Source organism: Tauraco erythrolophus, chromosome 1, assembly GCF_009769465.1.
Source record: "Tauraco erythrolophus isolate bTauEry1 chromosome 1, bTauEry1.pri, whole genome shotgun sequence".
In the NCBI taxonomy this organism is placed as follows: domain Eukaryota; kingdom Metazoa; phylum Chordata; class Aves; order Musophagiformes; family Musophagidae; genus Tauraco; species Tauraco erythrolophus.
In genome coordinates, this window is record NC_141465.1 from 40153322 (window position 1) to 40297500 (window position 144179).

General features: G+C 45.4%; 1 protein-coding gene across 2 annotated transcripts; it reads right to left on the minus strand.

Annotated features, from left to right (window-relative positions):
• Positions 1-9103: 9103 nt before the first annotated feature.
• On the minus strand, positions 9104-118010 carry TSPAN7 (tetraspanin 7). Of its 2 annotated transcripts, XM_086618633.1 has the most exons (8): positions 117910-118010; positions 28949-29137; positions 26783-26857; positions 25198-25293; positions 23209-23364; positions 18591-18674; positions 10973-11045; positions 9104-10180 (listed from the first exon to the last, which is right to left on the minus strand). In XM_086618633.1, exons 1-7 carry the CDS (start codon positions 117988-117990, stop codon positions 10977-10979), a joined length of 750 nt encoding a protein of 249 aa, XP_086474759.1. In that variant the 5' UTR covers positions 117991-118010; the 3' UTR covers positions 9104-10180; positions 10973-10976. The 2 variants fall into 2 exon arrangements, with proteins under 2 accessions (XP_086474759.1, XP_086474766.1); XM_086618640.1 differs by lacking the exons at positions 9104-10180; positions 10973-11045 and adding an exon at positions 17840-18123.
• Positions 118011-144179: the final 26169 nt, after the last annotated feature.

A 144179-nucleotide genomic window follows, 5' to 3' on the forward strand; every position in this document is an offset into this window, starting at 1 on the left:
CCGTGTCTTAAAAAGCAGCTTATTTCTTCCCCAGAGAAGAAATGGAGTTTGGTGTGAGTTTTTGGACAGCTGTGCACACAGCACGCCTTCTTTGACCACAAGCAGAAAACTTATCCTCCTTCTAAAGAAAAGGGCCTCCGACTGGTCTCAAATACAAGGCACTGGTTGGCAAGGGAGAGTTAGGGAGGCTGAAGAGCAGTAGCAGACGTAGCTTGCCCCATCTGGGAGAGAGACAGTGGCAAACCCAACAGCTCATTTGTGCCTCAGATAAAAACTGCCTCCTGACTATTGCAACCACGCAGGGCGTCCAGCGTTGGCTCCCTCCTGGGATGGGCAGCTATGTGCAACTGCCTTCAGCACTACAGGTGAGTTTATTGCAGGCAGTAATGCAGCAAGAACATCGCTGATGATTTGGCCACCGGTCAAAGCAGGTTGAGCTTCAACTTTATGACGGACTGTCACATTGCTGTGCTACTTCAGGCTGAGAGAAATAGATCATGGCGTTTCCAGCATTCACTTTTAACGTAACCGTTCTTTAAGCACCCAGCTGTAGGCTGCTCATGGGGAAAGCAAGAGTTTGGCTGTCAGGGACCGGGGACTGCTGTGACCTGAACAGGCTGGTTGGTGCTTGTTTGGGCTGGAACTTCAGTGCCTTTGCAGAAACACAGTCCGATTCCAGAAAAGAGTTATTATTAATCAGCCCAGTCATCCAAAGAGAGGTGCATTTGCCACTATTTAAACAAGCATCAGTTGATCCACTAGGAAATAATAAAACCAGCACACCAGACAAACAGTTCAGGTTCAGAAGTTACTATAATTTTGGAGTTTTGTTGTTTTTTCCTTTTTGTAAGGGAGACTGAGACTCTGTAGCTGGAAGGAGCTGAGCTCCTTACTCCAGTGGCCCAGAGGCAGCCTGCATTTCTGTGCGTTTCTGACCCTACCGTCGCTACATCCCTTTCTAATAGGGAAACTTAGGCCCATCACATTCACCTCAGGGCTTGAAGGATGCTATTCGAAGACTTGGGATAAAATGCAAAGAAAGAGCAAAGCTGTCCATCTCCTTACTCTGTGAGCTCTTGCTCTTGAATCACTGCCAGGCACAGTTGTCCTTAGGAAGCCTGGCAAAGCCATCCAGAAGGAGAGCCAGGGTGAAGAGGAGGTGCTGGACCAGCTACCCTGCGGTGATGGCAGCATCCTGGGCAGGATGGTGACTACACTGCAGGCTGCCGGGGGCTGACAGATCTGACCCAGCGGCTGGTGCGGGGCATCTCATAGGTAATAGCCATCCAGGCTTTATGTTTGCTGTGCCTACCTGGTTCCTTAAGTGCTGTATGAATGGGAGTTTTGCAAGGCAGGTGATTTCTAGGCAGGGTTTGTGAGCATCTCCCACTTCAGTAAGTGCACCTGTGTCCTGGGTCACAGCTCCTACTGAACCAAAGCAATGCTCACTCCATAACTACATCTGGTTTTGAGCTTGTAGCTGCCTTTATGTCTCAGAGTCTGACCTGTCCTAGCTGCAGATACTGACAGCTAGTGTTTCTTGGTACTGTGGCTGTGATGGCGTTAAGGGGTTACTTTCCTTTCCAAGCTTTAACCATTCCTGCAAAAATTTCCTTTCCTGGTATTGCAAGAAAATGAATGAAGGAAAATACAGACTCCAGTGCACTGTATCAACCTATAGGAAACCTAGCCCTGATCTTCCTCTGTTCTGTAGTAAGATCACACCAAGTCTTCATCATTTTGTTTGTTGAAAAAAGCAAAAATCAACTGGAAAAAAGGCAACTCTCTAAGAAGTGAAAACTGCAAATAGAATCATAGAATGGTTTGGGTTGGAAGGGACCTTAAACATCATCTAGTTCCAACTCCCTGTAATGAATGTATTCATATTAACAAATACATTAATTTAAAATACCATTATATTACAAAAGAATGTAGTCCTTGAGCCCAGATACTTTAAATGGGGCAGTTAAGTGATTACTAATTCATGTTTCAAAGCTAATTACAGCTAGTTGAACCTCTGAAAACTTCTAAATTAGAAAAAACCCACATTTTTTTCCCCCTTGTGAAACTTTCCCCAAAGGTCTGCCAACCCTTCCAGCAAAAAGAGAGGTATAAAACTCTAGTGAATACTAAACTGAGGGACCTTTTCTTTCCCTTTACACTAAAACCATGACAGCATGGGAATCAGTCTCCTCAGGAGGCTGGGTGCTCTGCGTGAGCATCCCTGTGGTCCTCACTCTCTGCAGCCCAGGCAGCTTTGCCTGCGGGCCAGCAGCTGAGCAGTCCTGCTCCATGATCCCATAAAGAGCTGGTGCGACACACAGCAAGGGGGCTGCTTTAGGGATTGCAGCCTTGCTAAGGGTACCACAGAGGATGGTTATGGATCCACATGAAAAAGATGTTTTCCCCAATGTACTCCTTTTTTTTTTGAAGTTGAGTATTTGCATCAAAACAAATGTATGCTCAAAGAAGCTTGCGGCTGCAGAATTAGGCATCCATAATCTATGGCATGCCAAAATTGAGGCTGCCTAAAGCAACTGTAATGCAGTCCTGTGCTCATTGCACTGATCCCTATAGCCTCCACACTGCCTAATTCTCTTCTCCTTATTTTCTGCCTGTTAGTTCCTATCCTTACACCTACAGCCTTAGCTCCATAGCATGACTGTACATCCTTGACAACTCCAGTGAAATGGTGCTCTGATACCACACTATCACCTCCAGGCAGTATCACAATGCAAATTAAGCGGTCATTACGTTTACTACTCATCCGAACGCTTTACCTTGCTGCACGCAGAGTGGAGCAGCAGTGGAGACATGGCCACCGCAGAGGTGTTTGGTAGAGCAGGCTATTAAAAGTTTGTGTTGGTTCCAGAGCTGGCTGCCACGCTCACCTGCAGTGCTCACACGTTGCCCTGGTGGCTGCAGCACCATTTCCCAGCAGTCCTCATCCTCACCATGGGGTGGAAGGTCCCTGCTCCCCAAGAGAGTGCAGGGAGGGCTGGAAAGGAGGAGACGCTGGAGGCATCTTTTTGCCTTGGGTGGGAAGAGGCTCCTTGGCAAATAAGCGTGAGATGGCAGGGGGAGAAGTGGGCAAGGAAGATCTTACCTGTAGCACGTAAATTTGCTGCTGGCCTCCTTAATTAGACCTCTCATTACCTACTGTCTTTCCATGGGAAAGCGCTGGGGACCAAGCTCCCCAGCGTCATCCTGGACCACTTCTTCCTAATTTGGCAGCCCAGCTTGAAGGGGAGGATTCAGCTCTTGACTTGAACCCTCAGGTCGGTAAACGTAACAGGGAAGCTTTTAAAGCCTGGCTGCAGGACGCTTTGTCAGCAGCAGCAGCAGCCTGGGTCCCCACCAGACCCAGGCTGAGCAAGGGCCACATGGGATGCGCGAATCGGAGGCAAGGAGTTCTGCTCCAGGGAGCGGCAAGGATGCTCCCAGGGCAGGGGAAGGGAAATTGTTGTTCATCTGTTCACTCTTTGAGGGCCTTCCTCTGACAAGGAGCACCTGTCTGCACCATGCCTTACCACCCTGAGGAGAACCAGGAGGCCACGATGATGGCGGATGGGCTGTCAGAGCAGGACAGCCACTGAATCGAGAAGTCAATGCGATTTTTGTGTTCGCACCAACACGTATCTTGCTGAAAATGCCAATAATCAAATAGGAGCAATGGGGAAGGGATGCTGTCACCTGATGCTCGTTCCCTGTGGTGCCAATGGGTTAAGCGGCGAAGGGGAGACAGCAGGGACACACAACCCTCTGCCACTCGGCTGCCAAACACCTCTCAGACAGTAAAATCACTACATCTGGACAACCATGCAGCCAAGTCTTGTTCCACTTTGTCAAGCTCTACAGACACATTCAGCGAAAGGTAGTAGCCAGCACTAGAGCATCTCCATTGGCTTCCTAAGCTTTGCACCCAGGGACAAACAAAGGCACTGGTCTTTTTGTATTCTTCGCTTCATCTCCTTAATGAGTAAGAAGTCGAGCCTATTGCACTACTCTGAGCAAATTATTAATGGCTGTTCATTTTGAAGCAACCAGCTCCAGCGTTCGCGAGAGCAGGATTGCCTCCTGTTTGTGACCGTCCTGCCGCCTGTGTTGTCAGACAACGTCGTTTTAGAACAACATTCATCTCCAGTGGATTATTATTGGGTTGACTACCCCTTGGGGTGTAATGAAAAGCATTCATTAATTCTCAGGGCAGGAGGGCTAATTACTTTTTTATAAAAAAACGTGCTAATTGCCAATAACTTTTTTATTGAATGGGTCTCATAGAGATGAGTTTTATTGGCTTTTTGATTTCCCTTTCACATTGTAGCACTTAAAATGCACAGTCCAAACAAGCAGGGAGCATCTAGGTTATCTGGACAAGCATCGGGGGGAAACCCTGCCATGACAAAGACCAGCGGACTACACCACGGGTCTACGCTCAGCTCAGTGCTCAACCTTGCTGTGGTGCTGGCCAGGGTTTTCTGAGTCTCGTACCTTCCTGCCACCTCATGCTTCCACGTAGCAGGTGGAGACTTGTTTTCCATACTCCCCCGAGCCATGGCATTGATTTTGGCAGGCTGTCGGTGCCTGTGCAGCAGAGGCAGCACACAGGGCTCACGCTGGTTCCCCGCAGGGCTGAATCCCACCTCTCCTGCCAGGAGAAGACAGTCCCCAGCCCTATAAGTCCCAGGACTGCAGGAAGGTAAACAGGGTAGCACACAGCAATAACCCACGGGCTCAATATACCAGCTCCTATACTTGGGAGAAGGACTCATTCATCTGCCATTTGGGTCATGCTGAACTCCAGGATGAAGAAAACACTGGGCAATTTTTTGTTTGCTTTTAATTACAAATAACTACAGAGCTGAAGACACTGAATTATCAATGCAAGCACTAACCGGTTCTTCTGAGCAAGCAATAACTTACAAACACGACATTAAAGGTAAGTCTCACAGAAGCACAGCAAGCCCGTGGCAGCCAGAGTAGGAAACTACCCGTGTCAAATGGCTCCTGCAAAGCCTCAGGTAGTGCCACGGGTTGAGGCTGGCCATGAATTTCATTGCATGTGCATCACAGTAGTTTCTAGCAGTCTGACACCTGCAGACTCCCACAAAAAGCTGCTCTCACCATCAGGGGACGTAAGAGATGACCTGACAGGCAACAGTCCCCTCTGAACTGGACTGCAGATCCCGCTGCTGCTGGCCTGAGCTACTGAGCCTACTCAGCCTGGAGCTGGAGGTTGCTGCACTGCTGTGTCAGACACACGATCAGGTTGAAATACTTTCCCTTTCAAACACTTTTGACTGAAAAATAAAAAGTTTATATATTTTTTTCTCTTTTTTCTCCCCCAGTTCCACTTCAGCAGCTCTCCTACTGGGCATCAGCTGTCTCTCACATCATATTTCCTGAGTCTCCACTCCAGAAGATAAAGCACACAAACCATGGCTTCCATGCAAGCCAGAAACCTGTCCTTGCTTCCCCTCTGGAAATAACTGCAATTTAAAAAATACTAACTTTTTTTACTTGAATGAATAATCTCTATTTTAAGAACAGACAGGGCTTGCAAAAATGACTTTTCACTTCTGAGTGCCCTGAGAGGTTTTGAAAGGGCTGGATTCCCAAACGGTAGGTCGCTCGGCACTTTCTGAAAGCTAGAGCATTTTGGAAGTACCTTCAGGGAGTTGCCTGAAATCTACTGCTTCTGAAAGTCTTGGCCAAGACACTGTGTTATAGGAGTATGGTGAATAAAAAATAGTGTTCTGTTGATTTAGTAGTTGCACTGGGAATGTACATCACATTGGGAGTTACACTGTTCTATAGTGCACCAGGGATGTTATGTGCATGTGTGTGTATATACACACCCCAGTTACCGATTACACAGAAGAATCATCATCTAAAATAAGTACTTGGTGTCACCTATTGATGGCCTCAGCAGCGACCAAAACCAGCCACACTGCAGTTACCATGCAGCAGAACAGACTCCAGAGCTTGAGGAGCTGCTGCCTCAGCACGGCTTGCTTTTAATGAGCTCGCACGCCTCAAATAACTCCGGTCACGCTGGACAAAAACGAAATGTCCTTTGAATAAAATGTTTCCTGACTACAACAGGAACAGATGCAATGACAAGCAAAAGGCAAAAGCAACAGCTTTTTTCTTCAAAATTAGGCCAAAGTGGTAAAAGCAGCTTGCAGAAAGTTCACTGGTATGGGGGGCAAAACACTTTTACTTACAAAAAAGCAGAAGTGTCATTTGTACGTTGAATCATGAATATTTCTATTTTTCTTATACAGGTTCATACTGAAGCAGCCCTGGTAGAATGTGACACCCTGGTCAATCTTGCACCTCCAGTGGGATGCCAGGTATGTATGTTATGCATGGGGCTTGGCTGGCAGCAAATTAATTTGCTAATCAGAAAATTATCTTAAACAGTAATGAGCCATTAAAGTCAAGGGGAAGAGCCACAGGAGACAAAATCATTTTAGCCCCTGCACTGGGTCCTCCAAGGAGCCACAGGCTGAAGTCCCATAAGCAGTCCTGCAAAGCCAGTCTCCTCCGCAGCCACGCTCGCCCGAGGATGGTGGCAGCCAGCAAGACCCTCCAGCACAGCCGCCTGCTCCCGGGGCCGCAGTTTGATGCTGCTGTGAAAAATCACTTTCACAGCAAGGTATGACCCTCTTGGCAGCGCTTGGGTCTGTGCTCCTCAGCAGAGGCAAGCCCTGGGAGGCAGCTCAGGATGGGATGCACATGCCAGCTCATGCCACTGGTCCACCTTTCAGCCAAACCAAGCTAGGAGCTCACTGGGACCAAAACAGGGTGGTCTCAATGCCCTTCTTCCTCCTCCCACAGTCCCATTTCGCCTCTCGCTCTTCTCATACCCCAGCCATGCCCCATTCCTCCCAGCCCTCCTGGGACTCATCCAGTCATCCCATCGCCCGCTTTGACTCCCAAACCTGCCCACCCTTCTTTTGCCCAGCTCAGGTCCGGTGATAGCAGCAAACGCAATTGGCTTGGGGAAGGATCAGGCAGGCAGAGCTGGCCCCCTCCGCTGCTGGTTCAGTTCGCGCCAGAGGGTGGGAAAAGCCCTCCGGGTACTCTGTGGTAGCTTCACCTCTGGAGGGAAAATCCTGCACATCTGTGCCTGGCTGACACTAACCCCTACTCAGCAGCTCTGGCTTTTGTTTCCTTTCCACTGTCTCGCTTCTCTCTCCAGGAGGGAGGAACGAAAGCACAGGGACACTGAGCCCAGGGCAGGGGATGCCCCAATGCCAGCTAGAGCAAGGTGTGGCCCCATGGGGATATTGCCAGGGAAGCCCTTGGCGAGTCCTTCACCGGCCTGATCCTCTCCACGGAAGCTGTCGAGAGCCCAATTATCACACCTACCCCACACAAGCAGGAGGGCTGCTGGGCTGAGGGAAACAACCGAGTGCGCACTGAAGGGCTTTACTGAATGCACTTAATTCACCGCTTTGGCCTTAAAGCTGAGCACATGCTTTACTGAATGGGGACAGGCACGCTGGAGTGGTCTGGGGGCCCGCTGACCTGTCACCCAGCATCAGCATCTTCAAAAGAAACAGCTCTTGGCACAAACAACTCCTTCTTTCAGGAAAAAGAAAAAGAAAAGAAAAAAGAAAAAAAGTAAAAAAAAAAAAAAAAAAAAAAAAGAAAGAGAAAAAGAAAAAAAACAGAGGAGAGGCTGGTGCTTTTCCACTCCGGAAAGTCGCTGGTGGCTCCCGAGGGAGGAGGCGGCAGCCTCGCCCCCCGCCTCCCTCCCATCCATGGGGCAGGGGAGACCTGCCCGGGGATGAATAGGGGAGGGAAACTGGGGCGGCTGGTGGGCTGGTTCTTTCTGGTGTGGAAAAACATCCCTCCCACGAGCTTCCTGCGCCTGCGGAAGAAGGGCATGGCTCCAGCCCGCGTAGCCCCAGCAACCCGGCAAGCGGCTGCGGCTGTTTCCGAGCCCTCGGAAGGGACTGAAAACGCGAGTGCCACGACCTGCGCTGAGCGGCTTTGTCCCCAGTGAAGTCCACACAGTCTGCCCAGTGCTGACGCAGGACACATATCGGCGCTCTCCACGTTTAAAGCCAGCCTGCTCCCGCACGGCAGATGCTTCGCCGAGGGCAGATTTAAATTTGGGGAGCAGCTTCCTCTTCTCTTATTTACAAACCTCTATTTCTCTTCCCTGCTCTGGAAGTGCTCTCTGAACAAAGCCAAAGATGCCACCGGGGTTTTTAAGACATGTGGCCTTGGCATATGCCGACAGGTTTTTATAGCTGTGGGCAAGAGCCCACCGACCGTCCGTGCCAGCACCCCGTGAAGGTTTATCAGGAGCTGATGTTGAGGGTACCAACCACGGCAGCCCCCCAGGGTGGATGGTCACAGTAACCAAGTGTGTGGCACTGACGGATGGACAGACAGATGGAGGACGGGCTGAGACTCCAGCAGCTGTAGGGGCTGTGCAGATACAGGCACAGCACAGCTGCTCCTCAGCCAGAAGGCTACGGGGCGTCCCTCCTCAAGTCATCTTCTCTGCCCACGTTGCCAACGTAAGGGCTCAGTCCAAAACCTCCAGGATTAAACTTTCATGAGCTTTCCATCAGATCTTCAACGCTCCACGTATTCAAATGAGAAAGAGATAGGCGCCTGCCTTTCCATGAATGCAGCAAAAATGGCTATTAATCACTCCCCTCAACCCCAAATCCCTCTTCTCCCCACCCTCACCAAAAGCAGAACCAAAATCACGTGCAGCGCTAAGGATGGGATAATTAAACACTGCAGCTCGTTACCAGTCACAAGAAGAAAAACTGCAAAGCAGAGGGTATGTGTTTGTCACATGGTGAAACCAGCTGTGGAAGGTTTTTCTAGGAGTTCTGAAACAATTCCAGCTCTTTCCCTTTCTTCCTCAGGGTAGCAACATTTTTCTGTCACATGCGAGTTAGTTGTTAAAATATGCATAGAGACATGTCACTCCAAGCTGTGCACTTGTGTTTCGTGTTCACGTCCCCCCTCAAAAGAGTTTTGTTACTACTAAAGAATGAAAAGGAAGCGCCTAGAAATCTGTAATGGTTCCATTTATTAATACGTATATCACAAATACTCACAATATCAATGCATTCTCGTTGGCATGCTAGACAGAGGCATTATTAAAAAAGTCCTATTTTTTTTAAAAAGATTTTAAACTTTTGCTTTCCCCCAAAAATATTTCATATGCCTGTTTTTTTTTGTGACTTTTTTGTGTGTGTGTGTTTGTGTGTGTGTGTGTTTTTATTTCGATTTGATTCAACGATGTATTTGGTGGCTGCAACCTCAATGTAAAAAGAAAGAAAAAGAAAGAACAGGAAAAAAGTATGAAGGCCGCAGTACAGCACAGTTCAATTAGTTCATAACTACCTAATAAAAATAAAGGAAGCAAAATTCCTGCCTTCACAGTAAGCAACAACACAGCTTAATAACAGTATTACACAGGATCAGGTTCAGAGGCAAAATGCACTAGACAAAGCCTACCGGGATACGCACTAGGCATACAACACTGAGTAAGAATCAAAGATGTAGAAGAACATCAGGAATAACGGTTCCCTTCAAGCACAACATTTTAACATCATTTTCAAGTATCTTTATGTTATGTTACTGATTCCTTTGTCTTTGGGGAAGGGGGGCAGGCGCAGGGAAGGGGGAAAGGAGGAAAACCTTAGTAAAGCAATAAACAAACCAAGAAATTAAGATAAAACCAAAAGAATATATATTTCATATACCGGTTTATATGAACGTGTGCAACACTTATTAACCATGGTGAAAGGCTAATTATGCCCTCCAGTCACTACATGCACAGCCCGATCAACGCTGTTAATGAATTACCTTTGTTAACTTACGATGCAACTACTGTGTGACCAAGAACATACATATGGTGCCGTCCTACGCCGAGCCGCAGGGATGGGCTCTGGGTCCGGAGGCCGAGGGGACTCGGCTGCTCTTGGTGGCACCGCAGTACTTCACAGAATGGTACACTACGCATGGGACAGAGTTCGGGAGGTGGGGTGCGAGTGTGCGCGCGCACGTGCTTGCTCGTGGGAGTGTGGGTGTGCGTGCGTGCGAGAGACAGTGTGTGCTATAACATTCGTTTCAGTCTTTCTCCAATTCCGCAGCTCCTGATCTTCAGACAGGCTCTGGATGTCACACTTCTGAAAGACTAGAGAGTGGGGGGGATAAAAAAAAAGAAGCAGGTTGCTTTGGTTCCCAGCAGTGTTCATGGCAGGTATTTTGCCCTCTGTTTTCAAGAAGAAAACTGAAATGACAAAACATTCAACAGTACCTTCCCCGCTTTTTTTCTCACCAGACAGAATATTGGGATGAAAATCACAAAATCATAGAATCATAGAACGGTTTGGGTTGGAAGGGACCTTAAGGATCATCTAGTTCCAACCTCGCTGCCACGGCAGGGACACCTTCCCCTAGATCAAGTTGCTCAAAGCCTCATCCAACCTGGCCTTGAACACTTCCAGGGATGGGGCATCCACAACTTCTCTGGGCAACCTGTTCCAGTGCCTCCCCACCCTAAGAATGAAGAATTTCTTCCTTAGATCTAGTAGAAATCTACCCTGTTTCAGTTTAAAGTCATTGCCCCTTGTCCTATCACTCCACGCCCATGTAAAAAGTCCCTCTCCAGCTTTCTTGCAGGTCCCCTTTAGGTACTGGAAAGCTGCTAGAAGATCTCCTCGGAGCCTTCTCTTCTCCAGGCTGAACAATACCAGCTTCTCAGCCTGTCTTCATAGGAGAGGTGCTCCAGCCCTTGGATCATCTTTGTGGCTCTCCTCTGGACTTGCTCCAAATCCCAAAGCAAAGAATGCCATAGGAAGACTTAATTCTCGATGAACATGCTGAGCATCTAAAAGTTGCCTGCCATCTTTAGTAGAAGCAGCGCAGCCATGACAATATACCAGGGTGTATACAGCATACCCCATGGAAAGCACGGAAAGCTCACCTTGTTACACCATCTCGTACTGGTTAGCAGTAATAAACCGTGACAGACAGCATGCCAGCAGCATCCCGATCAACTGTTCCGGGTAAGAACAGAAGCAGAATAGAAGAAGTTAAGTTAAATGAACACAGAGTAAAGGAGAGGCCACAGTGAGCAGAGATTTCATGTTCTGGAGTTATTATGCACTGCAGAATTTATACCTTATTTTAAGGACTGCTCTAATCAGAAAAATAGCATTAAAATCTCCTGGCTTTCTTCGTCAGATCTTCCGCTTGATTTTTATCAGAGCATATTTATTTGATGGGCAGCATGCTTTTTTTGCTACTTTTCAATCCCATTGTCATTTCCTGGCCAAGTCAGACAAGGATGGGTAAACTGGCATCAGCTCACTACTGGCTGCAGTTCACTCGCAAGCTCCACCTGGGTCTCTCACCACCACCCACCACCACCGAGAGTTGGTGGTCCCGCTAACTTTGTTAACCGTAGGCTGGGGAAAAGCTTCCTAATGTCTCAGAGTGGTTATGCTTTCTCTACAAATGATGCAGCACCAGAGAAATGAGCGTTATAAATCTGGAAATAAAAAAAATAAATAAAATAAGTCTTTCACTATTCCCTCGGCTGTCACTCAGATTATTGAAAACAGATCCCTGGCTTCCACTCGTCAATAAGCACTCAGTCATTTCAACGTTTTGCCTATTGCAGTTTGTTAGCATTTCCTGCACATGCCAACAGCGTTAATATACTATAAATAATTCAGCCTCTCTTTTCTCATTTGGATTTGTCAATTAATTAACACATAAGCATATCCAGATTGTTACAGCTCATCCCCGGCTATGGGGGTGAGGTGAGAGGGCCATCTCTGCCGACAGACCAGCCTTCCTTGGGCCTGGCTCCAAGCAGGGGCTGTCACCGCTGCTCACCTGGGCCCGTGGGCCACCACCTCTGTTTGCCTCCTCCTGCTGTGGGCAGACCACATCGGAAGGGAGCGGAGCTGAAGGAGGGAGATCACAACCTTTTGGCAGCAGCAGCGGAGCTCCCTCAGACCCCTCAGAGCACATGTAGATAATGCCTGGCTGGCTGCTCATCCAAACCAGCTCCTTCTTCTATTTCACATTTGGGGTTGCATTTCCTTTCCCCTAGTCTGTCCGTGCTCCCTGGTAACATGATCATCATCAAAATATACATCTTCTCTACCAGCTAATTGCTTGATTTGAGCTGGCATCAGCCCAGAGCAAGACCAAGCCAGGGCACCTCAAATCCAGATAAACTGCTTTCTGCCCCTAAGATGTCACGTTTCTGGTCAGGACATATGTCTTTTGTCAGAAGTTTGTTGCTGCCGCTCCCTTTCCTCTTTCAGTGTCCACCAGGACTGCTCTGGGCACCTCAAAAGGGCTTGGAGTCATCTTTAAAAGCAGTGTGAATCCCCACTGTTCCCCACATGCAACCCCCCATTCTGGCAACAAATACCACGGATGACACTGCCTTGGTTATACCTAGACGTGAGGCACAGATAACACCTCCTGACCAACCTCTGATAAAAATCTAAGCTACTAGGTTTTGGGGCTGCATTTTCACAGCTGCCAAAAGAGATGTGGGTGCTGGAAACTCTCCTCAGCTTTGGAAAATCTCACTTGATACGAAGAAGATATTTTAGCCATCTGGTTGCCTTTTCTCTCAAGACGGGTGTTCCAGCAAGAAACTTATTTGGCAGCTGGAAGGCTCAAGCACTCGCCCAGGAGTCCACGGACCGGTGACAAATCGTATTCTGGCTGGGCTTTGGATATCCACACTTAAATATTCCAGTCACCAGAAGGATGATTTTTATCAATTTGTCCGTTTGGGAAGCGTTACTGAAACCCCACTACATTCAGTAGGTTTATTAGTCTTTAACACTCCCACTGCCTGCTCGTGGAATGTTCCATTAGCTCAATTCAGTTTTGGAGAATGAGGTTTCCCATAGCACATCCCTGGTATGTATTTCTCCATGCTCTGACAGGCAGAATAGAGTACATGCCTCCGGGTGGCCCTGTCCCACCCACTTCGCTACCCCTTTTCTGTGTTTGTGGTACCTTTTAGCCTTCTCTCACCTCCCTCAGTAGGTCTGAGAGATTACTTCTCTGCCTTACTGCATTTTTCTTACTTCACGGCGTATTTCATGGAATCGTAGAATCATATGGTTAGGATTGGAAGGGACCTCAAAGATCATTTAATTTCATCCTATTTATTTTCACTGAACAAATTCCATCACAGACCCAAACGAGTTCCTCCCTCCTCCTACAATGGCCTACAATGTGCGTACATTCAAGTTTACATTGTTTGTTTGGTTTTTTTTAAAGCCTGTGCCGAGGTACCTATTATTTCCCATCACAAGCACCCAGATTACGGTCATCATTGTTCCCAGCCACAATGCGCTGCTTTTATCAGGTTTACAAGGCCAAAGGTGCTGCAGCCTGTACAAATGAGAAGCCACAGGCTTCTCTTTCCCCCCTCAGCTGCAGCAGATCTCCCCAGCTAGCTTTAATTAGGAATTCTTCTGTTTTACACAGGCTATAACTCTAATACTCAGTGTGTCTAAGCTTTGTAGCATTTGCAGGCATGTGACAATGTTTTGATTTACTCAAGTCACTCGTAAGACGAATGACAGGTTACACATGAATCTATCCTTCTGATCTTTGGCTCACTTATTAATTCTTGGCTCTGAGCATATGCTGGTTTATGCATTTAAGCAGTAGTAGTACCATAATATTAAACTTTTGTATTTCAAAAATAATTTCATGCATACTGAGCCTTTGAATACACATTTTATACAGCATTTCTATTACCAGAACACAGCAGAGCTATAATAAATATCTCAGAAGTACTTTGAACACATATAAAGCCATGTATTTTCTAAGGTGTGTAGACTTCCATGTTTAACCACAAGAGTACTGTCCCTCCTGTAGCCCAGAAGAGGCGATACCGTATTAAGTTGCTGAATTTCCCTCATGATGCTCTTTCATTACACTCATAACTACAGTCCTCTGTATTTAGATCAGGTTAGAGGCTCCCAATCTGCAATCCATCAGTGAGTGCTCTCCACCCTGTCTTGCCCTCTGCATTTGCATTTGCTTGATCACCTGCCACCTCTGCTCTTCAGTCAGGAGGAAGCCCCTTATCCTGTTGTGCAGCAGGTCCCTGCAGCAAATTTGAAAAACCAGAGACGGGCATAAAAGCGTCCCTGCAAAGAAACTAGCTGCGAGAAGTGGCATTCATTTCCCTTTGCTCTCATTGTCTCTCAAGTGCCCCATCGTAACTTTTATCCACTTACTAATTTATTTTTTTTAATAGTCCCAGTTTTTTGAGTGCTAAGATGCCAGGCTTGGTTCCACATTTGTATTCTCTCTCATTTCTCCCCTTTCTTCTCCTTTTTCCAAGATTATCTTGGTCCTCTGAACTATTACACAGAAAACAGTTTGTCTTGGTACCTCTGGTCTTGCTGCAGGAAAGCTGAAAATGCTGACACATTATTTGGATTTGAGCACTGCTGGTAAATCTATATCCCTCAGGCATGTCTTCTTTATTACCATCCTGTTGGCCAAAGCTCATTCCAGAGAGCAGAACGCAGTGCATGTGTTCATCTCACCGTGGTTTCTAGCAGTCATCTCATGCATATCTCAGATCTGACCACTGAAATCCATCCACAGCAACTTCCAAGCAATCTTATCTCCCATCACAAACATGATAACTAGATTTTTAATATAGTTATTTTGCAGGAGTTAACCTTAACTGGAAGCTGTCCTGCATGACATATCTATTACATTTTATTATACTGAAGAGAAACGGAAGTGTAATTTGAATTTCCATTTTACTTTGGATCTTGGTATCTTCACCATTTCTTATCTTTTGAGAGAATTTCTATAAGTATAGATATGTTGAACTAACTGAATTCATCAGTGGATCAGGTAACCTAAAACTGGATTTTTTTTATCCATCAGGAATAATTGTTTAGTTGAATGATTTACCTTGCCATATTTTCAATACACAGAACTTCAAGAATCCAGGCTCCCTGCCAGCAGATTTTCCATGTCACAAATCGCTTACCTGAGTCAGCCTCCTGTGCCATGGTATGCCTCTGGCACAGGTCCTATCCCCAAGCTGAACCTCAGTGATTAGTATTTAGAACCAACAAAATTAGTCTTATATTAGATTTCAAGTCACGTATTGGATCCCAATACGGATCCCGCTCCCTAACCCTAGTGCAAAGGGTGACTGAGGTGTAACCCTGTGCTAAAGCCAAGTCTCAGCCTCCCGATATATATAGTCAGACAGGAATCGCAGCAGACAAGGTGGATAACATCTGCACCAGAACTGCATCCACAGTCAGGCAGAGCTATTCGTATTAACGTTAAAAGTAAAGAGGGCAGGTGGACGCTGCACTGTAGAGAGGACTGTAGCCACATGAGAACATACCTTCAAATGACGGGAACTGTGCATGCTCAGGAACTGGTTTTGAGCATGTGGAGAGCGCCTGGCTTCCAGTCCTTCAGTACAAAAGGAATGATTTGGCCTTAACACTGCACTGAGACTGCCCTACCCAGGGACTCTACTGCAACCACAATCCATAAATCCCCTCCAAACCCTGCCTCTTGTGCCCTTTAAGCCAACGCCTGTGCAGTAGTTCTATCTAGACAAAACACCTCATCATCTATGCTGCTTGCATAATTTTATTCTCTGTTGGGCACAACAGAACAATCATTTTGCTGCTCTGAAGAGCACCTGCTAAACCAAAATTACTCCAGCTGGAAGTCAGCATTGGGATCTGATTCCAAAAAACAATCAAATTTTATTTTATTATTGTTATCATTATTTCAAACCCAAGGAGGAGTGCAGATAATGTCATCAACACAGCAGTTTTAAAAACTCTGCCTCTGACTGGGAGGTCCGTGCCAGGCCTGTAAGATGTGCAATGCCATTACATCAACTTTCTCTATTTCTGGGAATCGGCACATTCCCCATACTAGTCAACACCTAACAAATCATGTGAAGGAAAGGCCCTTGAGCACGCTTTACTGTAGAAGAGCAACATGATCTAATTTGCCTTTTATTTAGATTAAGCCTATTCTCAGTAGGAACAGCAAAACCTCGCCTACAGCTGGAGCACTGCCTGGCATTACTGCCAGCCACGGTTAACCTGAAATCAATTTGTAAACACTGTCCCTAATTGGGTCCAGCAAAACAGATTAGGCAGTAAATAGCAACTGGCCGCCTTCACTCTTCACACCTCAGGAGAGACACGTTTTTCTCCCCTGCATCCCCTCTCTTCTCCTTTCTACGTGTTCCCAAACATCCCAAGCAGCTGCATATCTGCTTGGCACGCCAGAGCCTTGTGCTTACGCAAGGGAGCCACGTCCCTAGCTGGCATCGGGCAGTGTGAGCTGTCAATGCCACATCAAAACATACCTTGGTTTTTACTCGGAGCCACAGCAGCAAAGCGCCTTCTCCCTGCTCCCCGTGCTCCCTGCAGCCCTCCTCCCTAACCTCGCCTTGCGCCAAAGGGCTCCCGTGGCAGGGACCACGCTCTGCCTGCCGGCCTTCCTGTGTCAAGCTCACAAACCGCTGATGACCTAGAGTAAACATCCCGGCATGTGCCAAAATATTAACAATTCCAGCCGCACTCTTCCCACAGTCTCCCTCCCAGCTGCAAACAACTTTCAGGCAAGGTAAGATGATGCTTAGCCTATTGTACATACGATACACCGACTAAAGGCTTTCAGGTAGCATTGGTCCTGACTGAGGCATTTGTCCCAGCAGCATATGAACTGTGAAATTCTACTCATCTCATTTTTCTTTTGGATAGTTTTACATGAAGCATTTTAAAAGATGCTTTATAGCCTGCTGGCTATCTACAAACCAAGCTGAAAGAAGAGCTAAGAGTGCTACAGCAGTAATCAAGTCATAATCAAGGTTGGAGAAGAGTATCAAGACAACCATGACGATTCAACAAGAACTAGAATAGCCTATTAAAAAACCCAAACAAAACAAAACTCCTTCTGCTCCATGCACCAACAGCTCCAGACTGGTGGTTTCACCGCTTCTGGATCCCAGAGATCTGACACCCACACACATGCTCTGGGTGGCTGGTGGTACGATGAACCAATGTTTACGCCCACATGAAGCAGACTGACAGGCGAAATCGTGGGCTTCTCACATCTAACACCTAGGCTAGAAGGCATCAGGTTTCCAGATATGCCCAAGGCAGAGCAGTCGGCTGGTCGGATCCCAAACAGTTTTAGGGCTCCCTCGGGTTGTGTGTAAGTTGACCAAGAGGACCTGGTGGCCATTTTCCACACAGCTTGGGGGCAGATCCTCTGAAGAACCTGGAGGCCACTGTAACTGCTGAGCAAACTAAACCTCAGAGAGATGTGACTAGAACACCGTGCAGCTGAGCATGGGCTGACCACACCGGGCAGCAGGGGCAAGAAGGCAGCTGCAGCCCTCTCGCTAATTCACTTGCCCATTACGGCAACAGTATTGGCACTCATTTCCAGTGCAGCACAGTGTAAACGTACAGCTTGCTAACTGAATTAATGAGTTTTAAGAAGTTGTCAAATAATTTTTCCTAGCACCTCATTTTTTCCAACCACTGGATAAACATAATTCATTCAACAGATATATTCATATTTTCAGTGTTGCCTCAGGATCCAGATTTTTAATACTGTGTGAATGAAGCAAATGAAAGTTGCATGATTGTTTTAGAATACAACATTTGCAGCCATACTATGTACTCTCCGTAGAGAAAAGGCAGACTGCCTCTCAGGTAGAAGTGCTTCAGGAATCATACACGTCGCTGTGTGTTTTTGCTGAACCATTCGACAAGCACTTTTGCATTTCGTATGTTTCCAGGAGAGTCCTTGCCATCACACACAAAGTGACTAGTATAAAGGAACACCTTGTTGAAAGATGCAGGTGTTTTCCCGCCCTTTCTTGATAAGAAGATTCTAACCAGACCTTCAGTTTCCCCAACTCCTGTCTAAGTAAAGGCAGTCTGAATAGCAGGGAGCAGCAAACACCTTCTTAGCTCTCCTCTTGTCCCTCCCATGTCAAACTCCTTTTGGTGCAGGCAAGGAGTTGGTTTAATAATCTCATTTTGGCAGATTTCTGCTCAGGGTTCAGTGCTAAAAGAAAAAAAATAAAATCAGTCATCAAAACCAGTTGCCCCCTCCAGGCTTCAAGTCTGGGATGGGGAGGCCTGAAGGTACACTCTTATTTGAATTCTAGACTCCTTTAAGAAAAAATAAGGATGCTTAGAAGATAGAAGCCTATCCAAACAATGGATAAGCTATTTGTCTTCTTAGCTGTTTATGCTCCATTTAAGCCAATGTTTTATTGGGTTAACCTCTATTTGACCCAGTGGAGGGACAAGTTGTTTTCCTTACGCTAGTCATTAGCTCAACCGTAACTGATATTCCCAAGGAGAAACTTCATTTAAGTTGAAAAAAGAAAATCAATGAACAGATGACCTCAGGACTAATGAGCATGCTGAGTTCAATCCCTTTCCATAATCCTTCCTTCCTTGAAGTCTGGGTAAAGAAAAAGAGAGAGGGGGAAAGAAAGCAGCGAAGGGAAGTGTTTATGCCCTTACCTGTGAGAACGCGATCCCAAAAGCCACTCCAGCTATGATTCCCATATTTGTCTCCATAAAACTGGTCACCAAGTCATAACAGCCCTGGAAAACAAACATAATCATTCCTTGTATCGACCTTCCCTGCCACAAATGCATACATACAAATTTCTCATTTAAAATATACTTAGGCTAGACAATATTTTTGCTGTAATTTCCAACAATGTCACCTTTTTATTTAAGAGCAATTTTGAGTGAATGATGGAAAGTGATGGCAAAACCAGTTCTTTTTAGAAACAAATGTATTCCAGTGCTTTTAAAAGCTAAATGTGACGTTGCACTCATTTTTGTAGGTCTTTCATTAAAGAAAGTCAGTTCGCATTGTTTTAAAATACGTGAACACAGGTTTGACCTGAAACCAAACCAGTAACAATATAAGGTAATGTTATATTACAATATGGGTATTAAAAATGAATAAATGATGTTCATCTCCTAATACTCCAGATATTTAATACAAGGTGTCCAGTGATGCATTCTGCTTGCCTTTGCCTGTCAAAGGACACCAGGCAAGGTACTGAGTAGTATATAACTTTAAACCATATAACAAGATTATAAAGGTTTTGTAAGAAGTTTCTTGCTTTATTTGCTCTTGAACATAAAATTCCCTGTTCTGCTCCGCAAACTCAATTTTCTCTCTCTAGCTCAGACCCTGACTCCATTAGCTGACTTGCTTCCTTGTGCCTCAATTCACAGCCCACACCAGGGCCAAAAGATTCATACACATTTCTGTCCTTCTCTTAGATAAGTTTTTTTGAGATGTTCCTCTCAGTATGATAATTTTCAGCAAGTTTCTCCCCTCACCTATTCTACTGCTCAAAAAAACATTTGAAATACTCCTTCCTAGTCTGTAGTGTCTAAATGAATCTAAACAAGTGATGCGAAACTTGAAGAAAAAAAATGATAATGTCTATTTTTAATTTCATCACTAACTTATCTTCTGCCCACACAATCAAAGCCACCTCTTGGCCACACATCCCCAAATGACCAACACCACTCTCAGTGTAAAGCCAGTCCCAAGGCGTTTCATTTAATTTAACTTTATCTACTTTATCAGAAATTGGAAAACCCAGAAATAACAGAATTCCCTTTCCCAGTTTGGACTCCTGCCCCATAAGAGAGAATTGTCTCTGCATTCCCCCTCCATCCGCACCCCTCTCTCACTTCTGCGAACACTTCAGGAGCTCTTTACATGACTTTAGAGCATTAGTTATTTGTAAAAAATAACAGCTGGAAGAAAAGGATGATGTCCTTTGTCACAGACAGGCCATTCATGAACTAAATTGTATCATTTCTTTAACCTCTTGTATAACATCAGAAGACATTTTATTTAATCCTGAGAGTAATGAAGTGGTAAAGCTAATAGTAGCTGGGGACGAGCACAGCTGTAATTCAGTTCTGAAATGTTTAAGTGTACATATTAATCCTTAATTATGTCTTACAACAGTGTACAGTATGTCAGATTCAAGCTTGCTTATTTAACACATCAAGCCACTATAGTTGTATGTGTCTTACATGTTATGAAATGAGATTAGATTTCTCAAGCAGTGCTTTCATTCTGTCTGGCATGGCTGTATGTCCTCCCAGCTCTTCTGAAATCTGTTCTGCTCAATAGCCTTCAAGAGATGCAACATCTAACAGCAATGGTAATTTGAGGGACACATAAGATCTCATTAAAAAAAACATAAAAGGGAGATAGTTTTGATCGCTCTCCTCATTTGAAGATTGTGTTTTCCCAAATCACAATAATCTCTTTCCCAAAGTGCATTGCATAAATACGGCTTAATTGCTCAGTCCTTACTGTGCATGGAGTGAGAGTGCAAGAAGCACCCAAGAGTTGCATATACAGCACAGAAGTATGTGAAGCACTGTGTGCGCACATCTGGATGGTGATTCAGAGGACAGAAGTGACAATTTAGCAAGTATCCGATCATTCTTCAGTCCATGCATCTGTCCCTTTACTAAGATTTTAGAGAGAAGTATTTCTTGAGATTTGTTGGTAATGAGCTCTGAAGATTAAAAGCACTATATGAACATTAATTAGCTAATCCTAATGACAGCTCTTAAAGTTATGTATTAGTCCCATCTGAGATGAAGAAACAGAGAGAGAGAGAGACTAAATGATTTACCCAAGGTCACTAAGCAAGTTAGTGGCAGAGTTGGCAAAGAAAATCCAGGAACGTTGTCTTTTAGTCCTGCAGTTAGATCATTAGTTTAATCCCCTTTGGAAAATTCATCAGTAGTCCTCATAAACTGCTGGTTAGCCCATCGAGCACTTGTCTTACTGATAGTTTTGCAAGATCCACCAAAAAGATGTATTCCAAATACACTTATCTACAGGATAGGGTCTTCTACAACACAGACAATACGTATTTTCCTTTTCCTCCATAACACACACAGAACCAAGTGCCTGTTTCCAAGATGAGCAAGGGGCTTGAGTCAGGGGCAATGATGTTTATGTCCTATCATCTGAAGGGAAAGCATAAGGCCACACAACATTTCCTCCTGCTTGCTTTTCATTCTCATGTCCCTTTCAGAAACATCGCACCTTGCTCAAACATTTGGCACAACTCAGAGATCTCACAACTGCTAAACAGAAATCTTTACAACTTTGCTAAACAGAAATCTTTACAACTTTTGATTACAAATGGCTATATCAGAAAAAGGGACACCATTTTTCAGATGTTGCAGGACATTCTAACTTCCCCTAGGTAATTAAATCCAGAAATTAAAGTCAACTGCTTCCTGAGGAATCAACATTCCTCTTCTGTCAGGCAAGTTGTGCATTAGCAGGAGAGATGCTTAGGAGCAAGCACGGCTGGAAGTGAGTTACTAGCCATGGTAACGTACTACCTGGACTAGCACAAGCTCATTCATCCCTCAGCTGCTTCCTACAATTTTGCAGGCATCCTTTGTCAAGAGGAACTCACAAGTGGACAGGGATTTCTCTGTGTAGGCAGAGCATGCAGAGCAAGCCCGGCACTTTAGGGAAACGCTAGATCAGTGCTGGGAATGCAAACAGCACCTGCTCAGTTATGCAGCCAGGAAAGGTTCAGAGTGCATGGCCATCCTGAACTGGAACAGTGGGACCTGCTGGTAAGGTACCAGTCACACCAGAAAGCTTTCCTGCTGGGAAGGTGGGCAGAAGCAGGGGCTCAGGATGGGCTGCCCAGGAGGCACCCTGCTTGCAGGGGATGCTGGCTGTACCGCACAGTGCCTAGATCCACACTGTCCTACCTCTCACCTTCCTTCCACTTCTACAAAACCAGAAAGTTACTACAAGTTCACAAAGTGCAACTGAACGGACTGAACGGAGCAGCTCATCCTTCATACTCATGCAACACAGAAAGATTACTTTGCTGGTGGCAACTGTGAGTTTCGTAACTAATGGATGACACTAATGTTCCACATATGTCTGCAACAAGTGGCTTTCATTAAACTATTACAGAAAATAAAAGCTTAGAGGAAAATAATCCTCTAGTATCTTTTTTTTTTTTTAATACATGCTAGAAAATGTTGTCCACTTGACTGGTTTTCAAAGAAAGATGTTCCAGTCCATGCTCAGTCACCACTCGAACCTCCTGATTCACAGATGACTTGAGGTAAAAAGAGAAGGCAGAAAGACATTTCCATATTTACCCTGTTATCTACTCAGGAATTTAATTTTTTTTTTTTTTTAAATTCAGCTCTAAAAAACAAAACAGAAGAGAAAATAATCCTTAAGTCTGACTAAGCCATGCTGCAACTTACGATTTGGTCACAATATTCCTTTTACCAACAAACTGTCTGTTGCCTCTTTTGCAAATCTCCAGTGAGAAAGAAAGAATTGATGATGCGCTAGCACTTAAAGCAATAACTTGAATTGTATTTCTGCAGTGCAGCATCTGCTACATAGCTGCATTGTTTTCTCTTTATTCCTCCTTTTCTTTGTGTTTTCTGTATTTTTATTCTCCAATTATTCCTTTTCTTCCTGTTTTCCCAACCGGCTCCTTCAGAGGACCCCAGGGGATGGGTCACTTTGGCTGCACTATGCTTGCAGCAGCATGTGTCCGAAGATCTTCTTAATAGTCCCTGTAAATGTACCACCCAACCACAACGCTTGTTGTCTACCACCTGTGTTTTCTCTGTTTGGGTTGACAGTTCAGCTCTGGCACTGAAATTACTGTTTGAACATAAGCAAGAGTAAAACCTGTCCTCCCTTCCACCTAGCTACGTCTTTGTCCTCAGCAAAACCCCACCGCATTCAGCAGCAGTCAGCAGAGAAGTGCTGACTGACCTAACCCTCACGGGGAGTCAAGGGCACTGGTCCTGTGCCCAGCCAGCATTACCTCAACCTCTGCTGTGAGGAAGGGGAGCAAATCCCCTCCTTATCAGAAACATCACTGCACCTGGTCACTTGAGAGAGGATAGCTTAGAGAATCTGAAAGCAAGCTGGGGGAAAAGCCCATCCTTACCATCACTCCAGCCCAGTACATACGTTATTAACCAACTGTTTGAAACGAAATGCAATTGCAAGCAGCCATACGCTCCACTGGGGTACTGAGTGGTTTCACAACTGCCTCTGTCACAACGCTACTGGTACCTTCTGGTTTACTTTAGTGGCAGCCACGGTCATGTTGCGCAGATCCTGAGTGTTACAGTCACTGGAGTTCATGCAACAGCTTGTAGGGATGCCGTGTTTGAAGAAGTAAGGGCTGGTGCTCCAGTTGGTGTAGCTCTGAATGCCACAGCAGCTCAGCTACGAGGAATAAGAGGCAGATTTAAAACAAACCAACCAACCAGAATTAAAACTAGTTCAGAATCATCACTGCCCACTTAATAAGCTCATAATCAAAATACAGACAGGTTGTCTCCAGTCTTTGAAAGTAGATGCCACCCCCTGCTCCATTTATCACAAAAGTATCAGGAGTGATATTTACAGAAGATGGGAGCAGGCGACCTACTAAAAAAAAAGGTGTTTTATAAACAGAGCTATTATTTGTAACATTTGACAAAGATCCAGCCATAAACCCATCTTTTTTAGTGGAAGATCTGGGGTTTGTTTGTTTGTTTGTTTCCTTTCCTTGTTTATTCATTCAATTAAAGATGCTCCTGGAAATCCGAAACAGAGCCTTGCAATGTGGTCCACAAAAATGGCCTTAAAAAACCCAAATCATTACACAGAATTACGTGTAGCACATACAGGGTCAAACTAGTACAAATTGCTAAGGTGAAGCAAGCCTCTCTAACTCACCAAAATAATTTCTAGGAAAATTCACTGAGCCATGAATAGAACGAGACCATATGTTCATAAAGCATGTCTATGAAATCAGTTGAAAAACCCTAAGTTGGGAAGGATGTTCTGCTCTAGATGCTAAGCTGGAAGACAGTCACTCAAAGATATGGAGCATGTGCTGAATTTTCTGCATGAAAAGGTCTTATAAATGCAGTTCCTGTGAAAACAGAGCTACCAACGAAATGAACATCTTGCTGTGACAGAAATACTGCACAATTACTCAAAACTATTTAGTTTAGCCAACTCCAAGGAATCAGAACTTCACAATACAGGTTAACATTAAGCAAGCAGACAATTTGATGGCAGAATATACTCAGTTTAGACAGGTATAGTAATCTGCTAACCAGGAGAAGCCTGGCTAGAGAGGTTAGAGGCATAGTTCCAAACATGCTGAGGACTTTGACATAACAGATGTAAAAGAAGACCCAGAAGTCATCAATACAATTACATTAAAATTTCAGTTGTTCAGTAAGTTACAATCATATGAAAAGCAAATGTATTTGTTTTGTATGTATTGTGAGCTGAAGGGATAGTTTCTTGTTATGGTACAGTTTCCAGCAGGAATTTAAATGTGAATTTTATCACTCTGTGCTGTAGCTGGTGGACTTGGTCCCTTGTGGTTGGCATCTTACTTGGCCAAGCTGTGGCATTTGCTTGTGTCCTGTGCCCTGCTGGAAGGCAAGAAAACCTCTCGTTGCCCTGCAACCGTGCCCCGTGGGTCAGAAAGGCTCTTCCACTAAGCACCTAATTCGTCCCTCCAGCACGGCCGGAGAACAGCTTTCATTGCCAACCTCAGCAGCACATTTGTCCATCCCCTTTTCCTCTGGAGAAAATACACTCCATTTCTTTCATTAACTCACTACGTCTCCTTTGCCAGCCTCTCACTGTATTTGTGAACAGAACTGCTGCAGTTTATCAGTGATATAGGATGCTAGATTATAAAATCCTGTCTCATCTGGCTCAAATTTCATAATCCTATTGACAGATTCCCTTGAGAACACCTTGTTCTTAAGGGATGAAACTGGTTCCTAAACCTAATTCAAGATCTAGGACCAACAAGAAGCAAGAGGGACAGGCCCTGTCTTTATTACAGACAGTTTGTTCACTAAAACTTAGGCATCTTGGACAAGCGTATCAGTTGAAATACTTTTTCTTCAGATCAGCTTTGCCAGCCTCTCATTTTGCTTGCAATATACAGCCTGCAGATTGAACCATCCACACTTATGTTCTGTGATCAAATCTGAATGTATGCTTTGTCTCTATGTATTAATTTTTAATACCCAATTTTAGACTTACGCTTTCCTGTACGTTATCCACTGCTTGGCTCCGCTCATCGTTCTTGTTGTAATTTTGGATTGCTTCGGTGTATGTCCTAAGGAAAGTATCCTTGATCTATGGGGGTGAGGAATAAAACAGCCCACATGAACAACGAAAAGCATAATATCTGAAGCAGTTTTCACACGAAGCAAATGCATTTCCAAACCTGACAAGGCAGCTAAACTAGCCCTTCCCACTCATTTTTAAGTGCATTTTCGGAGCTGGCAGAGCTCCCTCTTAACTATTAGGAGCCACTCATGCCATTTTTCAAGTGGGGTTTATTTGACATAGAAAGAAAACTACCCCAGCAAACCACTACATTTTTTAAAAAAAGAGAATGACTTAACCTATAAGAAAGATATCCTTTGATGCTTTTTCCCCAAACACTTTGTTCCAGCACTAAGTCTGAAGCAGGCTGTGTTCTTCTCTCTGCTCATGGATGCCTGGTGGGAGCCAAAGCTTGTGCAAATTCCTTGATAACAGAAGTCAATGTCATCAAAAGAAGACATGAATCCCCTGACCAGGCGGCAGCCCTTGTCCCCAGCACCAAAGGTGTTTGGGTAAGGAACAAGAGGTCTCTGAGCTGGAGAAGGTCAGGCACATCACTGGAAAAAGGCATTTGGACTGGGTGGGAAAGGGGCTGGGTAGCAGACGATTTGGGCAACCCACATGGCTGTGACCTTCACAAGAGACTGCCTCTCCCGAAAGGGAGCAGCAACCTGACACTGAGGCTGCTGCAGGTTAGGCCAGATGAAATGGCAGTCCTCAGCAGATGGACAGGTACTCCAGCGTCAAATTAAAAACTATCCACCACTTGCAAGGGTGGACACCAGAAAAGCCTATAGCAAAGGTAATCTCATGCTAAAAGAGGAGACTAGAAAATCAAATAATACAAAGAGAAGAGACAAGGAGGGTCTCTAGGGTTGTCCTGGTTCAGCATTAATGGCATGTAGCTCCATGGACTTAAAGCCAGAGATAGACCTGATTACAGTGGATAAAGAGGAAGTGCTACTACACATCTAGACCTCATGCTTTTTTAAAGCTTCTTCCTGTCTCAATTTCCCACCTCACTCTATTTCTGATCTCTCCTTATTCTCAGGATAGAAACAAAATCCCATCCCACTCCCTCTCCGCCAAAAAAAAGAAAAAGATTTACAAAACATCGAGTCTGGTCTGACGCAGAAGTGCTTTCTGCCTTACATAAACAAGCACTTGCCTGGCTGAAGAAGCTGTATTTAAGAAAAGTATTTAATCTATTTTGCAACCCTCAGCATATGTAAAAGAGTAAAGAAGATCTGACATGATGGACATACAAAAAATAATAGCTCCAGAGTAAATTATCAGGCAGCTGAGGCCAAGAGCTTTGGCTAAATCCCTTCATTTGGAATCGCATCAGTTTTTAAGAGCCATGCATGTTATTGTTGCACATCAGCTGCATCCCTGGAGATGCATATGGAGCCGCTGAGCTCAGTGACCTACGCATTCTCCACGCTCCAGAGAACTTCTCAGCAGCTCCTGCCCAGGGAGGCACTGCCATATGCAAACTCAGCACATTTCTACTTACCTCGTGGCGAAACACAAAGCCTGAAATGCCAGCCACTAGCTCAGCCAGGAACACCAGAGACAAGAACATGGCATACTGAAAAGGAAGGAGGCAAGAGAAGTCAGGACGTGACAGGCTTCTGTCTCAGCACAGACACTGCTCGGTCATCACATAAAATTTAACTTTCTGCTCTAAATGCTCTTTAAAGATGTTAATAAACCAAAGGTCTTTTGGAGGTGATACATAGGTTATTGCCTGAATACATATTTACACAACTCACAAATTATATGTATTGTCTAACTACTGGATTTTCTCACATTTCAGTTCCCACATTTCTTAGCGTTCTCATATAAATTAAAGCACACTCACATGCCAGAGATGGATCCACGTCACTCAGGTTTTGATCTTGCAGTAAGGAACATAAACAGGCCCTTTATGTTTGCATGGCACTCTGACAATGTAAATAGGCTTCTCCAGCTGTTTTGGTTCGTGTTTATCTATCTCACTGCTAGACTGCAATTTGCTGCCCGATTCCTCAAGTTTCTCCAATGAATGAACTGAGCCACTGACTTCACTGGAAATATTCTCAGAGTAATACTAGACAGATACTTCAAATATTTTGCTGAGTCAAGGCCCATGTTTGGCTTTAGGAGCAGCATTTTGATCCAGAGCTAAATAAACCTTGAAAACAGCACTTCCAGTGTAGATACTCACAAACTGCTAAAAATACATCTAAGCAGAAATAAAGAAGGCAAAGAAAAAAATGCAAAGTGAGACGGTAAAATTTGAAGTTGGGGCTTAATCTTATGGAGGGAAAATTACTTTTTTTCTCCACGTGCTGAATAACAGTTAAGTAAAAGAGGAAACATTTCAAATTAAGTTCAGACCTAGCAGGACAGTGGAAAGAGGGAAATTTATTTTTAATGGAAGGTTGTTGGGGAAGGAAGGATAACAGTGAAGGGAGAAGTAGAAGAATCATTCTCTACAATTAATGCAGCTGTCAAATCACTGCTTATGTTCTGTTCAAGAGAGAAGGAAAATTTTGAAATATTTCTTATGTGTACAATGGAAATAAAATCATGTGCTTGGAACAGCGCATGCCACTACTATAAGTGGCATACCTTTAAAAAAGTTATGTGTCTTATGGAGCAACTAGCAAAGCCTGAATTCCTAGGATTTAGATCCGACTGGCCATCAGCACATACCTGCTGACTGATTTACAGCTGCTACCTCTTCCCTACTGTGCCATCAATTGAGGAAATTAACTTTCTTTAAGATATGCTTTTTTAAAATCCAGTTCAAACTGGAGAAGAATCGTCCCATCTCCTTAGAAAATAAGGCCCAAAGTATTGTAGCAGGAGATGCATTCTACTGTCAAGCCCTTTTCCACTATCTCAGTGCATCACAAGTGCTATTTCCACCCTTCAAATCATTACACATGTAGGATTTTGCTCCTTAATATTCCTAGAAATGCAGTTTGTCATATAGGTTTGCTTCACCTATAGTTACTTTCCATTTTAAGGTGGGCTGGAAAACTCAGAACAGAGAAACTTATAGGAGGAGAGGTTAAACTGGACCGAGAGACACCTGCTGTACCTCTGCTTAGGGTACCTTGAGTCTATGCTACTTTTGAGATGAGGACAAACATACCATTCAGAGCTTTGTTGTCTGAAGTTGATATGTTTTATTCCAGTGAATGTTAGGAGAAAAAGAAAGGCTGGTGTGCTTTCAGAAAGTATCAACTATTTTTTCCATAGATTTCACATCAGAGTATTAAAAGGACCCCTTTAAAATATACTTCAAATGAATGTCACATTTATGATGCTTTGGACATTTTTAAGATTGTAAAGATACTTATCTATCTGGCTCACAGAAAAGCAGAACAATTGTAGAATTACTCACAGAGTAGTTCATCAGCAGTATTTCACCCTGCTCCCAACCACACATGGGCCTGTACGCTGTGCAGTAGCAAAATTCATTCATACTCAATCAAAATTCATTCATACTCTTTGGCAAAGATTTTTTCCCCTTCTTTGTCCAAAAGACACACGTGTTGACAACAAAATCTAGCTTCTGTGCCTCAAACCCCACGTTAACATCTGGCAGAGCTTGGCAGGGGATGGGGGGAATCCCAATACATCAGCAAAACCTCTCCCCCTCTTGCTTAAGGCACTTTGGCATGCTTACCAGTTTCAGCATCCATGGGCTGCCACGACAAGTGGCAAAGCAGCCAAAAAGTCCAAAGACAATGATTGTGGTACCCGTCCCGATGAGTACATAGGGGGCATTGGTGGAGTTCTCAGCAATGAGAGAGATATACGTGCCAAGGGTGAGCTTGCCCCAGACGCCAACTGCGAGAAGGATAACACCTGTGATCTGCAAAGCAAGAGGAGAAAGCTGTCAAGAGCTACCAGGGAAAGCATCCAAATTCTATACGCAGTCATCCTGAAGAGATTCATTGGTGCTGTTGTGCTGGCAGAAGAAAGCCTCAAGACTTTTACTAACTCCAGAGGGATGGACAAAGAAAATTAATTTCCAGCATCTGGAGATGATACATTAAGACTGCTGCTGGAGGACAAACATCTAGGACTAATCACCGCAAAGCTGGCGAGTGCCAAGGGAGTATGCAGTGTACCACCTGTAGAAATAGACTCTCTGCTCCTACAGCGCACTGAGAGAGGTGGCCAACTCCATCACTCTTACCAAAAGCTAACGGTAACTGCCACCATCTCACACCTCCTGGGTTTTGTCACAAAACTTGCCTGAATCACAAAAATCTGCTGCTTGATGTCCCATTCTTCTTAATGCCAAAGTTCCAGGAACATGAGCATCCCTTGCAGTGCATTACTCCGGCAAGGGAGCCTTCCCCAACTCCCCAAGCTATACAACAAGTGAGCCCCCAGCTGCACAGCAGCTTTCCCCCCTGAGACGGGGTGAGAGGACACCAGTGGGCCCTGGGAGAGCACAGCCTCTTGCCTGAGACATGCAAGCAGAGACAACCATGCCACAGGGCAGCCAGGGCACGTGGGCTCCCAGCACCAGCAGGGATGCAGGGGAAGCCCATGATGGGCTGTACATTGACACTGAGCGGTGGCCACGACAGGGAGGATGCCTGCACCGTCTGTGGATCATCACCTGATGCTGATACGTCTGCTCCAAGACTGTACACACGCAACTCATTCCCATGGCACGGCCAAAGGTGGGACATGAAGGGCCAGCCCTAAGAGCCAGCTCTGCAAACCCTTCCTTAATTCCCCCAAAACTTCTTACTAGCTCCTCCAGGCCACAGCCAAGGGGCAGGAACAGAAGAAACGTCCTGACAGTATACTTCTGTTCGCTTTCCAAATTTTCTCTTGTGAACATCTTTATATTGCTGTGAAATCTTGAAATTCAACACTATTACACCAGGGTTGCCCAGCAGTTGTTCAAGGAGGGGATCCTTGTTCACAGTTATGTTGCCCCTAAAAAATCCCAGCTGAGCTACGCTGTTAGGTCTTTCAGCTACTTTTCATACAGCCTGATGTGAATTAATTGAGGGAAAACCTTCTCGAAGGAAAAAAGGAAAGCAGCTTTTTGGCTTTTTTACCTAGGCTGGCTCAAAAAGGACTATGCAGGTGCACCCCTGTCCCTGCCTTCCCACTGTGCCCTCACCACCGACCTGCTGTTCAGCACTAGCAGGCAAAGCAGCCCGTCCTCTGCTCGACCTGTGTCTGCGGCAGTGGCAGCGAGTGCTGCTCTGGTGCAGCGTCTCTCCCTCTCTGGAGAGAGAACTGTTCAGCAGAGCTGCTGAATAATCAGAGCAAGGAAAATACCAGGAGGAGGGAGGATACAAAATAGATGCTCTGAAGAAAAATACAGTGGGAGGGATGCAGGGCAGGAAAAGAAACCACAAAAAGAGAGAGTAAAGAGAGGAGACCAGACAGAGAAAAGCAAATTAATGTGTCCATAGAGACAAGAGATTCTTTCTGTACCAGAGAGAAAATAATCTCACCTGGCAATTTTGACACTTCCTAGCTCATCCCCTTCCTTTTCCCGCACCTCCCAGAGATGTAGGGAAGACATGCCCCTGCCTGGCTCTCCCTCAGAACACCCCGGAGTGCAGCACTGCTGGGGAGACCCATCACACCCCTCGGTCTCCCTAAGCCTCCCCTGCTGTCCCTGACCAGCTGCGGCAGCCGTCAGCATTTCTGTCACACATTTGGGACAGGATTAGCAGGGATTTCTGTTCTCTTGCCCACGCTGGCGACAGGAATAAATCCAGCTCCTGTCCATCTTGCAGCGCAACTGCATGAAAAGTGCTGATTCCTTGCTCTTGTACCTCACCAACTAACAGCTGAATGTCAAAAAAAAAAATCGGTGAGTAGCTTACCTACCCATAGGGATCAAACACCTCTGCTGAGTTTGGTCCCATCTACGCGCAACACTATCTTCTCCTCTCTCCTCCCTAACAAAAGCTTTTTCAGAGGGTGCAGACTAATCAGCAAAGTCCGAAAGCGAGCTCTGAGGGACTCAAAAATCCGCAGAACAACTTTTGGTTTCTCGCCTCCGGTTCGACAAAGGGCTGGTTTCTGTGCCTGAGCTGCTGAAAGTTTTACCACTGTCCCCAGGGAGACATAAAAGCAGCTTTCACTGCCAAAATGAACAAGCAGCTTCACATTTGAAAGAGAACTCAAGCCTTGTAATAAAAAGCATTTTTAGTTGGCTGTTTGAAACAATTACTAACTCTTTACTATGTGTTTTAAGAGTCTGGTTTTCCCCTGTCTCAGGGGAGCCTATCCAATTTATGGTACACACAGACTTTGGAAAAATGGAGCAAAGCCTCTCAGTGGCTCATTCCCCTTCTGTTTCTTAATAGAGCTCTGATTTATATGGGTTTAAGGGAATCCCGCAGTTTGTGGTGAGGTCTAAACCCCCAGCAAGCCTGGCACTGTGCAGAGGGGATGGGATGTTTCCACGAAGACACGCTGCAGTTGTGCCTTGGGCTGTGGCAGAGCCAGCTGGAATTTCACTTGTGAAGAGGAAAAACAAGAAGACTTCCCTGCAAACCTTTTCATGACCTTTACTTAACAGAGCACGAGCAGTGGTATGACTAATCATAGAATCACAGAATGGTTAGAGTTGGAAGGGACCTCAAAGATCGTCTAGTTCCAACCCCCCTGCCATGGGCAGGGAAACCCTCCACTACACCAGGTTGCGCAAAGCCTCATCCAACCGGGCCTTGAACACTTCCAGGGATGGGGCATCTACAACTTCTCTGGGCAACATGTTCCAGTGCCTCACCACACTCTGAGTGAAAAATTTCTTCCTTATATCTAATCTAAATCTGCCCTCTTTCAGTTTAAATCCATTGCCCCTTGTCCTATCACTACACGCCTTTGTAAAAAGCCCCTCTCCAGCTTTCCTGTAGGCCTCCTTTAAGTACTGGAAAGCTGCTTGTCATGGTTTGATGTGGAGGGGGGGTGGTTCTGGTGGCAGGAGAGGGGTTTTGCTACCTGCGACCTCCCCGGTTTTGGAACCGGGTTAGGTTTGGTTCCGGCCACCAGATCAGACTGCCATCCCCCTCGGGATTGAGCCAATAGGGCGCCTCTGCGAATTGCCCTATTTAAGTCAGGACAAAGGGACCGGAAAAGGTGCTTTGCCCACGATCGAGCAGAGAAGGGAGGAGGGCACTGCCCCCGCTCCCTGGCTCCCGGCCGGGCAGCTGCCTGCGTCGGGCCGGCGCAGCCCACGGAGAATGGTGGCGGCGGAGCCAGCTGGGGAACTTGGGGGCACCCCACTCCCAGGGTGCCCACTGGGCTGAGTTCACCTGGAGAGGACTGAGATCTGAGAGAAACAGCTGCATCGACAGCAGGTCAGTGAGGATGGAGCGGGAGGAGGTGTGCCGGAGCCGAGTTTCCCCTGCGGCTGATGGTGAGATAGCAGGCAGCCCCCCTGCAACCAGGATGGCCTCGGTGGAGCAGCGACCCACTCGCAGCCCGTGGGGAGAAGATGCCTGAGCCTGAGGATGGTCGTGTTGGGGTGCACGACGAGGCAGAGCGGCATCTGGAGTCTTCGTGACAACCCACGCCGGAGCGAGTGGCTACAGCTCCCTAAGTACCCGAGACTGTGCTAAAGCCCACACCGGAGCAATCTGTGGGGAAGGATTGTTTCCAGTGGGCTGGACTCACGTTGGAGAAGTTTGTGGATTTTTCCTCGTGGGTAGGGGATCCATTGGAGCAGGGGAAAAGGGTGTAAGGACTCCTTCTCCTTTAAGAAAGAAGCAGCAGTAACAGCACGGAATGAACTGACCTGCACTCCCCCAGTCCCTGCCCCCTGTGCTTCTGGGGGGAGGAGGTAGAGCCGGGAGGAAAAGGAAAGGAGGGGGGAAGGTGTCGGTTTTAAGATCTGGTTTTGTTTCTTTCTGTCCTCTCAAGTAATCGGTTTTTGTTTCCCTTTGTCCTTCTAAGTAATCATTAATAAACTGTTTTGCTTTGAGAAAAGCTCTGCCTGTTTTGCCCAGGACCATGGTTGGTGGGTGCTCCCTCTGTTCTTGTCTCAACCCTCAGTCCCTTTGTTTTTTTTTTCTCTCCTCTCTACTTTACTGGAGAAGGAGAGACTGTATGAGTTTTAGTTGCTGGATCAGCCTAAAAACACTACACTGCTATAAGATCACCCCAGAGCTTCCTCTTCTCCAGGATGAACAGCTCCAACTCTCTCAGCCTGTCTTCATAGCAGAGGTGTTCCAGCCCTCGGATCATCTTCGTGGCCCTCCTCTGGATCTGCTCCAGCAGCTCCATGTCCTTCTTTTGCTGGGGACTCCATAGCTAATGCCCACTTCCACCCAAAAGCAAACCTGTTTTCCTTATTTTCGAGATACACTTTTTATCCCCATCTCTCTGCTCCATCACGCAATCAAGGGAACAATCAACATACTGGCCTCTTGTTTGGTTGGGTTTTTAGGTTTGTTTTCTTTAAAAGGAGGAAGGACAAGGGTAGACGGACAACCAGGACAGCACTGGCCTGAAAACAAGGCAGCAGGAATACACGCTGCTCCTGCCACCCACCATCACTACATGCATCTTCTCTTACTCTGCCTCTTGCCCCAAGAGGCTGGGGAAATAAGCCTTTTATGGTTGTACCTGATTAATGAAGCAATTCCTTTATTTGACCTGAAACCACCGCGCCAGCCTAATTCTGGGTCCAGCATGACCCATGGATCAGGTCCAATAGGTGATGTGGGTGCATTTGCATCTGAAAAGTCTAAAAGGAAACTCAGAGCACCTCCTGCAACGCACAGTCTCTCCCCAGTCTTCCCCACTCCCTTCCCACTGTGATGTTTCCCTTCAGACCATGATCACATAGTTTAGTGGCAGAATGGAAAACGATTAGGAAATCATCAAGATGAACAGCGGCAGATAGATATATGGATATGATCGATACATCTTCTCCTGGAAAGGAACAAAATATTTCCGATATCCTGGCAGGCAGAGGACAGCGACTACAAACCTTTCAACTTTCAGAGCCCCCTGGAGCCAAGATTCACCATCCAGAGCAGCTTTATTTATAAACACCTGCAACAGCCGGCACACACAGAGCAAGAGAGCAGCAGTCTTGCTCCACCAGTGGACTTCTACAGCAAACCTAGCCTTCGTGTGGCCCCTCCAAGAATTAAGATTTGTCCTGGCAACGGTATGACAACTACAGCCAGTGCTAAAAGAAGGGCACAATCCCAGCCCAGCTCCTCCGCAGACACAGAAGAAACGAACTGGGAGTTGCGGAACCTACGGTTCCCCCAGTGAGACCTCTGGAGTGGTACAGATAAAGAGGCATTAGCAAAGGTAAAAAAATAAAAAAAAGGTTTGCTTCTAAAAAGTGACTACAGGAGACACGCTGTCCAAATGTAAGGAGCTGTGGGACAACCGTCAGTAGCTGCTTTTTAGAGGGCTAGGTAGCTCAGCCATTTTCAATATTTACCAGCCATCACATACAGCACCATCCCATTGCTCAGTGGCTAACGACAGGTCTGCGTCCGTGGCGCAGTGCAGGGCCGGAGCTCCATGCAGGCAGGGGATGGAGGGGTGCCCTGTGGGCATGCTGCTGCCCTCAGCGCAGGAGTAACGAAGCCCACGGAGCAACTTCCAGCACTGGGCTGGCAGCGCCCGGGCTTATGGCTACCTCGGTGAGCTTTGCTTACTCGCCATTATTGCTGGGACCCCCGATATGGACAACCTGCCCTCCTAAAGCACAGCTCTGACCACCCCCTTTGTCACAGCGCTGGGTCCCACAGATGACAGGGGACCCGAGGCAGAGCCCAGAGAAGAGAAGGCTCCAGGGAGACCTTCTAGCAGCCTTCCAGTACCTAAAGGGGGCCTACAAGAAAGCTGGAGAAGGACTTTTTACAGGGGTATATAGTGATAGGAAAAGGGGCAATGGCTTTAAACTGAAAGAAGGTAGATTTCGACTAGATCTAAGGAAGAAATTTTTTACAATGAGGCTGGTGAGGCACTGGAACAGGTTAGCCAGAGAAGTTGTGGCTGCTCCATCCCTGGAGGTGTTCGAGGCCAGGTTGGATGGGGGTTTGAGCAACCTGGTGTAGTGGAAGGTATCTCTTCCCCATGGCAGGAGGGTTGTAACTAGATGATCTTTAAGGTCCCTTCCAACCCAAACCATTCTATGGTTCTATGATACACTGCACACAACCAGAGCCAGGCAGGTGAAGCATAGCTTCAGTGCCTATGGACGTAAAACTCACAGTGTGGATGGCAAAACAGAAGCTGTGATTATCATGCAGTGAGATTATCCAGCTTTTTGTGCTGTCCTGTCATCAAGGTGTGGTTGAGGGAAAGTCAAAGAGAAAAAAAACACCCAAATATCAGGTTTCAAGGCCTGTCACAAATATATCCATTGCTTTGATTCAGAAAAGAGCTCTGAAGTTTTCCTTGGACTTCACACAAGCCTCAGTTCAAGCAGTAATAGCCCACACCTGGCTAAAAGAGTCAAGGCAAGCATCCATCCCCAAACAGACAACACGGTTAAGAGAGAGATCCATGCCAGTAGCCAGGGCAGCCCTGGATTATTCGTGCTCAGGGCCAGTTCCTGCTGTCACAACAAGCCCCAGAAACTCAGACAGGTTTTGAGTCCGCGAACAGGCTTGCAAGTGGTTTGTGCTGATTTTTGCCGGCCTGTTTTAACGCTTGCAAACTGTCCCACCCCTCCCCTGCCAGTGGAGCACACCGCCAGATCGGGCAGCACAGCCGTCTTCTCCTGCTTGTCCCTGGGTGGGAGAAGTCACTGTCAGTCTCAGCAGAGCAAATGTTTGCAAGTTACTGATGCCTGCTCCAGGCTCATGGGCTGAGACATGCCAAACGGAGGGAAGCTGAGAAAATTAAGACACTCCTTGATCCACTGCTACTGCACCGACCCTTCAAGACCAGCAACCTCGAATCGCTACTTCATTTTGGGACCAGAAAAGGAAAAAAGAAAAACAAACCACCCTGCAACTTCTGGTTCTCTTCTGCGCTCTTTCTCCAGCTTTCAACATTATTAGAAAACCATTTCATCCCGGATTTCATCAAAGGTAGACCATGTCTTCCTTACAAAAAGTCACTGTGGTGGAAGCCCCCAGACGCACGTTTCCTCAGCCAGGAAACCCAAGATGAAGTATTCAATAAAACATTATTAGGCCTGCCCTTCATTTAAGTCAAACATTTTAAAGGTTAAAAAAACCCCAATGAAGGAGATATCCAAGTAGGACAAGGATTGTAAAGAGTCCACGCAACTAGCAATGGCATTGTTTAGCGCTAGCAGGTCTCATGTTTCATTGCGTCTGAACTTGGGCTCGGCCAACACACCCCAGAAACCCTCGTCCCACAAGATGGCAGGAAATGAAGCAGGTAGGCCACCTGGTCATTTTCTAAGGAAAATTCCACTGAAATCAAGATGTTCCCCTGGAGTGCTTTAATCTAGATGAATTGGCATGTTCTGGCTCAAAAAAAAAAAAAGAAAATCTGGGAAAAAAAAAAGAAACCAACCAGCTCTACCCCTAGCTCTGGCCACATGCATCATGTCCAAATCTCATTGGCCCCCCAAGCACGGTTACACTCCCCTGCTCCTTCCCCACTAACATCGTGTAGCTCACATTTACTCTGTATATCACACATTCACTTTCATATTTGAACTGGGGATTGTCAGCAGGACAGCAAGGCTGCGCATGGACCACCAAAGCATCTCTCCTTGCTTTGCCCTGCTTCTCCTCAAGCATGGTATCTCAGACACATCCCACCAGTCACCGATTTCAGTCAAAGGCAGGCTTTCTAGCTCTTTTGTCTTCCTTCAGCATTAGTACAGATGTTTCCAATGTTATCTGCAGCATTGCCCCCAGTCCTGGAACTGATTGGATGTGGTGAAAAAGTTAATGTGCTACAGGCAGGCAGAAATACGACTGAACTGAATGTTTGGTCTCACTTCGCTTGTCCAGTAAACTACCCACTTTTAAGAGACGCACAGATAAAGATATGGCCAACAGCGTTAACACAAGGGTATATGCTGCAGCTTTATAGAAGGCAGGGAGAATGATATTCTGCTAACGCTGGGCACTGCTGAAAGCAGAACTAATGCTAAACACACGCAGTTTCTCAATAAAGGGCAACAGAAAAGTACCTAAGAATTACCTCTTTTCATAGTGTTGGAACAAAGATTAAACTATCAATCCCCTCCTTCTGGGTAACAGTGATAAAATACGTAAATAAGACAAGAGGATTCAGAGAATAACTTTTGAAAGTGTACTATCTTTAATTCTGTCAGAATTAGGCAGGAAAACACTATGTACTCCTTTAAACTGAATGCGTGCTACATCCTAATTGAGTCTGCTGTCTTCATACCCTGTCTCACAGAACGTTGGTAGCATCGTATAAAGGGAGCTGCTGCCTTAAACCGAGAATGAGATAAGAAAGCTAACTACATCTCGCATCCATAGAGATTCAAGAGGCTCAAATGCAGAGGAACTAATTTATACGCAGGGCTTCCATACAGAACATTTGAAGTTTATCATTTACAGAGGTGAAGATGAATATGCAGCAGTAATTGTTTATTTGTACACCTAATTCATGTCCTCCTAGTCATTACATGTCAGATACTTTGACTCATAAACTCTGGAAAATAAAACTTGAAACCTAGTCCTGATTGATATGGAGCACACAGCAATCCCTACTGCTTCCAAAAGCAGCAGGAAGAACTCCGCATTTCCCTGGACTGGTTCTTTATCCACAGAACTGAGATGCAGGAGAGCAGCTTCATCAATCAGGATCTCATTGTAGGTATCATTTTTCTGTTTCATTTCATATTTGCAACCTTGCTAAATGAATGTAAAACGTGTGCAACTTAAAAAGATCCAAAGCTGCAGTGAAGAGTCAGATGCAAAGAAAACACCGATGTTGCTGATATTTCCAGCTCTTCGGTTCCAATACTCTGTTTTCCAAACATCAGCCTCCTGCATTTTGGTAGAGGTACGCTGTCTCTGCACAGCTCTACTGCAGTCTTCTCCTCAGACTAGAGAAAGTCTGCACATAAAATGGATGAAGCCAGGGGAAGGCAGACAAGAACTAGTGCAATCCATCTTGGCTGAAGCTGAAAGGTCTAGCGATAGGTTTAGCAGGCTGTGAGGAAACGAGAGGGGACCAAGGCACACAGCTAATTAGATCTACCAGACATTTCCCCAAAGGAGAGAAACTTTTTCATGAAGAAAAAGGTCGACCTTGACAGCATCCAGAACAAATCCTGCATTAAAAGCACGTCCAGAGAGGCTTAAAAATAACTGGCCTACCTCTGAAAATTTTATAACTTTCCCAAAATAGGCAAGGGATCATATTCAAAATGTTCTTCCTTTTCAGCCTGCCAAGCAATGGGAGCAGCTAGCTTTGAATCTTCTGCCTCAGCCTCTGGGCTCTCATCAGGCAGGCAACTTAAAACAAACATAAATCTTCCTTTGAGCTTCAATGTCAGCTCTTCACAGGCAGAAGCAAAGCAATAAGAAAAGATATGGTGCAACGTGGAGATGCATGTAAGCCAGCAACACAGCTGAATTCTCTGTTCTCACATCCAGTGATCTCGACTACACCTACAAAACCAACTTGGGTTACCTTTTGAACAGGATCGACCTCTGCTGGAGCTAATAAGAAATGAAGATGTCATGAGCTATTTTCTCTGGAAGAAGGCAACTCCTTCGTGTCCTGACCTCCCCTTTGGAAAAAACAAGAAAATGACACCCATTGACAGAAAAAAGTCAAACACAAAACCTCCACCAAAGGTGTAGTCATCAATGGTGCTTCCTAGTATTTCCACTAAAAATGAAGATGCTTTAAAAAACAAAATCAAAAAAATCTGACAACAGACAGAAACAAATATTTCTGGCAAAACGTCCTTGTCCATTTTTAAAATTCGCTAAAATTATACTCTACTCAGTGAACACTTTAGTCAAGAAGAAATTCCAAGGCAATTAAGATAGGACAAGGGGCAATGGATTTAAACTGAAAGAGGGCAGATCTAGATCAGATATTAGAACAAAATTCTTCACTCTGAGGGTGGTGAAGCATTGGAACAGGTTTTCCAGGGAAGCTGCAGATGCCTCATCCCTGGAAGTGGTCAAGGCCCGGTTGGATGAGGCTTTGAGCAACCTTGTCTAGGGGAAGGTGTCCCTGTCCATGGCAGGGGGGTTGGAACTAGATGGCCTTTAAGGTCCCTTCCAACTTAAACCATTCTATGATTCTATGATTCTATGATAATAATCGCTTCCGGACCATTTGCAAACTGAGAGACAGTTTGCAAAGGTCACTGTGTTAGGACAAAACACCTTCAATGGCCATTCTGGTACATAACTGCTCTAGTGCTTTCCAGTCCCTGACTTCACCATTTTTTAATACATCCCCCAGTACCTAACATGACAATTTTTTGTCTCCCTGCTCTTCCAACTCAGGCCTGTCCCTCCTCTTTCTCTCCTTCCCTGCCAGATTTTCCCATCTAAATAATCCCTTTCTAAGAAAATCCAGCTGAAAGGATTTAAAGAAAAAAATGCCATAAGCTTAATTTGTTAGATTACATTTCTCTCTGTGATCCATTGCCTGTCTCACCTGGGTAGGCTGCAACTCTCTGGGCTCAGGGTTGTGTCTTCCTGTTGCAAAGGCAGCATGTCCAGCACAACGGGTCTTGCTTTGTCCCTTCTCCCTAGCAATCGACGTGAGTTATGACCCCTGCTGCTCAGCATCCATCTATGACTAGCTGCTGTCACAAAATTGATTATCCACCACAGCTCTTGCCGTTTCCATCCAAAACTGAGATTCCTATGTATTAAAACTACCGACCCATGCCCTCCCTGCAGAAACCGTCATCAGGGACAGCAGCACGTGCAAACTATGGCAACGGGAATGTTGCCTCTGCTCTCATATCGCCACTATGTCAGAGCACTTGGGTCAGGGGACCGCCATCAGATTTGGCCTGAAAAAAATCTCCAGGGTAGGAGATTTTGATTAGACACACTGATGTCAAGCTTAACAACCTGTTCTTGCACAGCTACTTTCCGCAAGTGGACTGCTATCCTATTTCCTTTTCAAAAATATTTTTAAGGCTCAGTGCTTTTCCTTGCTGGGACACTATTACAAGTGCATGAATAGCTATCCTGAGTGAGCTGCCACCAGATTAACGTCCTCAGAGGCCAAATTGTAGTGCCGGTAAAAAAATTATGAAAAGAAAGTAAAATATCGACTCTTAGATAGATGCTGAAATGAACACTAAGTTATCATGGAGTTGATACGGCTACTCACCACCAACTCTGCAGACTGTAACAGTGCATTTATCCCTAATTTTAAACAGCACCTCTATCAACTACAAGGAAGTAGAGTTAAACGACCTCTGATAGGAAATGCAAATTGCATACACAACCCTGTTTTCCAGCTGTTTTCCAGCACGCCCACCCATCCAAACACTCACCATACACCAAGGTTTACTAACACTTTCCATGCAGGCTAGGGCAGAAATGACCACCAGGACTATGTCACTTATTCTGTAGGGGAAACAGGTTAAAAATCATAGAGAGGTGATTGCAACCTTCTCTTTGCAACCAGGAGAAGAGGCCAATGATTGTCTAATGAACAGCAGGGAAGAAAATATCAGAGTCATTTTCTTTGCTGCAGGATGAAGAATTGGATGTGGCCCAAGAAGTCCTAAAAGCACTAAAAAAGATTACGGTGTAGGGGGGACACAACACAAGAGCTTGAAAACACCCTTGCAGCATGGCTCAAAACTAATAATTTCTTGCTAATACAGTAGCAAATACCTATTCTTATAGAATTTTCTTATATGGAAATAATTAATTACATGTCACTTGTAGGAAGACTCAGGAAGAACAATGAGATTTGGGACCTGATCTCCATACTAAGACCACGCACACAATGAATGGTTACAACAAACAGCCATATTCTTATGGGGAAAACTCAGCTTTATTACACCTTGCGCTTACAGAAAAATACTTGGAAATCTTAGTAAAATTAAGTTCTTCATCATGAGGCTTATGCTTATTTTTATTGAAGACACTTCATTAAATGAGAGAAAATATTCTGCTTTACAGTTTAGTCACCAGTGGCTCTATTAATTGATGTATCTTTTTAAGTCAGCTGCAGACAAAAACATGGTCATCTCTGGATAAAAATAAAATGCAAAAATATATTTCTGCTGGGAATTTTCAGACCTAATTTCTTGAAACGTAGCTTTAAATATGCATGACTGAACGTCTAAGGAAAAAGAACTTACAGTTTGAAGACATCAAAAGCAGCATCCCACTCTGCAAGACAAAGCGTGTAATTAGAGAAAGGAGGTGCCTTCAGCACCCACCACTAGCTTTCAGAACAGGGCTTAGAGCCCTGTGGCCATTCCCACTTCCTGAATATTGATTCATCGTGTGTGCCATGGCTCCTACGTGTGTCAATTGTGGTCACTTATGAAGTTGCACGGTGGTCCGTGGCCACCGGAGCAAAGAACGGGCTGGTGGGGAACAAGCCTGCTTTCGACCAAGCTTGCAGGGGTACAGGCTGTTTCCAGAGGGCAGCTGGACGGCTTCAGCTTCCACCTGCTCAGCAGCCAGAGCCTCTGCAGAGCTGCAGCCTGCATTGGGCAGGACCAGGCACCTCAGACGGGTGGCAGGTCAACTGACTGCCCAAGCCGTGATGGAAGAGGGACTACTCGTCCTCATCTTCCCTCATCCACTTCTCCTCTGTTGAGCTGTGGTTAGAGACGGCAGGCAGCCATAGCCTCCCTTGTCACAAATTTGGCTCCCAGAGCTCAGTTTTCAAGGGCCAGCAGCTGCGCAAAGGCTAAGGCATATGGCCAGGACCAAGGACGCTGCTTGAGCTTGATATTGCACTAATGGGTGTTTCACATTCCCTGGTTCCATCCCCTCCAAAAAGGTACATGATGACAACTGAGGCCAACCATGGAGACCTGATGCAGCGTGTTTGCAGCATGCATCTGGTCAACACACCTCCAGGACCCTCTGCAAATGCTGCACTCGCATGACTGAAACCTCATCTGCAGTTAAGCTGCTCTTTTCTTGATTTTTCTTCTGAACATCCATCTTCCTCTATCATGTATTTGCTCTGAAGAAGGCCTAGTTTGTCTGGTATTTGGCTAGAGATCTACTCCTGCTACCAAAGTCTGGTTGTGACTTATCCATGAATGTCATCCAAACTCACAATGTTCAAGGAGTGTTCACCATACTGCAACTGAATTTCAGCACAGCAAAAGGCTAAGGGATGGGAAAGCAGAGAAGGTGTTCCTGTACATGACAGAAGGAAAAGTAAACGTTCTGGCACTCAGATTAAACCTAATTAAAACCCATCTTAATGGTTCAGGCAGCCTTTGGGATGGGAGGAGTCCATAAGAGGCAATGAAGTCACCATGTAGGTTTGATAGCGGGCAGAGCGTGCACAGAGGAATCCAGCCCTGTCATCCTAGGTATGGATGAACACAGAAAGGAGAGCATCCCACTTCACCAGTCTCCCCGAGTTCATGTCTGTTTCACCAGAGAAGACTTTTGTTTACATCTGCTGCTCCCAAAGATGACAGTGCCCACCTCTATACTCCTCTTGGGCAATGCAGTGACTGGTGGAAGAGAACATTGCCACAAAGCTTGAGAGTCACTGTCACGACTGATGTCCAGCAAACTACCATTCTAGACTACAGGAGGGGTCTTTTCTGCAGGAGCCACATCACAGAACAGTTGTGGCTCTCTTCAAGCTCCGCCTTTCTGCTATTCATTGATGGGCTTCAACAGATGGAGCAATTTCCCGTGGTGACCTCCCAGGCTCAGCACTGGATTTCCAGGCTCTCCCTTCCAGTCCCAAATGAAGAACGGGAACCCACCCCTTTGAAGATTTCAATAGTCAGACAAAGCAGCCCTGTAACAGCCTGTCCTTTAAATGAGTCAATCATTTTCTCCACTGATGACATAAGAGCTGCTAGCACAGCTCTCCTCCAACACCAGCCTGGAGAGGGGAGCGCATAATCGCCTCCAGCCTGGCATTGTCCTCCTGCACTGCTGCTCTCGACACCAAGGCCTAGGAGCTGATGCGGCTGCATGGGCAGCGCTGCCTTGTCTGTGAGAATATGGGATGGCATAGGTGGTGCAGCACTGCAAGTCAACAGCTTGTCAAGGTGGATCCAGACCAACTAATACCCTTTCAGATGATTTAAACTTCCACATTTGCTTGGCCAAACAAATCAGCAGGTCTTCCTCAAAGTTATGGGTCTCCTTTCAAGTCTGAAATCTGTGGCCACCATGTGGCCTTTTTTTTCTGTTTACCTGCTTGTTTAACAAATATTTACTAGGCTTACCTTCTTCCAGATGTCCATCTCTTCTAGAGATGTCCTTCCCTTTCTGCCACTGCACTTCCATGCTTTAAAAATGTCAAAATCTATTTTTGAGTGATTAACATTGTATTGAAAATTGTCAAGTCTTCAACAAGTATAACTTTAAACATGTGTATACTCAGTTCAGTAACAATAAGAAAGCAGCTGTCCCTTATGTTCACACTTTCAAATCCCTGCAGAAGCAATACACAAAGATGACAGAAATGTGGTTTACACAGCATAACATAGTTTGACCTCAAATTTTAAAACAGTTTTCCAATTTTACTGAGATATAAGACTTCAAAAGAAAAAAAAAAAAGCAAGATAATCAAGACTAGATGCTTTGAAACAGGAATATCCCCTATTTAAATCCTCTGTTGTTTCTTAAATGCTCTTGTCAATTGCTTGTCTCCTAACAAATCCATGCAAAATCTAAACTTCCCTAATCCCTGTGTGAAGAAGGTAAAGGAAGAAAAGGAAACACCCTGAAAAACAGCCTTCAGTGCTGTCCGTGGCCATCAGACTAGCACTATGTTCAAAGCCCATGCTGGCACAAGAATGATCTGGCCTTCAGTGGAAAGACTCTCTTGTACCTCAAGACTGACCAGGGTAGGGAAGACTTTGAGAGAATCTCCGATGAAGGAGTTTTGGTAGTTTCAGCAGATCAGTCAGCACAGGAATTCCTCCCTGCACATATAACAGTCTTCAGACATATAGCAACAAACTACCGCATCATACTACACCATCTTAAACACAAGTGAATCATCAAAACTTCGTCTCTCAACAGGAATAAAACAAACAACAGAACACGCAGTGGGCATACAGTGAACATGTGGTGCAGTTCATCCAGCTCTGGAGAGGAAGAAAATATAATGTGTGCACCGAGTCAAACACACAGGAAAAAAATGTACTCTTTTGCACTACATTGGATGACCACAAACACCATAAAAGTTGTCAGAATAGATACAGTCAGCAAAGACTTTGCAAAACAACTCTGAAGGGGAGTTACTGGAAAGAAGTTTAGGAGAGAAAGCTCATCCAGGGAATTATTGCACCCATCTAACACACGTGCATAGTCAACACATGGAAAAAGGATTCTCCGTGGCACCATCACCAGCAACGTGCCCAGGGGGTGAGGGTAGCAACCAGGCCTATTGGGCGCACAAAATCTCTTGGGCAGATGCAGAGCAGTATCAGTCCAATCCCATCCTTAACTAGGCACTAGTCTGCCATTGTCTATAAGCCTATTACATTTCTGTAATTATGACCTTGCTGATCTTACACAGTTTCCTTCTGAATACAATGAGAGGCAGTAATGACATCCACAGCAGCACGAGACCCAGAGCAATTTCTCACTTTGCTGGCTGTGGGGACTGGAGAAAAAGCAGAGCTACCAGTTTGTTTATCTGCTGATCTTACAAAGTTAAGATTTAGCAGTAAGAAAACTTGGAAAGAATTTAAAAGTGATTTACAAGCTCATTAGTCACCACACGCAACAACAGTGGTGTGAAACTCTCTCGAAACCACTTTGTATTCAAGGATCTACGCTCCTAATAACCTTCAGAAATAGCAGAATACGGCATTGAAACGTTTGATAACAGATATGCAATGAAATTCAACTAACAAATTCAAGGTTGTGCTGCTGGGACCAATGCCAGAAGTTTCCAGCTCCTAAATTTGCAAATAATAGTGGAGGAAAAGGATTTCTGAATGCCAGCTGACCGCGGTGTTTATGAGCAACCACTCATGGCGCACACATAGAAAAGGCGGCACGCGTAACCCAACGGTGTATTTCCGGAAGAGGCTGGACATGGGCCACCACTGCACAGGGCACAGGTGAGCCTCATCTGCAATGCTGTAATGCAACCTGCAATGAGTCTAAGTCCGGTTATCCCCATTCGAGAAAGGTGAGATGATACTGCAACAGGTAGAAAGAAAGACTCCCAGGATGAGGAGGCAATGGAGAGTCTCTCTAGCAGGAGGCGAGATGTGTGGCTTTCAAAGCCTCACGTGAAGTGGGATAAAGAGAGGTAGGGGGATATGAACCTGCCTGTAAGGGGATTACACACCAAGGACAAGAGAGGGATGTTTAAACCAAATGACAACTATGCTGGGAACAAAGTGGGTGCACGCTGGCCACGAATGCATTTAGGGTGGAAAAAGAGTAATGAGGATGGGAGTTGTCGTGGTTTTTTTTTTTTGGACTGAGGGTCGAGACAAGAACCGAGCGGGAGCACCCACCAACCATGGTCTCGGGCAAAACATGACTCAGGCTTTCTTAATAAAACAAAACAGTTTATTAACAGTTACTTAACAGGAGACAAGGGAACGAAACCGGTTACTTGAGAGGAGAAAAGAGAAAACAAGGCCCAATCTTAAAACAACAACCTCCCCACCCCCTATTTTCCTTTCGTTCCTGGCTCTGCCTTCCCCCCAGCGGCGCAGGGAGACAGGGAATGGGGGAGTACAGGTCAGTTCATCCATGTTGTTCACTGCCGCTCCTTTCTTAAAGGAGGAGGAGTCTTTACACCATTTTTCCCTTGCTTCGGTGGATCCCCTACTCACAAAGAAAAAGTCCCCAAACTTTTCCAAAGTAAGTCCTGCCCGCAGTATTGCAATCCTTCCCCATGGATCGCACCAGTTCGGGCTTTACCAGTCTCGGCCTCTTAGGGAGCTGCTGCCACTCGCGTCGGCGTGGGTCGTCCCACGGTCTCCAGATGCCTCCACGACCTCGTCGTGCATTCCATGCCCCATTATCAACAGTACCTGGTCGCGCATCCCCTGCTCCACGACCTCTCCTGGGCTCAGGCATCTCCTTCCCGACGTGGGTTTCTCCACGGGCCACGAGTGGGTCGCTGCTCCGCCGAGTACACCCTGGCTGCAGGGGGGCCGCCTGCCATCTCACACCGATTTGCAAGGGAAGCCTCAGCTCCAGCACACCTCCTCCTGCTCCATCTTTGCTGACCCGGTCGTTGTGGTTGTCTTCTCTTAGATATTAATCCTCTCTGGGGAAGCTCGGCCCGGTGGGCACCCTGGGAGTGGGGCGCTTACCGAGTCCCCCATGCGGCTCCCCCGGCGCCATCTTGAGCACATGGTGCCGGCCCGGGCCCGGGCAGCCGCCCGGCCGGGAGCCGGGAGAGAGGGCAGCGCCCTCCTGCTCTCTCCTCGCTCCTGAGCAAAGAGCTCCTTTCCCACCCCTTTGTCCCAACTTAAATAGGGCAATTCGCAGAGGCGCCAATTTGGCTCAACCTCCCCCGGGGGGGATGGGACTCAGATCTGGTGGCACAGGGAGCAAATCCCCTCCCCTGCCACCAGAACACCCCCCCCCACATCAAACTATCACAGGAGTAAACTCCTCTTCTCGGAAGAGTGGGGTGGGAGGGAAGAAGGTGAAGCCGGCAACACAATTACTGCCTGTGAAAGAGAACAGCTGGGCAACTTTCATCCCTTCACCCACGGGAGGGGAGCTGCTGGGCAGCAGCACAAGAGGAGAGCAGGGGGGCCCTGCTAAAATCCCGAATTGCCTGGAAGCTGGGAAGAGGAAGCAGGACGTCAGGGGGGCTCGTAGCCTCCACCAGTGCAGTGCCAAGCCACCTCTGCCAAGAAGATCGTCAGCTGCAGCGTTCATTTCAGTTCAATCCATGCAAAAATCAGCTTGGAAGCACGTGTAATGATCTGATAAGGGCTTTGTTTAAACTTCAAAAAGTTTTAACTTCAAAAACCAAACCTCTAATGTACTGATCCCATTTTATGGAAAATCACCGGTTATTTACATTCTCCTAATCATAGTCAGAATATGCTGAGAGCTGCCGTTTCTACTGCGGGACTGCTTTTTTTCTAGAAAGGACACATTTCTTTCATAATTGAGTCTTCTGGTTCTTTCCTTTTCTCCTTTCGCATGAGCCATGTATTCCTCTACAGATCTTCCAGGCACCGTGCTGCAGTGAACTTCTCCAGTGGATACAGGTCAGCTTTTGGCAAGCAGTGCACATATGGTGGATCCCCACTACATTGCTACACAGCTCACGAGCCATCATGAGAAAGCCACTGTTCTCGCTTCAGCGTACCCAAGTCAATCCTTCAAAATGAATGATGTTCTCTATAACCATCTGTATTTGCTCTCACCCACACCTTGGCTACTGCTCCTCTGCTCAAACACAGGTAGCGATGCAGCCAGGGAAGCCAAAAAAGTAACAAAACAAGGCTAAGGAAGGCAAAAGTATGGTTTGTTCCACCCTAAAATAACCCAGTTTCATTCCAGTCACGGTCCAGGACACTGGCTCTCCGTCTACATAACGCTTTTTCATACTGCTCTGTTTTTCATTTGCGTGCAGCTCTGTTTTGCATGTGCTGCTCCTACTAAAGAAGCTAAAGTCCAAAAAAAAAAACCACAAGTCACTTTTAATACTCAAATGCTTTTTTAGGGAGAGGAAGGAAATATGTGCCCCAAATCCCAACTGAAAGGCAATCCCATGGACCGTGGCGTGCAGATGCTCTGTGTGCTCTCCTGCACTGCTGGGAGATGGATTTAATAACCATGGTTGTTCTCTCAAGTCCTATCTTCCTGACAGCTAAAAGGAGGAGGAAGAAGGTTGAGGAAATTCAAATTTGCCACTTCCTCCACAGTCCACACAGTAAACAGACATCATGCGCAGCCAGTTCCTAACTTTTTTTTTTTCTAAAAGTTTTGTGAAATGTGTAAGTGTGCCTTTTCAGAATGCACAATCCTTAAATCAGCAACCTCCTACAGATAAATCAGACACACACACCCCCCTGAAAGAATTACGTGGATGTCAGGGGCCTCCTGGGTGAGACCAGCTGCCAGCTAGAGTGACCACTGACTTCTTTTTTGGCAGGTTTATCAGGGATACAATGTCTTTATCCGCATGCAAGTCAGATATTCGAGGAAGTGATGCTCGGCTGTGCGTGTGAAGCTATGCAATGAGAATATCGTTATCCTCATCGGAAAAAAAGATGACTGCTCCACAAGCTGGTCTGGTAGAAAAGGGCTCCTTGCTCCTCTCTCCTTCAAGTTTTCTTTTCTTGAAACAACTACAGTGATGTCCTAAACAACAGATGGATCAAATTGTACCAGACTTTGCATATCTTACTATGAAAGATGATTCATTTTTAATAACTTTAAGACTTCTTTATTCCTATTCATCTCATCAGCTCTAATCAGGTTTTGATACACCACTAACATACTAAACGACCAAATCCACAATCAAAGCGAATAAATGAAGGGGGTGGGGGGGGGGTGGGGGGCGGGAACAGTGTTTAAACGGAGGGAGAGAGGAGGACTATTTCACTATCTCTAGCTCTGGCACATCCAGTTTCAGACCCTAACTCGCCAAGCCTTGCCGAGCTGCTCAGAGCAGCCCCTGGAAAGGCAGAGGTGAGCAGCCACCACACTGGCTCTCGGTTCTGCTCTTCAGTCCCCCAAACACGAGACAAATTCCCCACAGTAAGAGAAAGAGATGAGGTTTGCTCTGCATGGCAGCTCTTCTGAGTTCCCTCTCAAGCGCCTGTAACTGAGACAACTGGCGAAGGCCCCTCCATGCGCTCGGCAGTAGGGCACTTTCAGCTTCGCTGGAAGCAGGGCTAATAAAAAAGCCCATGTTTACATACAACACAGAAGAAATATGTTGAGGAAGCAATTTCATTTTCAAGCTTGAATGGAAGTACTGCAATTAATGGAAAATAAAAAGATAAATATAAAAAGTAGGCATTAAAAAACCCGTTATATGTTTTAGAACAGCAATTAAAGGAAATGATTCACTGTGGAGCGCCTGTTGAAAAGATTAAAGGAAACCATCGCCTTTTTCTCAAGAAGAATTACAGTTTGAAGGGAGGTTTCATGCTAGTATAATGATAGTTTATTTACAGATATTCAATATTTATCTTACTAGCATTCATATTAGCAGTAAGGCAAGCTAATGTTACCATCATTGTACACATCATTCTGTTTTATTTCATTTGACTAGTGGTTGTAAAATTCATGTTTGCGCTGTTGCCAGTCAGTCTTGTTCAAGCCTCATCTATGATCTTTAAAGGCTCCAATTTGGAGAGCCACCTACTAACGAGAGAAAATGGAAGGCATTAAAAGGCTGAGCATGAGCCATACAAATTCCTAGTTGATTACTCTCTCACATGCATTTACCAAGCTTTCCTATTTTACCTCACCAGCTCTTACTCTTACTTGCTGCCAGCCGCTGTCACTGAGACCATACTGTGACTAGCTCCAGGCAGGGATGTAGCTCCCAAATTTGGCATCCTATCTGACTGCAACTGACGCTCACTGTTAATCCAGGATGACACACCGGTGACATGGTGCCTTACCAAATGGGCTACATTAAGCTTACGGTATCAGAGCCTGGCAGCCCAGGAATGAAATAGTAGCAGTATCAGCAAGGAAGGCAACAGCAAATAAATTTGCTACACTCACCCACATATAACGCAAAAAAACCCCAAACAAACCAAACCAAAAAAACTGCCACACAAAATACTATGGGAAAAAAACAGAGATCCCTTTTCCATTCATGTTACCAACCACATTGTTAACACACATTACAGTGTAAATGTAAACTCCAGGTGTATACAAAAGGACCACATCCTCCTACTTAATTAACATATAAAAATATAAAGACCTGCATTTTAATATGGATTACATTAACAGATAGACCTCATGGCTTCCAAGCATGACAGGCTGTTGGGGAGCTCTCCCGCCTGAACATTGCTAAGGACAAAGCTAAGGGAACATGTACTTTCCTAGGATTCACAGGGAGAAAATGCACAACAAAGGCTGCTTCCAGCTGTGAGAGCCTTGACAAACAGCCTGATTACATTCGGCTTCTTCAAGAACATGTTATTTCCATCTCGGAGCACAACAGGGAGTACTCCCAGATTCCCAGATCAACCTCTGGAGAAGAAGACACAGCCCAACAAGTAATAGGAACTTCCCTGAGAGAGTCTACATCATTGTTGGCTTCCTCAGTCTATAAGTCTCTCTTGGACTCTGCCTAAAGGTGTAGGAGATTAGTGTAAGACTTCATGGAAGTACAAGTTTATTATTTTATTTCATGAAACTCTAAATCTGATTTTACTTACACTCTCACATTCAAATACTCAATAAGCACCAAGATGTATGCATCCAGCCAACCACTCTGAGCAGGATCACCACAGAGGTCAGGAGATGTTGGCTGCTTAGTCCTCACATCTCCTGGGTTCTTCTCCATGGGACATAAAAAACTGATTTGGAGCTCATCTTCCATACTATTTAGGAGTGAATATTGTTCAGAAACTTCTCCCTCATTATTTTGTTTTACTCCTCTAAGAAGTCTTAGGCAAAAATTCCTGAATTTCACAGTTCTTTTGTTTTCTTTATTTGGGCATCTTATGGCTCTAGTCACGTTCTTTGTCTTATCCTGTCTTTAGGTCAGTTTTTTTCTGTAACGCAGGTTACACAAACGCCATTCATGACATGAATAAAATACCAAATGCATGCCTTGTCAATTAAAACAAAAGAAGTATCATTCTGTAATATAGCAAGAAAGAAAAACAATCTGACTTGACAGAGTTCTTTGTACAATGCAGATCACTTACATCTAACCCTTTCTATCCTTATACCACCTCAATAGACCAGGCAACCAGATTTAACTCTCAGGCCACCAGGTTCCAGGTTCTCAATTTAGATTTTACTAGAGAAATTACAGGAGAAACAAATAAAACAACCATTTCCACACCCTAGACATTGGGAAGGGACTTGATGTATCTCTTCCCAGAGCAGTGTGGTATTGTTTACTAGTGAGCTGCCGAAAATGGATGATAGGGAGCTCCTAATGCTCTCAATGGATTGGAGAGAGGAGCACACTTAAGTAAAACAACCTGGATTTCTTTAGACATTAAGACGTGTGCCATTCATAAAGGCAAAAAAGCTACGGCTGGATGCTGAGGCACAAATGGATAAATCGGTGCCCAAAAAAGAACAGGTCACAAGAATATTTCACATGGGATAAACGATGCCACTGCAAGACGAAGCTGTTTAGAAAACAAAGCTTAGATAAGTGCACACCCCAAAAGATGCCTCCCCTTTAGTCAGAGAATTAGTTTCTCTGATGGAGCGCAAAGGTCACAGCTCTGTGATACTGGAGAGGACGAACTCATGGGAGCCATGACAAGCTGGCACCACTCAATACTTGTCTCATTACTACACACAGAGTGTTAGACACTGAGGAGTTCAACACAGCTAGCACGGGCGTCCCCTTGTCCCTCACTGGGAAAAATGCAGAAATTCATCAGCACATCCTAGACAAGGCTGAAGACAAACCTGAGGGAAACCTGGGAAGTTTGGAATAGTTATGATATATCTGGTTTGCTCTTGCTACCTGCTTACTTACATGGTACACCATGCATATAATAAAAGGATGTTAAGTTCCCAAAAGTTAGTTTTCCTTTCACTAAAATGGCCCATGTAGATTGGGAAGTCAGAAGGTGAGAACGTTCCCACAATACAAGTACATTTTCCCCATTATACATAAATATTATTGCCAGCACATTTCAAGGCCTGCCTCTAACGTACGTAACAACTGCTTGGGAGCAGTTTCACCTTAGCTATTTTGTGCTACAGTTGACAGCACAGCAGAACAGCTTGTTACTGAGAGCAAGAATGGAAAGAATATAAATAAAGAAGGAATACAGGAAAATATAAATAGAGAAAAAGGCATAAACAAGTGCAAACAAAGCAAATCTTCAAAAGCAAGCATGTTGTCCTGAAGACAATTAGCTGAAGTTTGTTATCTGGCAGGATCAGTTTTGGTATATATATTCATTCACCAATGAAATATAAACAAAACTGTTTTAAGGAGGCTCTGCCATCTTTCTCTCACCCTCTTTCTTCTTTGGCTGCTATTTTGCTCCATCTCCGTGTTTTATACTCCTCACAGGTGCCTGCGCATCCCCTTCTAGGCATGTGTGCTGGTTTCGGCTGGACAGAGCTCATTTTCTTCATAGTAGCTAGTATGGGGCTGTGCTTTGGATTTGTGCTGAAAACAGTGTTGATAACACAGGGGTGTTTTTGCTGTTGCTGAGCAGTGCTTACACGGAGTCAAGGCCTTTTCTGCTTCTCACCCCACCCCACCAGCAAGTAGGCTGGGTGTGCACAAGAAGTTGAGAGGGGACACAGGTGGGACAGCTGACCCCAACTGATCAAAGGGACGTTCCATACCATATGATGCCATGCTCAGCACACAAAGCTGGGGGAAGAAGGAGGAAGGGGGAGGATGCTTGAAGAGATGACATTTGTCTTCCCAAGTTGCCGTTACATGTGATGAAGCCCTGCTTTACTGGAGATGGCTGAACACCTGCCTGCCGATGGGAAGCAGTGAACGAATTCCTTGTTTTGCTCTGCTTGCACATGTGGCTTTTGCTTTACTTATTAAACTGTCTTTATCTCAACCCACGAGTTTTTTCACTTTTACTCTTCACTGCCAGATGGGGTTAGACCACAACAGCATGCCTGTCAGGCACTTGGGCTTTACAGCCCACAGGTAGGTTTGCTCTCTTCTAAATGCCAACCCAACACAAAGGGAAGCCTATGAAAACCACAGGGAATCGTTTCAGTGACTCTAGATCTCCTCTCTCCATGTAGGTCCATTCAAAACCCACTCATGATCTGTTGGGTACAGAAAGGTAGAGCAGAATAGTTCTTTTCCACTACACTGTATTACTTTCTTAAATCATATAAAGAACACTTAAGAGTATCTTTTAAAGCAAAGAAATGCTTAAACTATAATGAAAACATGTCCTTTCTACACACTTTGCCCTTTCCTCCAACTTCTGTCTTTTCAGCGTTATTAGTGACTAATTCACCTCTCCTGTTTAACAGTGGGCCAGGATTTTCCTTCTGTTTCTGCTTGTTGATTATGTACTTGAAGAACCCTTTCTTGTAGTTTTTGACCATCTCTGGCCAATTTCAATTTGAGCCGAGCTTTTGCTTTTCTAACTGCATCTCTGCACGCCCTGGCAATGTCCTTGTAGTTCTCAATGGGTATTTGTCCACTTCTCCATCTCTGGGACGCTTCTCTTTTGGTTTTGAGCAGACTCAGAAGCTCATAGTTAAGCCAAGGGGGTCTCTTGCTCTGCCTACTTCCCTTACATTTAAAGGAGATGAACTGTTTTTGTGCTTCTAGGGGAGCACTCTTGAAGAACTCCCAGCACTTGCTAGCTCCTTTATCCTCCACGGAAGCTTCCCATGGAATCCCTCCCAACTGAGCTCTGAGTGAGCTGAAGTTTGCTCTTCTAACATTGAAAATCTTTGTCTTAGCACTAACCATCAATGTGCTCAGCAGGATCCCAAACTCCACAATATTGTGATCACTGAAGCCGAGGCTATTGCTAACTGAAATATCACAAAGCAGGTTTTCTTGGTTTGTGAGCAGCTAGTCTAGCACCGCCTCATTCCTGGTTGGCACATCAAACATTTGTATGAGGAAACAGTACTCTGTGCATTCCAGGAACATGACAGATGACACGTGAGTTGCTTTATTGTCCTTCCAACAAATGTCTGGGTAAAACCTATTAGAAATTGTTGATAGCATTTTCATTGTCCAAGCTGATAAAGTGTCAACAGAAATGGAAAACCAAGCTCCATCTATTGGAAAAAAAAAAATTCTTGCAGCATTTACAATCAGGCATACCACTGGGTATGAGCCATTGCCTTCTCCTTTTGGAATGGCACGTACCTGGCAGCAAGCCATCAGCAAGGTATTATCTTCACTGTTATTTCTTAAACTGGTAATGTTCCATTAAAATGCAACAATATTATGAAAGTGTTCCTTTCAAAACTTAAAACCAGCATTAATTTTCAAATCAAGATCACCAGCGTACATCTTCAGCAACACTGCCTGCATTACTGCTGCTAAATGAAGCCAAAAAATTGTTTTATTAATTTAAACAGATGTCCTTTTTTAACACACAAAATATTTTTTTTAGTCTGCCTCACTTGCTTTCTTAAATGAAGGCATGGAGTAAGTAGGAAGTGGGATAAAGCCATGCTGCCTGGCTTACTGAAGCTTAGTTATTGCAAATGAACCCAAATAACTCTTTCTGAAAAGCTGACTCACTTTTTATATAACAGAAATACCACTGGAATCATCTGAGTTCCCTTCAGTAAACCTGCTGACAGAGCACCATGCGGAAAACAGAAGAAAAGCTGTACAGAAACAGCTTGATGATAAAGGAGCTGGCAAAACGGGGGAAGCTGCAATAGCCTTTGCCGACAGAAAAACTGCTGGAGTTATTAGAGGAATTCTGCAAGCGCTGGAGCCAACTTATTTTTATGAGCGTCACGAAAAATTAGGAATATCCTAAGGAAAGTTTATTGGTGATGAAACTGGCCAACACTGTCACACAGAGGACACTGGAGGAAATGGAGGCGTTTCACATCAAAACAGAAGAAACACGATTAACTGTATAACGTCCTCTGTGTAAGAATACAGATCTCTGCCGTACGCTGGTCTCAGTCATCAGGAATTGCAGATGAAAGACCTGTACCAGCTGCTCAGAAGATGAGTATCAGCTACCATTGCAATGCAGGTATGAAAAATCCTTGTGCAAATGATGGATTTCCAGTAGGCACATAGAAATATGAGTGCTACAGAACAAAGCACTCATGAAATCTCCTCTTCTGGCTGTCCGTGCTCAAATATGACAAAATGAGAGTGGGGGACATCTGGAGAAGAAATGCTCAGCTTATCCACCTCTGATCAGGAGGTGTGGAAGGATCAGGAGATGGTGGCTTGCTTTGCTGGACACGGCAATACATGAGAATAAGTCCAAATGTCTTTGAGCTTATCTGGCTTCCCTTGTTTACTCTTAGAGAACTGCACGGGTACAAAAACTTAATGGTATCATCTTGGGATAAAATCAGGTGTTTAACTCCTCATATGAACGAGTTTCTGAATAGCTTTCAACAGGATTATTGGAGGCAACAGCCAGCTAGCTTTGAGATAGAGTTTGGTCAATAAACAAAGACATCAGGTGATGTAGCTACCAATGGCAGCAGGGAAACAGGTACTTCCCTCACGAGGTGCTTTCCATCCCGCATTTCTACAGTTCTAGAAATATCTACATACCACAAAATCTATATTCACATCAGATATTTTTCAGTGTTAAAATATACCAATAATCATTCTTTTAACCTGGCTGGCTGCCCCCAAATCCTGGCTCTCTGCAAGAGACTTCCGCTCCCCCTGACCTGCACTCAGCAAAGAGAAGAACCTGAGCCCTGAAGTGACTAAAACTTGAAGTGCTCCATACTGCCTAGGAGCCTGGGTAATCCTGTGTTCAGGACACACAGCAGTGAATGCCCACAACACTGTTTGGACACCAAGTCTAACAAACACATGCATTTCCTGGCAGCAAAACCTAGAAAGAGAACAAAGGTAGTGTGAAAAAGCAAGCTCTTATATTTTTTCTATAAAATCATCATGAGAAGACTGAAGCTTCTCAAACTCGAGTGCATGACTCCACATCAGGGTCACTGGTGCCTGCAAGGAGCCTCCACCAACACCGTGACTGCTGCAGAATCCACAGCTTCCCAAGCTGCCCAGTGGAACGGTTCCTCCTCTTCCTCCAGCAGCAGCATGAGTCACACTCAGGACTGTGCAAGTGCAAAGTCTAAGGTTCATTTCCAGTCATGCCCTTAACTCTTTTTCACAAGCATGCATGACCCATGTGGGTCATGTGGGTCATGCACAAAACTGGCTAAACAGCCAGTTTAAATTAGAGCTGGCTAGGAAAAAAAAAAAAGTGTAGGTATTTTTGTGGGGAAGACCTCATTCTGACTTACAAGTTTTATATTCCAACTTGACAATGCCTGCTAAACTTTCAATCCCTGCTCTGACACATCAACCATATGCCTCTCTCTAAGTAAAGCGATCCAAGGCTACTTGAACAGAGTTTTGAGATCTCGCTTTTCCTTATTTACCATGTAAGTGAGTGTTCAGCTCCCTCAAGTACAAAGAGCATCTACAGACACACAATAATGCCTGCCTGACTCCGCAGAAACACTGAAATAAAGGCTCAGAAGTCTCCATCCACAGAGGCACTTGGTGGACTACAGGTCACTTATTTTAACAGATTTTAGATATCTAAACGCAAAGCCAGAGTTGTTAGCTCCCATGTCCTCTATTTCCTTTGTTGATTTCTCAGTCCAAAAATTCAGCATGGGCACGTCAATGCTACTAAACCATGAAGACTGTGCCCAAGCACGGGCATCACAGGGCAGAGGATAAAATACAGAGGCAGCAGCTTCCTTCACTACTATAAACCAGATTACCAGAGGTTCTAAGAAACTCAGCGTGTAAACAGGGGAATTTTCAAAAGCACCAAGATATTCAGAAGCGATAACGCAGTAGAAAGTAGGCACTTAATTTCCAAAGACTGTCTTTCATCACACAGAAGTCCAGCAACCAGCCCATCTGAAAACCCCAGGACCCATCTGCACCTTTAGGTGCCTAAACACCCTTAGAAATCTGCCTCTACATAAACATGGCCTTTTGTGACCACTCTCATGTCTGCATTAATCTATCCCTTCTCCCACATCTCTTGACACGTGTGTTCATTTTTTTCCATTTAAGCCATCTTAGAACAACGTACCAAAATATTCAATATTTCAACTCCCTACCCATAGCCTTTTAATATAGACACAGCATATTTACAGTGGATTTTTAATATAGATGTGTAACTAGAAACACCAGCGGAGACGGTTCCTGTAAGGAAAAGGTCACGTTAAATATACTCTGCAAAGAACATAAAATCAGTGACATTTTGACCATCAGGCCTTGAGGAATGAGCTATACTTCCTGCTCACAGCGCGCTGGCTGGTGCGGGGCTGATGCTGAGCAGATGGCTACAGAGCAGCTTTTGCTGGCGCTGAGCCAGTATACTGGTTTTTTTCTTGCTTCCGAAGGTTAGGTTATTTATTTATTACGCGGCCTGAGACGCTTGTGATCGGGGCATGATGGAAACGCAAACACAGGAACAATAAGATGATGCTGCAGTTGTGAGAGGCTATTCATGATCAAACTTTGATTTTCTGCTGCCAATTTTCCATTTACCACCTCTCGCCTAATAAAGCCTTCCCTATTGTCTCTCCGGCTTATAACTGCTAATGAAATGCTTGAGTGTTTCTATGGGAGCTGATATGAATGTGTTTTTCCTAGTAGTTTTCTTTCCTTACAAATAGCGCTGAGGATGTCAGCAGAGCTCCTGCAACCATTTTTGTTAAGCACAAAGGTTAAGATCTCAGGCTAATTGGCGCAAAGACAAAGAGTCTTTAATTAAAAATCTGTAACAGTGAAAGGGATTAAATACAGATGCAGCATCATTAGAGGCTAATTTTCCTATAATTGCTCAGAAGATGCATTTTTAGTAACTAATAAGACGCTCATTTTCCTTTTCTAAATCAGTTCCTCTAAAAACTATCACTGTTTTTTACTTCAAATTCTTTCCTATCACTAAGCTTCTCACAAATGCTCGTTTTGACATTACTTCTAAGTAAAACCAAAACAAGAACCAAATACACGTGAACTAAAGTAGAAATAAAACCCATCCGACTCCAAACGAGGAGCCACACAAATGATGCTGCACAGAATCAATAACCATTCTGCTTTTTGCATGCATATTTAAACAGACCTAATCCGATACATAAAGGTGGCAGGTTTAACAATTACAAGATAATCATCAGACAGACTTTAGATCAGCCAGATGTCCAGAAATACACAGTTAATCTCAACTGTAGTTTTACCTCCAAAATTACGCTATATTCTATCTTCTGCCCCCCATGCCTCATTTTTAAATCCTTCCATTATTCACTCCATAGCTTTTTATTATCCTCCCCTTAACACAGTGTGATCAGTTAAGTTCCAGTAGATGAACACATTCTCCATATGAATAGGAAATCCAGCATAGCCACATCGCTGCCTGGTATTTACATGTAAAGTGGTAAATCTTATAAGAAGAAAATTAAAATGACATCAATTTATACTTTGCATTAAGTGGATCAGACATCTCCCCTCTCCCTTCTCCCCCTTCTTCCCACCCCCCGAAGCTTAAATGACGACAGCAGCACTTAATCTTTTCGCTGAAGGATGTTAACAGCACTGGGCTATGTGTACCGTTCCTCTAAGTTTCTCGGTTATTAAATACTTTTTCTGCTTGGTTGCTTTCAGGCTTAGAGTCAAGTTAAAAATAAATGAATACAATGAAATTATTAGTACTCAGTTCTGAACCAACTTTAAGCATTTAAGAGGTGGTGAGAGAGCGCAGTAAATTTGAGCAGAAGTTCCGATGAAATTCGTTGCCTTTATTTCGATTTAGAGGTAAAAGACAACAAAACACAGCATTTCTATAAGACTGACTGCTGTCACGTGGCAGGGCAATGAAAACCCAAGAATACTTTACGCCAATTAACCTGCTTCTAAAAATACTTTGATGAAAATTAAACACGAAGTCACTCACTTCACCCTGTACAAACTCACAACTAAAACTCATATATTTTGCTCAAACGGTTTTATCTTACAAAATCGTCAGTATATTCAAGTGACTTAAGCTCCTGCCTCAGTTCTGACTCCCTTTGAAAAACGAGAGGGTATTTCCCATCCTCCGTTCTCAGGCCAGCTCCCAAAGGGATTGTGTTTGTTCCACAAGCATCTCTGGGAGGCACGGAGGAAGCAGGAGAAGACGTTCCCCACCAAAAATTGCCAATCCTGCCAGCAGTGCCGTGGGTAGCCCGTCAGTCTTTCTCCACTCTCTGCCTCTTCCCTCTCCTCTCCCTCCTGCCTCCTGCCAGCACATTTTCCAACACACGAGCCTACTTTCTTGACAGCCTGCGTGCTGTTTGACAATGAGGAGGCAGGCAGAAAGAGGGCAGCAGGAGAGAGGTTGCAACTGTACCAGGCAACATCAGTGAGGGAGTACAGCTCATCATCTCCAACACCAATGGCCACCAGGAGGACAGCAAAACGAAGCACGAGCTGTCCAGGGCAGCAGAGAGACAAGACTCCAGTGACAGTGAAAACGACAAGGCCACCAAGCCAAACCCTGTGGAGCTGTAGTTTGGGCTGCTCTTTGGGGAGGGCGATGATGGTTGCCACTCCTTCCTCTGGCAGCAGCGGGCTGCCTTTTCCCCTGCTGCCCCATCCCGTTCTTCACTGCAAGAGTGGCCAGACCCTTGGGGTGACAAAATTCAGCATTGTCTCTGGTGAGGAGGAGTCTCGAGCAGACTCCATGCCCTGTCCCCTACCCTGATCAAGACCAAAATAGTACTTTGCCAGAGAAAGTTCCTGGACTGTCCTACCATGAGTTTCAAGCGTCACCAGTTACCCTCTTCAATACATCCATGGTCCCCAGGCCAAACAGATCTGACCAACGCCTTGCATCCTGGAAACTGGGGACTTAAATCAGGCTCTGAGTGAGTGTGCGATGGACCCTGCAGGTATGGAGGTACCAAAGGTAAGAAACTGAGGCTTCAGCCTTGCTGGTGTCCCAGAAGGCACTGTGTAACGTGGCAAGGCTTCAGAGCCACCACCACGCCAGCCAGCGTCACTCGTGCAGCTCCCACACCACCAACTGCATGGCCAGAAAAGGCCAAAGGAACCAAGGAAAAGCAAGGTGCCAAAGAGTAAAGCCGGAGGAAGGGTAACCTCCAGCCACAGAGGATTCCCTCTTCTCCCCTCCACTATCCTCTCCCGCAAACAAACCAAACCAAACCAAAATCAGGGCAGCGAAAGCTGAGCCCACTGCCAAAGCCATGCAGAAGTGCTTGGGCATTCCTGCTGAAAGCCAGGAGGTAAACTCTGCCTCCCCACCCTGGAGGTCCCAGCTCCACCTATACTGGTTTCCCTCAGGCAGAGGCAGAACCCAAATGTGGGGCCAGCCTCCCACCACCCAGAGCACAGGGCCCCAGCATGGTGGGGACGTGGCACCCAGCATGGGCAGAGACAATGGAAAGGAGCTCTGGGCCCCTGTTGGGCTGAGCAAGAAGAGCAGAAGAAAGGCCCCTACACAGGGTTTTAAGAGCGAGGACACAACGCGTAGAAGAGGAGCCCTGAGGCTGTTCTTCCATCAGCCAGGGAACAAGAGACAATAGCCGCTGTTCTCTCACTTTTTGGGGAAAGAGGGAGATGGGAGCAAGCAATTAATGACAAAGGCATAGCACTCATGTCTTTGATCATGTCTACGATACCATGATGTCCTCCACCTCACACCAACCACTGGTACCTGCTGGCTCCCTGGAAGAGAAAGCAATATGATTTGCTGAACAAATTCCTCATTTCCTTTTCCAGTTATCTCAAGTGACAGTCATTCCTCTTATCATGGCAAAGCACATTAGCAGAACGAACATTACCCAAGGCAACTGTGTTAATTTTGTTTTGGAGGAGGAGTTCGCATCAGAGTAGCTAGCATGAGGGACACTCTCAAGAAGTTAGAAAATAGCTCTAGGGATGGCCAAGAGGAACCTAGTCACTAAGGGAGTGCCCTCATGAAGGCTTTAGGTTGTTCTGCGAAATGTAACCCAAGACAGGAGGAAAGCAAAGGGTGTATGCCTTTACCTGAAGAAGGCAGGTCAATATCTGTTGAAGGGACACATACGCGGGCAGTAAGATGTGCCGCTAATCATTCATTATCCTTCATCCTCTTACAGATGCTGCTCTATATCGAATGCCATCTATAAGCCCTTTACATCGTGGCAAAGCACATGGAGAAAGATGGAAATGACAGTAATCTGTACCTCACAACACACTGGTATCACGCCAACGTGAGATTTGGGCTGAGTCTGTCAGCTCCAAACTCTCATTTTCCGGTAAACACACAGGTCTCACACCACAGTTCCCATGGCTGTGAGTCACCACCAAATCTTCCATTTAGCAGGAATACTTAATGCAGCATAGACTTGACAAAATAAAGATGGGTGAAATTCAGTTCTTATAGGATCGAAATACATCTTTTCAGACAATATGTAGTAAGAACGTTCACGGCCAGACTGGCATTTGTGCCAGAAACATGCCGATGCAATATGGTGTTCCTGGATGGATTTTTGTAGCTACGATCATGTTTCATTTTTCTTCTTCAGAGAAGTGGATTAATTCAAGCCTTCCTCACAGCTCCTCTCTCATGCCTAAGCTGAATTTTCTGAAGGCTACACCTATGCAGCAGTTTTTCAGCTTAAGTGACTTAAGAAAGATGTCCTTTTCATACTCCTCCTCCTCCTTGCAAGGGAAAGCCCACACCACTGCTCCAGCAGGTCACCACAAGCTGACACTGTCCATGTAGCTCTGTCATCCTACATTTGTTTCCTGACACACGATCAGTAACTCAAATGTTTTTCTGGAGGTCTTTCCCTCTCTATGTTCTCTTATTCTTCACTTCCTCCCATTGGCATCCAAGTGTCCCGAATATATCACTGCAGCTCCCATACAGTCAACCTCATCAAGACTATGGGCTGCTGGCAGGTGGAGGCAATACTGCATGAGCATCACCATGCTGGCAGCCAGTTCCACTTGGAAATAACTTTGCCAACAAGGAGCAGAGGAAATAGAGACTGACGAGACAAAAAAATGAAGAGCGATAAAGTAAGACAGCAAATGAAAAGATGGAAGGAAATGAAACAGCAAACACTACCACAATGTTTCTATTGATATTTTACAGCCCATCTGTGAAGCCCTATATGCTTTACTAGTGCATCTCTTTTGTAAAGAAGACACTGCTATGTCAATGCTTATCGCTGTAACTACATATGGTTAATATCCTTGTTATGCCTTTAACCTGCTCCTGTTCTACTGTGAACCAGCCCTCCTCTCCAAACAATATGGTCAGCTATTTAACAAAGAAAATTCAGGTAGGTGAGACCACAAGTACATAAGACAGCCCTCTGCCAAAAAAATTCACAAACCCTGTTGCCCTTTAAAGATAGCACCAGTCATCTGGTTTATGTCCTTAAATGCCTAGAGGATTACAGATGAAGTTGATAATCCACCTTTAAGATGGCTAAGTGACCATTTTGTCCTCAGACATTTGCATATGATGTAGGACACCATCCTGTGGACTGACATCTTTTAAGCAAAGGCCAAATCCCCTCTCATGTTCAAAACACGAATAGATAACTTAATATAACCATTTGGCTGTTAAATTTAGGTCGAAATTTCTAGCAGTCAGTGCTAGACACACAGCAACCTGCAACCTGAAAGCTAGTCTTGGTGAAGAAGGGGGCTTCTTCAAGCTTCTTGGTGAAGAAGGCTGCTTTCCCATGGCAGCCCCACCGCTAGCAAAGGCAGCTCCTCCTCCAGAGGCTGCTCCAGCCACTGGGCACAGAAAACAGCCCAGGAGTCTGCATGAGCCCTGGTAAGCCTGTGCCTGACCCAGAGGTTGGGTGCACCCCATGGCAGGGACAGTGTTTGGGCTGGCTGGGAGGTGGGGCAGGCGGACCTCAGAAGGCGGCACGCTGGGTGGCCCTGGCTGCTGGCTGGGTAGAGGGTCCTCACTGCGCTCATCCCTTTGGCTCTCGGAGCCCGCTGTCACGGGAGGCTACACAGAGCCACCAGGCAATTAAAGTAACAGCATTTCGCTTGGGCACGTTCAAAGCACTGTGCAAACAGAGGGATTAATTAATCCCCACAACAGCAGTGCAAGGTAAGTGCTGCTCTCCAGATGGAGTAAAATATGACGGAGGCAGCACGGAAAAGCCAAGAATGAAATGCAGGTCTCTGCGCCTTGTCAGACTGAATTTCAGCCCCTCGGGCCTCAGAGGAAAGCATTCGTCTTTAAAGGGAGAGTGATCTGTGACGATCTGGATCTCAACCTTGACCTATTTCAACAATTATAACCGGACTCTCCCAAGTGTTAAACGAAGGTTTTCCGCCAACATCTTGTATTCCAACGCAGAGGCTTTTTCTGTAGAAAAGGAAGCAACTGCGAAGCCCTCCTGTCTCTGTGGTGACAGGTTCCCGAGCTCATTTTCCCCAGAGTGATGCTAAAAGCAAGAAGTGCTGGGACGTTCTTACAGACAGACCACGCTACCGGCTCTCAAGTCATATGCCGTGTACGACAGCAAGCAAAGAGCTGTCCTGTCACTACTTAGACCCAATTGCTAAATTGCAGTAAATGTAGCTAAAATTCACAAAATCAGTACTTTCATACAGAAGTGACTGGTGTAACTACTGCAGGGGTGCTGCACGATACTAAAGTTCCAGGAAACAAGCACTCTACTAAGGTGTGGGCTACGCCACAGAAGAATTTGGAGCTACTGCGCTACATGAAACCCAAAGTTTTGGCATGCCAAGTTTATTTCCCATCCGCACAAAAGCCAGCTGACAGGAAAGAGAGCAGAAACTGCTCTTCGCCACACCAAGGAGATGGCAGTTGATATGAAGGGGACACCATTCTCCATAGCAGGTGGTAGACCAAGACTCCTCTGGGTTCACAGAAAACCCAAGATCTATGCACTTGCTCTTTCCTCACAAAAGGACTGAGCAAACTTTCATATGATGATCACTTACTCATTGGTGAGCCGGAAATTATTGCTATGTAGGTTAAGATTAAGTCATCTTGAACACGAAAGATTGCAGAGTGCAGTTTTATTACTCAGGAGATTGTGTGGCAATTCACAGGCTCACATGGTCCTTCCTGCTGCCTCAGCCACCAACCAAGAGCTTCATCTCAATTCCTCATTCAAAACATCTGAGCGTTTAAACATCTAATCAAGTCTAGCTGTCTTTCACAGTGGGAAAACACATATGGTAAATATTTTACCCGATAAGCTATAATAGACTTGGGTATAACATCCTTGTAAAACACAAGTTTTAATCTTTAGGGGCTTTTTTTTGTACGGCATGGGATGGCACACTGACACTATGAACAAGGATGAAACATCTCTGTAACAGCCTAGCTAGAAAAAGGCTCTGAAGATATTATCACCAAAGTCCCTGTGTAAATACTTCCAAAATAATGGATTATACTCACGGTCTTACCGATGACAGGACAAAGTGGTAAGGGAAGTACTAATTTGGGCATCTTCCTATGGTGCGATTTTTGTTACAACTTTCCAAAGCAAAGCACAAAGGATGGGGATGATAAACTCAAGGTACCCTGATGTTTCTTTTTCTGCCCTGACACCTTTCTCTGGAGCTCTTAGTCCTTTTGGTCACAGCCTGTCTCCATCAGCCAGAGCAAGAGTGACAACACAGTTGCTGTTCAAGATAAGATGCTTGGTCCAGAGGCACCATATCTCTTACTGTGCTGGAGCATTTTTGTTCTCCCACAAAACACCTTCTGTGATCCCATCTGTCCTGCATAACTGGAGCATGTTATGACCCACAGGGATGGGACTTCATCTGCTTAGGAGAAGACGGAAGGTTGTGGTAAGAGTTCATCAGTGTTAGTTCATGTAGAGCTCAAGCTCTTATTTCAGTGGTGACCAACCCTGCGACTAGTGGGGTTGCAGCATGCTGCTTGAGCCCTGTCTTTGATTGCCACCTGCACCCTTGTAAGCAGTTCTGCTAGGAACAACTGCCCATAACCACATCTGCTTTCCAAAGCACTTTGGTGAAACCCACTTCCACCTGGACAGTAGCTTCCTAACATGTTTCTTCTGCCATAGGACATCTAACAGTCTCCTGTGCTGTGAAGTCTGAAATGAGCTTTAGCATCGCCAGCCAGTTACCACGGAGCACATTCAGGGCAGCCTAAAGTCCACCACAGTCCCTCTGCTTCATGTTTCCTATAAGTTGGACCAAGGCTCCACAAGCGTTTCAGTAGGATGTACATCAGCATTGAGGCTCCAGTGTAATTCAGACTGCCACAAAACTGTCCCATCTGCTGAACAAGGCCAGTCTTCCCTAAAGATTCTTCTACCTAGAGTTCAGCCCTGCAATGCCGACAAACATAAATGCTGGCACTTGCCTCAAGTTTTTTAGGGGGACAGCCAGCGGAGCTGTTTGGAGAGCCATCCCTGTTCCTGCTCTGCCCTGCCTCCAGGGTGTCTAGCACCAAACACGGAGAATTGGGATATGCGGACATCTACTCTGCCAGAAAAGTCACCATGATGAATAAACGCCAGCTGTGCCTGAGAAGCAAAGCTGGGCAGTCTCTTAGACAGAATCCAGTACGGAGGGAGCTCTGGAACAAGCAAACAAAAAATCCAAGGAAGATAACAAGAAGAAGATACTCGTAGCCATTGGCTCATTTGATTGCCAGAGAAATATGGATCAAGTTGCTGATAATGCCATGCTGTTGACATATAAGAACTGGCAAGGTGGTACTGAGTGAAAAACCAGGAGTCATGGCAGAAAAGCCCTTTCCTGAATACAGTGCTTCTCGCCGCACAGCTGAGAAGCTGTGGGGATTATGCTTCCTAGTATTAGCTGGCTGGTTTCTTATCTTGAGACTGGAGATTGGGGAGGAAAAGAAACACGGATTTTCAAGCACTCTGTCTGAAATTGGAACGAGAGTGCAATCTGCAGTGTGCCGCACAAAATTAATCACTATCACTTTACATCCCCACTGAGGTCTCGCTACTCGTAGCCAGCCAGAAGGCAGAAACAGGTACTACAAGGAGAACCTGTGAACAGAATACAAACCGTTACAAAGCACGCTGCCCTTCCTATTAACAACACTTTATCCATCGATTCCTGTTACTGGTCTTCACCAAGAAATCGTCTTATTTGTCAGTGACGCAGAACCTGAGCATTAGGGGGAGGTTCACTGACATCTCGGCAGCCACACACAAACCTCAAGCTCCTGTGCTGGAACCACAGTGAGCTCATATACTGCTGCACCTGCCACACACATATGTGCATCTACTGCCCATTTTGCTTGTTTTATCCTCGTTTCTGTCTCTACTCAGCATTTAAGAAGGGGAGGAAAGGAAAGGAACTGAAAGGACACAGTCTCAAAGCAGTTCTTGGTGAAATTTCACTGGTAACGTTTTAAATCAAGATGCACCATGTCAATGCAAGTTTACTATTTAATTTCTAATGTGAAACATATGTATGTATAAACACAATTTATTGAATGGTCTGGTCTGCTCAAATCCCAGCCTTCCAGAAGTGTTCCTACCCAGGATACAATACAAATACCCACTCCAAAATACAATACCAAGAGCCAAGTTAGTTTCTTTTCCAGCAAAACTACTGAGGTTTCAAAACCTGATGTCTGTCTCTTGGCAAGATTTGAAGCAAATTACTGCATTACCTGGTGCTGCCACCAGATGTCAGAGAGCAATAGAGAAAAATTTGTTGTAGCTCTCCTAAGTCAAAAAGCTGGTACGATGAAGGGGAGGTAACAAAGTCAGCTCAACCATGCCATCGCTGTGACAGTGACGTCTACATGATTCTACCCCTATTTACTGCAACATGTCTTATCACACCATAATATCTTACATGCAGTGAGTCTTCTTTCAAATAAACACCCCCAGGTTTTGAGAGTGCCATCAGGGGAAAAAAAAAAAAAAAAAAAGGCAGCAAGCTTGGTTCTCTGAAGCTGGAAATTCAAAAGAAAAACCCTAAGGTAATGCAGCAGCATTATGTAGGTCTTAAAGGCACATAGCTCAGAAATACCCAACTTTCAACATTAAGATCAGCTCTGCTTTGTGCACATATAACAATATTATTACATATACTGTTATCTTCTCTCTTTTAATTATCATGCTGTTGGCAGCAAATTTTACACGCTTTATTCAGATCCCCACCCTCTCCAAACCCCCTGTCAGTGATGAATAAAATACAGAAGGATGCATTAGAGACCCTATAGCATCCACATTCTTCCTGCCAAATTTGAAGAGTTCCTTTAAGTCACTCTGTAGCAGAATCTGAGAGTATGAATTGGAATACGTGACAGGGAAGGAGGGCATACAAGGTGATTGCAGCACGAGTTTGAAATTGTGGATTGTATACAGGTGGTAAAGCCACAATTGGGTTTGGATGGCAAGATAGAAGTGTTAAAAAAAAGCTACTCCTACACTCCCCTGCCCTGCATCCTCCATATGTCACCTTTCTGGAAATGAATCAGAAGGCTTTTCAAATCCTACTACAACTATTTTTTGTATCCTTTCCATATGACGGATACAAGGCTTGGAGGATGCTGAAGCCTCTTACATGATGTAAAGTACTTACAGTTTCTTGTAAAGAGAGTAAGAATGTTAAAAATTGGTATCTTGGGTCCTTTCCAAGGTAAGATGGAAGTGCTACAAGTTCCAAGGGAAAGGAAAAATTCCCACTTCTCTTGCAGTGCAAATCTTGCACAGGAGCAGTCCAAGGACATGATTAAAGCTATGGTTGTTTAAATTGCACCTTTGACTGGCTTCAAGCAGAGAAATTTGGAAGTCCAGAGAAGAAAAATGTTTCTATGGCAGCTTGAGTGACTGAAAAACATGTCTAATACTTGAAGACATTCAAGGACTGAAACAGGGCTAAGAGTGCACATCAGGGGAGGAGAGAGAAGCCTGGCAAAGCAGCCAATAGAATATGGCAAATTAATTATTCTTCTAGAAATTCCACATGTATGATTTTATATATTGCATTAGATGAAGCTACAGACACATCTACATCCAAGCATGAAAAATCTAAAGGGCCACATTTTGAAGATGCAGTTTGCCAGCCCTTAGGATAGAGTTACTGGGCAACTCCTCATGAAGCTCGTCTCGGCACCTGAGCGATACGTGAGAGGACCAGCAGCTGGGAACACAGCTGATGCCCTGGAAACCTGCAAGCAGATGGAAACTGGAACGATGGATGTCAGCAGGGGAACGGCGCGGGTAGCACTTTGTTCCGGATGCTTCGTGCTGAATGTAGGAGATTATCGGTTATGTGAGCAGCAGATATATGGGCAACAGCTCCAGCTCCAGTGGATGCTCTGCTTCCCGTCCTAATCCCTCTCCCAGGCAATGAGGGCAGCAGATGCAATGCTTTCCTTTGCTATCTGGAACATGGCACGGTATGGAGTACAAGGTAAACAGAGCGTCAACAAATCAGTTTGTGCCAGCCTCGGCATAAAACACTCAGTACATGAGGCACATGGTACAGCCTAACGAAAATCGCTTTGGAGGGTCTGAGTAGCGAACGTATCAGCAAGGAGATGGCCCCATCCTTCTGTTAAGCCGTAACACTAGGGAATTCCCGCGACACTGAAGAGCAGTTCTGCTTGGTGTGGTGCATTTGGCTGTTGCATGCCATAAATACAGCCGCTAAGGCTGTACATTAGTTCCACCGTATGTCAGGCAGCAGACGCTTCTAGCATCATACATTGCAAGCAGTGCTTCCTCCTAAAAACTCCTGATCTGGTCCTTAGGGTTATGGCAACCCATGTGTGAAGCAAGTGCTTAGGATTACAGGGTTGTTATCCGATGCCAAATGCTTTTTAGGGCTATCTTTTGTACCGAACAAATTTGTTCTATAAACAGCATTTGTAAAATCTCCCAAAACGTACTTGCGTCCTTATTTATTTATGAAACAGTGAATAATTCATGAGAGAGGGCAGACAAAGGCAAGAGACGGGGTCACATAAGGTGCTCAGGATTGTAACATATGTACAGATCTGAAGAAAAAACATTTGACTTTGAAAGATAAGACTGCAAAGTTATCTGACAGTGTCAGCTTTAAAGCCTTGTGATGTCACTTCATGCTTCCAAATGTGCATCAGCAACCACAGAAGAGATTAATGGTTCAGAGCCGCACCACAGAGATCCAGGCACAGACCTGCTGAGCTACTGTACGCTTTTCCAGATAAATGGCCTTACCCTTGCGTAAGAGAGCAGGAGGCTGTAGCAAGCGCACAGACGTTAGATGAGACTCCATGCAGACCCGTAGCTTGGAATTAAAGACAAAGCCTGGAGAGCTGTGCTCTAAGGGCTGATCACAGCTCCAAAAAAGGGCCGTCAGGGCACAACCCAGATTCTGTGATAAGCAAACCTGAATGGTTTATATCATAGATTGAAATAAAAACATCCTGTAAAAAAGCCCCCAGAGGTTGTTAGTACCCAGTATACTTCCAGATGCCATTTATCCGGCTCTCTAACCAAATGCAGGGCAGGTCGATCACGCCTTGCAACTGCAGACACGAGGAGTTCATGTTTCAAACTCCTACTGTCGACATTTGAGTTTGATAGAATCAGGTCAAAATCAGTCTTGCTCAGTCTGACATGATGCAGACTTCTGGATCCTACCCTGCTCACCAAGAAGGTGCGAGACCTCATTCTCCTTTCCCAGGGTCATGTTGTTGAAAACTGCCAGAGAAATGCTAGTGCTGTAGGATGACATCGAAATGCTAGTGCTGTAGGATGACATCCCAGCAACAACAAAAAAAACAAACCCTGAAGCATAGCGAACAATTTCAGAGAGGGGAGGTTAGGCCCATTCTTGGCCTCTGCATTGCAAATAAAAATATCCACCTCCTAGCTTTCACCAAGAAGATAAATACAACAGTTAGAGTCATGAAACAAGATGGCAAGACTGAGAGGGCATGATTTAAGACATGTTGTTCAACACTATATCCAAATTTTTGCCCTCCAGTTTCAAAGAAGAGCTGTTTCTACTCTTAGAACAAGCAATATATGAGTGAATATGTATAGAAATCAGTATTCACATCTTTGACATATAGATGAAAATATTATCAGCAGCAGTATAGTAAATTAAAGAAATATTTTTTAAAAATACAGAAACAGTACAATGAATCTCATAGAAGATACATTCATTCATCTGGGCAAAGAAATCTTCATAAGCATATTGTAGTTTTAAAATTAAACCTATGCTTTCCCAATTCATGGAGTTTTCCATGCCTTTCTTTTGCATTTGAAGACTGAAAGCTTTTGATGCAAGAACAAAGTGGAAGACAGATTTAATGCTAAGAACTTTCAGTGAAGCCACCAACTTGTACCATCTTGAGTCCTACCCTGAAGCACATTTCCTACCACCACAGAAAAAAAAAAAAAAGGAAATGGATAGCTTGCCAGATGAGGCAGGTACCAAACCATTTAAGTTAACTGACTTGTTAAAAGTCGGAACAAATCCTGATGTACTGGCCTATCATGTTGTTAATAAAAGAAAAATAGAAGGAACAGGATGCAGTATCCTCCTCCCCTAGCTTTAGCTCCTGCAAATGCAACATTTGGCAGCATGTACTGTCACAACCTCTTCTCCACAAGATAGGCACAGGTAAATGGTGCAAGTTGGAGAGTGGGCAGTGCATAATTTTGCTCATCCATGAGTGATGAAAGCAATCTTGGCTAAAAATGACCCAGGATGTTGCCACATTAAGTAAAGAAAATGCCTTTGGTGAAAAAGGAGCTTCCAGCCTCGTAAGAGTTCCTGTATTCCCAAGTGGTTGAAGCAGAGTGGACCAACATGGTAAGGAGATGGGTTAATGAGATGCAATGAGACTGTCTCCAGAAATGGATCTGCACATATTCCAATCAGTGAGGTCTCTTAATTAGATGAAAGCTTACTATAAATTGAAGGGGTTGCACAGAAACGTCAATAAGGCCTCTTAACGCTTCAACACATCTCCTACAATTTACTCGAGGAAAGCAAAGACCAATCTACTGTCGAATTACAAAAATAAAACCACAAATCACTCTGAAACCCAGGTTAAGGAAGCCAGTCAGTTTTGGCATTGGGAAGATACTTGCCATCATCAAAGCAAAAAACCCCAGAGCTGTAAGTATGTACCGTTTCAGACAGTCCGAATCCCTGCAACAGAAGCAAGCGGCTGCCGATTGCCACCGGCTAATTATAGCGCCGGTCTCACGCCGGGGCCGCCGCTGCCGGGGCAGTGTGAAGGCAGGCAGCTCCGCGACACATTCACCAGCAGCACTCCAAAAATGACCCGCTCCCACCTGCCTCCGTTTCACAGCCACCGTTTAATTGCCGGCTGCCACGCAAGGAGGGACATGGGAGGAGCGGTGTGCCCTCCCAGAAGCGGTGGCCCATTCCTGCTCCTCCAGTGTCACATCCCAGTAGTCACGTTTGGCTGACAGCAGGCAGCACAGGTGACACCTGGTCCTCCTTGATGCAAGGAAACTCAAGGCAAGACCTTACGGGGGGAGAAAGGGATATTTATTTCAGCTCCCTACAGATCTGGGGATCTTTCAGAGGAAGCAGAGCCAGAGCCACCGGAGCCTGCAGGGCACCTGCTGCCTGCAGTTTCCATAAGAAGGCAGGTGACCGGTGAGCAGCAAAGCTATACCAGGTTAGAGGTTCACATCCACCTCCCTGGGGCGACGGCCACGAAACAATAACTGCTGCCCATTTATTCTTTAACCCCCAATGTTTCACAGGAATGAAAAGCAAAATAAAGCAGAGGGAGATTACTCCTAAAATGTTTTCCTTGACCTAGAGACAGCAACAGCTTGCTACAGACCTCCTGCTGGCCTACCCTCGGTCAAAACAACCGAAAGGACTGCTGTACATATTTCCATCTCAGAGTTGTTTACAGAGGTTTGTCCTTCCCTCAGGCACTCTCCTTCCCATGATTAGCAGCGATGTGTGAAGATACTTTGGTATCAGTACCCTTTCCCTGGAAGTGTTCCAGTCCACCAGCCCCGAACGGCTGCTGCAAAGAGCAGCGTTAGCCCCAGACACTGCATTTCTCACCCTGTACAGGTCCCCCAGGTTTCTCCCACACAGGGAGAAGCAGGCGACGAAGTACACAGGGTTTGCAGCAATAGGTGGGTAGTTTTTCAGTTTGACTGTGCCAGTGCATCACTGTAAGATTCATGTACAATAAGACGACCGTTTTCCCTATACTTCTGATAATCATGCCACCAAAATCATGCCACACAACCTTAAACGTTAAAGACTGCAGAACAAGTCAAGTCTAAGGAGATAAACTTAACATAAAATCAGTGCTAAGTAGACAGGGAGACAGAGATGGAGAGGGAATGAAAATTAAAGCTGGCAAGATAGTGCACCGAGCCATACCACATCTTAGTTACATTTCAGTCTATGCAAACTACCTCTCTTGGAATCAATTCCAGTTGCACCTAAACTAAATCTGATCAAAGTTGCTGTAATTACTTGTATCCTTAAAGTATCAACTCATCAGTAAGAATGAAACAGAGTCAGCTCATCAAATGCTTCTCATTATTACAGTCTTTCACAGCAGGAGCCCGCATCTTCCATCACTGCAGACATCTGCTGTTATCAGAAACCCGAAGACAAAGTGGCACGAAGACTCTCTTCTTCAGGATTATTACAGTTTGAGCATTTGTCAGTGCCACACATGCTACTTCCATTCTCCCCAGTTGTGGCATCTAAGATGCACATAAAGAAGTGCAAAAGCACTATAAAAAGTACCTACTGTAAAATCCACGCATTGGCAATGGCTTTAGGGGTATATATAGCACTTGAACCTATATTTGCCTTCAGTCTACGAACTGTGTTAGCTTTCAAGTCTATGGGGCCATTTAACTTTCAGGCTTTCAATGCCAAGGTTCGCAAATGCCAGCATGTACTTGCATGTTCTTGAACATATGAAGCCAGGAATGTGGCCATACTAATATTTGCTACTTACCAGCTTCCAGAATCCTTATGATTATAACTGATTTACATTTCTCTGCATGATCTTTATCTGAAATTAAGATTTTCAAGTGAGGAACCTGTACTTACGCCACCATCATTTTGGACAATCACTCACTGCTGCAACCTGACTATAGTCAGACTGAAGAGAAAGCTAGTACATTAGCATCCCATGAGTTTTCAGTTCTCAGGAAAGCTCCAGATGCCTGCGTATAAAAATATTTGCATAGTTTCTTTCTACCCGTATAACCACACCGCTTTGGATACTGCATCCACAGATGTTCCTGTGAACAATCAAGGAAGCATAGTCTTGATGAAACCAGCAATGAATGGGAGACCCATACAACTGTCATTAATGGGTCACTGTAAAAGTGAGAAGGGATGTCAAGTAGGTTTCCCCCTTTTTTATCTAGTGCTTGTTTCTATTCCACACTGACATTAGTGAAGGAGAGGAGGAAGCAGAGGACATGCTTATTAAAATTTGCAGCGCACAAGTCTGGAGGGAACGCAATTATACCGGAGGACAAGATTAGATGAGATTATTTCATCATTTGAAGACATGCTTTGAAATTCAACGAGGCTAGGAGTACAGTATTACCCATACACAGAAACAACTAACTATACAAATACAGGCTGGGGAAAACTGTTCAGACAACAGCTCTTCAGAGAAAGATTTGGGGAGGAGCAGACCGTAAGGTGAATGTGACTCAGTGAAGTCATGCTGTTAGGAAAACTGAACATACTGGGGTGTACACACAGGAGCACACATCACCTACAATATACGTCATCCTTCCATTCTGTCTGGCTTCATAAGGCCCCAGATGAAGTATTATCTCCTGCTCCGATCACTTTAAAAAAAAATACGGGGATCAAAGGAAGAGAGGTCAAAGAACAAGAAAGATATATCTAGAAAATATGACTTGTGAGAAGAGGTTAAAGAAAAGCATGTTGTTTTCATCTGGAGAGGGGAATACTGTAGGCAAGGTGATAATGGACTTCTATGTACATAGAAACATGTTACAAAAGTCAATAGAATGATCTGTTCTCCTTAACCACGGCCGATAAGGAATAATGGGCTGAAATTGGAGCAAGAACAACTCAGATTAAACATTATAAAAACTACATACAATGATAACAAAGCACAGGAATAGATTTTATGCAGAGTTCTTCAAACACAGAGTAGATGAATACCGCTGATGAATGACTGAAGTAGTGCTGATCATACCCAGGAGCAGGGAGAACTTGATAACCTCCTGACATTCTCCCTCCAACCCATTTTTTCCTAGTTTTCTAGGAATCTCAGCTTTACGACTGTAAGCACTAAGAGCTACAACAATATTATAACCATAGGAGCCACAGTGAAGTTTACACGCACCAAGTACCTGGTTAATACTGAAAATCAAATCACAAATGGTTTGTGCTGTCTGGATCAGCGTGATGGCAGGGAAGTGCCTTTACTAACAATGGGATTCAACTGACATATTTTTATCAGAACAGGAGAAATTTCAGTCACATATCACTCTCATGTCCCAGCAGAATCAAGGGAGAGAAACACTCATGGTCAGTCCCTACTTTGGGACAAAGCAGGCTGTGTCAGGGGCACGCTCTGTGCCAGCTGGGCAGGCAGCCTCAAGGCTAGCTCAAGGCTTGACTGGGATTGCAATATTTATAGTATAGATAACACGGTATGATTTTTACGTGTGCACCATAGCATTTACCTGTTTACACTGCACCTCACTCAGAAATCCATGCTTGCAATTCCAGATATTTCCTGATCGATGCAGCTGGCCACAAAGAGAAGATGCTCTACAGCACTGGCACATGAGGTCTCAGATGGATTTTAGGCTTCTCTTCTCAGAAGATTTTGACTGCATCCTTTACTACATAAGGGAGCACAGTATCCCAACGTGCTTTGGGGTTCTCACTGATGTCAGTCCATATGGGGCGTCGGTATATTTTTAGAATAACAATTCTTTGAAAAATGTATCATTACCCTTGGCTCTAGAGCCGTGGTTGGTTTTTTTTTTTTTTCAAAACACAACTTAGGACGCTATCAGAGAGGAACAGTTCATGTTTCAGTTTTACTGAAACATCAGGCCTACTTTCTTGCAAGTCAGAAAAGCATAACCTTTCAGATCAGGTTTCAGGTTTAGGGTTTGCCCATTTTCACTGAATTTTCTCCTAGTGCGGCATGGCCTCTCTGGAAAACATTACAAAGGTGGAGCAGTGCCGTCACAGAGCTCATGGGCCTTTTGCATGGCACAGGAGATCAGCAGTCGCTTTCTTATACCGCAGCATTCGTTCCAGCCCCCTTGGGGCCAGGAGGGCGAGGAAGGTACACACAATTCCCCTACTGCGGAGCACAAAGATAATTTTTTCTAATTAGAGAACTCTAAATATTTGGAAGTCAGCATCCACTATTATTTTGGAAACTTCATAGGGCAATAGAAGATGGGCTGATTCTGGCAAAATTTCTTGGTAATAAAAGAACATTATCAGGCAAGCACAGAGACTCTTCCCTGTTTTTCAGTGTAGTAACACCAACAGATCTTTTATAGCAGGATTTCTACAGCCAGGCAGACAGCTCACCTAGCTCTAAAGGGGAAGAAAGGCCAGCTTTTAAATGTGAACATCCCAAACACAGTGCATTTAGAGATCCCCCTCTCCTCCCATAGATGAGCCTATGGAAAAGATTTCTGCAAAAAATGGCATGGAACATCAACTGAAAAATAGCCATGAATTCATATTCAGCTATGTTTTTCAGATGTCAGTACAAGATATGTGACTTCTCTTCCCTGAAATGGTTTCTGGAGAAAGGAATGGAGAAGGAGAAAAAGAGGAAAGAGGGGGAAAAAAAAAAAAGAATTGTACTGGAATTGACTTGGGGAACAAATGTTATGTCAGCTGGAGAAACCCTTACTGGGGTTGAAACAGCATTTTGCTATATTCAACTGTACAGATTTGTCTCACTGGAGATGGCTGCACTCAAGGATGTTACCATAATAATTGGGAACATGCTGACATCTGCATCAGAGGCTCAGTCTACTCAGAAGTTGAAGCATTAAAAAGGCAGTGAGATCACGCTTAAGGGTCTGGAAAACTTGCAGTCGGGAGAACGTTTGGGGGAAGGTTGCCTATTTAGTTCCAAAATGTCTTCCTAAGCCTGCTGAAAATGTTGCAGAACAAAGAGATGATCCTTTACTCAAACACTTGTCTCAGAGCAATCCCAGGCTACACTTCATGTGATTAAAATGTAGTTAATTCACAGACTTTGCTTAGCCAGTACCACAAACTACATCTCTTGGCCTATTGCTGGGTCTCATAAGCAGGGTGATTGCTTTACCTATTTATCAATTTTGCACATGCCTAGTTGTGGTTGAAAGATTAGCTTTGAAATAGCAAAATTCCTATATGACAGAAAACCAGAAGGCCTAAGAAATAACAACTTGAGTCACACTCTCTTCTTGCCATCAATTTGCATGGCATTGGGAGAAGCTGAAAAGGAAGACACATACCAGAGATGATGCACAGATTTGCAAGAAATTGCTCATGAATCCAAACCCTAATATACAGAGGGGCTGACAGGAATTTAATTTCAAATTAAAATTTCTAATGAAAAACGTCCAGTCACCAGCACATAAAAATTACTTTACAAGAAGTGACATTTCCAGTTGGAGACTGTGTTCTGCTTAGACACATAAAGTCCACGGTATTCCTCTTCCCCTCGGTATGCAGTACACACATGAATGGGAATTGCTGCTGAAGAAGTTCATTAGCTCTCAGGGTTGAAGGTGATCATGTTCTTCCTAACATGTAAGAAAATTCCACTGACACGGTGATTGTCACGACAAGAACAAATCCGTAATGCACCAAAACAGCAGTGCTTTGGGACCTCAACAGTTGACTCTACTCTGTTCAGAGGATGCTGCGACCCTTCTTTCTGATATCCGGTTCCAAATGAATCAGGCACCAAACAGGCCCATCTTCTATTTCTGCCTTGCCTCACTTGTGATGTGGCTTCCCCTAAGTCTGCTTCCTTGCACCCATGGCTGATGAAGGAAAAGAGGTAAGAGGATTCCACTTTCCATCAGTCTATGACAATGCGAAGGAGTAATGAAAGTCATTGGGTAGGGGTTGGTGAGAATATTGCATCATTGTTCTAGCTCTGTATATAGGATGTATATCCCTGCTAGGATACAATAGATATCTGTAGTTTTCTGACTGTAGCAGCATATTTTTCTCTTTCCAGCAATCTTTGTTTTGAAATTAGGAGCCACTTTTATTCATCCACAGCCCAAGAAGATAAAGGCTTTCTCTGCCATCACATGCATCTGTTTAGCATGGATCCAGGATACATTATTCCCTGAATTTGTTTGACCTTTCTTTTGGTTACTAGACCTTCATCCAAAATGCTCTTCAGGAAGCAGAAATTTCCCTCTTCCTAATATCAGTAGCTACATAACCTGTCCTGATGAAAAGCTGATGAAACTCAGGAAGAAAACAAGCTTTGCCTCCAATACATAGCGAAAGAACCAGGGAAGTGGGACTGAGAAAACAGGTTTCCTTTAGGAATATATCCAGAAGTTTTTACTGACCTTGACTCGACCTGTGATTGTCTAAATCTGGAATTAGATCTTTGTCTTCTAGGACAAGCAGGCAGACAATGAGAGCCTCAGAGGAAATGAATAGTACAGTACAAGAAATGGGCATCTTCATTCATGTCCTGGCACTCCCTGGGATACCAAGGTAGGAACAGCTTTGTCCTGTTCCTAACATGGCTCATGCAAGCGGTCAGGCACTCGCCCTGGCCAGTGTCCAGCAACCTCCTCTCGATCCTCATTTTCCTCACTTGGAAAGAGCTCGGCACCATTCGAGTCTAAGTGCACAGAGAGTTTGCAGGTAGCCACGCAGATGACCCTGAAACAATCAAAACCAGCCACAGACCTTGCCTCAGCAAACTGCACTTGCTCTTGCGACGTTACATTTTCTGTGCTGTCTCCATCAGGAACCGATTTGACCTGACGTATGACCCGCAATCCTGACCAAAAATTGCCTTTTCTCTGTTCTGTGTTTTCCTCCCAGGGTGACTCTTTGATCTGGCCTTTACATGGGAGTCTTCAAGGGCAGAGGGCAAAAGGGAGCTGCAGAAAGGATGGAGGAGAGAAAAATCGCACTGGCGTGTGGACGGCAGCACAGGCTGGGGCTAACACCAAAACAGTCAGACCTTTCTCTCGCTGGTGGGGACGACTCGCGTGGCAGAAGAGGAAAGCTGGAGCCATTGAACTTTACATTAATCACGGGCTGCCGAGAGGCGAGCAGCAGTTGCCCGGCCCCTGTCAGTGCGGTGCCCAAGGATATCGCTCCAGGGTGGCTGGTCTCTCCCGCCACGGTGGCACGCTGCGTCACAGCAGTCGCAAAAACGGGACCGTGGCGTAACAGACTGGGAAACTGCGGCAGTTAAAGCGAGGAAGGATGACAGCATGTAAAACCAGCACTTTCCAGAAAACCCTGGAACAAAACTTTTAGCAAGAAGGTACTCAAGAATTTGGGAACAAAATTACCTCATAGTGTTAAAATGTCTTTCCTTCTCCCTGAAGACTACCGCAGTTATCAAGCAGCAGAGTGAGCGAGGACACGGCACTTTGTCTATACATTATCTCACCACCGAGGATGTATCACTGCATCAGTTTAGGCAAAACATACTACATTAGCAAGTCAAGTCTCAAACGTGCAGTCTTTCAGACTAAGAGCAAAGCCAGGTCTTTCAGTTTAAAACACCAGAAGTTTGAGACCTTCTCATTCACGAGTTTCCAAGGGCATGTGCCGTTCCCTAAAAAGCTGAACTAGCTATTGCTTCAGAAGCAGCTCTGCACAGGCCACGGTCCCACAACGCACTTCACATTTCTCTGCCCACACGACCTCCCCCCGCGCAGCCAGGAGGAGGGCAGCTACCAGATGCTCTCAATGCAGCTTTCTGTTTCCTAATGCTGCGTTTCACAGCCAAAAATCAAAACCAGCCCCAAACAACCCACAAGTTTATAGGTACCGCACATCCTAGCTGTTTCATAGTCTAAAGCCAAGCTGTGTGCTGCAGAAACAGCTACACCCTGAAAGAGAAAGGTCCACCGAGGTGACATAGTGCAAGGGAAAATTAAAGAAGGCAGAGGCTCTTGCAAGGCAAGCATTCTGGCATGTCTCGTCCTCTGTGGCTTGGCCCCCTGAGCAGAATACAAATGAAGACCATCACTGACGAGCCAGTATAACATCTCAGTCCCCTTTACCAGTCACCCGTTCGGCTCACGGCACAGAGACAGTGCAGGCATTGTCAGGAACACACTGGTCCCAAACAGGGTAAGAGGGAGGCCCACAGACAAACATCACCCTATTCAGACTGAACGCAGCCTCGAAAATATACTCACAGATACAGCTATTAACATGCATGCACAAAATGGAATATGGGCAGAGCGCTCAAAAGTGCTTGTTCATTCCTTATCCTCCATTTCAAGCTATAACGTCACCCCGTAATTAACTGAAATAACCTCTATTCTGTTCAATTTCTCTGCTGATGAGAGGCTCGCAAGAAGCATGCATTGTCAGGAAAAGTTTAAAAATACACCCAGATTTTACAGCAACAGCAAGAGAAATAAAGCACGCACTTTTCCGTGTGCTTTTTTTTAACCTTGCCAGCACCGATTAGCAAGAATGTCACAAGTCTGACTATGCAAGCTAGTTTGTAAAAATTAAGTGGGAATTGACTTTTCCAAAGCTTCAGTTCTAAGACAAAAGGTCCGTGCCATTGCTGGGAAAGATTTGGGCATTTCATTCTTAAACAAAGGTACATTGTCAACTTGAGAGATGCCTAGCTCTAAAACAGATCAAGGAAAAAAAGTCTACCATCAGCACACAAGAATTAACCCCGCAGAAATTTCCGTAAGAAATATAAAGTTGAGGATGCCATGTATTTTATTGGCTGATCATCCTTGCAGAAAGGCGTGGGTGGGAACTAACTGTGGGCAAATAAGGGAGCCTACATTTTAAATAGCATATTATTCACAAAGTTTTTTCCCTCCTCTCTTACTCTGTGAACATCTGATTCACTGGGCCTTTTGTGGTTTTTTCTTTAATTAAACATTTCAAGCCATTCACCACATCTGACTAATGAACCCTGCATACTTTATTCTCATTTTGTGTGCAGATGGATTGTACACACAAGTGTGAGCATCGTAGCCTATGAAGCATAAAAAACAAATTTAGATTTAAAAAGTAAGAAAAAATCTCCACTCTAATGCAATTTTAGAAGCTTGGGGGAAAAATATAGTCTGAGTGCTGGGGAAGCTCAGGCTGTCAGAATGCCAGGAAAATCTCTGATAGTCACGTATGAAGTTCCAAAAGATAAATAGATTGGGATAACCAAATAATTATATGCAGGATTTTTTTTTTGGTAAAGAAAATGATGGGCTGCACATGAACTGTAAACTACTCTCAAGCCCAATTTATATTCTTTAGGCGCCACATTTATACAGACTGTAATGAGAAAGGTATGTGTAATTAAGCTTTTTATTTAAATAAAGTGCTGATAAAACATGAAAAAGAAAACCCCACATCTCTGGTATGCATTCCCCCTTCTCTTAGCTTCGCTTGCTCAAAAATCAAACTCAGAGAAAATTAATTTATTGGCTGGAACATAAAAACAATTAAATAAATAAACAGCTTGTCACTCTGCCTTCAGAATGAATCTAGTGGAAAATTTTTTCCTAGGAAACCTATTTTGGGAAAGTAATAAACCACAGGGAAGGGCAAAGGCTAGAGAAAAGGCTAGAGGCGTTAAAAAAAAACACCTGGAGACACTGCGCTATTTCTGACGTTATTGAGGATTTTTGCTTGGTTGCTTCATCATGCAGGTGTCAAACGGTAACGTCGACTATCAGAGACATCACTATTCACACAGAGCGGCCAAAGCTGGATCATCTGTTGCAAAGAAACTGCCACGGGGGCGACAGGAATCACCCTCACCAGCCACGCATCAGCAGCAGCGTGGGCAACACCACCCGCACGTCCTACAGCCCAGCGCTGGGACTTGGCCTGCTGCAGGCTGCTCGTGGCCACTGGCTCATAGCCAGGGCTTACTCCCCAGCAGCACTGCCAGAAAGGGATGAAGGAGCCTCACATCCTACTTTCAGCAGCCTGTGTGCCCGAGGGAACAGAGGAAGGTGTCATGGTTTGATGTGGACGGGGGGGTGGTTCTGGTGGCAGGAGAGGGGTTTTGGTCCCTGTGACCTCCCCGGTTTTGGAACTGGGTTAGGCTTAGTTCTGGCCACCAGATCAGACTGCCATCCCCCTCGGGGTTGAGCCAATAGGGCGCCTCTGCGAATTGCCCTATTTAAGTCAGGACAAAGGAACCGGAAAAGGTGCTTTGCCCAGGAGCGAGGAGAGAAGGGAGGAGGGCACTGCCCCCGCTCCCTGGCTCCCGGCCGGGCAGCTGCCTGCATCGGGCCGGCGCCGCCCACGGAGAATGGCGGTGGCGGAGCCAGCTGGGGAACTTGGGGGCACCCCACTCCCGGGGTGCCCACTGGGCTGAGTTCACCTGGAGAGGACTGAGATCTGAGAGAAACAGCTGCATCGACAGCAGGTCAGTGAGGATGGAGCGGGAGGAGGTGTGCCGGAGCCGAGTTTCCCCTGCGGCTGATGGTGAGATAGCAGGCGGCCCCCCTGCAACCAGGATGGCCTCGGTGGAGCAGAGACCCACTCGCAGCCCGTGGGGAGAAGATACCTGAGCCTGAGGATGGTCGTGTTGGGACGCATGACAAGGCAGAGAGGCATCTGGAGTCTGCGTGACGACCCACGCCGGAGCGAGTGGCTACAGCTCCCTAAGAATCCGAGACTGTGGTAAAGCCCACACCGGAGCAATCTGTGGGGAAGGATTGTTTCCAGTGGGCTGGACTCACGCTGGAGAAGTTTGTGGATTTTTCCTCGTGGGTAGGGGATCCATTGGAGCAGGGGAAAAGGGTGTAAGGACTCCTTCTCCTTTAAGAAAGAAGCAGCAGTAACAGCACAGAATGAACTGACCTGCACTCCCCCAGTCCCTGCCCCCTGTGCTGCTGGGGGGAGGAGGTAGAGCCGGGAGGAAAAGGAAAGGGGGGGGGGAAGGTGTCGGTTTTAAGATCTGGTTTTGTTTCTTTCTGTCCTCTCGAGTAATCGGTTTTTGTTTCCCTTTGTCCTTCTAAGTAATCATTAATAAACTGTTTTGCTTTGAGAAAAGCCCTGTCTGTTTTGCCTGGGACCATGGTTGGTGGGTGCTCCCTCTGTTCTTGTCTCAACCCTCAGTCCCTTTGGTTTTTTTTTTTCTCTCCTCTCTACTTTACTGGAGAAGGAGAGACTGTGTGAGTTTTAGTTGCTGGATCAGCCTAAAACCACGACAGAAGGTCTCCCCCTCCTCCTGCCGCACGCTGATACGGGAATGGCAAGGGTGGGGAAGCAGCATGTAGGGGTAAAATGTACCTTATAGGTGTCTGAGTGCTGTCCCCGTTGTCCAGAAGTGTGTGTGAGAGCTCAGGAGCCCTGGGGAAGGAGCCTGCAGAAGGAGCTGTACTGTACAGCCCCCAGCTACAAAAGGAGCCCACAGTCCCCAGGTACCAGGATGTCTCACCCCACCTCCAGCTGAGCAACCACGCTGCACAACGGTGGCCAGAGTTCCCAGGACTGGTCATGAAATTAGCTTCAGCACAGACAAACACAGCCCTGCAGCACTTTCCAGTACCCTGGCCCTTAAGACCCAAGATGGTGGGGGTGCGGGCACAGCCTCCCGCAGAGGTGTACAGCAGGACCAGTTCAGGGGGACAGCCCCTGTCCCAGGTGTCAGCAGAGCTGCCTGCAGCAGAGACAGGCAGAGGGGTCTCTCCCTCCCCTCTGTTTCCATCCAGCTACCTACCCATTGTCTATGGTGTTGTCCTTCAAAAAGAACTTTTTCCTAAACTCTTTCGCTCCTGAGCTATATGACTACAGAAAGCCAGTGGATTCCTCTGCAAAGATCCTGACCAACTGAGTTGTGCTTAGGCTTGAAGAAAGCAAACCACTCATGAAGGGTCACCCTGTGCCTCACTTCAGTTCAAGCTGCACCACTACAGATCACCCCTGCAGAAAGGTGAGAAGCAGCTCTCTTCTGCTGCCAGCCGAGACACCAAAGTGGAGAAAATTATTATACGCAGCGCAGAAAACATTTCCTTTGGCAGCAGTTAAGAAAATGCTATTCATCCTGTATACAGCCTGCATAATAAAGAGAGCGATTGAACAGTCTTTTAAGAAGTTTACTGGGTCACATTTCTCCTGGACCAAGGCCAGCGCTCCCATTATTCCCCAGTGCTGGGTGCACATGGCACGAATCCTTTACTGGTCTCAATCCTTATTTCTTACTGATGCTGACAGTGCCTGAAAACAGAAACATGAACCCTGAAATTACTTATAATGTAAAACACACTTCTAAAGGTTGTTTAGGGCTAATTAACAAATTCACTACCCTTGCTTCTTAGGTGGCTGAATGGCCTCGAGAAGCAGAGCCTGGGCACTTCAGCGTCAACCGGCATGGGTTTGTTCCCAGTCAAAACAGCACGCACTGTTCCTCAGAGGCTTGGATGAGAACGATAAGCAAAGTAAAACACAGTGAAGGGTAGGATAATGTGAGAACTTGATTATGCAAGCCATTAAAGTTAATGGCACTAGTCATATGAGGACAAATTATGCCAGTGGGTATGGTTTTGCAGAAAAGTGCACCGAGGATAACTTGTACTTTCCAGCTAGACATTCACGTAACTTTCTAAGGCAGTCGATCCTCCCCCAGCCACAATCAAGGAACCACATTTTCCTAAAAGCATATGACGCAAGATGCTGTGGGCAAGAGCCGGTGTAGCGGCACTGCAACCGAGCTCAATGCCCTGAGACAATCATCTACTGCATTTAGCGGTTCTCCGGAGAACCAGCAAAACACAGAGACATCAGCAGTTGCACAATCAGTGTCCGCTGCCCTCTAGGTCAAAGGACTTGCTAAAAAGCAATCCATCTTTTGCAAAAGGAAGCAGTTTCTTACAGAAGAAGGTGACAGAAAATCTCCCCAAGCAAACACTGTCCAAAAATAAAGAAAAGAAAATAAAGTGGAGGCATGAAGGAGAGAAAAATAGAGAGCTGGAGGCAATGACAAAGGGATACCCAGTTTTTGGAGTCCCCTTTGAAGAGCCCTGCTTGGTGCCCCAGGCTGTGACAACCAGTCGGGCCCCAGGCAGCAAGGTAGCAGCTCTCCAGCTCCTGGAGCCAACCTCACCCAGCAGCACTGCCCAACATTACCTGCCACAGCCTCCTCCCTCACTTCCAGGGAGGAAAGGGGAGGTATGGGAAGGATTCTGGACAGCGAAACAGATTGTGAAAATGGTAAACCACCTTGCATTCCTAAATAAGCCTCTTCTATACCTGAACACACGAGAACTACACAAAGGACATAGAATTAAAAAAAAACCACAACAGAACAAAACAAAGAACAACTATTTTTTCCTTCTCCTTAGCTGTACTATTGGGTTTCCCACCTATTTAACTGATAAGTCTTCTAGAAAAGTTATTTCCTCTGTTTTTCTTTAACGATTCAAAAATTATTTTAAAAATAATTTAATATTTTAGTGCTTCAGGTACTAGTATTTAAGCAAAGCTCATCAGGAGCTACGTTTCAACAAGCGTTTCCATAACCTGAGGGTAACAAAGCTATAGAAAATGGCCGGTGCACAGAAAGAAGAAAGGAGCTGTGCACATTAGGAATCGACAGCAGTTGCACATCCAGAGGAGGGCAGAACAGGAAAAAAAGCTGTAAAACCCAATCTCTCATTCAGCCATGGAAAATCAGCCTCCCCCTGCACAGTGTCACAGCTGGCACACTTGGGACGTTGTGGACTAAGAGGTGCTGCTGAGAGAAGGTGCAACGCAACCCGTTCAGGATCACTTTGCACAGCCAACCGGCTTGCAGGGTACTTGGTGTAGTGACTTGGCAAGGCGAAGTGGGTGCCCAGCCCAAGTCTGAGTGTGCGAGACCTCGGCTCGGCCAGGTCAGTGAGCTGTCCCTTCATGAGCAGAAGGCATGCGTGGAAGGTGAAGACTTTGCAGGACACAAAACAAACAGTCACAGAGGTACGTTTGCAAAGTCTGGCCAAGAGTTTGACTCCTTGCTCCCATTAGACTAATGGGCACAAGCGCAAGGAGATATTCTTTATGCTGTCCAGGTTTCAGCAGTTTTGGATAATTCTGCCCAGAAGGTCCATCTGGGGCAATTTTAAATCATTTCAGGTCTAAAAGTAAGAAGGGGAAAGTGAGGGGAAAAAAAGCAGGAAAAGAAAAGCGGAAAAGAGCCTTTGAATCTCTCCTATTAGTAGCGTCAAAGAGCCCAAATAGCTTAATTTCAGGCCCAAGACCTAATTTACTATATAATAATAGCACTGTCACTGTACTTAGCAGAAAGAGTCATTTCACATGGTAGCGGTGAAACGTGCCCTTTAAGGTGCTACTGAAAAGCCTGCAGGAAAGTCTCACTTGCCGGTTTTGAAGAACCTTTCAGCAGTTGACCCTCTTATTGACGCAGCTATGCACAAGCTTAGCAGAATTACGTGCACTCTCTTGCTGATGCTCTTGGAAGGGCTGTAAATGAGCAGTGCACGTACTTGCCTAACACCTCAACTACTACCAAAAAGTCAAACGAATGGGGCTTTGCTTCTGCGAGAGGCCACGAGCCGGCAAGAGCAGCAGAGCAAGGTCCTGCCTACAGCACTGCTGGCACTTCTGGACAGCACCGAGCCCCCCAGCTCCCACCGCGATGGCCAGCCCAAGGGGAGCCTCTCCTCAGCATCCTTCTGCAAAAGCTTCTCAGCTTGGGCAGCTTCAGAAGCAAAAGGTCTCCCCTTCTTGTCCCCTGCATGAGAAGGGAGCAACGGCAGCACTTTGAGCCCGAGCTCCCTCCTGAAAATACCCCGGAGCTAGGAGAGCTCAGCTTCAAAGTGGCACCCTCCCAAAGTGATTTAAGAACAGACGTTTGTCCAGGCAAGAGGCAGCACAACAGGTGCTTTGTGGATTTTCTCATTGCTCCGAGTTACATTTTGGAGTCTCCCATAAGCCTCTCCTGCTGGGACCCTCAACCAAAAACTTGGCTGTGAAGAGGCAGCAGCTGCACGGGACTGCGCTGATGTCTGGCAAAACTCCCAGCTCCAGGGCAAGGATGCAAAAACCAGAAGGAAACGTAGACACTGCCCTACAGACACGTGCAACGTGCCATCTCTCCGCTTCTCACAGCAGCAGTTCAGGTTTCTAGTGCTCCTACAGACACACCAAACCGTACTCACACTCTCCTTTTCTGCCTGCCCTGCAGTACAACCCAACAGCGTTTCTGCAGTGCAACAGCTGTTCCCAGAAGAAAACCCGAGCCAGCTCAACGATTCTGACATGTTTCTTACAAAAGAGGTAATTTTAACCACGCTGGGTATGCTACAGGCGACATTTATATTTGCACAGGTTTAAACGAGCAGAGTTCAGTTTCCAGTACACGTAGATCAAGCTGCGGTAAAAATTTAATCCTGTGACACTTGTAGGGAGGAAGGCTGGGCTGGTAAGGGGTGACTCAGATAAGCTGGCACTGAGGAGCAAGCTGATTGAACATTTAATTAACAAATTAACTTTCTACTCTCTTAAATAAGCATTACAGTCTTGCAAACATCCAAGAATATAGCATCCAATTTCTACCTAGAAGGCTAAGCCTCACATTTTTCCAAGCCTCACTTCCCAGTTTCCATTAAAAACGAGTTTACCTACTGCGTCATCAGATGTTCTGCTGACAACAACATTTTGCTCTGTACTGTTCTTTGTAGCTGCAGGGCGTATTAACCAATTCCTCTGAGTCACTTCTAGCAGTGTCTCACTCTATCAGTAGCACCGATTTGTGCAAGTGCCTGTTTGCTTGGCGGTCCTCCAACCAAACCAGCTTTCCTGACTGAATCTCCTGGTACCTTTCCGAGCAAATAAGAGTCAGGAGGCTTGCAGAAAGTCTTCTTCCCATTGGGAGAGGGACTAAGCAGCAAAATCTTGGAGACCTTTTTCAGAACTGACTTGGAAGAAGGAAAGGGAAATGGAGAAGAGTGAGAGAGATCCATGTATCTCACCATAAGAGTCTTAACACCTTCATCCCTTTATAAAAATCTCAACCTTCCAAATTTGGGGGTGTGTGTGGAGTTAACCAGTGCCAATATTGACTGTTGGAGGACATTTCCAGAAAACATAGAACTTTGAAAAGAAGTAACTAAAGCTACAAAAAGGCATCTTCATGTGCTAACCCGATCCATTAAGACACTGGATCAAACATCTGCCCAGAGGATTTGAACTTCTGTTCTGCTTTTTCGTCACCGTTTATTCCCTCCTGCTGCACACAGCCTTTGCTTCATATGTTGGAAAAGCAATATACCCTTAGCAAATTTTAAATAAGTTTTAAAGCAAATTTGGCTCATATTTCCCAAGCTAAGCCATTTGCAATTTGAGGCGGACCCGAGCACCCATCTTCCTTCGGAGCATCTGCTCATACACCAGCTGGTCCTCAGACACAATGGCCCCCATTTCTCCAGCAGCCACCAGTCAGATAAAATAATGAGTGTCAACCGCTTAACAAGCAGATGGGAGCAACGGCTCCAAACACCGTTCAGCCAGGTCCCTCGGGCTGGGACCCTTCTGCAACCCTCACAAAAGCAAGCCACCTATTACACACTTACAGCAGGAACCAGTAACGGAAATTTAATTGTAATTAACAGTTTGCTGAAGGAAAGGCAGTGGTAGCAGGGCCAGAACACAAAGGAAAGAGATGCTTCCCCTTTCTCCTGGGACAGGGAACAAGAAGATCTCTGCTTCTTGTGATCTCCAGAGATCTCCAGTGATTCAAAAGAGCAAGTGGCAGCCAGTTGAAGCACCTCGAGGTGTAATGGGGAAGCACCTAGTGTAACAGGGACAAGGTTCCTGGGCCAGGAAAAGCAACTTGAGAAGGAAGAACTTCCCATCAGACAACACTAATTCCAAAAGCCCTGATGAACATGCAGTAGGAAAAGTAGGAAGGAATCCTGTCTCTCCTATTTTCCCCAGGGCACTCTTTCCATCCTCCACGTCTCAGCACCCTGTGAACGCTCCCTTCCTGGAGCAACGGGTTTGCTTACCGCACTACCATCAGCAGGAAAATCTGGGTTGTTTATTGTCCCTCTCAGGGAGGGCGATCCCGTATTAGGAAGATTAAGGTCAGCCAGTAAGCGCGTGACATGATAATCTCCGCAGCACCAAAGGGGCTGCTGCAGAGACACGGCACGCATCCTTCCCCGGCTCCGCGCCCCCAGGCAGCCATCGTGCCAGCCAGCTCCCGCGCAGCTCCTGTGCACTTAGGTTGCTCTGCGGGTGCTGCTGGTCAAGGCGTATCCCACTAGTCACCCGCCGTGAACAACACGGCGATGCCAAAGCTTGCAACCGCCACCCAGAGTCCTGCAGCTCAGCTGCTCCACCACACAGCACAAGCTCATGGGCTCTGCAAGACCCCCACGGGCTTCTGGACTCATCCACTGCCTAAATCCCTCATATTCCCCACCACGACACAGTATTTCGGCCAAAATATACCAGTGTTGCTTTGGCATCTCCTCTGTCTCCCCAGCACCATGCTCTCCTGTACCTTCTGAACAGCTTGTAAGCCAAGCTCCTTTTTTAAAGGCTAAACAAATTACCCTGGGGAAGTCACGAATGATTCCAGTGAAGTGGGGGAACAAAATCTTTATTTTCTGAGAACAGCAGCTGTTATTTCCCTCCTGAAGGAATAAACAACCCCTCTGTACCTTTTGAGAGAGCAGGATTGGACTTTTTAAAACTACTATTTACCTCACGAAACTAAAGGTTTCACCCTTGATAGATAACTAAACATGAACCATAGTTTGAAGCACAGCAGCATCAACAGGAAAAAAAAAACAACAACAAAATGCAACTCCCCAAACCAAAACCTTATTTCCTGCCCAGAATATCACCTTACTGCTGCCTTAGGAGAGAAATATTAAGCTATTCTTAACAAGCCTGGTCAGAATAATTTTCTTCAACAGCAAACTAGAAATCAAGTTCCTGGATGCTCAACCAGTGCTGCTCACAGCATTTCTAGTATTTCGCAAGCAAAGCCACAGACTTCCACTTGCATGCTGTCCCGACGGGAGGCTTCACAGGGCAAGAACTGGCCGATGTGCCAAGCAGGCACACCGTAGGGCAGGCAATACAATGTCCAGTTACCCACGGTCTGAATCCCCCTGATGCTTGTGGTTGCCTTATTTCTTTGCAAATTTACGGTCCTTGGTCCTCACCCTACTTAGATCAACCTCTTCATTCCCTGCCGCCTCCATCTGCAGAGGAGACCCCGGCCCGTAGCTCTCCTGCACCCAGGGGACTGCAGCACTGATTTTTAGCAAGCATTGTCACTCCTGCTCTCATTTCACGGGTGAGCAACAGCTTTGAACACTTGTCTTCCCTTCAAAATAATTCAAAATAATTCCCTTCAAACACTTAATTGCTTGAAGTATTGAGAAACTACCTTTTAAAATTATTACGCAGCTCTGTATCACTAGATCTCCATCTCCCAGCATCAAACCTCGTCACGCACAATCAAGCCGAAGGAATCTTTTATCACGGCATCACAAGGAAAGGAGTAAGATCCCCATAGATTAAGAAAACTGCTCTTGTGCAGCGAGTTCAGAATGGTTGGCACTTTGTGTCTCAGCCTTTCCTCTTTAGAGCCAAAAGCATTTTTTTCCAGACCTGCCTGGTACTGATTTTCCACCAGCACCTCAGGTGAGGAAATCAGTATGTTCATTCTCAAAAGCCCAGCCTCACCACACAATTTGCACCTAACATAGAGAAGGAAGAAAATAGCCCTCAGCGTGGTTGTGAAATCAGTGTAAATGCAGTTAATATTTAAATACCAAAACCTTATTAAGTAAATCTTTGTGTGAAGAAATCCAACCTGTTCTGATTCTCCTTTTCCAATCCCCTTTCCCATTTATTCTCTAAGTCAGCAGAGCCCCGTAGAAAGATCAGCCCGTGTGATGGAGCACAACAGTTGGTGTTCGGTGTACGAAAGTAGCCCCTCCACCCCCAAACCACTCCGGTTTCCAAGGGCTGCGGTAAGATGCTGGGTATACCAGGTATCTGCTCAGCACCAAGCTCAAGGTCAAATTTTCTTTTGAGATCCACTTCCTCCAGAAAATGATGAGCTCACTCTACCAAAGAGAACTCGAAGCCCAAGCATCTTTGCTACACACAAAAATATAGGGGTGTCAAGTGAAAAAAGGAAAGGAGCCCTCTTGGAGAGAATCACAGCCACTGCTGAAATATTAATGAAGCTCTTTATCTGAGAGAGTCTAAAAAGGACTTTGAATAATGCATTGCAAGCAACGGTACATCAGCAGTGGCTTTTTTATGCGAGAGGCAGCTGGCATTTTAAAAATAGACAACTTTCAACTTGATGGGGGTAGTTTACCAGCGGAGGAAATTATCCACAAATGCGCCATCATTTAAGGGAACAAAGCAGATAAACAAGCAGAGCACAAAGAAAGTTTATTGGTACAAATGTTCTGAAACAGTCCTCTGCTGGCAGCACAGGCTTGCCCACCGTAAGTGCAGCTTCACTATTATTGGGCATCTCAACACATTCTGTCCCTTACTGTCACCAGAAAAGTCTCTTTAAGCTGCTCTGCTATGGGCACGGTTTGGCAAAGATCTAATGATTTGCTCCTGTAAACAAAAGAGATGCTCTGCCCGCCCCAGGCACCTCATGAATTTTTGAAACTTATTTTCAAAAATAGGATTATTAGTGATATTAGCTTTCTAATTCATTAGAAGTAAAAGAAGTGGAGAAACTAGCATTGGAATAGCAAGGGGGTGGAAAGTAAGACCCTTGGAGCCTGTTCAGCTGTATAGGACGTGTGGGGTCCTTTGGCTTTAGGGTTACACCAAAGGCCCCACTCCCACAGCACAAACACCGCTAGCAGCAGCAGCATATTAAACAGCCACATGCCATGCAGCTGGTGAACTGCTTGGCACGTTTGGGGTTTCAGTGCTTACACTTACTAACAGCAACATGACTGATGGACAAAGATGTTGCTGTAGCTGGCTTTGTGACAAGTCTCCCAGAAGGTGACGTAAGTCCTTGCAGCCAGAGATGTTTTGTAAGTATCCTTGATATGCGCTTCCTTTCCCTATGCAGGCAGGATATAAAATGCAGCTTTAAAATCCAGTCACATGGGCATATCCAAAGGCCCAGGGCTTGATTTAAGGCACAGGTGCCCTTGTAGTGGGCTCTGCCTGCACGTTTACATTGGTAACGGCCAATGCCATTGGCACCTTTCTTTTTTGGTGGAAGCACCGTGAAGCTCGATGCCACCAAGAGCCGCGACATTACAAAGCAACCTGGGAAAGGGGCTAAAGGGAGTCTTGCAGCCACTTGAGCAGAGGTTTCCCTCCCCACCTTCACTACCACGGTGCCTCCCCTCCCTCCCTTCCTCCCTCCCTGTCTCCCTCCCTCTCTTAGCCCCTCCAATTCCACTGCAGAGACCGATCTGCAGATAAAGGGGGTTTAGACCACGATGGCATGTTGCAAAGCAGCACAGGGAAATCTTCCCCTATTCATTCCCAGGGGTTCTTCTATCCCAACACAATCCCCTCTGAGACTCACCGGTCCTACAGACCAGCCTGCTCCCATTCCATTTCCCTCTTTGCCTCCCCCCTCCAAAGACTGGAGTCAGTGGGGCAGCAGCTCCCCACTCCAATGGACAGGGAACTGAAGGGGAATTAGGGGCAGGAACTGGCCCCACAGCAAAGGCTACATACTGAGTGCTACCGAGTTTTAGAGTTACCTGGTATCATGCACACCCAGAATAGCAGGGACTCCCATAGTACCAATTGCCCATCATTGCACGTATATAGGCACACTGTTACTGAGGCAGGCATCTTTAGGAAAAGTGGAATGTGCCAGAAAGCAAGTGTACAGGGCAACAGCATGTCCAGCCAGCTTCCTCTTCCATCTGCCCGAATTATTCAGTCTAGCCACTTATTTATTTTACTGGCCACCAATTGGTTGGTTGCCTCAAGCATCAGTTTCCCTTTGCCCTTCTCTTCCCCATTAACTTTGGCCTTCCCCCTCCGTGTGTCTCCCTCTTCTCTTTCCATTAACCCACCTTTCTGCTTTTACATCTTTGGCTGAACAATCAAACACCATCAGTTGTTGGTCTCCACCTTTCAGGCAGCCGACAGCACTAACATCCATGCTCACTCCTGGTGGGTGAAGCCATCTGAGGGAAGGAAAGTCCAAAGAAAAGAAAGGACAAACCCCCACCCCAAAGGCGATATGTGTTATCATGGCCTTAGAGAAACTCCCAAAATGGCACTAGCGGATGAAGGGCAGGGACCCCCGATGCAGCAAGTCTCCTCGCTCCCACCCCACGCTGAGGGGTAAGCAAAGGGCTGCTGCCCCACCGCAGCCATCTGGCACCTCGAGACCCACAGCGTCGCTGCCTGCCACTGCAGGATAACGCATGAGCACAATGTGACATGACTCTGGGCTCCACTTGTTTGTTTTCCGAATGAGGTTTTCCTTGCCTGGGCACGAGGGGAGACATTTGGTGAACGCTGGCACCGCGGGCCGCCCGCCCGCATCACCGCCTCTGGGGAACACCCGGGTGGTGCTGCTGATGTTCACGCAGCAAGCAACCGTCCGTCTTATCACAAAGGGACCATACAGTCAACTGGGGGGGTCAGTTGCAAATGAGATGACAAGAAAGCCCAAGCTTGCAGCCCAGTTTGTGCTCCCAACACCTCTGCGTGTGCCTGATGCCGTTCTCTCCTGCGTCAGCACACACTGCATCAAAGTTTATGCTTTTGTGCTCCCCTTTGCACTTTTATTTTCCATTTTTTCACTGCTTCTCACTCTCCCCCTCCCTTTTTTTAATGCAGTGCAGCCTTTTTTTTTTTTTTCCCCTGGCATGCTGCTGAACATAGGAAAAAAAAACAAACAAACAGAAAAGACCAAGGCATCTCAAGGGCAGAGCAGGGACCCGAGCCAGAGAGCGAATGAGGCCGCCCAGGGCGCAGGTGCCGAGGAGGGCAGGGCAGGCAGCTGTACTGAGCAGGCACAGTAAATAATGGCAGCCTCATTGGGAAAGCATTACAAATCCAAGATACATCTGGCCCAGGATGCATTTAGCATGGTTGTGCTATTCAGCATTGGCATAAATCCCCCCTTGCTCTGCAGCCGGACCCCCTGCCACTGCAGTGCAGTCACCCCCTTCTCGTGTTAGCAGGACCCAAAAGGCAGATCGCCCCCAACACATAACTCTCCAAAAACACTGAACAAGGGTAAAATCAGAGGGAAAACAGCCTGCAGTGAGCGCTCAGACCCCCAGACTGTAGCACAGGCTAAAAGCCCCAGCAGCATTTGGACTCCTGATGAGGTAGGTTGAGTTTCAGATAGAGAGAGTCCATGGAAGGGAAGGCAGGTTCGTCTAAACCAAACCAAAACCATATGTTAAACCTTTAAACTGAGTGGGGAAAAAAAATAATAAAAAGAGAGAGATGATTTCACGAGGAGTTTTTAAATAAAAGGCAACAGGGAAACGCAAAATTTCAATTAGATTTCAAGTAGATCTAAGAAGAAATTTTTTACAATGAGGGTGGTGAAACACTGGAACAGGTTGCCCAGAGAAGTTGTGGATGCCCCATCCCTGGAAGCAGTCAAGGTGAGGCTTGAGCAGTCTGGTCTAGTGGAAGGCATCCCTGCTCATGGCTGGGGGGTTGGAACTAGATGATCTCAAAAGTCCCTTTCAACCCAAACCATTCTATGATTCTACGATTCTATAATTCTAAAACACAGTGTTTAGGATGCTGCATTCCGTGTGGACCAGGCCATGAAATCTCTGCAGCTTTAAGCCAGGGACAGGACAGGAGCTGGCAAAATGCGAGGGGAAAAAACAAAGAGAAGTCTGAATTTGAAAAAGACATGGGAAAATAAGGAACCAGAACAAATGTCTATACTTGTACACAAGATGGTGGAAGCCTAAAACACATGATGCACACTAAAGTGGGGGGACTGAAGTGTTTGGTTTTAAATGAGGATGCCAACACACCAGCCACATTAGAAACCCAGTGAAAGGGTCCCATCCAGAGGGACCTCGACAGGCTGGAGAGGTGGGCCCGTACCAACCTCATGAAGTTTAACCAGGCCAAATGCAAGGTCCTACATCTGGGTCGTGGCAATCCCAGGCATAAATACAGACTGGGTGGTGAATGGATCGACAGCAGCCCTGAGGAGAAGGACTTGGGAGTACTGGTGGACGAGAAGCTCAATATGAGCCGGCAATGTGCTCTTGCGGCCCAGAAGGCCAACCGCGTCCTGGGCTGCATCAAGAGGAGCGTGGCCAGCAGGTCGAGGGAGGTGATTCTCCCCCTCTACTCTGCCCTCGTGAGACCTCACTTGGAGTACTGCGTCCAGTTCTGGAGTCCCCAACATAAGAAGGACATGGACCAGTTGGAGAGGGTCCAGAGGAGGGCCACGAAGATGATAAGAGGGCTGGAGCACCTTTCCTATGAGGACAGGCTGAAAGAGTTGGGGCTGTTCAGCCTGGAGAAGAGGAGGCTCCGGGGTGACCTTATAGCGGTCTTCCAGTACCTCAAGGGGGCTTACAGGAAAGATGGGGAGAGGTTGTTCAGGAGGGCCAGTTATGATAGGACAAGGGGTAACGGTTTTAAAATAGAGGGAGGTAGGTTCAGGTTGGATATTAGGAAAAAATTTTTTACCATGAGAGTGGTAGAACACTGGAACAGGTTGCCCAGAGAGGTGGTGGATGCTCCATCCCTGGAGACGTTCAAGGCCAGGTTGGACAAGGCCCTGAGCAACCTGATCTAGTTGGAGATATCCCTGTTCCTTGCAGGGGGGTTGGACTAGATGACCTTTGAAGGTCCCTTCCAGCCCTAACCATTCTATGATTCAGAGAGAGAGAGGTAGCAATGGGCATTCTTTAAAAACAAGCTACTTATTACCTAGGAAAGAGAGACTGGATCATATCGGTGGGGGAAAGGCACCGCCTTAGCAATGTGATGACCAAAGGTAGGAGTGGCCATCACAAAGGCCAAAGAAATCCACTGGCCTTCTCCAGAAGAACCATCCCAAAGCATGGGAGCCTGTCTGAAAATAAATTAAAGAGAATAAGGGGCTGTAAAGCTGATACATTCAAGGGATGCGAGAAGATGGCTTAAACACATCCATCTGGAAGTACAGGGCAAACAGTACCTGCCAGAGGAGGCATCAGAAAGACCCAGGCAAGCTGCTGACATGAAGAAGCAGTCTGATGAACCTTTGTGGCTACCCTTACATCAAAAGACAAATGCTGTAGGTCCACCCCTCATGCCCCACTGACATCCGGGCTGCGTACCGGGCAAGTTTCATGGCAGCTGGCTAGGAAGGGACCACCCAATGGGACAGAGGGACGCTGTTGATTAGCCAAAGAGAAGTATTAAGAATGGGATAAATGTTTTGCTGCTTTATTCTACCAGAACGTAAGCTATAGGCATCAGAAGCAGAACGAATTTTGATCACTTCCAGGATGTTCAATATTATTGCTGTTGTTATTATTATTATTCAGGTCAGATACACATATAAATACCATTTTATCATTAGGTGTTTCAGGCCAAACTGTTCACCATTTGTCTTTTTATTCCTGAAGCTGGGAGCCTAGAAGGTTCAACTTAAGTGTGCTGCAGAAGCACTGGCAGGGATGTGTTCTGGTTTCGGCTGGAACAGAGTTAGTTCTTTCTAGCAGCTAGAAGAGCTCTGTGTTTTGGTTTTAGTCTGGGATTCACTACAAGAAGAAAGTTGAGAGCGCACCAATGTTTATAGTTGGTGTTGAGACCTCAAGGACTTTTCAGCTTCCTGTGTGCCAGTGTGCAGGAGCACAACAGGCTTGGGGGCAGCATGGCTGGGACAGAGGGCCCACAACTGCCCTTGTGATTCAAACTTAAACTTAGGATTGAGGGCCAAACTGGCCAATGGAGTATTCCATATCATGCAACGTCATGCCCAGTATAAAGATGAGGGTTGACTGGAAAGAAGGACTTTTGCTCTGGGGCTCACACTCTCGGACTGCTCTCTCTCTCTCCCTCTCTCTTTTCAGGTCTCTCACTCATCTGGGATTGCAGTGTCGGAACTTATCTGTTTCGGGATCATAGAATCATAGAATCATAGAATCATAGAATGGTTAGGGCTGGAAGGGACCTTCAAAGGTCATCTAGTCCAACCCCCCTGCAAGGAACAGGGATATCTCCAACTAGATCAGGTTGCTCAGGGCCTCATCCAACCGGGCCTTGAACGTCTCCAGGGATGGAGCATCCACCACCTCTCTGGGCAACCTGTTCCAGTGTTCTACAACTCTCATGGTAAAAAATTTTTTCCTAATATCCAACCTGAATCTACCTCCCTCTATTTTAAAACCATTACCCCTTGTCCTGTCACAACTGGCCCTCTTGAACAGCCTCTCCCCATCTTTCTTGTAGGCCCCCTTGAGGTACTGGAAGACCGCTATAAGGTCACCCCGGAGCCTCCTCTTCTCCAGGCTGAACAGCCCCAACTCTTTCAGCCTGTCCTCATAGGAAAGGTGCTCCAGCCCTCTTATCATCTTCGTGGCCCTCCTCTGGACCCTCTCCAACTGGTCCATGTCCTTCTTATGTTGGGGACTCCAGAACTGGACGCAGTACTCCAAGTGAGGTCTCACGAGGGCAGAGTAGAGGGGGAGAATCACCTCCCTTGACCTGCTGGCCACGCTCCTCTTGATGCAGCCCAGGACGCGGTTGGCCTTCTGGGCAGCAAGAGCACATTGCCGGCTCATATTGAGCTTCTCGTCCACCAGTACTCCCAAGTCCTTCTCCTCAGGGCTGCTCACGATCCATTCTCCGCCCAGTCTGTATTTGTGCCTGGGATTGCCATGACCCAGATGTAGGACCTTGCACTTGGCCTGGTTAAACTTCATGAGGTTGGTACGGGCCCACCTCTCCAGCCTGTCGAGGTCCCTCTGGATGGCATCCCTCCCTTCCAGCGTGTCGACGGCACCACACAGCTTGGTGTCATCGGCGAACTTGCTGAGGGTGCACTCCATGCCACTGTCCACGTCACCGACAAAGATGTTGAAGAGGGCCGGGCCCAACACGGACCCCTGAGGGACGCCACTCGTGACCGGTCTCCACATGGACATCGAGCCGTTGACCACTACTCTCTGAGTACGGCCATTGAGCCAATTCCTTATCCACCGAGTGGTCCATCCATCAAACCCATGCCTCTCTAGTTTAGAGAGAAGAATGTCGTGCGGGACAGTGTCAAAAGCTTTGCACAAGTCCAGGTAGATGACATCCGTTGGTCGACCCTTGTCCACCGATGTTGTCACCCCATCATAAAAGGCCACCAAGTTGGTCAGGCACGATCTGCCTTTGGTGAAGCCATGTTGGCTGTCACCCACCACCTCCTTGCTCTCCATGTGCCTTAGCATGGTTCCCAGGAGAATCTGCTCCATGACCTTGCCAGGCACAGAGGTGAGGCTGACCGGCCTGTAGTTGCCCGGGTCCTCCTTGTTCCCCTTTTTAAAAATGGGGGTTATGTTCCCTCTCTTCCAGTCATCGGGGACCTCGCCAGACCGCCACGACTTCTCAAATACAATGGCCAGTGGCTTGGCAACTTCATCCGCCAGTTCCTTCAGGACCCGCGGATGGATCTCATCAGGTCCCATGGACTTGTGCACCTTCAAGTTCCTCAGATGTTCTCGAACCTGCTCTTCAAGTACAGTGGGCGGTGGTTCATCCTCACAGTCCCTGCTAGTTCTTTCCACAGCTTGGGTGGTAAGACAAGAGGCTTTATCAGTGAAGACTGAGGCAAAAAATTCATTGAGTACCTCAGCCTTCTCTATGTCGCGGGTGACCAGAGCACCAGTATCCTTCCGGAGGGGGCCTACATTCTCCTTGGACTTCCTTTTGTCCCCTACATACCTATAGAAGCATTTCTTATTGCTTTTTATATCCCTTGCCAAATTCAATTCCTTCAGGGCTTTAGCCTTCCTCACCTGATCCCTGGTCACTCGCACAGCTTCTCTGTATTACTCCCAGGCTATCTGTCTCCGCTTCCACCCTCTGTAGGCTAACCTCTTCATTTTCAGTTGGTCCAGGAGCTCCTTGCTCATCCACGCAGGCCTCCTGGCCTTTTTGCCCGACTTGTTCTTCGTCGGGATGCACCTCTGCTGAGCTTGGAGGAGGTGCTCCTTGAATGTGGACCAACTTTCCTGGGCCCCTCGTCCCTCCAGGGCCGCCTCCCACGGCACTTTGCCCATCAGGTCCTTGAAGAGGCCGAAGTCTGCCTTCTTAAAGTCTAGGGTACAGAGCTTGCTGAGTGGTTTCCTTGCTGCCCCATGGATCTTGAACTCCACCGTGTCGTGGTCACTGCAGCCAAGGCTGTCCTTAAGTTTCACCTCACCCACTAGTCCCTCCCTGTTGGTGAGCACAAGGTCGAGCATGGCACCCCTCCTTGTCGGCTCCTCTATCACCTGCAGGAGGAAGTTGTCATCCACGCATTCCAGGAACCTCCTGGACTGCCTGTGCCCTGCCGTATTGTCTCTCCAACAGATGTCAGGGTGGTTGAAGTCCCCCATGAGGACCAGGGCTTGTGACCGCGAGGCTGCTCCTATCTGGCTATAAAGCGCCTCATCTGCTCTGTCCTCCTGGCCAGGTGGCCTGTAACAGACCCCTACCGTAACATCCCCTATCCGTCTCCGTCCTCTAATCTTGACCCATAAGCTCTCTGTCAGCTCCTCCTCCGACCCCAGGCGAAGCTCCACGCATTCCAGCCGGTTGCTGACATAGAGAGCGACACCCCCTCCTCGTCTCCCCTTCCTGTCCTTTCTAAAAAGCTTATACCCCTCCATGTTGACACTCCAGTCATAGGAGTCGTCCCACCACGTCTCCGTGATGCCAATAAGGTCGTAGCCCTGCTCATGTGCACGCATCTCCAGCTCATCCTGTTTATTTCCCATGCTGCGTGCGTTGGTGTACATACACTTCAGCTGGGCCTCCGACAAAGCCGACTCGCTGGCTGGAGCGACAGGGGTTCTCTTGGACGGCAGCGTAAGTTCGTTTGAACATACTTGCGATCCTTCCCCAGCCTCTGGACCCTCAGTGCTGGCACTGGTGCCATGCTGACAGCGGTATGAATCTGACTTCTTGGCAGGGACAGGACAATCATTAGCAGGGACAGGACAGTCCTTGGTCACCAGGTGGTGAGCAATCACACTGTGCATCACTTGTTTGTATATATTATTATCATTATACATATATGTATTATTGTTGTTATTATTATTATTACTACTACTACTATTATTATTAAATTGTTCTTATCTCAACCCACAGTTCTCCTTCCCTTTTCCCCTTTGATTCTCTTCCCCATTCCCCAGGGGTGAGGGTGGTTGAGCAAGGGGCTACGTGGCGTTTAGTTGCCAGCCAGGCTAAACCACAACGGTAGGTCCGGAGCAAAGACATATAAAACTTCAGTAGTATGATGCTTGTGAGTAACTATTGCACTTCATAAAGAGAGTTTCAAAACAAACGATCCTAGAGTTTTTCTTCCTTCAAATACCTTTCTACGTCATCAGAGATCAAGTTACCCGAATTCTTCCCATTTTTCTAGATGAATCATCTTTCACAGATTGATTGCTGTAATACAAAGCATGTCTTTACAGGCACCCTCACTTCCTCTGCCCAATTCGAAATATGCATTAGTCATGTGAAAATCCACAATGTCTTCCTACAACAGGAACCAAGTACAAACCTTCACACTTTACAGTCATCCTGTGGTTTTCTCGGCAGTTTTAAAGTCAGGTAAAAAGTTCATGGTTCATTGTAAGAGACCTCACCAGTGAGCTAGAGAGAAGGCCGGCAATGATAGTGTTATGACATCGATATCCTCCTTCCTAAGCAGGTAATGAACTGTCTTTTCCTCTAGCAGCGCTTGCCAAGCCCACGCAAAAGGAACCTGCCAATTTCTATCTCTCTGCAAGGCCGACTTAGGAGGTCAAAGTATTATTATAAGGATCTTTGCGCCTCTTCACTTGTGGTATACACACAGATCTTTGCAAAGGTACTCCATTTAAACTCTGGTGTGAAGTTTTAGAAGGAAGGTGGTCGTTAAATTTGGAATCTGTGTAAGCTATACAGCCCTTATCATCGTTTACAGGTAACTTCTCATGTCCATCAAGGAGAGGTTTTATATATAGCAGCCAGTGTATGAGCAGCAGTCAAATTACTATATGGCACAACAGTGAAGCATCTTCCTCGCCTCCAGCTCCTGGTCTCCCCACCGAAACATGGAGGGAAAGAGCAGGCTCCTGACTGCTATGGTGAGACCTGGCCTGAACCAAATCCATTTTATGAGTGGCTTTCCACCCCCTCCTTCCTCACCAGGCCGCTAACAAATTAATGAGCTATTTCTCAAGAGCAGAGCTTAAGGAGAGAAGCGCAAGGGAGAGTTAGCATTAAATACTTTGATCCCTTCAGCAGCTTAGGTACAAAAGCAGGCGCTCCTTCCTTTGCTGTTCTCCAGAAGGTATGCCGTGGCACTCCAACACAGAGCTAACAGAGAATAGAAAAGCCAGAAAAGATTCAGCTGTCACCTCCATCAAGGGTAAGTGCATTCGACCATTTTGCACAGCCATGTATTCTGTGGCTCCCGGAGCAAGCGGGGATAAACTCAGGGGTTCCTCAGGGGTCAGTACTGGGGCCAGTGCTATTTAACATCTTTGTCTGCGACATGGACAGTGAGATTGAGTGCACCCTCAGCAAGTTTGCTGATGACACCAAGCTGTGTGCTGTTGTGGACATGCTGGAGGGAAGGGATGCCATCCAGAGGGACCTTGACAGGCTGGAGAGGTGGGCCTGTGAGAACCTCATGAAGTTCAACAAGGCCAAGTGCAAGGTCCTGCACGTGGGTCGGGGCAATCCCAAGCACAAGTACAGGCTGGGTGAAGAATGGATTGAGAGCAGCCCTGAGGAAAAGGACTTGGGGCTGCTGATTGATGAGAAGCTCAACATGAGCTGCAAAGTGCACTTGTAGCTCAGAAAGCCAACCGTATCCTGGGCTGCATCCAAAGAAGTGTGGCCAGCAGGTCGAGGGAGGTGGTTCTGCCCCTCTACTCTGCTCTTGTGAGACCCCACCTGGAATACTGCCTTCAGCTCTGGAGTCCACATCAAAAGAAGGACATGGAGTGGTTGGAGCAGATCCAGAGGATGGCCACGAAGATGATCCGAGGGCTGGAGCACCTCTGCTATGAAGACAGGCTGAGAGAGTTGGGGCTGTTCAGCCTGGAGAAGAGAAGGCTCTGGGTGATCTTATAGCAGCCTTTCAGTATTTAAAGGGGGCCTACAAGAAAGCTGGAGAGGGACTTTTTACAAGGATGTGTAGTGATAGGACAAGGGGCAATGGCTTTAAACTGAAGGAGGGGACATTTCGATTAGATACAAGGAAGAAATTCTTTACATTGAGGGTGGTGAGGTACTGGAACAGGTTGCCCAGAGAAGTTGTGGATGCCCCATCCCTGGAGGTGTTGAAGGCCAGGTTGGATGAGGCTTGGAGCAATCTGATCTAGTGAAAGGTGTCCCTGCCCATGGCAGACGGTTTGGAACTAGATGATCTTTAAGGTCCCTTCCAACCCAAACCATTCTATGATTCTACGATTCTATGAAAATGATCTTCTATAGAAGAAAATGAGTTCACAAACACAGAACAGCACAAAGAAGGCTTTAATTGCCTTTGAGATTACTTTAATATCAAATGAGGCAAAAGATACTTTAAATGGAGGGAAGGCAGTTTCCAAAATGAGACATCTTGTGTTAATTTGGCAAGAGGCTCCAGATGTACCACTTGTTTTTCTCTGTTTCTTGAATGACCAGAAAAGCTTCCAAGTGAACCCATGCAGAATTTGGCTCTACTCTAGACTCAAGCAAGTGTGTGTATGCGGGGCAGGAGAAGAGCTTTCACTGCCTTACTTGGTTTCCTCTTCTTTCCCAGGTCAATTAAGAGGCAGTCCTCATGGATCTTTTCATAACACATTGCCAGCCTTTTCTGCTTATGCTCACAAGACAGACATCAAGACAGCAGAAACTACTGTCATCACAGTGATGCAGCACTAGGAAAGTGCAACTTTCATAAGCCACGTTGTGAGACAAACACTCCCAGGTCAGGCTGAGAAATGCCTTCCCCTTGCTCAGCTGCCCAAGAATAAGGTCTCAGTCTGACAGGACCACCTTAAGTCATCTTCCGCATTATTCTCTGGGGACTTGTAATGCATTTTATCTACTATGTGTTATTATCTTATTGTTGAGAAAAGAAGTCAGAACATTACATGATCTCATGGTTGACATAAGCTCTAGTTACCTTACATGAAGCATGCTTAGACTCTGTCCATACAGGGGGAAGGAAAAGGATTTAAATTCAGAACTGTGGCAGCAGGAGAACTGAATGAAATCTTATCTTCTAAACTGGATTTGCATGGGAAGCTACTGGACAACAACAACAACAGCAAGAAAGAAAACATTAAATGAAGATTTTCCCATGTCTGACAGGGAGTTTTTCAGTAAGAAGTTTCTCCCATATTTATTCATATGAAAAGGACAGTTTCCTGCTTCCCAGATACATGGTTTCTTAGTGCTGAGAGGAGACAGATACCAATATATACTGCAAGAGCCCTCTGAAAGGCCTGATCTACCAAATCACAACCACACGGCCATGTCCAGGATCTCTTGGCCTTTGCCTGCTGCTACCTTGACAAACATCCAATGTAATACAGTACACAAATCAAGCTGTAATTTCAGTGGTTGTGGCTAAGCCTCAGCCACCTTAGCAGCACCAAAGATATACTTCCACAGACTGTGTTTAAGATCACAGCTTTCTTCATCCGTGCTTCTTCCCTGCCCCCATAGAGATGTTCCTGCTGCTACAGATGAAAACCAAGCTGGACCGTGGAGGATGCTGCCAGCCCAGCGTTAAGAAGAGACGGCCCCAGAACAGGAAGTCTGCAAGGCAGCCGCTTTCTGACACATCCCCTCTCCTCTTTGGCCTTTTGCCCATCATAGTACCTAAGCATTTTGGTGCAGGAGCAAAGCTAGTGGGGGAAAAACTGGTCCAAAATGTCTACAACTAATTCTGTTCTTCATCCTTCAGTTTTGCATTAGTTACTATGTTTTAAGGCCATTTTGTGGTAGAGCATATGTGGAAGCAAGATTACATAATGGAACTGGCTGCTCTCTTCTGTATACTTTCTCAGACAGTACTTTTGATTACAAAATAAGCCAAAAAAAAAAAAAAAAGCAGGAAAATAGAAAGCACAGCAATTTTATCCAAGGAGTGTAATTTTAATATTATTGATATAGCCCAACATGAACCACATACGTTAATTTTCAAGTGTGCCAAGACTTGGAATAAAGAATAACAAAAATCAGATTTCCACAATTCCAGTGCCAGCTGTGCTCCCTCCTGGGAAATATTCATGGTGCGATCCAAAATACATATGTAGATAACACTGGCTCCTACCCCTATGATCTTTCCTGTCCTAGCTAGCATGGGCCATCTGTTACTGCTTAGCAGGCAGCCCCACTAGATTCCAGATTGGTACTGGTTACATGAAAAGGATGAAATAAACTGCCAGCAAAAATGGCATTAAGAAGTCTTTCCTGAGCAACTTGCAATTTAGCATTTGAAAAGTGTAATTTAAACTACACCAAATAAGGTGACAAAAGATACCAAAGCATGAACTAAGCCACAGGCCAGTCTCTGTCTCTACATGATACCACTCATGGAGATGGAGAAGTGGGAAACAGAAATCATGCTGTAGCTTACCTGAAAATTCTGGTTTTTTCAGTAGCAAGGTCCAGGAACACCAGAGAAATTAATGATCTTTTGCTGAGTCCCTGCTGAACCCTTTCCCCTCTTGTTTACCAGACCATACAAAACGATAAGAACAAAACAGTGACTGCTCTAAACTATTCAGTCCGACCAGCTGAGCAATAGCCATTACAAGAGACGTTAGGACAAAACTGCACAGGGACCATCAGAAGAAAGACAGCCTGCCATCCACCCAAACCCACTCGGCTTCAAGATGAACACCAGGATGAATGGTCACTTCTTTCCATGAGCTGTACCCGCCTACACCTACCAAGCAACAAAACACACCTTAATCTACAGCTAGTGAAAAACCTTAATTGAACTCCAACACAAAACCAAGGGCAGCCAGCACTAACTTTTTCCAGAAGGGCCTCAGAGGGGTGTGGAAGAATGCACAGACCTACAGTATGGGCTACAGAATAGGCTCTCAGCATGAGCAAACTCCCTTCTTCTTGAAGAAACCCCCAAACTAAATGTTTCCTCCAAGCAATAAGTTACCTGAAACCCTTATCCTTGCAACCTGTTCTAGCCTTAAACGGCAGCTTGGGAAGCCCACTCTGTCCTCCCTTGCACAACTTAGTCTCAGCCCCAGCAGGTGCCAGTGCACTTTTCCTGCCCTAAAGCAGGCTCCTGAGAGCTGCCATCCCCATGCCGACTGTACTTTGTAGCTGTCCGATCAAAATTTAACAAAGAAAACTGTCAATAAGTCTCCACAGCTGTCATAGCATCCACTGCAGGAGTAAACTAGAGAGCAATCCTTCTTTAGCTAAGAAGTCAGTCCAATTCCTAGGACCAGTCGACAATCTCACTCAGAAAATCTGGCAGAATTCACAAAACACAAAATTCTGCATACTGGTCTTTAACCAGAGCTCCGTGTTAGCAAAATCCTTCTCTGCATGTTCATGTCTGCAGCAGGGTAAAAGTAAGCACACTAGCTTGTTCCGGAGGTCAACATTTAAACTTGATCCAGCTTGCCACACTTGGTTCGTACCACGGAGATGACAGATCGCTGACACTTAGCACGGAGAGGATGAAGACATGCTTAAGCAGGCACACTGAATTTCCGTCCTTTGGGGTAAGCGTGTCAACATGCTTACTCCACAGCCAAATAAGCTCTCAAAATAGAGGGGGATATCCATTTACAGAAATGTGTACTTATTTCCTTGAAGGAAAACTATCCCCGACACCCTGCATGAGGGTAAATTAATTTTTTTCGTACAAAAGGCCTTTCCTGATCTATGAAGTCAGCAAAGTTGCCTGGATCATTCCCAGCTGTGGAAGCCCACTTGCCTGGGGGCCTGCTGCCCTGCACCTGCAGCTCTGCCCCCTCTCCCAAGATACTGGGCGACCTGAAATTTTTCCAGTGCATTGTGTATGCAACTTCAGAATAAAGAAACATCACGGTCTACCTGTTTCGTAGTTCAGATACAGCCAGCCACTCCATCAATAACCTCTTTCCACAAGCAGTATTCATTAGACTTCTCAGAAATATTCCCACACCCTACAAGCTACCTCAACAGCAGGTAAAATGAAATTTTTAATTCCGCTTGCTCTTCCTACAATTGAAACAAGATGTCAAAGTGAGTGCTACAATGTAATAATTATTACAGCCGGGGACTTAAAATAACTGATTCACAGCTGTGCCAAATTTGACCAAACTGTTCTGTAGACATATTGCTTGACTAGCATCAGTGTCTCCGTCTATAAAATGGGCTTGCTGAGTATTATTTTTTAAGGACTACCACTGGTAAATAAATCCAAAGATTTAGTTTTACCATACGTAATTACACAATGCTTCTTAAGAACAACAGTATTTGAAGAACAGAGAAAACATAAGACACCACTGTCAATGTTGTAAAAACCTCCACCTTATCAACATTCAGGGAACAGTCAGGCTCCATTTTTTCCTGAATTTAATCCAAACAATGTGCACTCTGCCATGCCCTCTGATCCTGGCCATAACACTCAGCATTTATTCATCCACCAGCTGACTCACGTGTGACCTCACAGTACACTATCTCATCAACACATCTACAGATCGAGTATTTTGCTCTCACATTCTTTCGTTTGGGCTTTGTTTTGATAGAAGCTGCAAAATTTTAAATGCGATTCTACCTCTTTTGGGGTCCATCTAAGGTTCAGTGGAACCACTACACTGGAGGAGCGCGCATCTTCTTGTGAAATGATGTTGTGCTGCAACATCAAAGGGTAACCAAAGCAAGTCTAGAGAGAGGAGGCAACACTTAACAAGTCTTCTGTCTTGACAGAGGAAGGGAAAAAAGGTTTATCCTGCTCAGATATCCAGCACAGGAATGAGTGATAAACCCTCTCAATCCCAACTCTATGGGAATTCTGTGAGATCCAAGCCAGAACAACCTTCTGTTTCACCGAACCTGAATGATAAGCACAGGTGAGCTTCAAAATCAATAAGACAGTCTGATCATATATTGTTCCCAATGATTTTAAGCAGAGTAAGATGACTTTGCAGGATATTTTATAAGTTGCACATATGGACAAAGCTCAGTCCACCCACATGCGCTCATCAACCTCAGCTGATTCAATTCTTCTTATATGATATTCTTTGGCTTACCAGTATTGTATTGCACTAATATATGATATAGAGCAAATGCTTTCAGAAGGCAAATGTTACTGCCACACAGATTCAGGCTTGGGTGCACAACTCATCAGATGGTGAATGGTACTAGAAGAAAAACTCGTTACCTGCCTGTTTCTCACTGATGAGGTGGCTCTTATTTTTATATCATTATCAGCTTGACAGGCTGCCTAACAGCATAGACTTAGCATGGAATTTTAAAATTCTTCTCAATATCCTTCAGATTTAGAGGTCTGGTCTGCCATCTTACATCTTTTACATATTTGATGGTGCTGGAAAAAACAGGAAGTCATTTTGGTCGAACACCTGGCATGAAACTGCAAAGCCAAGCACTTCATGAAATTAAAGGAATAAATCAACTAAGTTGTTGTGGCTCGGTTATACTCTTGATCATTTGAGGACTGCACTACTCCAGGAAACAGCCCAGCTCCTTGCTTTAATACTGGATATTCTTCAGGGTAGAGGGATTAATCCTGTCTGGTCCCATGGCAATCTGAGGTCAGCAAGCGAGGGAGGAGGCAATACTTTAAATCTGATACTTCTGTTAAAAAATAGCTATGGTGCAGCACACTCAGGTTTCCTGACGGCAGGGACTGGGTTTGTTTTGAGTTAAGGAGCACTCGTTTCTCTGTGTAACTATTACAAGCATATCATGCCGGCTCACAAAAACTGAGGCAACTTTTCCATATCGTTTCGAACAATTTCAGTAGCTGAAAATTCTCTCTCCCACAGATGCACCTATTTTAAGTACAACGATCTTTCGCCTTAGAAAGCGACTAGCTGTTGCTGACAAAACACAAAACTCCTGGAAGTGGGAGGTTTTATTTTTGTGGCTGGCTTCAGTTGAAAATAATGCCATTGCTGGATGAAACACTCAGTTTATTACCACACTGGTTGGTCCAGCACATCTCCTACAGTTTGTAATTCCACAGGCCGGTGAGCACAGTGGGACAGCCCACCCCATGCCTGCTCACCCCAGGGCTCTTGCCCCAGTAGGGCAGCTGCTGGCTGACCCCCGGCTATGGCAGGGATCATCTCGGATGGGGCAAGGACCAATGGTGGCACCATTCTGCCAGCAAGAGTTTTGCACAAACACTGTGAAAGCTGTGCAAAGATCCTGTACATAATCAGTAAATACAGGACGACCTGGTCACCTCCTAGAAAGGCTGGATGTGGCCCTGATCTTATCTGCCATGACAAAAATAAACCTGTAATGCTGCCCACATAAATTCCTTTTTTTCTTTTTTGAAAGGTGTGACCTTCCGTTAGTAAACCCTGATCCAATCTCTTTGCATTGTCCCCCGTTTTATGACAACAGGCAGCAAAGAATATGCTGAGGCTTGGCTTGTATGTTCCAGGATATAATACTGAAATACTCGTGACAGCCAGCTCTCCAACGTCTTGAGGTCTTGGTTTCTTCTTCAAGAGTTTTTAAACTGCACTTGCATGCAAAAAAAAACAACCCTAAAGTCTGCAGGTGATGCACAGATGGTCTGTAAGTTGTTCTGGGACAAGAGAGATCAATTTAAGCCTCTAGGTCATTTGACCTGCATAATTTAACTCAGCAGTTTCTCCTGAAGTATACTGGGAAGAGAAACTCGGGCCCAGATAATACACAAGCTGATCTCAACTTTAGCTAGGAAGTGCAAACCAGGTCCGCTTCAACTGACTCAAAGATTCAGCTATACAAAACCACAGCTCTAACACAATATCAATGACTCGTAAACGAAGAAGTTAAAAAAAATCTCTAAACATGCAATAGTATCAGCTGCTGGTTTCCTGTAAGACATTATTCTACAGGTAAATTGAATCACGCTCTGTCTGCAATTAGTGCATGCCGCAGACTGGTAAGTCCTATGTCCAGCACAGGGCAGCTGCACCAGTAAAAATGATCCCAGGGATGAGACACAGCCATCAGGGAGAGCATCAAGGTACTGACAGTAACCTTGCTGTACTTCTGTTTCCTCTCTGTTTCCAAAGGGAAACAGAAGTGACGTGCACTTAATTACGTTATCATTCCAAGCCTAATTAAAGCCAGGTAGAATTGAAGCGAACCGCATACAGGAGGATTGAGTTTCCGTCTTTTCTTCTGTTAATACAGACCCGGAAAGTGTCCTCTATTTTAACCTATTCTTGCAAGAATAAAAGCCACAACTTTCCTGGCAGATTTCTAGTGTTTTGATTGTCTTTTGATGCAGTGGTGGCAACAGGAAGTTGCAATGAAAATGCTTTAGCCAGGAAACTATTAGGGAACACAACGGAAATCATGGGATCTTCTCCCCTGCTCTTCACCATAGGAAACTTGCAGCAACCCTCCGTCTCAAATAGATTTAGAATTGATCTTCACATGTCTCCATAAACTGTGTACAATGTCTTTCACATTTGCTTCATCAAGGTCAGAGTAGAGCATTTGGACAGCCCCAGGCAAGCTGCACACTGTCATGTTGTCTTCTAACATGGACAAAAATCCCAATACAGGTGCACATCCTTGCAGACTGCATGGGCTCGCAGACCCCAGGTTCCCCATCTCAACCCTAGTTGGGCCCCAAGCCCCAGATACAACCTCAAGGTCAACACACTTTATAGTTCTTCAAAAAGCAAGCCTTGGTTCTGCCTAACTGGACTGATCCAATACGTGCCATGACTCAACCCGTGTCGCCATAAACTGGCCTAAGTTTCAAGTCCAGCTACAAAAAAGAACATAGACGTTACCTGGCACATTCAAGAAATTCTTGTTTCTTTGAAAACTTCAGCTTTTTTAGGATTTCCCAAATCAATGACAGTTTCCATTCCTGACAGGACTACCTCTATCAAAAATTTCAGGTTTTGATATAGCTCCTGTTTATTTCTAGAAAAATATAAAATGTGCTCTTTTTCATATTCTGCTGCCAAAAATGCAGAAAGGAATTTTCTAAACACTTCAAAGTTGTTGCCAGATGGAGGCCAACCCATTGAAAACTCTGTCCAAATTATAAATGTTTCTAAAACTCATTGACGGATTACATCAGTACGGTCTAGCTGAAACTCTCGTTGCAGGGAATGTAGTTAGGTCCTTGCAGTAACAGTAGTTTCTTGTGTCCTAGGGGTGAGTTGTACACATACTTTGCTGGTGGGGTTCAGTGCAAAAATTTCTGTTCCCATGTACTATATTCTCTGAAGCAGCACCTATAATCGGGTCAGAAACAAGATCCTGAAGGACTTGTTAGCTTCGCTGAGAACTTCAATCCTGTGGCATCAGCAGGTCTGAGCTGCTCATTTCTATTCAAAGGCATTAAGGTACTGAGTGGTCATAAGAGTCATACAGCAGGAGCTTCCTTCACTTTACAGTTTTAAGGAAATGTGAGTGCTCCACTTCTCTGCACCATATAAGCACATCAACCTTTTCCTTAGGTCTGCTCTCAAGACCCACAGACTTTTGCAGATCAAGTCCATCACCTCATTATTCACACCATCACATTCTCCTAGCAAATAAACTCTTAAAAAAACCTGCTTAAATATAAAAAAAAAAGAACATTGCAACCTTATCCTGTGTATCCAAATCGATACACAGTCTAAACTAAACTCAATCCTTCCTCAAAGCTCGCAGCAAATAACTCCCAGAAAGAAATGATGACAAAAGACAATTTCAGCCTCCTGCCCAGCCCGGGATGCTCCGAAGAGTCGTCCTGCCTGGTGGGGCATCCATCCTGGCCCCCGGGAGCGGTCACCGTTGGCACTGCACAGCCACTAGCCACCACCTGAACTCCACATGGCAATTCAGGGAGATGGAGAAACTGAGAGGGCAGTGGGGCTGCTTGCTTCTTTTAAGGATTTTAGCACTTTCCCCAGAACCATACAGATGAAAAAAAAAGAACATCTGGAAAACATCTTGCAAAACACTACATGGAAATTACAGCAAAATTAATATTAACAACATTGCTTCCATTCTTTTATTATCACTCCTAAAAATCCTGTGGCCTATTCCCAGCGCTCAAAGAACCAGTTCAGCTATGAAATAACGATAATCCAGTAAGACACAAGCGTGCCGTGCTTCAGAGTCCCTTTAGTACAAGAGAAATTTAAATGCTTCTCTCTCATAACCCAGAACTGTTACAAAGACAGAACATATAAGCCATCTGCCCACCACAGTGAAAGAGAGCTAAGATGGAAAGAGGCCTGCTCTGCCGATGGGAAGGATCTATTCTCTGAGAGATGATTGCATGCTAATTAATAGTGATAAGCCTAAAGAAATAACATTATGCAAATAAAAATGGCCTTACAGTAACTGTCATCTGCTCCTTATAGTCACCTCTGGAGCCTTGTATTTTATTCTAAGGATTCAGTTATCTAGGCTTGCAAGACGCTGAGGTCAACAGATTTTCATCCACAAATTTGGTGGATGCAGAACAGGTTCAGCACTACAGTAAAGCTAGCATCTCTGTAATAAGCATCATTGGAGTTCAAAAGCACGTGAAAGAGTGAAGGAGATGTTTCTGCAGGCTCACATGCACAAAAAGCCTTTCTAGATATTCATCTATTAACTCATTGGCACATAAATTTGTAGGACAGTTGCAACAACCAAAGAAATAATGATAAAAATCCAGAGATGGAGACAACAGTACCAAGTAACCTAATTTACCTCCCTGATAGCACAGGGAATTGATAAACAGTCACATAATCAGAGATAAAATCGGATTCTTGGATTCATTTTAAATTCCCGTGGCTTACCTACGATAATTGCCTTCATTTCCTTGACGAGCAAGGCTGGTACGAACCCGCATCCAAGAAAAAGGACTCTACCACCTCTTCAATGGCCAAGTGCTTACAAGGCCTCCCCAGCACTCTTCCCTATAATTTGTGTTGACACTGTTTAGGCCACACAACAGGTTACTTAGAGCAGGAGTGAACACTGAACAGCCAAAGTGTTTCCTACGCATACAGCCACATTTCCACCACACCCCTACCCCATCACCCATGAAAGAGCAAGGGCTTCTGCCACTGCTAGTTTATGATTGCACCCTATGTCTCCCCAAATATAACTGAAACACTTCAAATCACCCACTATGCCTCTTCACCACTCCAAATTGATCTGTTAATGTGAAAAAGTTACCATTTCCAAAGCAGAGAACGGTGCAGACACAAATTCTAAGGCCAAGGTATAGCAGGTACCTCGTCAAGACGTAAGCAGAGTTACATAAACAGCAAGAAAAGAAGGAGTGTTTAACCAACAGCAAAGCCAATTAAATGAGGTGTACAATGCTAACTCGTACCACACACACACAATTTCCAGAACATGAATGGTCATCAGCCATGCAAAAACTACACCGACTTGCCAACTCCTCTGCTCCAAAATAACGCAAGTCGACTACACTCGTAAAACCAATGCCCTGCCAAGGAGGAGGACAGCATGAGATCCTCACGATGTTTGAAGGCACAACCACATGGCAGCTTTCCTCCTGTGCTGTCCCACCCAAGGGTGACCCCAGGAGACCCGGGGCAACTGCTCCCGCACCTCCTCCCAGCACACGTGCAAGAATAGTCCCAGCACTCACTATGGAGCGCAAGTGGAAGTCAAGGCTTTATCTTTGTTTACTAGTGCTTACCAGAGCTGTCATGCCAGAGCGGCTCTCCGCCGTTAGCATGGTCATTAAGGGGGTTTTACACTGCAGCTGTGGTAAAAACAAAAAATCCACCAAAAAAAAATGCAAAACAAAGCCAAGCTGGGCAAGTACCCCAAGAGGGAACTTAGAAAGCTGACTCTGGAGCTATGTTTTTTAAACACCATTTAGGCTTTTTATTTTTTTTTCAATCCAGTTATTTATTTAGCCAACGAAATTCACCTTGGGCTACGTTCACAAGATAACACCATTATCTTTAATCTTTCATGGATGTCATTAGGAGAACAGAACAGGAAACAACTGGCTTAAGAAGGCAACTGCATGAGGTTTGTGCCTAAACAATGGACAATTCAAATCCATCGTGACAGGGATATTGTGAGGTTTTGAGAGTGTAATTTTTCTGGATTTCAGGTAACTATGTACGAATAATAAAACTTATTTCTAAAAGCATAGCAATGATGACTTTGCAGTCAATGGAACCACCAAAAGATTGAGCAACCTAAGCCACATGGGAAAGCTAAAACATTTCCCAAAATATTTCCTTTGAAACTGTCTGCTAACAGATATCTAAAAAAATTAAAATAAAAAACATAAGCATTTTAAGAAGTATTAAAAAGACCAGACACATGCGGAAACCAATGCAAGAAGCACTGGAAAGGAGTTCTAGGGAGAAAAACAGTAATTTCAGCAACCCAGCTGCACATTCATAGTGAAGATGACTAATGCCACTAGTAACTCAAAGGAACACGCAAATTTAATCCTGCATTATAATGCATGGCTCGAACAGCTGCATTTGAAGAAGGGTCAGCAGTTCAGCCATAAATTTGTGTTATGGAGCAGGCCATCGCGCTTGCTCTTTGTCTCATGCATTTCCCAGAAAATAGCTTTGTGAGCAAACGCCACCCCGGCCGTACCGCTGCAGAGGACCAGGAGCTGCCCACCCTGACGCCACAGCTGCTGCTAGTCTCCTGCCAGCAACTTCCTTTTCGGGGAAGTCTGAAAGAAGAAGGAGATGGGGGGCTGCTCCTCTGAGGCAGACACCATCTCTCCCCACAGCCCCCGTGCCAGAGGAGGCCTGAGCCCATCATCCTTCATGGGGCCATCTTCTGACCACCTGACCCCTCCATGCCGGTGACACCGCATTCCCACGGCCACCAGAGGAACTGGCTAAAAGAAGATTAATGATATACAAATGTGCAATTTCAAGCTGTTTTAAAAGCACAGCGCCGGCCATGGCCTCGCAGCCAAGCGACACTTACCTGTCCCACCATGCTCCAGTCCAAGGCTCCCCTGCCACCTCCTAACCTCCAAGGGGTTACACCAGGATGGACAGGTCTATTTACCAAGCAATAAAAACTTGGAAAACTAAACTACTACTGTTGCAAATAGGTATCTTAGTTCTGATTTTATCACATAGCAAAAGACAAGCTCAGTTCTAAGAACTTAATTTAGTAGCCAAAACCCCAGTCTTGGTCAGAAGATGCTCTTCAGATCAGTGACCCACCTCTGGAAAATACTTGAATGGAAACTCTACATAAACACTTTTATTACATTAATTAACAGTGAGAAACCCCCATACCAGCAGGACAGCACACTCAAAGCACTCGTTTGAGTGCCAAGTGTCTCACACAGCCTAGCATCAGACTCTAATCACTTTGCGATGATTCCTGTTTGGGGCAACAACAAGCTTTGCACGGAAGATGAAATCCATTTTCTGAAGCCCTATAACTTTAAGGACCAGTGCACGCACCTTTAAAGTTCCCTCTCGAAACACATGGAGGCAGGCTGTTAATCTGATAACAAAATATATTTCAAAGTCTATAATGAAATACTAAGTATACATAGATTTTAAGATGTAAGATCACTTAAGAACTAGATAAATGTAAGGTACTGAGGGGTGCTTAAAGGTTTCACTCCCCTATAAAAAATTCACTTTGAATTCTAATCCAAAATTCATCTTCAGGTTATATCTTGGATTTCTATGCAAGCAATTTATGATACCCAAAAGGAAAAAAATAAAAGCAGCTAACAGTCAAGCAGTGCTTTTACTGCCTTTTTTTAATCTACTTGTTCCAAACCAGATGCATTCAGTACAGAATTCTGATTAGGAAAAAAATGGCTGTTGAATTTTTATTACTACGTCCCTTAAGGACCAAAAGTGGTAACCCTAGGCATTTAATGCGTACTATGAATAACAATACCTATGAGCACATAAAAAGCTTGTTATCTCTGTTTATGGAATTTTTTTTACCATGTTGATACATTTATGAAAAGAAGTTGAGAAGTACGGTGAGGGGGAGGAGAGGAAGCTATCAAAATAACAAATACCATTAAATAAAACCTATTTGGAAAAGAACAAGCTATGCAGTAAGAAATCTGAATGAACCATGTCTCTTCATTACTGCCCTGCAGCTCCCATATAGTCAGTGGAGCCTCATTTAATGCTTATACTAAAAGCCTTCATCTACATACATCTCACCCATTGATACAAATGCAATTCATATTTAACCCTGACAAATAATCACTCACGATCGGAACGTTCTGCATACATAGATTTTCGTCTTTTATTTTCTTCTTTTATAAACAATGTAAACACAGAGAAGTCCTTCTGAATGTTTCAGAACAGCTCATTGGATTCAAAGAAGTGTCTTCTTCCCCTGTCTCCTCACATTACAATCCATAACCACCTGGCCAGATATTCGAAGGGTTTCCACCCCATACCTCCCTGTCACAGGACCACTTTCCTCCTATTGCAACTCCATCCTCACGGCTAGAAAAAAAACATGCAAACTGCAGCTAAGCAACGCAGGCCTTTTTCCTTCAGAAATCAGCTTACAATCTCTCCAAAAACCATGGTGAAATCATCAGAATAAAATTCTACAAACCAGCCATTTGTGGCACTGGCATGGTTTCCTTCTGCTATTTAGGTAAGTCCAACAAATAAATGCTTAAAAATAGTTTCTCCTCTTGAGACTTTCCCATATTTTCAACTCTGAGAATTTGCAGGGACCAAATTTGAGTTACGCTGACTCTGGAGCCAGCAGCTTGCAAGAGTACAGACAGCACCCCAGAAAACAACGGAGGGAGGTTGAGACAACTCCACCCATCCCTCAGCTCTCAGACTTGCCTGTAAAAAGAAGATGAGGAGACAGCCGGAGCACACCATGTTTCTGCTCTACTCATGGAAATAGGTGCAGCCTGCTCCAATTTATACTAAACGGGTTGATTCAAAGCCCAGAAAGGGGCCAAAAATGTGATTTATTTTTTGCTCTTCTGTGCTAAAAGGAAGAACAACTAACAAAGACTTAGGGTCTGCTCTCAACTACTCTGGACCTTTACCAAGCCCTTTGCTGTCTTCTCCCACTGAGATCTGCCTAGATTTCCCTAGGTTGGTGCCTTGGGAAACCAAATGCAACAGCGAACATGACAGAAAAGAAATTAGTTTTCTTGTGCTTGCAGTTCCAAGATTCTCTCTCCAACCGTTTATTTTCTTCCTCCTTTTCCAGGCTGAAGGAAGAGGACAAAAAGACAAACACCCTGACAGCTGTGGGGTCTTAAGTAACTGCAAGAGCCACATTAGTGGGCCATGCCCTTGGAGAAGACTGGGACACACAGGAGCCTGACAGACAGTTCAGAGGAAGAGGATTTGCACTAGAGCATCCCACCAGCACAGACGCATTGCTGTAGCCCGAACTGGAGCTCAGCTGTGTTATTTACCCTACGAGGTCCCAGCTGTCAACCTGGCCTGGCATCACGACAGCCTACAGCGCAAATGCCCTTAGCCAGCTGCTTGGCTCAATGTACAATTCTCTCTTTTTTAATGAGATTAGCGCTCATGAAATGTGCTAGCTCGACAGGCAAGCCGAATTTAAGTCCTCTGTTTATTCAGGCTACAAGCAGATACAGTGGTCACTTTTAAAAAAGATGCAATTTGAAAAGATACGCTGAATTCACCAGAGCTCCTGCAGTTGCTTATTAATCACGGGAAGAAGAGGGGGTTTCTTATACCTCTGTTGAGAACAGAGGACTGGAAAGGATGAATCTTGAAATTGTGGTAAGTGTATATAAACTTAGCAACCTGCCTCCTTGAGACTAGCATGAAGGATCTACTTGTCAACAACAACAACAAAAAACAGAACAGACGATTCTGGCTTCCTATCCATATCAGTCATCAGACACATCTGCTGCAGTTACCACCAAAATTGTTAAAAAAGAAAGGGAGGGGTATGTTAAATGCCGGGGGGTGGGGAGGTCACTAACTCAGCAGTACTGCCGTAAGTATGGATTAGTAAAATGACTTTTGGTTATGCTTTGTTTAAAAAAAAAAAAAAAAAAAAAAAGCCGATGAAGTCAAAGTTGAAACAGTTAAAGTCATATGTTCGCTATAAAGATGTAAAACATTATCGCCATGAATAAGCAATTCTTTGCTTAGAACGCATTTTTAAGCCGAATGATGCAAATTTGAGTTACTCCGTTTCACAGACACTTTTCACAGCATAAAGCCATTAAAAGGATAATACACAATCAGCTTCCCTTGCGAGGAAGTGACAAATTTCGCTTCGGGGTATTTTATCAACGATGAGCAGATTACGGGCTCTCAACAGTACACAGCGGGGCCGTTATCGTATGTTGTCACCATGCACCATTAAAAGGTCTTTAATCTGCAGATTGCCACCACGGTAACGCTGCTCGTGCTCGGGATCTGCTGAGTAACAGGCCAGGACGCCGCGAAAACCTCCAGCCTCCGGGGTCGCCCGAAAAACGCCGGCTCCCCGTCAGTCAATCACTGCAACTCATTTAATGTATCTGGGTCATAAAGATGGTTTACGGGAGCGTGAGCCGGGTTACGAAACACAGCGCGGTGGATACGCCGGGCGGCGGCGGAGGTCGGCACCCGGTACGCCCAGGTAAGAGCCGGGCCGAGCACCGGGGGGGGCGCGGAGGGGGCGGGGGGGAGACGCGGGGAGGGGGGCACGGAGGCGGCAGCCCGCCGCGCCCCGCAGCGGGACGGGGATGCGGCAGGCAGCGGGGAGACAGCCGGTGGGGCCGCCCCGCAGCCCCCTCCCGCTTCCCCAGTCCAGCCGGTCAGGGAGGGGGCGGAGAGGGGGGCAGCCACCGCGGCAGCCGGGGAGATCCCTGCAACTTTCCCCCGCGGGGGCTCGGGGGCATTTGCTCGCCGCAAGAAGAGGAAAAAAAAAATTTATATATATGTGTGTATATATATATACATGTCCATATATATATATATGTATGCACGTATATATTCCGGCATCACAAGAGCTACGTCCCCGCACGGCACATCGGTGACATCCCGGCGGAGCCGCTCTGCGGGGCCCCCGCAGCCCGCAGCCGGCCGTCACCGGCCCCGCCGCCCGCCCCGGGCAGGTGGGGGCCGCGGCCGCAGCGGAGGTGCCGGGCCCTGCCCGGCAGTCGGTCGGTGTCCGCTCCGCGCCGCGCCGCGCCGCACTCACCCAGAAGACGAAGGAGTAGATGATGAGGAGGGTTTTCAGACACGTTATCACGGGTTTGGTCTCCATTCTCCTCGATGCCATAATACTGAGATCCCGGCTGCAGGCTGGGCGCGGGAGGAGGAGGAGGAGGAGGAGGAGGGAGGGAGGGAGGGAGGGAGGGAGGAGAGAGGGAGGGGAGGCGGGCGGAGGGAGGTGAGCTCAGCGCTGGGCTCGCCTCGCCGCGCCGCTCGCCTGGTGCCGGCTCACCGCGCCGCCTGCCGCCGCCGCCGCCGCCCGCAGCGCCTCGCCGCCCCCGCCGGAGGGAGCGCGCCGCCGAGGGAAAGGAGGGGGATCTACGGGGCTTGGGATGGCGGGAAGGGGCGACCCGCCGGCGGCCCCGCTGCGGCCCCGCTGCGGGCTGTTCTCAGCACCGCGTGACTCGCCGAAACTTCATCTGTCGGCGGGGGAGGGGGGGGGGGGGGTGGAGGTGGCCGCAGGGCAGCGGGTTCTGCCCCCGGGGTGAAATTTGCTGAAATATCGCAGGGGGGCGGAAAGAGCTTGTTTTTTGCAAGACGAAGTGAAACACACACACACACAGACGCGCACACACACACCCTCCCCGCCCCGGCATCCCCACTTTCCTTCTGGTGATGCTCACCGGCGTTACTTGACCTGCTCAGGGGCTCTGGGAGGTGGGGCTGGAAAGTCAGAGCTGGACAGGGAATTGCCCGTACTAGAGAAAATGTATTTCAGTGTCATGATGAAAATTTGTGTTCTAATTCAAGCTGCAAGCATCTGGAGACTGTCGGAAGTGCAAAGTACCACAGATTTAACAGTGCTTTGCTTACAGCAATGTAGTGTGGGTGAGCCGGGCTGTATCTAAGAGAGAGCTCTGCACCGAATCGTTTGAGGGGCCAGGGGTCCTCCAGCTCTGCATCTTTGACATACTCCTCTTTGGCAGCTTGCGATAGCATCAAGACAGTAAGACTTAGGAATGTTACAAGAGCAGGTCATGAAGCTGGGATGCTGCTGGAGCCTGGTCTCTAACCTTGGCTTCACCGCAGCCTCGAATCTAAACTCTATCCTAAAACTAATCTGGACGTTGAACCCCAGCCTAAACTGATCAGAAACCTTGTGCTTCTGTATGTCTGTGAGATCCTGAGCTTCAGCTGGAACAAACGTGGCTGGTGTCTGCCAGACCAGGATGGGCCTTAAGTGGCAACATGCCCTGGAGTGAGAACAGAGCTCTGGAGACAGCCTGCTTCTCCTTCTTGTCACTGCAGCTACCAGCCCACTGCAAAATCCAGCAAGAGATGAGCAGTAGAGAAACACCCACATTAGTCTAGGAATGGAAAGGGGGCAGATCCTGCAGAGCCCTGGCAGCAGGACAACAGTGTGGGTCTCGTTGGCCTGCTCCCGGTGGGGATGGAAGAGGCTCGTGGTGCAGCTACCTTCAAGAAAAGCGTGGCCAGGATGAGTGTGCGTGTGTACCTCAGTAGTCTGACCTGCTGCAGCAAGACCACGGGCAGGCGTGGAGGGAATGGTCTCATGTTTTCCTTTCTGTCATTCACGTTTTGGAGGAGGGTATGAGTGGATGGGAGTAAGCACTGGAGCACTTCCCTCCAAAATGGTACACCTGCACCACCCCCAGAGCAGCTCTCCGAACTATGCCTCTTACTGCATTAAAATTGAAACAAAGTCAATACTAATCAGCCTTACCTCCTCAAGCTACAGAAACAATGTAGTTTGTGCAGCTGAGACATATCAAAGTGATAAACGAGACTTTGCCATTCAAGGGACAACATTTAAAAACAGAGAGAGAAAAAAGGGTCCTGGAGCGAGTGCTTTTGTAATATGCAGAAGTTTTGCCATGAAGACTGCTGCAAGATTTTGCTGGGTTTCACTTATGACTTTAAGAGTTGGTTATTTTAATGGATAGCCTACTGTTTCCGGACACAATGAAGGCATTTAAAGGATGCTCGGAGGGGGAGTATTCTGCAGGAGATACGGTTTTTTTGAAGCATTCATGACTTTTGTGGAAAATTCAGATGGCAAGTGCATAAATCTTTATTGGCTTGATCATTAAAATGTAAATAAGTCCAGTAACTGCAAAATGATATTGACACTAACAAGAGTTTTAAATATTCACTGTACGAAAATTACAGTAAGATATTTAACAGAAAATAGCTAAGCAAGAGCAGGAGAGACTTCTCTTCCTGCCCCGCACACATGGGGTGTAAAAAAGACAAATGCTGCTATCACGGGCCAGGGGACAGTACCCATGGTTATACTTCCTCTCCCCTTCAGGTGTTTTTGAGAAAGTGCAGAACAAATTATAATATCCACCTGAATTTAAATATCCAGCCAACAGAAAGCATGTATGGCTATTTTAGTAGTTGCTGATTTTGACAGTTTCACATTTGCCAATAACACATGATTTTAGGTCACTTCCTAATTTGAGGTACAGCCTTGAGTGTTCTCACAAGGATGTGTTGGGGGTTTAAACTCGGTGAATGCCTACAGAGCCTCCATTTACAATGTTGTTAAAACTCAGAGGGTTTTGCACCAGGGAACTTGTACCAGGGAACCAGAGAGAAAACAGAGGTGCAAGAAAAGAAGCACATATCAGGAAATATGGTTCCTTCCTCCATGAATGTGAGTCCCCAGAGGGGCTGATGTCCTGAGAACTGCAAAACAGAGACGCCATGTTATCTCCACTTGAACCTACGGTCTCCTGCTGAGACTGTCTTTGGAGAAACGTTGAGTTGCTTTTGACATGCAGTCAAACAGCATATAATTTGTTGGACTTCGATGCAAATTTTGGATTAAAAATGAGAACGTCTGAACAGAGCTGGACATAAATCTGCCTAGTTACAGAAATAGCATTAAAATATGACAAGAGCACCAAACCGTCAAACATTTTAGGATTAAGTGGAATTACCAAACAATCGCTGTCCTTCATGTGCGTGTTAGAAAGATGTTTACCTTTTAAAATTATTTTATTATATTTTTTGCAGGTTTGGGAGTGCAGATTTTCACGTGTTTCTTGAACAAAATCAAAGCAAGTCTTTCTAAAGCAAAATACATTTTTCAGTTCTGTAATCCATGTTTGCAAAGTTGGGAACATAATTGCTCTTCACATCTCCCCACAGAGAGAATGTTCTTGTAGTTATTCAAAACAGGACATTTTTGCCTAGCTGTGTCATTTGAAAAATATTTCTTCAAAATATTAGCAGTTTGCAGGGGATTCTTCTCACAATCAGTGCCCATGAGCTCATTTTTCTTCATAATGCATGGGGAATATCTTCTTTCTTAATAAGTCTGTCTGCAGAGCATTGGTCTAGAAGGAGCTTCTTCATCCCACAACAGGAGAGCATCGTATCATGTAAAGTGAAAATGAGGACTTCCATACTGAAGTATGAAGCTGACATTGATGGTTAAATAGAAACTTTCTGAGGAAAGTGGTGCAAAGATGTAAACAGCCGTTTGTTTCAAGTGTGATAAGGCCTCACACCCTTCTGCAATTGCAGCAGATGTAACGAAATGCGGTGCTTTCTTCTCTGCGTGCCCACTCCAGCCATCCCCAAATTCCCTGTGGTGCTGTTGAAGGTAAAGGCTGCAACCTCTGCTGTCCTTTGTTGAGTGTTCAGGCTTATGATCCACACTCCCTTCAGCCTCCCTGGAGAGCAGAGGTCTCAGGTTTTTTCCCTTCTTCTCTCATTCCTTCTCTCTCCATGTCACCTGCCAGAGGCCATCCTCAGATGGCAGTACCTACAGCCTGCATCAGTCTGTGGCAGAGTAAAAGACGATCTTTTTGGCAAAAGCAGAGGGAAAAATAAAAGTCTGATAATTTTACTGTGCTCGTGTGGCTCGGGTGAGTTCAGGTGCCTCCGTAAGGTCCCACCAACACCTCCACATGGTAATTTGGCTCTAAGGAAGCAGAGCTCTTGCATGGCAGCCGATTCTTGACATGGTTCGTAGCTGCACGCTTTTGGCAGGTGCATCAACGGGACCAAGCTGTTAGGCCCAAGCCCCAGAGTGTGTTTTCTAAGGAAGCCTCAGGCTTTATAGGTCCCCAGGGAAGCCATAGGGCTTACACAGCCAATCTCAGAGAATGGTTTGTCAGAAGAGAACCTGTAAGGAGGCGCATGTAGTGACAATGATGTCGACTAAGGTGTGCCCATCTACAACAACCAACAAAGAACGTCTTGACTGCTGAAGTACAGACATAAGGGGGCAAATACAGACATCGGCTTTAGTAGTTTATCGACAAGTATGAGTTAGGATGAAACACATATTCAGCACCAATTCAGGAAAAAGAGCTTGTGGGACAGACCTGCAGTATTGAGAACACAGTGCTACCTCAAACTTATGAGCAAGAAGTACATATTTACTGAGCAAGGAGTAGTAATTCTAGAGAAGCTTTCTTAGACCTTTTAAGAAAGACTTAGAAGGCTTTATAGGAATGCACATAATGCTTGATGAATTATCCTCAGTAAATTAAGGCTTTTGGCTTGTTAGGCCAAAAGGAGATGTCAAGGAAATAACAATCAAAAGAAGTAGTTTTAGGAGAAAGGTGGTAAAAGGAATGATCCTTATACCTCTAACAAGACAAACTAACCAGTTACAAGATCAAAAATGGCACAGAGATTAACAAAACTGATGTAAATGTTACACTCTGATGCTCCTGCAAGCCAGATGGCAATGAGGTATGTCTACTTGCCTTGTTTGTTTTAGTACTGTTTTATAATAATTGTGAGATGATAAAGTAAGGGCTCTGCAGTGCTATGAGCTTCCTCTGGCTCTGGATTGTTCCTTGTTATGAGGACAATGAAATTCTTGATTTTTTGCATCTTTACTTCTGAAGCTTGAGCAGCTTTGTCCCAAAAGCCGACCAACCGTGTGGAGGCAGGAGGGAGCGTGTGATGGAGGCATGTCCTTTATCCGATTTCCCTGCAAAGCAAGCATGTAATGGTCTGGTTTTTATCAGTAATGTTGATATGAATATGCTTTTTGTAACTTTTCCTATTTCTCAGCAAATACCTTGATTTAAGAGCAAAGTTTCTAGCTGCTTTGTAGGCAGGCACTTCTGATGGCTTGTGATGACTTTCCTGATTACTCCAAATCTATGCAAAGTGTCCTCTCTGAAGGGAATGGAACAGAAATACATTTGTGACTAAGTATAACTACCATAACAGGATAAATTAAGATCACCAGCATATACAAAGACAAGATGGAGTACTTGGGAAAGATAAGAGGTCAGAAAGCAGGAAAATACACAAAGACCATATCTATATTATTTCAGAAGAAGCATTATTACATCTCCAGATGATATGAGTTTTGACACACAGCAAGAAAAATGGAGCCATACAATTTTATAATCTTCATCTTTAGCAATAAAGTGACAATTAACCCTGCACATTTGCCAGGTCACTCAGATTGTTTTGCCACGCTCAGTAGTTTCTCTTTTTTAAGTTGTTTTCTTTCTTTGTAGTTCTAAATACTGGCACCAGATCCTGTCCTGTTGTCCCTGGAATACCTGGAAGTTTTCTTAAGGTCAGTAGGTAATTTACAATTACCTTGGGAGGAATTAGATTATTTCTTCTTCTGGAAATATTGTGAGAGGTTAAGAAACATCTATGAGGTCCCTCTTGTCCGTGGTTTTCTGTTACTTAGCTTCTGTCAAGAAATGTGGTGGAGATGCACCTTAAAATTTGAACACTGCAGTGTTTAATAGTTTCCCATTTCCTCCTTTTCCTTTCTTGACTGTACCATGATTTGTTTTCACTGAATTTTTCCTAAGTCTGCCCTGAAGCAAGTGCAAGTAAAACTGGGGATCCTGGCCTATTCTCCAGCACTGGCAGAAGTTACATTTTGTCAGCTCAGGTTTCTAAGCATTCCCATAAGAAGTAGGGACAAGCAAGAATAGTCCATCTTTTCAGTTATGCGGGTGCAGCTATCCCCTTATGTGACAGATGGAGACTCCTGACTGACATGCAAGTGTCTGCATATTGTGCAGTATCTTCTGCTCAGCAAAACACCAGGGTAAGAGACTGGTCAGCCTGGCCACCTGCAAGGCCCCGTACCTTGTCTCTGACAGCAGCCACTGGTAGGTATATCGGGGAGGACCCTAACAAACCTCTAGCCTGGGTGCTCCTAGTTTGTTGCCCCAGCTGCAGCCACCAGATTATTTGTGTCAGCGATAAAAGCCCCGCAGCAGCAGCATTTGCATCCTTTTAAGCAGAGACCATTCCAAACAGTTACAAACCGCTTGGATTTGCAATTTTTTTTCCCCCGCAGTTTTGGGAAAGCCTCATTTTCCCTGAAGTTTGCTTCTCCTTATGTGCATCTCAGGCCTAATTCCAGAAGAAGTGAAATTATAACCTAAGCCTTGTGCAGTTGTTAAAGCAGAAGAGGAATCCTGAATGTCCTCAGCTTATGGATAGAGGGATTGACATAGCTCAGGTGTGAGACAGCTGATGAACTATGGACAACACCGATGCTGCCGAAGGAGGTCAGGATGTGGAACTTGCACTGCAGTGGAAAGTGATACTACGTTAGCATGGCACAAAAGCTTAGGATGAAGCGAAGCACCATAGGAAGAGGGTGATGTCAGGGGCCTGCTAATTCGGTTGTCAACTTCAGGGTGCAACTGGCAGGACCTGATTCCCAGTGGGAAAGAAGATACCCTGGGAGACCCAGAGGAATCCTTACTTTATACAGTATAGAGGAGGACGAGGCACAGTGTGGAGAGAGTCACAGAGGCCACGGTCAGCCCAAAAGCTCTTTGATAAATAGCTCAAGGTGGCAAAATGGCATCATGCACACACTGAAAGGAACTTTGAGGTATGCTGCAGGAATTCTGAGCCAATGTGTTTTCTCTTGATGTGGTGCCTAGGTTTTCTTCTCCTCCTCCTCCTCCTTCTTCTCCTCTTCCTCCTCCTCTAAACAATGGCTCCTCTTCGTGCCTTCAGAATACAAGAGGATTGATTTTTAAAGTAGCCATTTATTTTACAACAGCATACTAGTGATAAATAGAGAAAAAATAGTTTGATAGTCAGCATGTTTTGGAAAATAGAATGTAGCTGTATAAAGCAACAATGTTTAAAAAACAATTAATTACAGATAAAGTATGCTGACAAAAAGATCTTGAAACAACCAAAGAAACAAGAGTGATACTTAGAGCATACTTTGCGCCCACCTCAGTGTCAGTCTAGGCAGAGATCTTGATTTTTAAGGACAGGCTGTTACATGTTGCATATAGGTATCTCTTACATGAAGGTGCAGAAGATGCAGCTCCAACTTCGAGGCCGAGCTGTTGTTTCTGTAGCAGGCTCCTTCCCTGTGATGCTGGGGAACAAAGAGGATGTGAACTGCTCACTCAGACAGTGCTTGTTACTTGGATGAGCTGAGAGGTGGACGAAGCAGCTCTTCTTCCCTTGAAGAGGACTTTTTGCTTTGCGTCCCTTCCTTCTGGAAGATCATTCTCAGCACTGTTTCCTGGAGACACTCTTTGCTTATCCATCTCAGGTTCCTGCAGTGAGCAGCCTCGTTTCCTCCACAACAGTCTCCTAAGCCATTGTGTGAGGAGCTCCGTTCCTCTGAACGGAGGAGCAGCAAGCAGTCAGGGGACTTGAGCCGTGTCAGTCTTACCAGCCATAACAACCACTGCCTGTCAGGCCCCTGCACACCTTCCTACCCTTCCTGGGATCTTGACTGCTGGGGCTTAGGGCCAGCTCAGGTAATGGGTGCAGGCATCACGCCTCGAATCAAGGAGGTGTTTGAAAAAACGCTGTGACAAGCCTCGGTGGGAAAGGCTGCCCTTCTCTCAGGAGGTGTTTCTAAGCTGAGCACTCTCCCTGTGCTCTCTGCCTGAGCTGCACTGCAGCTATGTTGCAGCCATGCCTGTGTCCATGCCTGTGCTCCAAGCTGGCCACTCACCCTAGATGGGCTCAGGTCAAGGAATGCGAGAAGCGTATGCAGCTTGTTCGCAAAGTCTCCCTGGCACTGGAAACAAAGCGCCATATGCTCAAGCAGCAGGAGCAAAAGGGCGAGCTCCAGGCAAAGGGAGCTGAGAGCAGAAGGGAGGTGCACAGGAGAGGCACTGGGACAGCTTGCTCCATGCTCCCCCGTTCCTCCTTATGGGGCATGGGTGGATAACGCACTGCTACCTCCTTTCCCTGCAGCTCCCAGGGGATGCCTTTTCCACTTCACTTACTGGTATCTTGCCCTCGAGGTGGCTACTACTTATAGGCATCTTCCCCTCTCTCTTGTGGCTTTTGGCCACCACCACCCCGACTTGTCCTTGACGTACAGCCTCCCCGAGGCCCTTGCTGCGTTAGCTGCCTGCTCAGTCCACTGCGCAGGTGAAACTAATAGCAGTATCAGAAACAAGCATCGGGGCAAAAGCATCAGATCCTGTACCTGTGCCATCGTCCCCAGCGCAGAGCACGGCAGGTGAGCCCCGGTGCCGCTGTCACTGACGCACGAGGCACAGAGGTTGCCTGCATCGCTGGCCCTAAGTCTGCTGGAACCGGGCTTGGACTGTAGGTAATGCAGATTTTTAATTAACACCAAATCAGCTAGGGCTTTCCTTTTTTAACAGGTGTAGTTGAGACAGATAATGTTTTGTAACAGTTGATTTCCTTTGAAATGTAAGGTCCTTTTACATGTTTGTCCTGAATTGTATGTATTTGTTAACTTTTTGGTTTTTTTTTTGACTGGCAACAAACAGAGCTATACCTGTATTAGGAACTGAGATAAAAGGCTTATTGTCTCATTCTGAAGAATTTTTAATGACGTAAAAGTCACTTCTATTCAACATTCAATCTCACATGTCAAAAGGAAACATGAAAAAGGGGCTGCATAAGCATCAGCATCGCAACACACTGTGGAACCAATCTCTGAAGACCTCCCTATGCTATCCAGCCTCTCCTGGGGCTTCTGGCCTGGTGGTCAAGGGTTGCAGATCAGCACCAGAACATCTCATGTCTTACTGCCATCATGCTGGCTTCATGGACGAGGGATGCAAAGTGTGCTGTCAGTCCCTGTGAGTGCAGGCATCCCAGTGATGCTCATGTGAGTGTCCCCTGTGGGAAGAAGAACTCAGCAAGTCTGTTATTCATCACTTTGGTGCCTGAGAACATAGGGGCTTTAAAAAATGAAGCAAGTCTCTCTGTCTCTTCTGTTTTTCCATTTCAGGGAAGCAATTTGCTTGTTTTCCTCTCAGCTTGCATTTTACAGTGCTCTCTGAGTCCCAGCCCAGCCTGCAGACACGCACAGGAACTTTTATCCCACAGGCCTCCTTTGGGAATTTCATCGTGTGGCAGTTGCACAACGTACATCAGTGAAGGAGCCACATGGACTGCATAAGTCACATGAAGCCAAGCTAAATTATATACTGATTTTTTTATTAATCTCTGGTGACTTCAGAAGCACAGCAAGAGCCCCTGTAATACTTACTAATTATTGACAGGATATTGTTCCTGTGCAGGAACAGGACAAAAAAGACAGGCAGTGGGTGCAGCACGAAGGTGGGACCATAGGGAAAGAACTTCACTATGTCCATGCAGGAATGAGAGAACTGGGTACACCTTTCAGGGACATATTTTGATGCAGGTTTCAGTTTTTAGCGCCTGGATAACACCACTGACATTCAGAGATTTGCTGTAGTTGGTAATGTAGTATTAAATAAAACACAGAGTTCTACATTTACTTTCTCCTGAAGATTTTTCTGTCAAATTGGGTCAACTTCTACGTAAGGAAAGAGAGCATTTTAATCTGTCAGCACTGCAAACCTAGCCTGGGATTTGAAAGTTACTTTTGTGCTTAGAAATGTTGTGGACTCTGAATTTGGCAAGATGTATTGTTGGTGCATAAGATATAATGGTATATAATCCAAAACCTGATAATTTCTGCTTTGCTTAGCTTACCCTTATTTTAGCAAATGTTTGCTTTAGTGGGCTTTTGGGGTAATATAAGCAAATAAAAGCTCCATAAAGATATTTTTGTCAGCACTGAAAATAAAAAATAAACCATCATGCCCTCAGTTTTTTAAGCAGTAGCATTTGTCACCTTTATAAAACTGCTCTGCCCAGATCTGCAGGGGAATCAAACAGATGGAAGAGCCCACTGCAGTTTGGATGAAGATTTCATAGCTAAATACGCAAGAAAATAGTAAAGTGGTTTCAAGGTCAGCGATGAGATGAAAACTGTGGCCAGATTTTCTTCAGCAAGGAGCATGTGCAGCCTTTCTCACACATTTAAAGTAAATGCACCAAACCCAGAAATCCCTTCATTACCAGGAGCAAATGCCCTCTGTGCAAGATGATATTGCAACAGGGGAAGAATTTGCTTGCTTAACTGGCATTTCTAAAATGCATATTCTACACTATTTTTTTTTTCAATTAGTTGTTCATGACTGTTTATGTGTATATATGTATGTGTTCTTTTAATTCAGTTAGAACTGCAGGTGATTATACAGCAGATGGTAAATAATATGAATTGTGAATTTTGGCAACAAAAATGAATCTCAAATAATGGTTATTGTTATTCAATTAGTTCCAGGCCCAACAAGCATCTAGAGCTGTTGGCAGCTGATTTTCTCCTCTGTGCTTGTGCCTTTTATGCCCCCACAAATCTCTGAGTCGAGTAGTTATGGCTTTAAATTGAAAATTTCCTCACTGATTTGTTGTGTTCTTTTAAAAATAAAAACCCCTAGCAGCCTAGCTTATGATATCCATCAGGCTCAGCTACACAGATCTGGAGGCTGTATTTCTCTCTTGTTTATGTCATTAGTCTGGGTTTAGTTAATTTTCACTTCCAGATGTCTCTTGTGCCTGTTTTTTTTTCTGGCTAACAGGATATAAATTACCTTGATAGGCCAGAGCTGTTTGCTCTGTTTCACTTGCTTAATTTCTGGATGCGTTTTACAGAGCCCGATCCCTCATCATCACAAAACAGCTTTTACTGGCTTACAACACAGGTTTCACTGCAGTTATTTAGTGGCATGAAATACACACAACTGCCTGAAGAACCAGGCTGGTAGTCTGAGCACACGTCTCCTCTTCTGTTAGAGGGGCACAAAGACCTGCTCTGGCAGGGGTTGGATCCAGCTTCCGGACCATGAGAAATGTGAAGACTCTGGTTACTGTGGCTGGAAGAACGAAGGTGTGGGTTGCTGTTATGAAGGATGACTAGATTAGGATGTCATCTTCAGAAAACAATGCTAAACTGCATCACGTTTAGTATCTCCCTTCCATGAAGGGCAAGGGTTTTGGCTTTGCTCCTTATCAGTGAAAGGTGTTGTACAACAGCATTAGCAGACCTGCAGCGGGGTGGCTGCCAAGCAGATCAGTTCTGCGCTGCATCATCTTCTGCTGAATCACTTCTGCTCCTGAGGTTTCCCCCTGAGGGAGTGGAGGATGGTGCCAGGGTCCAGGTACCTCCTTCAGGTTTTTTCCTGCAGGGGTTTCTGAAGAAGGGTGGTTGGGGTGAAGGGGTGTTAATTATGCCTTAGTGGGCTCGAGCAGATCTTCTTCAGTTATAGCTGGGCTAGGTGCCTTTGCATATGGATATTTAGCTGCTGGATTATATAAAGCACTGCAGCAATCAAATACTTCCTGCTGCTTTTCCAAAGAACTGCTGCAGGGACACTCATGCATCACATAGAAGGATTCCAGGGCACCTTGTACTTTTCTCTGGGGGGTTTGAAAACTTAAAAGAGTTGAGATCCAGTGATCTTAGAAAAAGCCTGGGAACTGGTCCTCAAGTACTAAATTTGAGTGGCAGGGACAGCCCCTACCCTGTTCAGTGTTGCTATTTACCTGTTGGTAGCCCAGGGCTAACTAACAATCAACTTTAGGCAGTCAGAAAGAATAGAAATGCTTCTAAAATTTTCTAAAGCTTATAAAAAAAGTTGGAACAGGTTGCCCAGAGAAGTTGTGGATGCCCCAACCCTGGAAGTATTCAAGGCCAGGTTGGATGAGGCTTTGAGCAACGTGATCTAGTGGAAGGTGTCCTTGCAATGGCAGGGGGCTTGGAACTAGATGATCTTTAAGGTCCCTTCCAACCCAAACTATTCTATGATTCTGTGAAAAACATGCAGAGTCAATACTACTTTTTCTATAGCTAAAAGGCCTGATTCAGGGGCCTGCTCTTTGTAGTTACCATCTCGAGACAGTTCTTGGTGGGACAAATCAACTTATAGCAACATTTGCTTCACTTAGGGACCAGCTGCAGGCTGCAAGTCCCTCTTGGGCACCTTCTTCCTGCCAACTGGCTCAGCCAAACAGAGGTTGAGAAAAGCAGTCACAGAGCAGCTGATGCACATACCAATTTTTATCACTGAGGTTGCATATTAATTTTTATTCAGACTTGCATTGTCAAACGCACTATTGTTGGTTTTATGCTAGTCAGCCAAGGTCTTGACCTCATGCTGATCAAGGATCATGAAGGAGGCTATGCAGCAAATCAGTGAGATTTGTATGCTGAAAGTTACTCATGTTTTGAGAGCCTGCCAAAAATAATGTTTCAGAGGGCATGTATAAGACTGCCAAAATCAAGCTGATGAATGGCTGTATCATTGTATTTGGATGCAGAGTGAGGGTCAAGTTCAGAACAGTCTAGCAGTAGGCTATTCATACAATCTAAGCAGGATGGGACCAGGACATTTAGTAATCAACATTTATTAAAAAAAGTTATTTAGCCCTATTTTTTTCTGAAGTGCAGTAGAGGGAGGGCAGAGAGAAATTAAATCTGGAAGGTAGATGACAAGGCAAGCTTAGGGCCATACAGTGCCAGGCTTATCTGAGCATTTGAGAGATTCCTTTGGTAAAATAAGGAAGGGAAATGCTGACCGTCTCTTCTGGAACTTGTACACAGCCAGGAGTTGGTTCTGCAACACTAGTGTTTGCTCTTTTCTTCCAGAAGTGTAGTTGTTCATGGTTAATATTAATTCAGAACACAGGAATAAGAAGTCTGTAGATTAAATACTGCGTGCAGTTTTTCCTGAAGATGAGAGGAGTTTGAATTTAAGTACTGAGTCTTAGTTCTGAAAGCATACAGCCTTGCATTTCTTTTTTTGTTGAAAAATTTTATATTCCTGACTAATAGGCAGGTAATACAGTAAGAAGCATATCACTGTTTCCTATCTGGAGAAAGATGGGGAAGAAAAGCACAGATCAGGTACAGAAAGTGTCGGGTCTTGGCTGAATACCCTCTCCTCTTATCTTTTGTTTTTCAATTCCATTTCCATTCTTCTCTTTAACCAGTGGGTGCTTTCCCATTGCTTTTGGCTGAAAGCATTTTTTTATGACAAGTTGCTTTAGGCTGAGGACAGTTTCAACCAGTTTTATAGTCAAGGACCACATGACCAAGGAAGGTATCACAGTAATTCAGATCCACCATGATGACTGCTGAGAAGAAAACTAAGAGCTTACCTAAGAGATAATACTGCCCGAAGTAACTGCCAACCATATTGCTAATTGCTTTTAACTTAGCAAAAGTGCAATATCATTTCTAACACACACAAAGGACAGTGCATGGAGGTATGTTGGGAATGTCATGGACAACTTAATTAAAATAACTCAATATATGGTAATTATAGCTACATCCTACTATGATTTTTGTGACGTCAATAGTATCCTTTCTTATACATCAGTCATAAGCTCTTGGAGTGATGACTAGCCAGTCCAACTCCATGGAAAAAGGGCCAGTCCTTTGTGTGGTACTGTGTCCAGATAATGACATAATGGACAGACGACTAAGAAAACCACTTAATGTAAATTAGTTGTTTGTAACCAAAAACTCATGTGAGAACTCATGATGCGTATAACTCAAAGGAAAACAAATATAATAAAAGAATAATGAACATGTAATTAAATGGAGTTTAGAGCCGAGGCTGCCTATCCAAAATCATCTGTTTAGCGTTGCCATAATATCTAGTGTTGGACAAATCCACCCCATTGGATCTGAACGTGCTATTTTAATAGATATTTGTGTTTCTACATCTGTGCTTAGATTATTAAATGGCTCGTACAAGGTAAATTAAAACTCATGGCAGAAAATTACATTAGAAACATTAGTGAAGCTTTACAGACCCTCTGCAAATGATTGCAGAGCTATTCCAAATCACAAGTGATTATTTATACCGATCTTTGTACTAATTTATTGCCTACCCCTAAATTGGAGAGTTACTCTTCAGATAAAATGTCTCAGTTAAAAGAAGAACTGAACTCCAGGAAGACAGAGGACCTTGATTCAACATATGAAAGAGGGTAATAAAGATTGAAAAGTTTGTGAATGATGTATTAGTTTGTGATTTGAATTCAGCTCCGGTAGGAATCTTGCCAAGATGACCAATTCTCTTTCCACACTCACCTCTGACAGCAGATCTGGTAGCTGTCCATTTCGTTCAGTGAACAGTCAGATTTTGAACCAGATACTAAATAGTTATCAGCTTCCCCCTCTTCCACCCAAACAAGCCCATTTCAGTTCTCTTTAAGGTCAGAGATAGAGTGGCAATGCGCACATAAGGAGTTTGTCTTTAGCTGCACCCTTCTGCCCACCTCCTGCTCAGACACCTCATTCTGTGCTCCAGGACTGGACCACAGACACCTTGTCTCTGGTCAAGGACTTCACCACATCTCAAGAATTCCTCCTCTTCTTTACCTCTGTTAGCCATCAGTCGTATGGTCTGGGCTAAAAGTGTTGGCTGCTTTGCTCCCTGCTCTCCTCATGCTTCCTCGCATCCTCCTGAACACTCTCTGCCTGCATGGTGAGGGTTAAATCTGCCTGGTACCGATTCCTGCAGCGTGCACTGGTGAACTACAGTCCTTTCCCAAATATCCCTGAAAACGAACAGTGGCAGTTCAAATGTTTGCTGAAAAACAAAGGAAAGAGATGCAAGCCCGGCTGAGCAGGGTCATCGTCTGCTTAGGCACAAATACTTGAGGGGACCTTTCTCCATGATTTTCTCTACTAATTTCCAGCTGTATACTTAACTGATTACCTAACTGATCACCTGCTGTCAGCGTCTATAATCAAAAAATACTGATAGTTTCCACAGAGAAGTATGTTTCATTCTCCTGGGCAAAACTGAAGGTGACAATGCTGCCTGGAAGGTGAAGGTGGACCATCATAGGAGGGAGGAAGATGTGGCTGTACTTTCATTAGACAAAGAAGTCACATTTTTAAAGGTCAGATTTTTTATCTTTCATTTCCTAGGCACAATCTGACCAGTGCTTTGAAGTGCATCACTGCTCCAGCTATAAATAAAGAAACTTAAATTTAGGCCAGTTTGTGAAGCAGCACTCAACACTACAGCTTATGTGGCATCTCCTATTTTGAGACTTGTAAAATGCAAATTTATACCAAGAGGTGTTGCCTTACAACTGGTGTCAGATTCTTGTAGAATCAGAGATTGGAAATGAATGTCTCAGCAATGGTGAAAACCTCTTTGTGTTTGGAGAGCAGGAAGTTAAATGGCTAGTCTGCACCAATTTTTCCTGCTTCAGCCGTGCAGCAGTGCTAAAAACAGACAAAAACACCAACAGCTTGCCTGCTTTTCTGAATTCAGGTTGCCCTAGTTTATATGGATGTACGTGCCTGTGCGTATGTATGTGCAGTTACTCTGGGTGAATGGAAAGAAAAGCTCCACCTGGACAACTGTCCTGTATTTTGAGGCTGTTACAGGCTTAGAGGGACACTGGCAAAAGATTCACTAATGCAGCTGCAAAAAATGTGGCTCATAAATCAGAAAAAAGGGCTGTAATGCATTTGGAGTAGCCAGTTGTGCTTTACGAATCCTGAGGATCCCAAGGGAGTGAGTAGTGCTGCTGGACACGGAGTACAGCTGTATATAGTATTAGTATTAGTTTATTTACAAATTTAATAAAAATGCAAAAAAATACAGTAATCAAATTACGTTCTCAAGTAAGAATGAATCAATAGATTAGTAGCTTCAAAGTGCTTCCGCACCAAATTAACACAATAAGCAATCAAATCAGATTATGAGGCTCTCACTTTCACTCTCAGTCCTTGCCACTAATGAAGTTGTGCTGAGTGAGTCAGAGGAAGAGTTGTTTGATTCCAGACCAAAAGTATCCGACATCCTACCCAAAACACTCCTTTCACTTGGCTGGGGAGGACCACAGGTCACACCACATGTGTGATTTGGACTTAGACCCTTAGCAAGCAAGAATGACAGAGGTAAGTGACATTCCTCTTTCAACTTAAGTTATGTGCAGCTATCCAGGTACAAACAATAACTCTTCACATAACATTTCTTACAGTCTTGTGGCTGTTTCAGGGTGATGAGCGTCATTACCAACTCCCCTGCCTATGCACACAGTTTGTAGGATAGCCCATCCACCCACATAACACAGACAGGATCTCTAAATAATGCATGATGGCAGCTTTTGAACAGCTTTCAACCTCATCACAGCTTCCTGACTAACTCAGTGGCGGGCTGGCATTTATTTTTATGAAACCATGAAAGGTGTTTCTCCCTAAGCTGTACACAAACACTCCTGTGTAACTGGGGCAGGAGGGTGGTGGGAGGAACAGAGAAAATAATTAGGCTGAAGTCAACCTGGCAGAAGAGCAATTCAGTGATGAGCCAGCAGTTGTGCCTTCGAGCCAGGTGAGTACCTGCTGGCCAGGGCTGGACCATGCTCAGGAGCTGGACAAGTGCCCACTGGCCCAGGCTGGACCATGCTGCATCCCTGGAGCACCACTGCTGAGGCACCCCTTTCGGTTCACTACTGGTGATGTGTAAATTAATGGAAGGCAATATGGGGAAAAATAAGGAGGGATGGAGAATGTACTGCTCAGCAATCCCCAGAAAAATAAGTGCTAGGAGAGGCTGTGCTTTCTGATGACTGTAGTATTCCCTTCCTGAAACAAAGCTGAACCTCAATGAGTGCTGAGGTAAGAAGGGCTGGATTTATCCTGCATAGAGATACGCTGAGAAAAAAGTCTCTGGATATTTCTCTCATTAAAATATCTTACTAGGAGAGTTCAAAGGCAGATACTAGTGGGCTTTATCAAAAGAAAAAGCTTTCAACCCATCAGAGAGAAACAATGTGCTGCCCAAGGAATACGAAGATAAGCTACTATAATTTCATGCTGTGTTATTTTATTCCATAAGACGAACTATTACTTGCTTTCACAAATTTATAACGGTGACCATATGAATTATGGTTTGATGTCACAGGCAGTCTCACAGTTTAACTAGTAGGGGAGAGAAAAAGGTAATTGCAAAACGTACAATGACAATAAAACAGCAAAGCTAGGTGGTTATGTTAGCAATTATTCCAGATATGTGAATGTTTCCACTACATCTAATTTTCAGGAGGAAAACTTCTTTTAAAGAAAAATCCTTCCCAGAATTCTAGTAAGGGCCAGAGAAAATGGATGGTGAACCTTATGGTGAGTTGGGTGAGCAGCAGGAATGAGAGGTAGCGGCGAAGTTAGCTGAGATGTCACTTGTTGCTTCCTGACAGCTGCAAAGAGAGGATGTCAGCTGAGGATCGACTCTGGAGAGAGCAGGCGTCAGCCTGGCTGTCGTTGCTGGGGAAGTAGCTGGAGTGTTGCAGTCTTTGGCTATGCAGTAAACAGACAATGCAAGAAAGCCATTCAACATCACTCCTCTGAGCAGATCACCATAAGCAACCACCAGAAATTTCTAGTGGGTGTTGAGAGGAAAGCCCCCGCAGCAAATCTGCGTGGGTGGCTAGCAGGAGTGTGGTGGTCTGCTTCTTTTCTGATATTGTTATAAAAGGTTAGGAGGATGCTGAAGACAACCTCTCTGGGACAACGGCATTGATTTTAGTGACTCTTTTAAGTGAGGTTGAGCCAACGGAAAATGGGTTGTAGGACAAAATAAAATGCGCTAGGGCATTCTGGCTGTTGCAGTAGATGCTTGTTTAACATGGCTAGGAATACTGTTATTAAAATAAATATTTGTTGCTAAGATACCCTGTTAGTTCAATAGCCTTGAAATCTAGTTTGTGTCATTAGACTGGAGGTGCAGATGTTTTATAGATATGTGATTACAGCCATTGCAGGAAGACCTAGGAGGCAGGGAGGGAACTCCTCAAACACTAATAAGAAATAAAGCAGTTACTAGCAGCAGTTCGGATCTGGAGGGCAAAGCTATCCTTGGAAGATGAGAAGCTTGCTGAGTGGGAGCAGGAGCGAAGAGCAAGCAGGAAAACAGTGGTAAAAGACAAGGGAGGAAGGCAGCAGGATGAGCCACACGGGAAGGGATCATGCTGCCTGATAAACGCCACCACAGCTGCAGCATCGCTGACAGTCTGTGTTCACATCAGCTGGTGAGGAGGAGTGGCAGAGGCAGAGCTTGGAGATCGAGGAGTGATCTTCTGACGATGAGGATCTGCCATCCTTACCACAAAAATCTCAGGGGTTTTACTTGAGTCCGGCTCCGGACTTGTCCACTGAGCTGAGGTCCAGTCAGTGGCTGGAGCACCACAGATGTACTCCTATGGTGTGTCTCCTGAGTTAGTGCTGTCCAAGTACAAACAAGCACCCAAAATATCTAACTTAGGTCAGCACAAGCCTACTTTTTAGGCCTCTATCCCATGGTGTAGAAAAGTTTACTTCAGCCTTTGTAAAGCAAATTCTCTGTGCTACCAAGAGAGGGAAAGAGGGTACCTCTAGAAACTTCCAGATACGAAGTCAGCATCTTTGATTGAGCATCCCTCCCTCTCTCTCTCTCTCCATTGATAATTCAAGAAATGAATAGGAAATGCTGGATGACTCATTCCACCAGAGGTACTGCTTTTCCGAGGAGGATCAGCAGCTTTTTAAAGAAAAGACAGTGGCAGTAGTGCATCTTTTTCTTCGTCTGCCTCTTCCTGCCACCTCACCATGTAATAAGACTAGGGGGTGGAAAATGTGTTTCAAGTGTGAGCAGCCTTGGCTTCATGCTTTCCTCAGCCCAAGAAGATCTGGTTTTGTCTGATACGAGAGTATGCCAACCTCAGGATGGAGAGGAGCCAGGGCGGGAATTTGAGGCATCCTCTGTCTCCCCTGTTGACAGGGGACCCCTCTGGAATCATTAATGGGGCTTAGTTCAAGGGGCTCAGTAGGAAACCCAGCAAAAGGGAGTCTGAGTCTTGTCTGGGAAGTGGCAGGAGGTTTTGCTCCTTGCAGTAAGTCAGTAATAATACAAGTGGTCACTGAATAGGATCCAGGTTGTTTTGGAAGAAGACACCGATTTTCTCTTCCTGAAGACTAACTGGAGCCATTTTCCTCTTGCCTCTTCTGCTTCTGGCTCCGTCACCCTCACCTTCAAGCTAGAGAGGGAGTCAGGATAAGCAGACAGGTTCTTCACGTGTTTAGGTGTCTACCAGAACAGATGCCAGGGGTGTACTGTACCCTGCCCACACATATGGGCACCAAAAAGGTCCCAGTCTGTGGACTTCCTTACCAGCAAGCACCTAGAAGCTTGAAAAACATCACCCCCCTCTTGCTAGAGACTGAGTCAAAAGGGAAAGCACCAGGGTTGGATCCTGGTTTCAGACATAGAAATCCTGGGGCCATGCTGGCACACAAAGGAAATTTCCCACATATTCCCCCTATTTCTTGGGGGTTTAGTAGCTGATATCTTATTAACATTTATATTTCTTAAATCAGTTTTACCATTTCATTACAAAGGGCTTTGCCAGATGGTAACCCTTGCTGTAGCAGTTTAAGATGTTATTGCCTCCAGCTGCCTGCTGTCCCACCGTTCAAAGTTACGACCTTGTACGAGTTAACAGAAGGGGACGTGCACCCAGCTGCGTCTGCTCCTGTTCACAACCCCGCGCATTAAGGCCTTCAACTAACGCTGTGGACCATAATTTGAAAGCAACCAAAGAACAGGTGACATTTCCTTCTCCTCACATTGCTAAGGGGGCAATAACCTTTGCAACTGGGAGGGAGTGACAGCTGGAGCTGGTCACATATTAAAGCAGCAGCTCAAGTTTCTCAAAGCTCATGTGTGCTGGTCCTAGAAGGACTTTACTCATATAGTAATACAGGTATTGATTTGAATTTGATTTGAATGAAACCATTTGCGCTTGGGTGTGTAGCTGTATCACCGTTTCTGCTCTTTGCGCTCCTAAAGAAAGCAAAGCTGTGTTTTATAAGCAATCCAAACTTCCCCAGCAAACATGAACTCTTGCCAGGGTAGCTGAATCTGCGCAAGAGGCTTCTACTGACACAGCTAAGACAGTCAAGGATTATTCTTCTTCTTCCTATCAACACACCAGGCAGGAAAATGTCTGTTGTAGACACTGGAATAAAAGCAATCACAATAGTTTGTTTTTTCTGCAGTGCTCCAATTTAAAAACAGGGTCGTACAGGCAGCATTTGTGGGTGCAGTTTTACTGCTGAGATCAATTTTGGTGCCCTGCAGAATTCGACTCGTGATAACGTAGTGCGGCTGTAAAATTAGAAAGCCCAATTATGGCTGGGCTCTGTCTGCACAGCTCTCAGCTTTGGTGCTCGGAGCCACCAGTATGTTCATGTGAGAGCAGAAATCTGCCACAGGTGCCCCGCAGCCAGCCTCTGAAAACAAAATATGGGGTGTGCTCGTGAAGGAGAGGAGCTCACAGTTGCATCTAGCTGCTGCGCTGTGCTGTCTGCTTGTATAACCCTTTTTTACTCCTCAAGAAGCAATTCTGGCAGAGTATAAATATTGTAATAACAGTTCTGAGAACAGTGTTGAAGGAGAAACGTGCAGATTAGCAGGGATGACTGGTGAAGTGCTCATGTCACCTTTTTGCGGGGCGATGGAAATATTTTATTATTACTAACCTATCCTAGAAAATGGAAGTCTTCCATCCTTTTCCTTGTCCCTGTTGTTTAATAATGAGAGTGATGAACTGTATGGTGTCCTCTACAGTCTTCAGACCAAGAACGTGTGGACAAATTACTGAATTCGTTAAAGCCAAGTAGGTAAAATCTTGATCCTACTTACTTCAGCGGGGCGTGGATTTTACTTTATGTACATAAACTTGCTCATGTGTATAAAGTCCTTTTGTACTGTGTTCTGTTGTTGTGTAATAGTTAAATTATTTCCCGGTATTAATGTTTAACATAGATTTTTTTTCCCAGTTTTAAGTTACAGTTAATTGCATCCAATTCTGCCCTGAGTTTCTGGTAACTGAACCATACTTCCTTTGCAGAAGGGTGGTGTATGGGGACATTATTACCTGAACCTGGGACTTGGAGACAAAGAACCGGATGTGTCATTGCCTAGAACTCCTGCAGCTGTTTAAAGCAGCCAGCAGTATGTGTAATGCTCCCCTATTCTCCATCAGTGATCGTCTGTGCTCACCTTTCAGTGGTGTGAAGAACAGCCCATTTTGCTGACCAGTGGAGGATGAGGTGCACAGATACTCACTTTTTCATCTTGCCCCTCCCAAGAACTCCTCAGTAGCCTTCGTGATTTCACTTATTGTCCCACTCCTTTTTCTTCTATTTATAAAACAGGGATAATATTTATACACTCTTTCAGCTGTTATGATGACTATTAATTACTGTTCATGCACTGCTCTGGAAATTAATGTATTGTGCAAGTACTAAGTGTAATTTAATTATTGAATATTCAGAATTATTTGACTCTGTGGGCTATTTTTAGCTCTCATTTCATAGTCTGTACAGAAAACATCTATTTCTTTCAGTCTGCAGAAGACTGTGTTAATGGCAAAAGGTATGTATGCCTTGAAGCTGGCTCTTACAGAAATATGATATTCTCTAGGTGCCTGTGATTCCTAAGGTCATGTTTTCTGGGGTCTCATCTCATCACATAAAGAAATCTTTCTTTCCCAGCAAACTAAACCCCATATTTTACATCTAAGCTCTCCGCCCCTTCCGTTGTCTTGTCTTTTCTATACACCAAAGAAATATTTGCACCATCTTCTGTACCCAGCAGCGCACCTTCTTTCTTCCCTATCACCTCCCTTCCTTTCTTAGCATTGCATGGTGGGGTTTTATCCCCAGTTGCTACATTAAACTTTCCTGGAGGATCTCCCCATTTGGAAATGGTTTTGTCTTAAGATTAACCTGTCTCAAAACTTATTTTCAAAACTCATTTAATATCTGTCTTCTCATCTCATGCTAATGTGTTCATATCTTTTCAAGTTTTAGACTACGGAAAGTAAATTCTATTTTTTTTAGCAATTTATGACTAAAAATCATTGAGGATTTGGCCGAACTCTACATGCATGGCTCAGATAAAGAGTTTCTATGTCATCAAACAGGAGTCAGTCATGACTTGGCTGAATGTATGTTGCTTGGTCTCTGGCTGTCTTCACCGACTCATGACATGGACTGTGTGTGTGCTGGTGGAAAAGGGGCAGAGAGCTGCATTTTACCCATTTTGTGCTGACTTGTGTTCTCAAGAACATTGAGAAAAAGCAGTGCCCATGCTGTGGGGGCTGTGGGGACTATGGGGACTATGGGGACCACTACTAAGGAAACTTTATTTGCTCATTGAGTAGGTTATTGCCATTATTATGCCTCTTCTGTCTGATGTATGTTGGGTTGTTTTCACACTCTGGAGAAGATCAGCTCTTGCTCTGTGGAGGATTTGGCAGGACATCCTTTCCTGTGTCTACAGCAGTCCAGGAGAACAGGGTCCTAATATTTGTAGCCAGCTAAAAAAAAAAAAAAAAAAGATCATACTCCAAAAGCTGTAGTGAGGATTTAACAAACTGAATGAAAGTTGTGCACTCAGCCAGTTGTCTTTATGACCAGGTAGGATCGATGTTCAGAAAACAAAAGGTTATCATAAGTTTCTTCACTGAATATTTCTCTTCTACAGACAGTTTTCGTGAGTCGGCAGAGACTGACTCAAGAAATGCTCATGATTTCTCAAATTCTCAAATCTGTGCACTGCCAGTAGCTCTGTTCGGGGAGCACCGGATAAAATCTAAATGATTCAGTGACCATTCTACACAAACAGCACAGCTGCTGCAAACGAACCCAGGAAAAAGGGGACCGGTATGTTTATACTGGAGTGGAATGAGGACCAGGACACTTTTCAGACTGTCTCCTAACCTAACGGTTGCCCTTGAGACCACCCTGCCTCGTGTGAGGTATGATTCGGGATGCTATAAAGGCTTCATTGCCTCAGGCAGTATCTTTTTCCAGAGGAGCAGTAGGAAGAAAACACAAATGCGGCAAGTCATGAAGCAATACAGAGCCATAAAGTAGTTCTTCTGGCCTAGTCCCTGGAGAAGAGGCCAGAGAGGCAGACCAAAATAAATGGCCATCGCTCTGACCTTGTCCTGATTCATGCACAAAGCCAAAAGTCCATTCTTTTACTGGGGAAAAAAAATGGGAGCTGTACACTTTTTTTTGTCCCAGAAAAAACAAAATACTTGGAAAGGGGTTTCTTCTTGTTGTGGTTTAGGCCAGCCAGCAAATAAATGCTACACAGCTGGTCACTGATCCTCCACCACCCCCAGGGGATGGGGAAGAGAATTAAAGGGAAAAAGGGAAAGCAACCCGTGGATTGAGATAAGAACAATTTAATACTACTACTACTAATATATGAATATATACATATGTATAATGATAATAATATATACAAACAAGTGATGCACAGTGTAATTGCTCACCACCTGGTGACCAAGGCCCATCCCGTCCTGGACTAACGATCCCAAAACAGATAAGTCCCAACACTGCAATCCTGGATGAGCGAGAGGCCCAAAAAGAGAGCAAGAGAGAGAGAGCACTCTGAGGGTCCGAGAGTGAGAGCCCCGGAAGAGCAAAAGCCCTTCTTTCTGGTCAACCCTCATTTTCATACTGGGCATGACATTGCATGATATGGAATACTAATTGGCCAATTTGGCCCTCAATCCTAAGTCTAAGTTCAAATCATAAGGAGAGTTGTGGGCCTTTTGTCCCAGCCATGCTCCCCCTTATCCTGTTGTGCTCCTGCACACTGGCAAGAACATGGGAAGCTGAAAAGTCCTTGAGGTCTCAGTGCCAACTATAAACATCAGTGCATTATCAACATTCTTCTTGTAGTGAATCCTGGACTAAACCCAAAACACAGAGCTTTTCTAGCTGCTAGAAAGAAGAACTAACCTTGTTCCAGCTGAAACCAAGACACATCTCCCCATCGAGGAGTGGCTCTGGGCAGGCGGAGAATGGCTGTGCTGGGTAGAGGAAAAGACTGTAACAGACAGGTGGTACTGCTTTGGAATACTCCACACGCAGCTTTTTCTGGGCAAGGTTAGTGGATTCACTGAGGCCTTCCTGGATACAAAGGGACATTGAAATGGAGCCTCTGAGTGGAGAGATGAGCTCTCTTCTGTGCTAAAGCGAATGAAGGCTCAACAGGGACTTGACTGAGTGGGAGGTAATTTCTTGTGTAATAGCAACAGGGTATGTGTGCGCACGCGCAAACTGGTGCTGGAGCAGATTGGACTCGGCAGAGAGGACAGCACGGACTGTGCTGATGGTGGAGTCGAATGTGGGTTTGTGTGTGCGTGTACAGGCACAGTCACGCGTTCCATAAAACTTGAGTTGTTGTGCCAAGGACAAATGTGCATAGAAGAGATTGAAGAGAAGGATTGTCGCGTAGTAAGGGGGAGGAATGGAGGTCAACGAGCGAGACTCCTACTAAGGGAGCAGCAGGTGAAAAAGGAGTCAGCCGCAGAAAATGGTAACCCTCCTCATGAGGAGAGATGAGGCTCAGAAACTCATTGAGGCCACTGTGTGTGGGAGCCCCAAAAGGGGAAACGCTGCTGTGTAATGTTGCATATCCATACATATCACCATGGGATGGGAGGCGTCAGATCCTCATATTGGATGAATAGTGACAGTTTAGGAGTAAAAACGTGGCGAACTGATGGCAGACAGCATGGCTCTGTGCTTGTAAGGAGAAATACACGTAAAGGACAGGAACCAAATAGGATACAGAAATAGCTGTACAGCTATATCCAGTAGCTACAGAAAAGAAATAATTCTTTGCAAAAGCAAAGCTTGCGTCTTGCTGGGAGGATAAAATCAAGAAAAAAGGTATTCCACTGGAAAACGAAGAGACAACCTGTTCAGAAAAAACTATCTTCAGTGCCATCTTGTTTTTTTCTGGTCTGACAGTTACTGTATTGAGTCTTAAGTATGAATTGAGCTACAGTAACAAAAATAATTAAACATATCTGAATAACTAAGCACATCTGAACAGAGAGGAAGGAGTACCAGAGACTGAGAAATTATCATTCCACAGAGAAAAAGGGGGTTGAGTAACAGTCAGAACGACTCTTTTTATATTCCCAGCATGTCCATGCAACAGCTACAGCAGTAATTTAGTAATCAGTTAGAGTCAGGGTGCGTTTGAGCTGTTACAAAATACATGGTTTGATTTGGTTCCATACCACAGCTCTTCTGCTATTGCTCTTATGGTTTTCCATTAGTATGTAATATTCTGCCTAACTGTATTTTAATAGCATACTATGGGCAGCTCTGTGCACTGTGCAAAACACAATATTTAAACAAAGAACTGTGGTTTTTTAACCAACTCATATTTTATGACTAAGATTATTGAATTTCTTATAGCACTCCAATAATTTTCTTCAGGGGTCACAGTGGCCTTTTGCTAATAGGCAGCATAGCAAGCTGCTCCATTGTAATGTGGCCTCAGCTTCTAAAGATTGAAACTTGGCAGCTGAGAAGTAGAAACAGAAACAACATCAGGGACTTTCCCAGAGGCTTCCTGAGGAGTCAGACATGAATTAATTATAAAATGGGCAGAAATGTGTAGTGGCAATTGCTTCAGGGTATAAACCAGAAAAATGTCCATCAGGAAAGCTGATGTGATCTCAGATGAGACTATATAAAAATATGAACTAGGACATTTGGACATTGGCCGAGCCTGGAGAAAGAACTCACAGGAGCAGTTAACGCAAGTACAGGTGTTGATCCTCATTCTGGTGCCTGGGTGGGCATATTCACTATTTGACCTCAGCCCCAGCCTAGGTTCAGCACCATGCAGAGACAGATTCACGGGTCGTTCCCGCCAGAGTACACTGTTCAGCACACCTCCCAGACACCTCTGAATGGTTTTCCTGCCCTGAGTGTGTAGAGGCTACAGGTGAAGAAAAATAAAACTATTTGCACCTGGCACGATGAAGGAGCTGGGAGGAAGCTCCCTCTGACTCAGGCTGCTCTGCCATCACTGCAGCAGTGACGTGAGTCTGTTCCAGCTTCCAGACCTCGTTTCTCTTAAACACGGTACCTCTTAAACACGATGATTTGGAAAACACGAAACC

Excerpts from the sequence above, each read along its gene's own strand:
- TSPAN7 (XM_086618633.1), bottom strand. The coding sequence starts at position 117,990 with ATGGCATCGAGGAGAATGGAGACCAAACCCGTGATAACGTGTCTGAAA. Across the intron at positions 23,365-25,197 it reads TGGATAACGTACAGGAAAGC|CTGAGCTGCTGTGGCATTCA; the intron begins GTAAGTCTAAAA and ends TATTCCTCGTAG. Across the intron at positions 11,046-18,590 it reads TTGGGATCGCGTTCTCACAG|TTGATCGGGATGCTGCTGGC; the intron begins GTAAGGGCATAA and ends TACCCGGAACAG.